Here is a 136,390-nt window from a genome sequence, read left to right as displayed (position 1 = left end):
GTGTTAAGTCTTAGTTCATTGAAATGAGAGCCATTAGTTTATGGATATGTTTTTCAGTTTTATCTTTGAGCCTTATATAGCACAATATTTTTTATTGCAATTTCAGAATCAGAATTTTTTTCCTGCATTACATTGGTTTCTTTGGGTGTCATGAATAATAATACACCAGCATTACTATCAGCTTCTACTTCAGCTACTAGTTTATAATTTTATTTTTTGTTGTTTCTAATCTGTATATGCATGCAAACATTTGATTTTGTATACAGTTCAATAAACCTTGATTTAAGTGTTTTTGTAAGATGAAAATGTTTTTCAAACCTTGTTCTTGTCCTTTACTTGCCCTAAAACTAAGCTGCTTGATAAAAACTACTTACAGGTTGCAAGCTTCAACTAACACTAAATCACAATCTGAGATATGCATTTTAAACTAAAACTAAACACTATATACACATACGGCCACTGCTGTCAACTGCTTGGAGTCCCCCTTCCTTCTCCTGTGTATCTCCTGGGCAACTGCAGTGTGATAAGATAGCCCTTTGTTCACAAAACTTTGACTTGGAAAGTTACCTATGAAAGATTTCCTCAATATTATTATAATTTAGTTTAATTTCACATTCTTTTGATAGCTTTTTCCCTCTTCACTCATTAAAATATAAAAATTTAAGTTTTGAAATTGTAAAATATATGAATCAAATTTTAGAGTCAGTTTCACAATATAATACTGCAAATCACCAAAACTATTTCCAGTAAACAGTTGTTCATTTATCCATTTCAATTTAAGCTAATATATAGATACAAATTAAATGAAATAATTTAAAATAATTTAAATTACTAAAAGAATCAAATACAGAAAAATAATATTCTTCCTTATAGATCAATAACAATTGCTGCTACTTTAATTCCCTGCGTACGTTGGGCCAAGGAGGAGGAATAGCTACGATTTTTAAAGTCATTTTAAATGTAAGCAGCTATCAACCCCGTCATTCACCAGCTTTAAACTGTCTGTGTTTCAGCTGGGCTGCTCCAAAATAAAATAAGGACTTTGTGAATGACTTCTTGGCTGAATACATGCCAAAATATGATTGTGTTCTTATTGTTGGGGATTTTAATATTCATGTGTGTTGTCCTGATATGCCCATGGCAAAGAGCTTTTTAAATTTATTCTTTTAATCTGGTGCAATGTTTGACTGGTCCCACACATGAACGTGGACACATACTTGATCCTGTTTTAACTCATAGTTTTTATGTTTTTAACGTAGAGATTTGTGATGCTGTGTTTTCTGACCACAGTCCTGTAATGTTTGAAGTTCCTCTTGCCTGTACCTCAGTTAAACCTCATGCTGCTCCTGGGTTTTCAACAGTTTTTAACCAGAACTGTACAATCCCAGAGTTTTTATGCAGCCAGACTGAGGAACTGAGCTCATGGTTTTATTCCACCTGTTGGACTGCTTTGGACACTGTCGCTCCATTAAAAACCAAACTGCCTAAAGCTAAATCTGAGCCCTGGCTGAACGACATGACCCAAGCTGTCAGATGTGAGTACCGTCAAGCTGAACGCAAGTGGGAAAAGGACCAACTACAAGTGTCATTCGAGATGCTAAAGGACTGTTGGCTTCAATATCAAAAAACTGTAAAAGATGCCAAAAGAAACACTTATCTGACATTATTCTGTCAAATTGTCACAACCCATGTGTTTTAACTATTAACTCTGTTCTTAGTGCACCACATATCGACTGTATCAAGCCCTCGTCTGAAGCCTGTGAAAATTTTTTACATTTTTTTTATTGAGAAGGTCTCCTCCACAAGGGCTCAAATCTTGCCTTGTGCTCATGACCCCTCAGTCTCTGCTTCCTGCTTTGCTGTCCTTGACAGGTTTGAGCCTGTGACTATGTCCTTTTTAAAGGAGACTGTTGGTCATTTTAAGCCTGAGGTTTAGAGGTTTTCCACACTCTAACCGTGTGTTCACACCGAACGCGATAGAGGCGGCCAGAGCGTCAGGTTTACATGTAAAGTCAATGGAAAAAGCGCGATGACACGCGATTGCGTGTCCCGCGAAAATTTGGAAGCAGATTTGCATCACGAAAACGTGAGAAACGGGCGTCAGTGTACGCGTCTGGCGCGTTTGGCTCGCGAATAAAACCATGTGCGTCAGTTTTTGTGTTGCATTTTGTGCATACGCGTGTTTCACGTCTACCGCTTGAGTTGGAAAAATCTGAACTCCAGCGTCAAAACGTGCCGCGACAACCAATCAGGAGCCTGGTGATGTGGCTCTGACCTTGGTCAAAGCGGCAGATCCATCAACACTGTGGTGAAAAAGGCCCGACAGCGTCTCTACCACCTCAGACACTTGGGAGACTTCCGACTGCCCTCCAAGGTGCTCAGGAACTTTTACTCCTGCACCATAGAGAGCATCCTGACGGGGAACATCTCAACCTGGTTCGGGAACAGCACCATGCAGGACAGACGAGCGCTACAGAGGGTTGTGCGATCAGCTGAGCACACCATCTGCTCCGAGCTCCCTGACCTGCACTCAATCTACAGCAGGCGGTGCTGGACCAAGGCCAGGAAGATCGTGAAGGACCTCAGCCATCCCAACAACAGACTGTTCTCTCTGTTGAGGTCAGGAAAGCGATTCCGCTCCCTGAAGACCAACACAGAGAGACTGAGGAGGAGCTTCTTCCCGCAGGCGATACAGTCTCTCAATCACACCACCACATAGTACTGACCCACACATATGGTTTTTACACACACACTGGACATTTGTTTACACTAGTGGCCACTGCACAACTACACCGCGTGGTCATCAAATCAAATCACTCACTTAAATAAATCACTTTTAAGCATATTTGCACTGCACAAGACACTTAAATATGTGGATTGCACAACCCTGGACATTACATTTCTTTCATTACCATTTATTACTCGTACAGCTGCTATTATTGTTCTGTATTTCTTCATATATTCTTTTATATTTTCTATATTGTGTATTTTGTTGTACAGTTATTTTATTTTTAACTTTAATTTTTATATTTTATTTTATTCTTTCCTAGTTAAATTTACCCTTCATTTTAATTTTCATATGTATTTTCTATCCTATTCATAGTCTTTTATTTTAGGTCACGAGCAGTTGCATTTCACTGCATATCGTATTGTGTATGACTGTGTATGTGACAAATAAAATTTGAATTTGACAGTCTCAATGGAGGATTTTGAAGGACATCTACCAATTCGGAACCACAATAACTTTTCTGGCTGATTGGAGCTGGCTCGGACCTGGCTTATCGAAGAACAAGAAGCAGCTACAGCTGTTCAAAATCCCACAAGGCCGGCCGACATGATAGACGATAGGCAGGGCTATGCCCTAAAGGCTTTTTGTATAGTGTCCTGGCACACTGGCCCAGGTGTTGCCAGTGTCACTGATTGTAAATGGGAACTCCGCCTCTTCAATGCCTGCAAACAAGACACACATGACCCAAAAGGAAGGCAGGGTGCAGTGGGTCGTCACAGTGAGAATACACAGCAGTAAAAACACTGTAAGTTAAAACAAGGATTTGATCAGTTTGATCTCCTTACTGATAAAATCCATCAAATATGATTACACGTTCTCGAGTTAACAGGAAGTGAAAAAGCTATTCCAAAATAGTTATAGAATCCGGTTGTGCCCTCTTGCACCTGAAGCTGCTGATATAGTAATAATTTTCAATGTGTATGCACTAGCAGTAACAAGAAAACATGTATCATGAGGATTGATAAGTATATCAATAGAGAGTGTGAAAATGGCCTAATCATCCTTGCATAAAAAAAGCAAAAAAGAAGGAAAAGTCTTCTCAGATGGTCATGTGCAGGGAGGCATTGTTAAGAGCAAATAGCTAAAGGACGTGGTGTAGTACACATGGAAGGTCTGATAAAAGTAGAAAATAATTCAGATTCCTTGTCTGTCCGTTCGACAATCGCACCACTTGTGGGAGTAGCTTAAGACCATTCTCTGCACTCAACAGAGCAAAGCTGTGGAGTCCGACTGCCAAGGTCAAGCTGTCTGCTCATAGTTCTCATCACTGCCTCCCTTGTCTCAACAGAAAATAAATCAATTATGTTCCAAAATTAAGAGGCAGGAGCCAAATATAATCTGCACTAGTGTTTAAAGGTTTATGAAAAGGGCTGGGTGTTTTGTGCATTCTTGTGATTTTACAGAGCTACTTAGGGAAATCTTCCATATAGGTCAATCTCCAGTTGCACATAATTTGAGTGCTGGCCATTTCTGTGTGAAGTTTGGACACTCTTCCCATTTTCACAGGGGTTTCCCTCTGAAGACTCCACCTTCCTCCCACAATCCAAAGATGTGTCAGACACTTCACATTTCAAATTGAGCATTTTAATGAATTAGAGAATATTTCAGAGATCAGGAATATTTATGGACCCCTTACTCATTTAGATAGATGAATTAATCATTTAACTCACAAAATCTCATAAAACAACCAGCAACACATCAAACATCTTTAAGCAATAGTCCCAATAATGTCCGGTTAAACTCTCTCGATGTACAAAATGTTAGCTTGTTGTTAACTTTGATGTGAAAACCGCCTCAGCTAATGATGTTGACAGTAGTGATGGGACGTTCTGTATCGAGGCTTCGGAGCGTGTGTCGAGTAATGGAGGGGGCGTTTCCGCGAAGCGCGTATCGAGGCTTGCTTCATTTATGGGAGGAGCTGAAAATGATGACGTCCGAAGCCTCGCTGCCCGGCTGTACCACGTGACTGGTTCATGAAGCGGTTCGAACTTTGCCGCAAATAATCATTTTCCATACTGCCAGCATAAATATACACAGTATACTGCCATCACTACACTATAGGTGTTTTACACACTCCTTTTGTTGTTGACATTTACAGGCTGTGTGCAAAATGCCACACTCTTCAAATTCATGCCAGCTATTATTTTTACGTCCAGTAGGTGTCCTGCTAGAGCAAATGAAGCTTCATGAAGCTTCGCGTTGGGGTGAACCAATTGGATGAAAAGCTTCAGTGCTTCATGGGGCTTCATCTGCCCATCACTAGTTGACAGAGCTGATTGTGCGCTAGCAGGTGAAAGAAGAGCAAAGAGAGTAAAGACACACACACGCAAACACACAGACACATTCCTGTGGGATTAGTCAAAAGATTATGAGCACAAGTGTTTCCCATTCAAACAGGCTCGAGAACAGGAAAAGCTCAGGTCATCGGCCTGGCTTTTGGTTATAGCTTAATATTTAAACTGGGTGCACGTGTTAAGTGACGGCTGTGTGCAAACAGGAATAGGACCCAAGGTGCAGACTCCAGAAACAAACTTAAACCGAAACAGCTTTAATATTGAACTCAAACATAACATAACTGGAAAAAAGTCAAAATAAACGAACACCGGCGGACTGACAAAACACACAGCAAAATAAACGGTAGATCGCAACACGGACACAGAGAAACACAGGGCTTAAATACACAGAGGGAGCAATCAGGGAATGAGTAACAGGAGGGAAACACAGCTGGGACAAATCAGAACTGACGAGACCAAAGAAGCGTAACCTGAACACACTGAGATAAGACAGAGACCTTCAAAGTAAAACAGGAAACACATAACACAGACTGAACAAAGACACAGACTCACATGCAGGCACTACAGAGGGAACAGAGACGTGGGACCAGGGCAGACACAGACACTGACTGGACACGGGGATATAGGAACTAAGGATACACAGAGACGCGAACTAGACAAGGGGATACAGGTGACAGGGGAGACAGAACAACTAGAGAAGACAGACATAAACCATAAGACAGAACTCAAAGAAACCAAAGACTAGAAAGTATAAATAATATAATAAACTCAAAAACCCTGGGTCAACGACCCAGGCATCCTAACAGCACGATGGATTGAAAGTGAGAGTATCAGTCATTGCTGTATTAATAAGGCTCGGTAAGTCGGACAGATCTAGGTTGGCTGTACCCACACACAGCATAACACAAACACACTCGCTCAGCCTCCTCTCATGTGTGTCTTTCTGTCTGTCTGATCTCTGTAAGGTAACTGGTCACTGAGGCAAGATTTATAGCTAATCAGTCTGTATTGGCAGCAGTCTGCCATGGGCTGAGCCAACTTTAGAACATGGGGGAGGAAAAGAAAACAAGGCAAGATGGGGGAGATTAAAAAGGAAAGAGTAATGCACAAATAAGGAAACGATAGCGTAAATAAAGGTAAAGATCGAAACAGAGCTGAAAAGCCTGATTTAAAGAGGTAAAGAAAGAAGAGGAGGATGCGGGATAGGTGATTTGGAGGGGAAACTGGAGCTATTGATCTCTCACAGTACTCACATATGCAATTCAAATCACAGCAAATATATTCCTTTCACAATACTTATCTTGCTCAGTATGTCTTTGCATTCATGTATGTTCAGCAGTGAGAAAGAGAGATTAAAGGAAGGTTAATTTGTACATGTCTTCATGTGAGGGAAGCCAGCGCATTTCCTCATTTCCAAACTCTAATCATTCTCATAAAAGATATTGGTGCATGCTGATAGGTCTGGTTATCTGTGTGAGAATGTGACCAAAGCTTTTATCAAGGTGAGCACAATTGGTGTATTTATTTATATATTCTTTATATCATTATTTTAAACTGAAAAAACTCTAAAAATAGGACTAATAATAAGTAAATAAGACTAAATATAGTGTGTACTTTTGTATACAATTTTACAGTAATGAATTAAAGAAACACAGCAGCAGTTATGACATGAGTGAACCACAACCATAAAGTAAATAAACAAATAAGAAGCTTTTTTTTATCTCCATGTGTCTCTCCATAAAACACCCTCACACACACACACACACACACACACACACACACACACACACACACACACACACACACACAGTCACTTGTCTTGCTTAACCATGCTACATTTCCACACAATTTCTCAAGCAGTGTAAGTACAACAGCCTAGCCACCAAATACTATCTGCTTCTATAACTGTGCTACTATCATGGCTTTTGTTGTCCATGTCCTGTGCTTTCATCTCGAGTACCGTTCTGTAACGCCACCTCAGCAGGCCAGTCTTCACCATCTGACTAAACTGCAACCGCGCAGTCACAGATGGATTCTTCTTAAGCCCTACAGAACAGCCTTCAACTGCCAGCTATCAGCTTCCATCACCACATAACCACAAAGTAACCACTGACAGTGAGAGAGAGATGTGGGCAAAATGGGGAGGATGCAGAAGTGAGAGAGAAAAAGGTGCAGAATGAGAGGAGGTGAGAAAGGTCAGAAAAAATTAGAAACAAGTGCAAAGTGTCCAGATCAGATTTTTCCCTCTCTTGTGCTTTCTCTCCTTTTTAAATCCACACTCTCTCTTTAAATGTCTGCTTCCTCTCCTTTAAACCCAAACGCACTACTGCCACGGTAAAAAGACAGAGCGAGCCCCGGAGAGCAGCGCCATCATCCCCATCGAAACAGCCAAACAGCCAGGCAATATGCTAATGAACTTCTTAATGACTGCTAATTAAAACCCATTTAATTCAGAGACACTTATCAAGCTCTAAGGAAAAAAAAGCATGCAAAAATTTCCCAGGAAGACAAGCAGAGTTATGGCCACCTTTGGTATTTGTCAAAGCCTTCCTACTCCTTCCCCTCCTGTTTTGCCCTCCTGTCTGTCTCTGTCACTCTGTCCTGCCGGCTCGATTGCCTCTAATGGACGTGCTTTATCTAGGCTGACCTAACCATTGTCAAAGGGAGCAGAATTTGTGAGCTTTTAGAGTGGGCACACTCAATGAGCTAGGGGGTTGGGGGCAGTCACGACTGGGAGTAAGTGGCGGGTGCAAGCAGGTGGGGCGTTGCTTGGCAAGAATCCATCCATGCAATCTCCAGGCCACTTCGTTAGCCACCTCGTACACATCTACACGTTTCTCCCCTCTGTTCTCAGCTATGCAAATAGGATGCCAGCTAAATACTTAATGAGAAGTGAGATATGAGCATTTGAACCATCTGTGGAATGCAGAGAACTAACTGCTAAAATCCAAATGCATCTTATTGTAGCCACTGAAGATTCAAGGAAACTTTTTTTTTATTAGAAAACTTTCTAAAATAAATTCTTCTTTTTCTCTTCACTGTGTTCATTCCTCACACACACAGAAAAGATGGGTAGATACATTGAGAGAAGCTGCAATTGACAAAGGGAAAACAAAACTGAGAGAAAGTTAGAGATAGAGCGAGCCAGAGGGAGTGTGCCCCCTCAGCCCTGGAGGAGAAACCAGAAAGGGCCACTTTAAAAATCGCTTAACACGCTCCACACAAAAGACAGCTCAGGAAACTTGAGCCGTGTTTGATTTGAGTGTCAGGGTGGGAGGTACCAATCTGCAGACATGTCGGGCACAGGTGGTGAAACAATCAAACAGCCCTAAACTTATATCACCCACGGAGATACAAAAAGCTCGGTCACATGCACAAACACAAAAATACTTAGGCACAGTTTTTTTCTGAATAAAATAAATCCCACTAGTTAACATGTTAACATGATTGATGGGCTATGATTCTGCAGGGAGCGTGGAACGTCTGTCTGCACTGAAGCTGTCCTGCTGCTGCCTGCACACAGACTGACACACAAAGAAAGATTCAGGGAATGAAACAGAGAGAGAGAGGGTGGGGGTGGGGGGGAGGGAATGGAATGGAAATATGAACCATTTCAGACTTTCACAGGAAATCTAAAAAAGAACCCCAAAAAGTGGATCTATGACCATGTGAGGGCTCAATCACACTTTCAGACTCCTGATGTGTTTGCTCCTTCCTTACAATGTTTTTGAAAATGAAGGGTGACATCACACATGATACGAAACTTCAATTTCGACTGCACAATCCCATGTGCGGCAGTACAGATAAACTGCTATTTGAGAAGCATGAGAAAAAGAGTGAAATTTCAGCAAAGTAATCTGATATGGGGAGGTAAAGTATGATGCAGCATTGTTCACCGCAAGGATGTGGCATGGGGAACATAACACAAGGCAATCAGAATTTAATCTCCATACAAGAGGACTCAAACACTGAGACAACTGACCTGATTAAAACACACACACACACACACACACACACACACACACACACACACACACACACACACACACACACACCTACACAATCGGTAAAGAAATATACTTGTCTAACCCACCAACAGAATAATGAGGTACCATCCTTAAGATCACAGCTTTTACTTTTCATGTATTTAGGGGTACATTTCGTTCTGCTCAAAATATTTAACTAAATTTAAATATGATTTTCACAAAGACTTGACACTTAACCAAAGACACAATGCCTAAGATGAGTAAGTAACAGACACTAAACCAACTTAATTTCCAGTTGACCGGAGAGGTTCACTGCATTTGGTCTTCCACGATGAAAAAGTGAATAAATTTCTTCATAAGTAGTACGGTGTGGCATACTAGTACAAATATTAGGTTGTCCAGAACATGCATTTGCCAGGTTGGTAATTAGCTCCTCATTACTTAGAATTTGAGCCACAAGATTCCGTGCGGACTGGCTCATAGTGCCATTCCTCACAGGTACAAACAAGGAAAACACTAGATGGCGCAAGCGCCTCCTTGACATCAAGTTTCATTCCATACATTCAGAAGATCATTCTATATATTCAAGTTTCATTCTATATATTCAGAATTTGATTGCAATATATATATAATATTTTCCTAAATGGCATTACGGATGGATGGATGGATGGATGGATGGATGGATGGATGGATGGATGGATAGATAGATAGATAGATAGATAGATAGATAGATAGATAGATAGATAGATAGATAGATAGATAGATAGATAGAATGTAGCAGTATTTCAGTAAGTGTCATAGTAATCCAGAAGTTAATAAATGTGCAAATCATAGGGTATTAAAATAAGTTTTTTGCTTGTAACAGCATATGGTAAATTTGGTACAGGATGTGCTCAGGATGTGAAACTCATGATCATGGGCCTTATAGCAGGAACAACAGGAAACAGCTCAGGGTGTAAGTGAGATATATACATACATACTTGTCTAAATGGCAATAACCCACCAACAGAATAATGAGGTACCATCCTTAAGATTGTAATTGATATTTAACAAAAAAGATACAAATCAAGAATGTTTGTGATAATGGAAAAAAATTTCATTGAGTAATATAATACATACATAGTAATCCAGAAGTTAATAAATGTGCAAATCATAGGGTATTAAAAGAGGTTTTCTGCTTGTAACAGCATATGGTAAATTTGGTACAGGATGTGCTCAGGATGTGAAACTCATGATCATGGGCCTTATAACGAAAACAACAGGAGACAGCTCAGGGTGTAAGTGAGATGTATACATACGTACACACACACACACACACACATATATATATACACTCAACAAAAATATAAACGCAACACCTTTGTTACTGCTCCCATTCCCCATGGGATGGACGTAGAGACCTAAAATTCATTCCAGATACACAATATAACCATCCCTCCCAAACAGTGGTCACAAATCAGTCCAAATGTGTGGTAGTGGGCACATCTGCTATATTGAGATAATCCATCCCACCTCACAGGTGTGCCACATCAGGATGCTGATCTGACATCATGAGTAGTGCACAGGTGTACCTCAGACTGCCCACAACAAAAGGCCACCCTGGAATGTGCAGTTTTTTGCGCTATTGGGGGTCTGGGGACCCAGAACCGGTCAGTATCTGGTGTGACCACCATTTGCCTCATGCAGTGCAACACATCGTCGCATGGAGTCTATCAGATTGTCAATTGTGGCCTGTGGAATGTTGGTCCACTCCACTTCAATGGCTGTGCGAGGTTGTTGGATATTCGTGGGAACTGGTACACGCTGTCGTATACGCCGGTCAAGCACATCCCGAACATGCTCAATGGGTGACATGTCCGGTGAGTATGCTGGCCATGCAAGAACTGGGACATTCTCAGCTGCCATCTGCCCTGAACAATGTGAACCATGATTCATCCGTGAAGCGCACACCTCTCCAACGTGCCAGACGCCATCGAATGTGAGCATTTGCCCACACAAGTCTGTTACGGCGACGAGCTGGAGTCAGGTCAAGACCCCGATGAGGACGACGGGCATGCAGTTGAGCGTCCCTGAGACGGTTTCTGACAGTTTGTGCAGAAATTGTTTGGTTGTGCAAACCAATTGTTCCAGCAGCTGTCTGGGTGGCTGGTCTCAGACGATCTTGGAGGTGAACCTGCTGGATGTGGAGGTCCTGGGCTGGTGTGGTTACACGAGGTCTGCGGTTGTGAGGCCGGTTGGATGTGCTGCCATATTCTCTGAAACGCCTGTGGAGACGGCTTATGGTTGAGAAATGAACATTCAATGCACGGGCGACAGATCTGGTTGACATTCCTGCTGTCAGCATGCCAATTGCACGCTCCCTCATTGCTTGTGGCATCTGTGGCATTTTGCTGTGAGACAAAACTGCACATTCCAGGGTGGCCTTTTGTTGTGGGCAGTCTGAGGTACACCTGTGCACTACTCATGATGTCAGATCAGCATCCTGATGTGGCACACCTGTGAGGTGGGATGGATTATCTCAATATAGCAGATGTGCCCACTACCACACATTTGGACTGATTTGTGAATAGTGGGTGGACGTCCATCCCCCTAAAGCAACTGGGGTGCACCTGCCTTGACATAATAGTTCCACCTGAGGTGTTGCTCCATTTTTCTGTCCTTCAGTACAGTCCATGTGACAAAATAATATACTGCATAAATTGGTCATGTTTCCAAAGTCATTGTGAATATTCATAGTCACAGAAAATCACAAATAAACAAATTAAATAAATTACATTAAATGATTAACACAAAACTGGCCATGTATTTTGGGTGTGCCACATTTATCCTTATTCACCAAGAGAAATCTGATTGGAGCTTTATGTGTTAATGTAGATGTTGCTGTATTTAGTGGATAAGGCGTGCTGGACAACATGAGGGAGACTACTGAATTCCATGTGCACTAAAAGAAGGACATGTTTGAAGAGGCAAAAAAACACCATGTTGGCAGAGTTGCCTGATTTGATGGTTTGTCATGTTTTATAAAGAAATATTATCATTATTTTGTTACACATGTTCTTTTTAGCCACAATTTCACTTAAACCCATTTTACTCTGTGTTAGTGGAATAGGTCTATACGAAACTGTACGTTACTATTAATATTTCAGTATTCAGTATGAGAAGCTTCTAAATACACATCTGAAGAAGTCATGTTTGACTCAAAAGCAATATTTTGATCTATGATATATGATTACAGTTTTAAATTAGGTACACATCCTGAAGTCGCCGGAGAAAACCATGATGGAATCCACTGAACATTCAAGGCTGAGGAGTGAGTGCTTACTCCCAGGTAAACAGAATAGTTTCCTGTGATTACAGTAGTTCCAGTTGTTTAATTATGCTTTCTTACTTTTCTCTTTCTCTTTAGAACTCCTTAAATCGTATGTTCCTGCCAGAGCATTAAGATCATCTACTCAGTTACTCTTGGTGCAGCCTAGATCTCGGCTGAAGTCTAGAGGTGACCGGGCGTTTGCCCTGGCTGCACCAGAGTTGTGGAATAACCTTCCGATTGTGATCCGGGCGTCTGATTCCATCCAATCTTTTAAATCACGGTTAAAAACCTATTTGTTTAATCTCGCCTTTCCTGTTTGTTAATGCTCGCACCTGACTTTTAGACTTACTCTATTTTTTCTTATAGTTATTTTTTATGGCTTGTGCTTTTATTATGTTTTTATTTTGATATGCATTTTATATTAACCCCTGTGTATTAGTGGCATTGACCTGTGAGTATATTTGATACTTTGCTAAAGCCTTATAATACTCGTGTTACTTCTCTGTCTCTTATGTTAAGCCCTTTGGTATACTGCTGGTTTTTAAATGTGCTCTATAAATAAAGTTTGTTGTTGTTGTTATCATCATGCTTTGTTCCTATCATTGCTTTGTATTTTTTAGATTTTACATGCGTTACTGGGGTTATAAAAGCAAATACATGTAACAAATTGTAAGGAAGAATTTATGATCGATCAACAGGAAGAAAAAGTGCTGACTGTTAGTAACCAATGTGGTGGCAGATTTCTTTTCTCATATATTAATCACATATTTAATCATAGTACATAAGTTATAGTAATATCACTTTCTCACTTTACTATAGTAAGAGCACTCCTGTCACTAGTTTACATGCATGTGGAAAGTTAACACAGTGAGGCCGTTGTAATGTGAGACGTTAAACAGATAGTGAGACTCCTTCTGCTTATCAGGGATGTAAATCTTTAGGTGATGGGCAAGCAGAAAACAAGGTCATAATTCTCTCTGTGAGGGAGAAGGTATAGCCCCCCGTGAGAGGGGGGGCTATACCAACGTGTACGAGTTTGTGGAATGTTCTTTGTCTGTGTGTCTGTATATAAGATGTAAGGGCGGTGGCCACAATTCAGAGATGGTCCTGGTGTTTCACTGGGATGCTCTCTCCACATTGCAATGTGTTTATTAAACCCACTTCAAATCAAGCTCACTGGGTGTGATGCAGGTTATTGTTAAATTTTGCACGACACCAACTAGTGGAAAGAGGGTGGGATTAAAAAAGCTTATGCTTATGCTATACTTTTTTTTCTTTTTTTTTAATAATCATTATTGTTTGGTTTTCCTTTTGTTTTGGAAAACTAAAATAAACCGACAATACAACACATTACAAATACCAGGAATGTCGAGCAGTTTCATTCATATGGACTTCGTTATCTTCTTATTATTTCCATCTGTCTCTCTCACTCTTATGAAACACCGGATCCGTTAGTGCTCTGGCGCTCAGCCTGGCGCACTGGACCGAACCAAATCATGAAATAAGGAGGGGGGGCAGTGTTAGACGCTGACTCGATTTCATTATTTGCTGCCAGAACAAAACGAAATTGACTCCTGTAACGCCCCCAACACGTACCTTATGAAACAAACATGCCTTTATTCTAATAGGTTAATAATATTTTTTAAAACTAAAAGTAATTGACGGTTTACTATTTTTCTAGCGCTCATGTTATCACTTTTCTCATCCTTATGACGCCTCTGTTTGTTAGTACGGAATGAAGCTTAGAAAACGGGACATAATTGTGCGATTTTATCACTATTTTTGCTATATACGTATATAAGACAGTGTTCTTATTTCTTGTCTTTTGTTTTTAATCTGTAATAATCTGTAAACTTTAATCCATTCGATTTGTTTTGTCACCAAACAAAACCGCTTTCTACATGCATCAACACCACTTCTTCATCTCCCCCACCCCCTTTTTTGTTTTCTCAGCTCTGCTTTTCCCTGCACACACACTTTACTCTGTTTAGGTTTAGCGTTGTGAGTAGTTTCAACTTTTAATCTGAATTGAATAAAAGTTTATCTGAATATAGGATCAGAGTCACTGCATTTAAGGAGCAGTTGATTACAAAGGCCTCATTTTCAAGCAGTACTTTTAAAATTAAATATTACAGTTTATCTTTTAGTTTTAGTTTCTTGCATATGGATAATTTTGTGCGAACAAATTGGGCCTAAGTAAGTGGCTGGAGAGATTTGAAGGTGAAGTATTGAAATGTGTCCCTGATGGGTACAGATATTGATACTGATGTGATATGTTAACTGTGAAACATAAAATCTTTTACTAAAAGTGCTGCAACATTGTTCTGCAGTCCAATGTAAACATTTTGTACATTCTCCAGAGCCGTGGGTTGTGCCAGGAAGTTGGGGGTGGGGAGGTTTAGGGTGTAAGAGATAAAATGTACATTGCATTCCTCTTGTCACGATCTAATACGCTCTATAAAGTCTGTGAACTAGCAAACCCAGCTGCACACAGCACAAGAATAAACAGTATAAACTGAAACTGATTGGTCCGCACAGCCAAGAAATCATATCAGATCAAAAATAACTTTTTCATCCACAAAATGGGTGGAGGTGTTAGAACGGAAGAAAAAAGGATTGAACCAAAAGTGTCATATTAGCTGAACTGTTTATATTTGGTTTTTAAACTGTAAATATTTTTCGCTAGAACTTTTCTATCAAACTCAGCTTAAGTCTGAGAAAAAGTACTCTCCTCTCCTTCTGTTCTTAAAGTGCAATAATATTTAAGTATTTTGTCAGAAAATTTTTTATTCTGTGTCCAGTGTTCAGTTGAGGTACTGTTGCTGCCCATCTTAAATTGGGGTTTAGACAACTTGCCTCATTCACCCATTTACGCCGATTCATACAACCACTTTTTCTGTGCTCTTTACTTTAGACTTTCTGAATGCAGGATATTTTATTAAAGCTATTTAGCAGTTATTTTTCTGTTATCTGGACAAGGCTATTTTATTACATATTTTATGTGTTTAATCGTCACAGAGTTAAATATAAGCATCTTTTGACTATGCCTATCTATCTAAACAGCTCTGGAAGAAGGATAGTCATGCATCAACACCACTTCTTCATCTCCCCCACCCCCTTTTTTGTTTTCTCAGCTCTGCTTTTCCCTGCACACCCACTTTACTCTGTCTAGGTTTAGCGTTGTGTTATATGTAGAGATCCGCTTTCACTTGCCTTTTGCCAAACAGTCAACTACACCTTTTTGCAAAACCGAGTCTCAGTTTTGTTTTTGGACTTTTACTTTTTGCTAGATTTTTCTTTTCACCCTGTTCCAGTGTGTGCCTCCCTCCCTGAATTTTTTTATTTACTTCTCTTATTGTCAACTGTCTTTTTCTGCACTGCTTTAAACCAAAGGTAAGTAGTTTAAACTTTTAATCTGAATTGAATAAAAGTTTATCTGAATATAGGATCAGAGTCACTGCATTTAAGGAGCAGTTGATTACAAAGGCCTCATTTTCAAGCAGTACTTTTAAAATTAAATATTACAGTTTATCTTTTAGTTTTAGTTTCTTGCATATGAATAATTTTGTGCGAAGAAAATTGGGCCTAAGTAAGTGGCTGGAGAGATCTGAAGGTGAAGTATTGAAATGTGTCCCTGATGGGTACAGATATTGATACTGATGTGATATGTTAACTGTGAAACATAAAATCTTTTACTAAAAGTGCTGCAACATTGTTCTGCAGTCCAATGTAAACATTTTGTACATTCTCCAGAGCCGTGGGATGCGCCAGGAAGTTGGGGGTGGGGAGGTTTAGGGTGTAAGAGATAAAATGTACATTGCATTCCTCTTGTCATGATCTAATACGCTCTATAAAGTCTGTGAACTAGCAAACCCAGCTGCACACAGAGCACAAGAATAAACAGTATAAACTGAAACTGATTGGTCCGCACAGCCAAGAAAATCATATCAGATGTTCTGTGGCTAAAATAACTTTTTCATCCACAAAATGGGTGGAGGTCTTAGAACGGAGAACTTAAGACCGTTAGAACTTTTCTATCAAACTCAGCTTAAGTCTGAGAAAAAGTACTCTCCTCTCCTTCCGTTCTTAAAGTGCAAAAGTCTTTAAGTATTTTGTCAGAAATATTTTTTATTCTGTTTCCAGTGACATTATGTTCAGTTGAGGTGTTGCTGCCATTTTGTGAGGGAACGTGCTCAGATATATATATATATATATATATATATATATATATATATATATATATATATATATATATAGTTAGCACTTTATTATTTTGGTTTATTATTTATCTTTTCCTTCCACTCTGTGACATTGAGAAGTACAGAATGTGAAATATTTATGTTGACTTTCATTGCAATAAACGACTGTTTTCAGAGGTATAACATTTAAAAGACGTAACGCCGGTACATGTATTCCGTTACTCCCCAACACTGGTAATAAAGAAAACCAGAAATAATTTGGTGAATGCATTTAGGTTTTGGGAAGTTTTGCATTAGAGAGATTTGTGTATGAAAACCTGTAAATGGAAAGATGGCAGGATTTAATCTTTAGTTCAGTTTCATTTCCTTTTTATCAGAAACTGAAAGTGAGTCTTATTGTCGTACTCTTTCATTAAGAACTTGACACTTTTTGCCTCCCGCAGGCTTCCTGACCTTGCTTTACGTGTGACTTTCCATAGCAGTTATTTTTCTGTTATCTGGACAAGGCTATTTTATTACATATTTTATGTGTTTAATCGTCACAGAGTTAAATATAAGCATCTTTTGACTATGCCTATCTATCTAAACAGCTCTGGAAGAAGGATAGTCATGCATCAACACCACTTCTTCATCTCCCCCAGCCCCTTTTTTGTTTTCTGAGTTCTGCTTTTCCCTGCACACCCACTTTACTCTGTCTAGGTTTAGCGTTGTGTTATATGCAGAGATCCACTTTCACTTGCCTTTTGCCAAACAGTCAACTACACCTTTTTGCAAAACCGAGTCTCAGTTTTGTTTTTGGTCTTTTGCTTTTAGCTAGATTTTTCTTTTCACCCTGTTCCAGTGTGTGCCTCCCTGCATTTTTTTTTAATTTACTTCTCTTATTGTCAGAAGAAGGATAGTCAGATCCTCTTGTTCTGCTTTGTCAACAATGTGTGTTTCTGATGAAATAGTACATGAGAATAATCTGAATAAGTTGAAACAGCACCTCAAACTCATTGTTGCTGTTGTAAGTGATGTAACTTTTTCTTCTTTGTTATTTTTATTTAATTTATTATTATTCATTTTTGCAAAGTTTTTTTGTTTTTCTTTCTTTTTCTACTTGACCCCTTTAACTCATTTGAACTTTGACATACAGACAACAATGAACCAAGACAGTTTCTACATTTGACAAACATCCAGCCACTCTCGTCAGCCCTTCCTGCTTTTCTCATTCCCTGATCGGCAGATCAGGTTTTACTTTGTTTCTGACCATAGCTGGACTGGCCATTGGGCATACCGGGCATTTGCCCAGTAGGCGGTGATTTTTCGTTTTTTGATGGGCAGATGTTTTTTTGTTTGTTTGTTTTGTTTTGTTCTGTAACGGTATAAACAATGAAAGTTCATGGATTGGCCAAAGTGTCATGATAAACTCTGGGCTGGACCAATTACAGCCGAGGAGGTTGGATGCACCCTCCCCCTTGCTTGGGCAATGGCTCCGAATGCAGTCTTATTGCAGACAAATATAAGAAAATGGTACTGAGGTGAAAAGGAACACGATTTGTCCCGTACTTCAGCTAGAATAAAAAAAAGACAGAAAGCTGGAGTTATTCTGCGTCTTTATGCTGCACAGCTGCCTCTTCTTCTCTCCTTCTCTCTCTCCCTCTCCTGTTTGGCACTTCAGTCATGAAACTGATCAATGATCAGCTGATCGTCTTTTCTGTCCCGTCTCTCTCGCTTGCCCACTGTCAGGGTTCCTGGGTCGGTGACCCAGTATTTTCAGTTCACGTTCACTGTTTATCTACTGCCTGTTCCACTTCCTGTTTTATTGTGTTAGCCTTGGTCTGTGTGTATTATGTTCGGTCCTCTTCCCATTATCATTAGTTCATTATGTTCAGCTGTGTACTCACCGGTCTCTCATTATCATCATTATCACCAGTCTGTGTATTTAAGCCCTTTTAGAACACCCATTCAGTGTCGGGTCATTGATGATGTTCATGTGATGTTCTGTTGTCGTTTCCGTCTGCGTTCAGCCAGCCAGCCAGCCAGCCAGCCAGCCATTCACCCTTCCAGTCAGTTGTCCAGTCAGTTGTCCAGCCAGCCAGCCATTTTCTCCCTTTGTTCTGTTCATCCACTCCTCATAATAAATCTGCACCTACCTGCGAGTCCTGCGCTTGGGTTCCTTCTTCCTCGCCTCACAACGCCTGACACCCACTTTGCGCCAGAAAGAGGAAACCAGCGGATGTCGAGCTAAACAATAGCAGCACGTTTAAGCTTGGTCAGCTGTTGTTAGAATTGATTCAATATTACTTTCTAGTATCAGCTGATGTTTGCTGCAAACACAGCTGTAAAAGCTGCTGGTCATGATATCAGTTTGGATATGTGGTGAGAGGGAAACATGAAGATGAAACCAGGAAATGTCCTTACTGAATCATCAGAGCTGAACAGGTGATGGAGAAACAGGTTTACCTTTTAGGTGACATGAATGAGTTGAAGGGAAGTTATGAACTGTTTCTGAGAGACAAATAACACCAGGATGCTTTGTAGTTGACAGCTAGTAACTGTGCAGGGGCGGATCTAGCTAAGTTTTGCCGGGGGGCCAGGTAGGGCATTAACCGGGAAATTCTCATTTAAAATGTCTGGTTTTTAATAAATAATTATCTGAATCTTACAAACAAAGTTTTCATTTGATGTAAAATGTATAAAAATCCATTATTGTATCTAGTAAATATTAAGTCTAATATATACTCTAAGCTATGGTAGTTTTTCCTTTCTGAAGGTATCATCTGTGCAGTCTACAATTATGTTGAAGAAATTATTATTTCATTATTGTAGTGTGTTAATAATTGATTTCTGTCCATTTGTTTTTACATGTGCATTAAATTAAAGACAATTATGTCAATTAAGCATCACGAGGCAGAGGGTGGGGGGTGGTTCCCTATTTTTGTTTTTTTTTTTTGGGGGGGGGGGGGGGGGTAGGATTTGTCAACCCTATTAGTTAGGTTGTTTAATATTTCCATTAAGTACTGTTTCGAATACCAGAATAGGGAGGATGGTGTAGGTTTAAGTTTATTAGATTGATACATATATACCAACAAGACAGTGTACATCACTGTGACAACAGTGTTTGTTTTCATTCAAAGGCTTTATGGTTTTTCCTATATAACCTGGTGGGCCGGTCTCTAGTCAAAATGCCCGGGCGGATTTTTTGTCCCAGTCCATGCCTGGCTGGACCCAGAGTGAAATTAATTTGTTATTTCTTATCTTTCATCTGAAAAGTGTCACTTACGTTAATACATACAGGTGAGTTTGTTTTAGAACTTTTATGGTGCGCTAATTCAGAATCAGAATCAGAAAGGGTTTATTGCCAAATGTTGAGCAGGTTTACAACATAAGGAAATTGCTGCGGTGCTTCAGTGCAAACATACTGTCATAAAAATATAAAATAAGAATAAGAATTAAAAATGCTAAGTAGATAGATATATACATGATATATACATGAGTGCAGGTGGTGATCAGTGCTAAACATGGAATGATGCAGTGAACACAGCGTAGGGTCATGTGTTAGTGGTGGGAACAGTCATACGGTTATTGTTCATGTGTCCGACAGCAGAGGGGAAGAAACTGTTCTTATGGCGAGAGGTTCTGGTGCGAATGGACCGGAGCCTCCTGCCTGAGGGGAGCAGGTCAAACAGACTGTGTCCAGGGTGAGAAGGGTCAGCTGAGATCCGAGCTGCACGCCCCAGTGTCCTGGAGGTGTACAGGTCCTGCAGAGATGGGAGTCTGCAGCCAATCACCTTCTCAGCAGAGCGCACAACACGCTGCAGTCTCTGTTTGTCCCTGATAGTGGCTCCAGCGTACCACACGGTGATGGAGGAGGTGAGGATGGACTCGATGATTGCAGTGTAGAATTGCATCATCGTCCGTGTTGGCAGGTTGAATTTCTTCAGCTGCCTCAGGAAGTACATCCTCTGCTGGGCTTTCTTGATGACGGAAGTGATGGTGGGCTCCCACTTCAGGTCCTGGGTGATGGTGGTACCCAGGAAGCGGAATGAGTCCACAGAGGTGATGGGGGTGTCAGACAGGATGATGGGGGGGAGTGGGGCTGTGTGCTTCCTGAAGTCCACAATAATCTCCACTGTCTTCTGGGCATTCAGCACCAGGTTGTTGTGGCTGCACCAGGACACCAGACGTTCAACCTCCCTCCTGTAGGCAGATTCATCCCCGTCCGAGATGAGTCCAATAACGGTGGTGTCATCTGCAAACTTGATTAGCTTGACAGACTGGTGGGTGGAGGTGCAGCAGTTTGTGTACAGGGAGAAGAGCAGAGGAGAAAGAACACAGCCCTGAGGGGAGCCGGTGCTGATGGTCCGGGAGTCCGAGACATTCTTTCCCAGCCTCACATGCTGCTTCCTGTCCGTCAGGAAGTTTAATTACATTAAATTTCAACATATCATTTTGTGGCAGGTTGTGGTTTAGCATCAGGTGAGGGGTAGAGCGAGTTCAGGTGACAGCGGCAGGGGAGGCTGGGAGAAAGAGCTGATGCCTGTTCGAGTTGTGAACTAAATAAAAACTATTAGTGAAACATGACGCAGAACTGTCTCCTTGTGTGTGTCATAACAGAGATCAGTAACAGAGTGATACAGTGGTGCCCAGCTTGCCGCTACGACATGTCAAACCCACAGAATCTACAGCAAGTTCGCGCACTGGCTCAAATGTTGGCCGACATGGCAGACTTGCAGCAGCAGCAGGCAGTACTGCACCAGCGGCAGACACAGATGCTACTAAACCTTTTGCCTCAGTCTGGGGCCGCTGCGAATCCGCTCCACCTGGAACTCTCTCCAGAAGACCATCGTCGCCGCTTCCGTGGTTGCCGCATGGGACCACAAGAAGGGCCTTCGGCTTTTGCCCAGCAGCTGCGGTATGACGCGGGGAGGTGGCTGCATCCTGGCAGTGGGGAGGCGCAGCTGCTGGAGGCTGTCGTTCTGGAGCAGTTTGTGGAGGGGCTCCCAAGGGAAATGGCGGACTGGGTCAAGTGTCGCAAGCCACCCAATCTGGAGGCGGCAGTGAGGCTGGCTGAAGAACACCTGGCGGCGCGGACGGAAAACCCCAGAAGATCGCAGCCAGGGGAGGTGAGCATCTGCAAAAGAGTGATTTTTGATGTTTTGGTTTTTTAAGTCTAATATCTTTACTTATGTTAGTAAATGCACTTTAGTCAACAGGGTTTATGAAGGGGTTGTATATAAAATAAAGAAATGATCTGTCTTCCAAGTATCTTTATGGCTTTATGCGTATTTGTACCCATGTTGTCATCAATCCAGTTATTTTTGATTATAGAACTGTGATGTTATATTTGTTATTTCTGATGCCCTCTTGGCTAGCTCTCTCTTGAAAAAAACATTGTTATTGTCAATTACGTTTTACCCTGATTTGAAGTTACTTGATATTCATCATGAGCAATATTTTTGACAGATTCTAAGTCAACAAGTAATTTATAACAGCTTAAATTCCTGCAGTAAACTTTTTGACAAAGGCTGGAAACCCCTTTTTGGCAGATGATCACTTTTTGGTACCCTACTGGCCCCAAGGAGCAAACTTTCCATGCCTGTGCCAGCGACACTGACCATCGAGGACCACTGGCTACGCTCCAACAACCATTTCCTCTCTGCTTTCTATCCCCAGGTCCTGGCAGCGACAGGCGCTGTACCTGGCTCATTGGTGGATGCACAGACACAGGGACAGGTGCGTGAGCAGTGTGGGGGCCTGGGACATTTTCAACAGGAATGCCAGGAGGACGCCATGGAGGTGCAGCAGGTAAGGTGCCAAGGGATTGTACGATAGGGAATTGGGGTTGCACGCAGACTACTCATTGTTGGAGGAGTTGGTGAAGGTTAGATGTGTGTATTAGTGGTGGGCAGGCACGTGCGAGGGGGGGGGGGGGGGGGGGGGCTTGAGCACCTGCCCCTTTCCTGATGGATTCCCCAAGTGCCCTTTTCTTGAGTATAATTTTTATTTATTTTTTATTTTTATTACTATTTTTTGTTTATTTTTGTGTGCGTGTGGAGTCCTGTCTGTTCCCCTCAACAATAATATTTAACTATTAATCATAGTTTTGCTAAGTAAAAGGATGTGGTTTCCATCAGTCACATGACTACCATTAACCAATGATCGCCCTTGATGGCAGAGCGTGCTGGTTACGAACCGGGAACGAACTCGCAAAGAGCACGAGCATTTTTTGCCGTCTGAGCGGTGCAGAGCTGTAGGAGACTGATGCAACAAAAGCCAGTAAGTAGGTGTACAGCGTATTCTTTAGTCTACAGTACACAGCAGTATTAGCTTATTTTATACACGTTGGTAAACTGTCTTGTGACAACTGACGAATTGAAACAAATGAGCGTGCTGTGTGTGTAACAGCGGGACAAACATTACCTGTCCTTTTAATAACTGCACAAGTAGTGTTGGTTTTAGCCACCAGCTAACTGGGTAACGCTGTCATGGGTCTGTAGCTCTGTCCACCGTTTTAGGGAACGTGTTTTGTATTAAAGTAAGTTACAGGGCGTTTCCCTGCCTTTCTGGAGGGCTTATATTTTACTAAAAACTATCTAATATGCATGTCCACATAATTATGGTTCATTATAATTACAGTATTATGGAAAAACACTGTTTTAAAGAAAAGATATTAAACGGAATATATTAGATTTATATTTCAAATATGACAAAATGCTGATTTTACAGCAGCAACATTATTGTATCTCTACAGTTTAAGCATTTAATAGGCTTTCTGCCTGCACAGAGTAGATAGTCAAACAAACTGAATCATCATAAATACTTTATTATATATTTATTACTTAATTTTTTTATTTTAATTACTTTATTATTAGAGCGCTAGGAATAAACAGTAAGGATTCTTGATCAGGACCATGATGCAAACATGTGGTCATAGTAGGATATATGCAGTATTCTGGAGATGGTATAAAATATCACTGTATGTGCCTGTGTACCTGTATGTATGTGGGCATATTTTATGTATATAGATTTTTTTATCATTTTTACTCATGATATGACATTGTCCAGACATGCCCTGTAAGGAAACAGTGACAAAGGGAGCTTTTTGAGGCTAAACGCAGTGGATCCCTCTCTGGCTGGAATAAAAAAAACAGCACAGGTCACAAGAACACATGTACCAGTTGTTGCATTGCAGAGGTATTCCAGCATAAAACAATGATAAACACACCTGCAATGCTTTGGTTCTATAACATTTTTCTCTTATTGTTTTATTATAGAATAGATGGATGAGTTTTTAAGTGTGGATAATTAAATAATAGTTTATTGCAATAGTAAATTGTGCCTCAGATGGACAGCAAGTGGAGAGTGATAAATGAGATGAGGAGATGGGAGGAAGAAGAGAGGCAAAGAGTGATTCATAGTCTAGTTTGTTTCTCACAATTTTGTTGCCTTATGGTTGCTGACATGGCACTTTCACCAATCTTTTTATTATTATCTCATAGCACTTGTTTAATCAGCTACCATCTCTCCTATGGACTTTTTACAGTCTCCAGTCGCAGCTCAACACAGCCCGTTCCTCCTGCACTATCAGGAGCAGGATCAGCAGAAACTCCTCAACAGCAACATTGTACCCCATCAGGTAAAACAGTGATATAGTATGATGCGATTCTGTATTAGATTCTTAAAGAATGTGTGTTGTTGTTCAGCCTGGTTCTATGTGCCTGTTTTTAACTTTGAGCACCCGCCCCTTTAAACAGCTCTGCATGGCCCTGGTGGTGGGCGGATCAAACCAAAACATAGATGCCAAAGTTTGTTTTGATATTGATAAATAGGAGCATAATGAGATTGATATTAGTTTCTGTCTTGATACATGCTCAATCATCCAGGTAAGTAAATCCCAAGTTTTCCCAACTATATAAAGTGCAAATGTTTATACGGTTGGGGAAACCTGCAGTTAGCTGAGACTGAAGAAGTCACTTGGATGAGCGATGAAACGTTTCTCCCACTGAAAACAGTCCAGATGAACAGAATTAACTTTTTGGGATACTGGTTTCTGTTTCTTTGTTACTCCTAGAATCATCAAAGAGGCAACCTAAGGGCAACCTCTATCTAAGTGCTGCTGCTTTCAAGTGTCATAATAACATTTATTGTGATTGAAACAAATATCCCGAATATATCATAACCCCTTTGTGTTAACTGTAAAAGGGATACTGTGCAGTTACTATATTTAAACTACAAGTAGATGTGATACAGACTTCTCATTATATGTTTTCTGTCCTTGGGTTTAATTAATAATCCAAAGAAAAGAAAATCCCCCAAACACTTACAGGTCATGAAAATTCATTCTGATTTAGCAGTTTGATCCACCATCCACCATAATTATTAAAAAGCATTAGTATCTGTATCACAATCGTTGATACTGGGCCTTTATTTACTTAGTATAAAAGGAATACCAAATCCAGCAGTATCTCACACCACTAATGTGCATGGGGGAAATTCATGAAAGTCCTATTGTGTCACCCTGCAAAACCCACACCCTGCTACATAGTGATAGCAACAGCTGATTTGGATCACGTAAGGGTTATTGGAAATCAGATAATGAAGCAGCATGCCTTCATTCTTCATAAATATACACTAAGGTGACCTGAGTCAAAGCAAGGCCCCAGTCACACAAGCCTGACCACCCTGCGACTTAACTCGCATTGCCGGCAAACAACACCGTAGTACCGCCCCCTTGCCCCATACACGTGGAAAAAAACAAAAACACCTTTAGAATTTTCTGGGTTTTTTTTGTCATTAGTATTTTCCTCAAACATGTCACATATATATTTTCTTATCTAAATAATTTAGTGAAATAGCGAATTTCTAATTATTTAACGTACATTATTGCAGCAGCAGAATGCGAGTCTGAGCATTTTTATTTTTTTAATAGTGGTGGAACTGAGTTCATATATTTTTTCCTTAAGTCTGCTTATGATCTTTTCAAAAAAAACAAAGTGTAGACTGAATGTTATACTGCGTCAGTCAGACTATCGGACTTCGTCTTCAGTGAAGGTGACTCTTCCAAGGTAACAGCTCTGAGTTTCAACAGCTGATAACCGAGAGGGAGGGGTGAGTGTGTCTTATGAAGCACGAGCGCTAATGTACCTTAATGTTGGTTGCTAACCAAGAAGAAAAAGAATTTGCGAATCGGGAGGGAGGGGGTGAGTGAGTGATTCCTCTATGCTACGATTCAGCACAGGAAGGGAGGGGGTGAGTGAGTCAGTGATTCGTTCAACTCGTTTGAGCTGTGAGCCAGGAGGGAGGGGGTGAGTCCTGAGTGATTCGCTTACTCTAGGCAAGGCAAGGCAAGGCAAATTTATTTGTATAGCACAATTCAACAACAAGGTGATTCAAAGTGCTTTACAGAGACATTAGAAACAAAAACAAATAAAAAGCATGATTTAAAATTGATTAAAACAAGCAAACAAACTAACTAAACACACACATTCATTCACACCTGTTCGCGCGATCTGAACCCTTATCGTAAGGGGAGCTACCAGTCCTTCTGTGGACGAGCTACTTTCTATTTTAAATTCCCTGAATTTAAAATACTCTCTAGACCCAGTCTAGACCCGGCTGGGGAGCTACCCAGAGCTCTAAACCCACTTAACAAACAAACAAACAAACAAAACAGTATATAAAATCAAAACAGATAAAACCAGAACGGTAGATAAAATCAGTAGTTAATGTAAGTTTTGAAATTTAAGCTTAAAAGTGTGGATTTGGTGCTTTATTCAAATGCAGCTGAGAATAGGTGAGTCTTCAACCTGGATTTAAATAAACTGAGTGTTTCAGCTGATCGGAGGTTTTCTGGGAGTTTGTTCCAGATATAAGGAGCATAAAGGGTCGCAGATGCCAACAGACTCAATAAACTGATCCGTAAGGCCAGCAATGTTGTGGGGATGGAGCTGGACTCCCTCAAGGTGGTGTCGGAGAGGCAGATGCTGTCCAAGATAAAGACAATGTTGGATAACACCTCCCACCCACTCCATGACATGCTGGTCAGTCACAGGAGCACGTTCAGTGAGAGACTGAGATTACCGAAAAGCACCACTGAACGACACAGGAAATCTTTCCTGCCTGTGGCCATCTCCCTGTACAACGCATCCACTTAACACACTGTTTGCTGCTACAACTACACGTTTCTTTTCCAGCTATTTATTTATGAGTGACTTATGTATGTATGTATATATATGTATATATTGTACTATTCTTAGTTAGTGTATTGTCTGTCTTGTCTTAATGTTGGAAAATGTTGGGAAATTATTTTTTGTTACAGTGCTCCATTATAATTATAATGGAGCACTGTAACAAAAAATAATTTCCCCCAGGGATCAATAAAGTATTCTGATTCTGATTCTGATTCTGATAAAAGCTGAATGCAGCTTCTCCGTGTCTGGTTCTGACTCTGGGAACTGATAAAAGACCGGATCCAGATGACCTGAGGGATCTGGAAGGTTCATACTGGGTCAGGAGGTCACTGATGTATTTTGGTCCTAAACCATTCAGAGCTTTACCATTCAGTACTACGATTCAGCACAGCAAGGAATGGGATTAGTGAGTCCTGAGTGATTCGCTTATGCTATGATTCAGCACAGGAATGGAGGGGGTGAGTAACTCAAATGTGCTGTTAGCATGTTAGCTGAGCGATGCTACAGTGAACCAAGGAGCTATTTTCTTGATGTGAGGTTTCTACTCAAGGTTTTTTCTTCCAGTTCAGAGCAGAAATGCTTTTGTTAAGAAACTGGCTGTTGTTTTTTCCCCACACAATTTTAATTATAAGCTAGATATATTTCTACTAATGGAATTAGCTTGCTAACAGCAACAGGGATGAGTCAGTGAGTCAGTTGGGATTGTGACTCATGATTCACGAGTCAGTAAAGTGATTCTCGAGTATTGAACGATTCGTTCACGAATCGAACATCACTACCGCTCAGGACAATCTCCCAGAGGGAGCTAACGGGACCTACGCTACCTTTAGCTGCACGGGCTAAAGAGGCCTGGATAACTATGGGATTTTTAAGGTTTCGAAGCAGAGTCTACAATTCTGTGATCCTGGCCTCCACATCTGACACAATGAGCAGGAAAGCGCAGGAGGGACAGGTGAAAAGGCCATGCCTCTAATGAGTTGGCTATGGCCAAGCTAAGCTAGTGAACCCCTGAAGACAAAGTGAGTGAATACTGTGAGTGAATACACAGACTGTGTGAAGATTACACCTTGATGTAAGTTATAAGTTTTTAATTAAATTGGCTACGCAGATAAGCTACATAAAAGCATCACTGTGTGTTGGAACAAGAAGTGATAGTTTACCGCAGAGAGCGAACACCAGCGACCCACTGGTGTTTGACAGCATCTCACTGGCAGTAGTTATTTGTAGAGTAATTTTATTAATTCTTAACTAATATAATTTGAGTTGTTTTGATTGTGGCAGGAAGAACAAAACTCAAATCAGGAAACAGTCATTTCTTTTCAAGTCAGTTTAAAACATTTTTTTCCTTCAGATTGAATGTCCATACGACAAATACAATTTTAATACATGTTTAAGAGGTTAATATTAAACACTGCTTTGCACTTTTTATCTGCAGTGTGAACAGGAGCATGACGAAGCAGCTGATGTGGTTCAGGTAAGGATTATACTGAATTTCAGACATATGAGCCAACTGCCTGAGACAAAGTAAAGCTCCATTGGGACTGGGACTTAATTATGTAAAACAAGTATCTCGTCGGATCACTGATATTTAGTAAGAAGAAGGTTATTGTAATTTATTTTTCATCAGTCTGCTGGTTAATAAAAAATAACTGCATTTAAGTTTGTTGACTGTAAAACTTATATGTTAGTGTCCTTTAAATTTTGTTAAAGAACAATACCAATGCAAATAGTAATAATTTCCTGTATAACTCATATTCATCCTCAGGTCTTGCCATCCACAAGTGATACAGGTGAGACACATGCATCGTATTTATTGCATCTCATATTATTCTGTGTTTTAAAGGCACAAATATTTTTTGCAATCTACATAACTTTACTAAGAATAACTTTAAGTGCTGAGAGAAAACCGTTTTTTTGTTCTTATTTTTTGTTGTTGTTTTTATCCAATCAGGAAAGAGAAAATCAGACCTTCAAAGTGACACCATCAGGTTGCAGTCACCAGCTAAGCGACAACGTCTGTCTATGCCAGGATTTGAAGGTATTTAGGTTTCTTACTAAACAGTGTCACAGTTTAAGGGTTAAACCTTTGTGCAGCACAATTTGTCGAACATCTTTGATGCTAGAAGTTACTTTTTCTTTGGGCTTTTGTCAAAATTTAACAGTCACATGTTGCATGGTATATTAGGGTTGATTGGTAAGTGGTCACATTATGGTCCTGATATTCTCTAATTCACGCAGGTTTGCTTTCTTGTTAAACATGAGAATTTACATTTTCTGGTTATTCTAGTCTATAATTCCTTCTAAATAGTTCTTTACATTTATGCCAACAGAACCAGTCATACTGTCTGATGTGAAAAGCATCATGACATTTGTACATGCCAGACTAAATACCGTATTTTCACGACTATAAGACGCACCTTACTAAAAGGCGCAGTCTCAGTTATGTGTGCCATTACTGTATTTAACACACACATAAGGCGCACCTGATTATAGGGCGCATACAATTATGCGTGTTTAAAAATAAAGCGGGAGCAAAACTGAGTTTGGAACTCACATTTTTATTACCGGTAATTGTCATCAATCAAACCCATGGAAGTCCTCATCCTCTGTGTCTGAATTGAACAGCTGCACTAAATCTCCATCAAACATGCCAGGTTTCTTTCTTCACCGTCAGAGTCACTTTCCGTGCCGTGCGGCTCCTCGGAAATGATGCCGGCTTTTGCGAAAGCTCGAACAACAGTGCCAGCAGACATGTTAGCCCAAGCATCTACAATCCATTCGCAAATTGTGGCGTAACTCGCCCGGCGCTGCCTTCCACTCTTGGTGAAACTGTGGTCTCCATCGGTCATCCATCGCTCCCAGGCCGCTCGCAGCCTTACTTTGAACGGGCGGTTCACACCGATGTCCAGCGGTTGGAGTTCCTTTGTCAGGCCTCCCGGAATGACAGCAAGCTCACAGTTCATTTGCTTCACAAGTTTTTTCACATCGGCTGTGAGATGGGCACGCATAGAGTCACAGATCAACAGCGATGGTGATGCGTGGAAAAAACCACCTGGTCTCCTTACATACACCTCCTTCAGCCAGTCTTTCATCATTTCCTCATCCATCCAGCCCTTTTCATTTGCCTTAATGATGATTCCTGCTGGAAACTTCTCTTTAGGCAAAGTCTTTCGCTTAAAAATCACCATAGGTGGCAGTTTCTGTACATTAGCATGGCAGCCAAGCACAACAGTAAAAGAAGACTTTTCGTGCCCCGTTGTGCGTATCGCTACCGTGCTGGTCCCCTTCTTCTCCACAGTGTGACTCACCGGGATGTCGAAAGTGAGCGGCACCTCGTCCATGTTAGTGATGTGGCTGGGCTGGATGTGTTTGTCGGCGATGTGTTTGCTGCAGTAGGAGCGGAAGATGGCCAGCTTTTCATTATAATCTGCTGGAAGTTGCTGCGCTACCGTAGTCCTGGTCCGGATGGAAAAATGGCACCGTTTCATGAAACGAAAGCACCAAGACGGACCTCCTCGGAAATGTTCAATGTTCATCTCTTCAGCTAGTGAAACTGCTTTTAGCCGAATGGTGACCGTCGAAACGCTTCTCCCACTCGTTCTTTGCTCGATGATCCAACGCTCGAGTCTTTCCTCCAACTCGGGCCAATTCGCCTTATGTCCGCGGAAACTCTGCTGCGTCTTCTTGACCTGCCGGAGCTTGTTTTCCAGCTTCCTCCACTTGCGAACCATCGATTCATTAATCTTAAATTCTCTCGCGGCTGCTCGATTTCCATGTTCCTCCGCGTAGCTGATGGCCTTCAGTTTAAACTGTGCTTCATAAGCGTGTCTCTTTGCCATTTTCAGGGTTGTTAAAACAACGATGTTCCACATAATGCACATACCTGTCCTTTTATACAGGTATGTGCAATTGTCCCGGTGTATATACGATCAACGCCCACACTTCACCCTCTAGCGTTCTCATGGTGTTCTCTACTACGTCCTCCTTACAACACACAGGGCGCACTGCACTATAGGGCGCGCCGCACTTTTTAAAGAAAATCTAAGGCTTTTTTATGTGCGCCTTATAGTTGCGAAAATACGGTATTTGTTGTAAATAGTTTTTTCCTTTCTTTGTCCACAGAATCAATCATACTGTCTGATGTGAAAAGCATCATGACATTTGTACATGAAAGACTAAATGACCAAGACAAACTCAGTGATTTCTTAAAGTGAGTATTAAGTTTTTTCATATTTTGTAATGTATGGGCCTGGTTCCACTCCTGATCATGTGACAGTTTCACAAACAGATCAAAGAGAGATTGTGTTTGAAGAAACCAAAAATGCAGAAAATATCTGTAAAACATCCTCAAAAACTGCTAGTTATGTGTAATTGAGTCACACAGAGAAGATGGTCCCTTTTCAAGAGTCTTGACACACGCAAAAATAAGCAGTATATTCACATGATCAGAACAATTAAAATGATTCAGTCCAAACAAACTTTATGGAAGTCACACTGGTTACACCAAGATACAGTCACAGGAATGAGTAACTACATTGATGAGGATTTAAAATTTATTAACCTAAATGCACTAACTGCACGTCTTTGGACTGTTGGAGAAAGCCAAAGTACCTGGAGAGAACAGAGGCAAACACAGAGAGAACACGTAAACTCAAAACAAAAAGGCCCCCAACCAAATGGTGGTGTGAGACAACAGTGCCATCATGAACATGAACCCTTTTGGTTCAATAGTCACCAGTTAGTTTCTTGTGTCAGTCTGTTTGACGTGTTGGTTCTTTGTTTAGTTATTTTTACATCATACTTTTGACTTACAGCCGCACAATTATAGATGACGGAATGATTCGGTAGTAAACTAAAACTTTCCAAGTTAAGACCAACAAAGACTGATATTTTTAGGAAGTTTTGGTGACTTAGCTACATTTTTTTTCCTGTTCCCGGTATCTACCAACTCTTGAAGGAAACATTTTCACTTTAGCTGACACAAAAAAGAAGGTGTAGATCAAAACAACATACAGTAAACAATTAGTGGAGCGAGTCTATAAAACTGAAATACCTAGTAGTGATTACTATTAAAAATAACAAAACTCTCTTTTAAACCTTTTGAAGCATGCTTAAAAATGTTTTCATGACTGAATCAATTAACCCATCTTTAAAATCTTGTTCAACAGGAAAAAGATCAGTGATTTGGAGACAGACAAGAGGGAGCTGGTTGGTGTCATTGGTAAAACTGGGGCTGGAAAGAGCTCTTTGATAAATGCCATCATTGAAGAGAAGAATCTTTTACCCTCAGGACGCATCAATGCCTGCACCTCAGTCATGATCAAAGTGGAAGCCAACACACGTAGCACAAAGTATGAGGCAGAAATTGAGTTCATCACAAAGGAGGTAAAATGAATTCTCAAAGTTTGATTTGTACTTAAAACTAAATCATTTGTTATAGTGCAGTTCTTGGAGCTTAAGGCTGGGTACATTCCTCCAATAAATGGCTTGTCATCTATTTTTGTAGGAGTGGAAAGATGAGTTGTGGTCATTTTGTCAGTTTCTTGACAATATTGAAGATCAGGACAAGGAATACGATGATTATCGTGATGCTGTTGAAAAGCTGACAGCACTTTATGGAGAAGAATGGAAAGAGAAGTCCTCTGAAAACCTCATGGAGAACAAATATTTCAAAGAAATTCCAGAATTTCTCCAATCCAGGCGAAAGATTTTGAGATGTGAATCAGTAAGACAAACTCATATTACTACTATAACAGACAGGGGGACACACTGGGGATGCTGGGAAGGGGACACAGGTGAAACTAGGACATCTTGGACACAAAAGGGAACTGACCAAATTGACAAAAGATTACAAATTGGAAACACATCTCACTTCTGAAAACAGAATGCAGCATAGATCCAAAAGTCCAAAAAACACAAAACACCAAAAACAGATCTAGTGGTCTGTCTGTCTGTCTAAGAACCTTTACCTCTTCACACAACAGTGATCAGTTCCCTGTTCTAACCTAACTACCTGTTACGGCCTTAGCAGGGCCTCCTCCTGAAGGTGCCTGTGTGGGTGTGTCCCACCACCTCTTCTGCCTGAGGTGCCACCTTTCCCTGTTACACAGCTGACTCACATCAGTAATTAAAAGTATTTAAGCCCAGGGAAAGGTGAGCTCTGGGCCAGAGTGCCAGTAGTGTGGTTACAGCTAGTGAGCTGAGTGTTTGTGGTGTTTGCAGCTAGTGAGCTGTGTTTTGGTGGTTTTCAGCTAGTGAGCTGCTCTCTTTTTGGCTTACGTTTTACTTTATTGACCAACGCCTGAGTTTTGTTTGTTTTTCTTAAATGGTGATAGCGGCTTGTCCGTCTCTTTTAGTTGAGCTACTTTAATAAAACTCTTTAACTTAACCCTTTTGCCTCCTTGACTCCTTTTTCTGACCTGGACACTTTTTGTTGCTTCCCCCTCACCGCCTGGACCCTTTTAGGGGAACGTAACACTACCCTTTTTAAATCACTCTTTAGAAATTAACTGCTGAGCAAAGTGGTTGAAAACTATGCAAAATTCCCACATGAAGTAGTTTCTGCTGTTGAGAACAAGAGTGTAGTAAGTGTTATTTAAATAGAGAATAAAAACTTTTAAATAATTCAAAAATCTATTTTCATTTTGGTTTTGAATGATAATTAGAGACTTACTCAAAACTATCAAATGGTTGATTGTTTTAAAAAGGGTTTCACATGACCTGAATTTCTCCTCAGTCTTGATCCAATATAACGCAAGGGGAAGCTTGTACATGACACAATCTGATCATTTAAATCGAAAATTGACGAAGGTTCCCTTGCACATCTATTTTGGCATTGCCCTGTCTTTAAAGCTTTTTGGAGCCAGATTTTTACGTGGTTTTCAAACCAATTTAGGAAAAAAGTACCACTTGATGGTACACTGGCTATAATTGGATCATTTGCATCAATCAAATCTTTTTTCCTTTTCACAAAAACAGATAATTACAATGCTGACTGCAAAGAAACTTATTCTTTTACAGTGGCGGTCTTCTTCGGCCCCGTGTTTTAAAAGGTGGCTTAATGAGATGGTGTCTGGGCCAGGGTGGAACAGATAATATTTGATAGAAAGGGGAAACTGGCGAGTTTTTGTACGATTTGGTAGCCATTTCTAGAATTCTTAATTAACTGATCATAATTCATGCCTCATGCTCTGCGCGAATTTTCTTATTTTATTTTACTCTTTATTTAGTTAATGTTGTTATAATTTTTTCTTCCTCTTTTTTCTCCTTTTTCTTTTTTACTTATAAGTTCACAAATGCTAAATGTAGTAATTGTCCTCAGTTGAATCTGTATAAGCATGCTGTGTTTAATATAAAAGCAAAAAATAAAATGATTAAAAAAAATATATATATATTTTTTTTTTAGTGATCCAATTTCTTTAAGTTTTTTTTATGTCACGGACTTTTTAATGGTTTTTGTAAAGCACTTAAACTGTAGGATTAAAATTAAACTGCACTGCTTTTATTATTTATTGCAGGCTAATGAACTTTCTGCAAAATGTGTCAAGTACACAAGAAGTGATTCAAAACAAGGAGAAGGCAATGAAGGAAAAAAGTGGTTTTGGCCACTAGTGAAGTGTGTGACTGTCAGGGTGCCAAACAATCCTTTTCTCCAGCATGTCACACTTGTGGACCTTCCTGGAAATGGCGACTGTAACAAGAGCAGAGATCAGATGTGGAAAGGGGTAATTCACATTTACTGCTCTTTGCTTATACTGTGTTGTCTGTAAACAGTCATGTTTCTATTAAGCACTGAGACATGTTATTCTCCTTTCAGATAGTTGGAGATTGTTCTACTGTGTGGATTGTGACTGAAATTAATCGAGCAGCATGTGAGAAAGCAGCCTGGGAGATCCTGGAAAGTGTCAGTAGTCTGATTGAAAATGGTGGCGAATGTCAGCAAATTCACTTTATCTGCACCAAGTCTGATCTTCTTGATGATTCAGATGATCTGTAAGTACATTTTCCATGCAAACTCCCATATTTGCGAGTTTGTTTTTTTAAACAGTCAAAATAAATACATTAAGCAAATAAAGCCATATAATCATATATGACTGGACCCGCAAAGCAGACTCGCACAACTGAAGCTCAATAGGTTTATTTCCAATGAAACAAATGTATACAATGAACTGGTGATTTAGTGGAGAGCACCACCCTAAGGTGGTGGTTTGGGAGAGAGTACTCAATGACTGGCTGGAAGGAAAGACTGTAGTGAATAGGTAAGTATTTTGGTGTGAGGCTCTGACAACCCAAGTTAGCAAGTATGAGAGGATATTAACCAGACCAGACATTTAAAAATAGAAGGCAACAAACTGGAGTACCAGCACCATCAGGCAGAGAAACATTGCCACAGCCAGTCTTTAAAGACAATCTATGTGTTAACAAAGAGTTACAGGTGTGCAAAAGTCAGGCAAAGCTCTGCTTGGTTCCCACATTTTCACCTAAAGGCCAAGAATAAATCAAAACCGCCCAGCCTGCCCCAAATTAATGATGGTGATGATAATAGTGATGACGGTAACAGTACAGATGTGCACATTTCTTGTAGTTCACGAGCTCATATCCATGATCGAATAGTAATGAGAAACCAGCAAGCCAAGGATGGAGTAAGGAAAGAATTCAACAAGCGAAGCAAGATTAATGTGAGTTTTATAGGCTGACAGAAAATAATACAGACTCTCCACAGTTGCAAAGATGCTTTAAAATTAAATCATTTTTCCGCAGAAACACTTCACTGACGACAGTTTCAAAGTGTTCACAGTGAGCTCCAAAGAGTTCCTAAAAGGGAAGCATCTAAGTCCAGAAGAGACTGGTAGGTGAAGTCTTGATGCACATGTTGTTTTAGTTTGCTCTGACTGAAAGAAGAATTATTTAATTTGAATTATAGTACGTAATTTCAAACTGTGGCACTGAAATTTCTTCTTAACAGAAATACCCAAACTTCAGGGATTTTTGCAAGAGCTCAATGACTGTCACTCTGAGATAGTAAACTATGTGAGTGGAGCTTATGGGATTCTTGCTTTGATTCAAGGAGCCAACTCCGGAGGAGTGGTAAGGTCAAGTAAAACCAACTCTTACATGTTGGGATTTCTCAAATGTCTTTGTGTTTCTTATTATGTTTTTTTATGTATTAATTTATAGGTTATTAAGTGATCAATTGATTCATGTATTTTTGCCGTTCTGTTTTACTTACAGTAGAGTGACTTAAAGCCAAGTGGAGTTTATAGATCTATAAGAAATAATAAGTATTTTTTTTTTATAGTTTTATTCCTTCAAATATTTTTCAGGATGATAAAAAAGGTGAGGTGTGTTCAGAACTTGAGAGAAACATGATCCTTCAACTTGCAAATATCAACAAAGAAATGGAAGAGACCATTACGACCTTTGAAAAATGTCTTAATGATGGCGTTGAGAAATCCAAACGTTCATACGGAGAAAAACTCAAGAACTTCTTGTATCACGTATGTATTTTAAATCTAGTTACAAAAAAATTACATATTTAACAGTAATATGTATTTAAATAATTCTGTTTTCTTTTTTGCTTTAGGGAAAGAAGTGTGGTGCTTTTCACAAGGTACTGAAGCGTGTTGTTAAGAATGGTGGCGTCCACAAACCAAAGAACAAGACCCTAATTAACCTTAACATGATGTTGGCTTCATGTCTGACCGACAGCATTGATGAAGAATTCAGAGAGACCTTCCCGTAAGAAAAGACAAGTTCTAAACAGTGACATAATATTATTCAAGATATGTAATTTATAACATATCACAATTTTCAAATATAAACTTGCCAACTCTGCCATTAATAACCACAATGTTTACATGTTTTAGAAATGACTCAGAATGTGGAGCATTCAACGGAGTCATCAAGAGTTTTTCTCTTAACACTGATTCTCTGATTGAAAAGTACAAAAATACTGAACTGCAGCTCAGATTTCTCAAGACAGAGGTAAGAGATGAAACTTTCCTATACATCAATTCAAACAGTAAAGTAGAGTAAAAGGAAAAAATGAAAAATTAGTTTTATAGCTTGATGTAATTTAAAACGACGTTCATCTGTATTTCATGTTTTGTCTCTAAGGAAGAAAAAATTAAGGCAAAACTGAACAGAATGATCCGGGAACAGAAGAATAAAGTCTACAGCAGTCTGACAGAGACAATTGTGAACATTATGGAAGAAGGCTACAAGAGTAAGAGATAATACTAGAAAGCGAAAATTTCTGAAGAAATTTTAAGTGTGCCTATGCCGCCGCTAATCAGTATAGTTTGCCATTCAAACAGCTACAGAGAGCAAAACTCAGCAGAGCAGCCATTCTCCACCATGAACTATGGTAAAACCAAACACCGCTCGCGCCTCACAGATGACAGCTTACAGTTTTGTGTAAAGATGAGGTGACTTCGTACAGCCCCAATTTGTAGACGCTGTGCGCAGAGGTTCATAAGCAGACCCAACAATGTTTGCATGAACACACTTTGAAGCATTACGTTATGGACCACTTTTCACACATAGTTGCTGTACCTACACAGCCGGCTGTAGCTTTTCATCTCATAGCCCGACACATACACAAAAAAAAAAAAAAAAAAAAAGCAGAGAGAGCACAGACTTTACACCTGAGAGGCGTGATTGCAGATGCCGCTGAGGTGGGTCCACCTCCCCTGCAGCGGCACTGCAGACCACGCCCTGCCACACACATCAAACACGTAAAATAAATATTTATGCACTTTTCATTCACTTTTTGTTTTTTGTTATTTTTACACAGTGTTCTGAATGATTAACAATGGTCTACAGCCAATCTTGTGTATTATTATACAAACTTTGGTTGTAAGATTCAGATAACTATTTAATAAAAGCTAAATATTTTATATGAGAGTAAGAAAGAAAAGTATATCTTTGTCTCATACTCTCATCAGACAATACATGAACCTCTCAATAAACAAAATATATGCTCAGCTTAAATGACAAACCGCTATTTTACACAGTGGAACACTTATTTTTAAACAAAACCAATGCAGTTCGCCACTGACAGTGCTTACCTTTGCACATCACAGTAAACACTGAACCAAGATGGCGCCCACGCGAACGAGAAATCTGAACTACGGTGTCCTGCAGAGGACAAATGGTCAAAATTGCTAAAATTTACAACATATATGCAGCTCAACAGCGACACCTTGTGACTTATTCCAGTCACTACCTTACATATACATAACGTCTTACCTGACATTCAGTTCACCGGACACTCATACTGAATCACCAGCCCATATAAATGAAAAATAAGTCCAGCAGCCAACCAAGAGTCATCACGAAAGACTAGGGGTGACACGACAGCGTGAGCGGGCCTGGGTGTCAGCCAGCCCAGCCTGGGTGTCAGCCAGCCCGACCTGGGTGGCAGCCAAGCCGCGCTAGCCAGCTAGCCGCCATGCGGCGGTGAAACGAGAGCGTGAGCCGGCCTGGGTATCAGTCAGCCCGGCCTAGGTGTCAGCCAAGCCGCCCTAGCCAGCTAGCTGCCATGCGGCGCTAGCAGTAACATCGTGAGAGATATGGGACTTCTTGATAAAATATGGGACTTCTTGATAAAACGAGCAGATATTTGAAGTTTACACCCCTACATTCTCGCCTGAAAATAGGGGAGGCTGTCATAAAGTTCAACATCAGTAACTTAGCGCGCACAGCTGTATAGAAACTCCGTGGTGCTAGCTAGCACGCAGTACAGTTATTGTAACTGTCAGCACAACGAAAATAAACTACACCTAAACTCGGTTTATATCTGACCCAAATAGAGTGCAGTTAATAACGTCTTACCTGAAATTCAGTTCACCAGCCGCCTGCTTCTCCTGCATTGGGTTTCCCTTATCCACGATTGAGCTCCGCGTTAGCCACCACCGGTCGATCGGTGTTTCTTTCCCCGCATACGAGGGGAAGAGACATATACCGGTGGCTAACGCGGAGCTAGCTAGCCACCGGTATATGAACAACTCAGTTATTTTTTCCACATCGACCAGCATCATCGGCCCATATAAACGAAAAATAAGTCCAGCTAAGACAAAGACTGTTTGCGGAGCGATCGGGGGTGAAAGGAGTTAGAGACGCCTCACTGAAAGCCAAGCCTGGGTGCTTTTGAGCGAAGCGGCGCTAGCTAGCCGAGCTAGCTAGCCGGCCGGCCAAACTAGCTAGCCGGCTAGCAGCAACATCGTGAGAAATCTGTTGCTAATATGGGATGTTTTGACAAAACGAGCAGATATTTGACGTTTACACACCTACATTCTCACCTGAAAACCGGTCGATCGGCGGCCGCCTCACATGTTTCTTTCCCCACATATGAGGGGCAAGAGACACATACCGGTGGCTAGCTAGCTCCGCGTTAGCCACCACCAAACAACTCAGTTAGTTTTTCCTCATCGACCAGCATCATCGGCCCATATAAACGAAAAATAAGTCCAGTGTGAAACAGTCGCTTGGCGAGCGATCGGGTGGTTTAGCGAGTGTCAGCCTCTTAAGTTTAAGACAAGCCCGGCTGCTTTTTAAGCGACGCGGCGCTAGCTACCCAGCTAGCGTCAGTACACAGGAACTACTTCCGGTAGTTATACAAAATAAAAGCGTCCACAGGGACACAGCGGCCGCCTCGCATTACTCCCGACATACCACTAGAGTGAGCCAGCACACCACAAATGAAGTTTTCTTGTTCTCCATTCATTTCAATGGGAAAAAACTTGCATTAAAATATTCATATTTAAAAAACTATAGAAGTAATAAACACCAAAAGTCATAGCAACTCATTCCAGCTCCAGCCGCACACAATGATATATCATATGTGAACCTTGTCTCAAAACTGTGGGGCGAGTTAAGGTCCAAAATTTCAGGCGGAAAAAGAATAATAACTAGAAAAATTTGCATTTCCTGCGAAAATGCAGTGTGGATGCTTTAAAGCTGAAGCTGTATGCAAAAAGTAGCTGAAAAAGCTGAAAAGTTGCAGAAATTGTAAAAACTTTGCAGAAGCAAAAGAAGTTTGCTAAAATGGAATAACTTAGCAGAACTGCAATATCTTAGAGGAAACATAATACTTGGCAGAAATACAATAGCATAGCAGAATTTAGCAGAAATATTGTAACTTACCAGAAACATGATAACTTCTCAAAAATACAAGAATTTAGGAGAAATAGTATAAGATAACAGAAAGAATATATTTAGCCAAAAATACTTAAACATTACAGAAACACTATGATTTAGAAAAATAGTACAACAGAGCAGAAATATTGTGATTTACCAGAGACACTGTGATGAACTATGAATATTGTAATTTTAAATTGAGACTATGTTTTAGCAAAAATATTATAATTTGGCAGAAATACTATAATTTAGCAGAATTACTATATTAAGCACAAATCCTATAAAAAGCAGAAATGGTATGATTAAGCATAAATACTACATTTAGTAGAAATACTTTGTTTTAGCACAAATCCCATAAAAAGCAGAAATACTGTACTATGATTTAGTATAAAAACTATAATTAATCAGAAATACTAAATTTAGCAGAAATACTATATTAAGCACAAATCCTATGAAAAGCAGAAATAGTATGATTAAGCATAAATACTACATTTAGCAGAAATACTATATTAAGCACAAATCTTATAAAAAGCAGAAATACTATATTAAGCACAAATCCTATAAAAGCAGAAATAGTATATTAAGCACAATAGTAATAAGTTAAACAGAAAAATCGGAAAGGCAAAATGGACAGCTGAAAAAATGCTGAACATGCTGAGGTTCCCTCAAATATACTTGTTAAATGACAAAAATCTGCAAAAAAATTTATGACTGCCACACAATTATAAATATGTACACATGAGGAAACACACATGCACAGAGAGACACACACACAAGATCCAATTCAGTCAACCAGTCTAAATATATTGAATTTGAATCTTACAATGAGATCATCCCATTTAAAGGCTTTCTCTCTCTCTCTCTCTCTCTCTCTCTCTGTCACACAAACACACACACACACACACACACACACACACACACACACACACACAGGGAGAGAGAAGTAAGTTTCTAGGTCAGCCTGGGAGCTGGTGAATTTGAATCCACCAATCAGAGAGGCTGTGCACTTTTCCCCACCAAAACAGGTGCATCTGTTTACACACGCAGCAGCACAGAGAGACACAGGATTTTTGCAGTCTATTTCTCATAGTGACGACTCCCCTCAAACAAATGACCATAATTTCCTAACCGTAGGGGCTAGAACGGTCATTCTTACACCGTTTTGTTCAGAAGAGATGGGGGAATCTTCAAGTGTTGACAATTTAATATTAAAATATGAATTTTTAGAGATATATGACATGGATGACTTGTTGACTTAGAAGCCACGAATTCCCCAATATGCAAATTTGAATGCCTGAGACCACATATGTGATTGGCTGGCTGGGAAGCCGTGCAGGCCCTGATTTGTGGATTTGAATTCCTCAGCCCTCAGATATGATTGGCTGGCTTAGAAGCCATGAAGGCCCCAATATGCAAATTTGAATGCCTCAGGACACTTATTTGATTGGCTGGGAAACTGTGCAGGCCCTGATTTGAAAATTTGAATGTCTCAGTCCTCACAGAGGATTGGCTGCCTGGGGACCTGGCAGAAATATATAGAAATACTATTATTAAGCATAAATACTACATTTAGTAGAAATACTATGTTTTAGCACAAATATTATAAAAAGAAGAAAAACTATAATTTAGCAGAAATACTATATTAAGCACAAATCCTATAAAAAGCAGAAATACTATAATTTAGAACAAATAGTATAAAAAGCAGAAATACTATAATTTAGCAGAAATACTATGTTAAGCACAAATCCTATAAAAAGCAGAAATACTATAATTTAGCAGAAATACTATGTTAGGCACAAATCCTATAAAAAGCAGAAATACTATAATTTAGCAGAAATACTGTATTTAGCACAAGTACCGAAAAGTACCAGAAATACTATGATTTAGCAGAATAGTAATAACTTATTGAAACACAAATGCACAGAGGGACACACAAACACAGGCTCTAATCCAGTCAACCAGTCTAACTATATTCAATTTAAATCCTACAATGACATGCTGCCAAATAAGGGCAGGGTCCTCTCTCTCCCACTAAACACACACACACACACACACACACACACACACACACACACACACACACACACACACACAGGGAGAGGGAGAGAGCTGCCAAATTTAAATCCACCAATCAGAGAGGCTGTTTACGTTTTCCCGCCAAAACAGGTGCATCTTTTTACACACGCAGCAGCACAGAGAGGCACAGGATTATTGCAGCCTATTTCTCATAGTGAGGACTCCCCTCAAACAAATGACCATAATTTCCTAACCGTAGGGGCTAGAGCGGTCATTCTTACACTGTTTTGTTCAGAAGAGATGGGGGAATCTTCCAGTGTTAACAGTTTATCATTAAAATGTGAATTTTTAGAGATATATGACATGGATGACTTGTTGACTTAGAAGCCACGAATTCCCCAATATGCAAATATGAATGCCTGAGACCACATATATGATTGGCTGGCTGGGAAGCCGTGCAGGCCCTGATTTGTGGATTTGAATTCCTCAGCCCTCAGATATGATTGGCTGGCTTAGAAGCCATGAAGGCCCCAATATGCAAATTTGAATGCCTCAGGACACATATATGATTGGCTGGGAAGCCGTGCAGGCCTTGATTTGAAAATTTGAATTTCTCAGTCCTCACAGAGGATTGGCTGCCTGGGGACCTGGCAGAAATATATAGAAATACTATGATTAAGCATAAATACTACATTTAGTAGAAATACTATGTTTTAGCACAAATAGTATAAAAAGCAGAAATACTGTAATTTAGCAGAAATACTATATTAGGCACAAATCTTATAAAATAGCAGAAACAGTATGATTTAGCACAATAGTAATCAGTTAAACAGAAAAATTGGAAAAGCAAAATGGACAGCTGAAAAAATGCTGAACATGCTGAGGGTCCCTCAAATATACTTGTTAAATGAAAAAATCAGCAAAAAAATGCACAGGGAGAGAGAAGTAAGTTTCTAGGTCAGCCTGGGAGCTGCTGAATTTGAATCCACCAATCAGAGAGCCTGTGTACTTTTTCCCGCCAAAACATGTGCCTCTTTTTACACACGCAGCACAGAGAGGCACAGGATTATTGCAGCCTATTTCTCATAGTGAGGACTCCCCTCAAACAAATGACCATAATTCCCAAACCGTAGGGGCTAGAGCGGTCATTCTTACACCGTTTTGTTCAGAAGAGATGGGGGAATCTTCCAGTGTTTACAATTTATCATTAAAATATGAATTATTAAAGATATTTGACTTCTAATGCACCATAACTGAGTAGAGCGAAGCAAAAACTGCCTTGACTTGCCCTCAAACAACGCTTTGTAACTCGAAATCTATTTGGAGTATCGATATCATTCTTTCACCGTAAGAGACAGCAGGCTTTGGTGAACAGTCATGGAAATTTTCAGGTCTCTGTGGAAATCCAAAAAAAAATTATGACGAGAGAAAAAAGTGGTTCATTTCCAGAGTTTTAAATCTGAAGAAATCTGAGCGAAGGACGAATTTCCTACCCTCAAACAAGTCCAACTCATTTCAGAACGGTAATAGGTGAGAAAGAAATTCTTGAATTGTGAGCGTCAGGGGTGTCTGAAGATATTCGGGGACAAGCCTCATGTCTTAAAGTCGCTTCGTTAAGGAGATATGACGATTCGAATATGCCTCTCATTACAGAAATCCAGCGATGATTTTGAACAAGCTCTCCATTGACTTTATATGGAGAGTTTTGAGACCTTGTGTTGGTCTGAGGAGATTTGCAAAAATTCTATAAATCCCACAACAATGATAGTGACATTTTCTGAAAGCCAGCAAAAATACCTACGTTTTGATGTATAATTTGTGGAAGTTGAGTGAAAATTGAGCAAGTAGCAAGAAGTTGTTCGGACATGAAGTGAAAATTGCAAAACCTTCAGTGACACACTGGAAGCCAAGAGCATAGCAACCATAACAACGCATGTATTTTGTGAAAAATCACAATTTTGCAACTCAAAACTTTAAGAGGCATAAAAGTAAAACAGTAAAAGATTTGAAAAAGCTGAATCATACCTGAATAGCCCAATAATTTGTGAACATTTTAAAGTTTGAATGGTTGTTCTAGGTGAAAATATGAGGAAGTAGTTAAGTTTCAAAAACAAGCAAATTTTAGCAGAATTGCAGAAGTTTCCCATTCATTTCAATGGGACAAATTAAAGGAAAAAAGCTTAATATTTTAAAAAGTATAATAGCAAAAAATACCAAAAGTCATAGCGCACATTAGCAGAAATAGCAGAATAGTTTAAAATTTGAACGGTGAAAATCGGCTGAAAATTGTGGAAGTAGTTAAGTGCCAAAAAGTGTACGGAAGCAACTAGAATAATAAAGAATAAAGAGAAACAGGAACTCAATAGTGTGGATGCTTAAAGCATCCACACAACTAGAAAAATTTGCATTTCCTGCGAAAATGCAGTGTGGATGCTTAAAGCTGAAGCTGTATGCAAAAAGTAGCTGAAAAAGCTGAAAAGTTGCAGAAATTGTAAAAACTTTGCAGAAGCAAAAGAAGTTTGCTAAAATGGAATAACTTAGCAGAACTGCAATATCTTAGAAGAAACATAATACTTGGCAGAAATACAATAGCATAGCAGAATTTAGCAGAAATATTGTAACTTACCAGAAACATGATAACTTCTCAAAAATACAAGAATTTAGGAGAAATAGTATAAGATAACAGAAAGAATATATTTAGCCAAAAATACTTAAACATTACAGAAACACTATGATTTAGAAAAATAGTACAACAGAGCAGAAATATTGTGATTTACCAGAGACACTGTGATGAACTATGAATATTGTAATTTTAAATTAAGACTATGTTTTAGCACAAATATTATAATTTGGCAGAAATACTATAATTTAGCACAAATACTATAAAAAGCAGAAATACTATAATTTAGCAGAAATACTATATTAAGCACAAACCCTATAAAAAGCAGAAATACTGTACTATGATTTGGTAGAAAAAACTATAATTAATCAGAAATACTATATTTGGCAGAAATACGGTATTTGGCACAAATCTTATAAAATAGCAGAAATAGTATGATTTAGCACAATAGTAATAACTTAAACAGAAAAATTGGAAAAGCAAAAATGGACAGCTGAAAAAATGATGAACATGCTGAACGTCCCTCAACTATACTTGTTAAATGAAAAAAATCAGCAAAAAAATCTATAACAGCCACACAATCACAAATATGTACACATAAGAAAACACACATGCACAGAGAGACACACACACAAGATCCAATTCAGTCAACCAGTCTAAATATATTGAATTTGAATCTTAGAATGAGATCATCCCATTAAAAGCCTTTCTCTCTCTCTCTCTCTCTCTCTCTCTCTCTGTCACACACACACACACACACACACACAGGGAGAGAAAAGTGAGTTTCTAGGTCAGCCTGGGAGCTGCTGAATTTGAATCCACCAATCAGAGAGCCTGTGCACTCTTTCCCTCCAAAACAGGTGCATCCTTTTTACACACGCAGCACAGAGAGACACAGGATCATTGCAGTCTATTTCTCATAATGACGACTCCCCTCAAACAAATGACCATAATTTCCTAACCGTAGGGGCTAGAAGGGTCATTCTTACACCGTTTTGTTCAGAAGAGATGGGGGAATCTTCAAGTGTTGACAATTTATCATTAAAATATGAATTTTTAGAGATATATGACACGGATGACTTGTTGACTTAGAAGCCACGAATTCCCCAATATGCAAATTTGAATACCTGGAGCCCACATACATGATTGGCTGGCTGGGAAGCTGTGCAGGCCCTGATTTGTGGATTTGAATTCCTCAGCCCTCAGATATGATTGGCTGGCTTAGAAGCCATGAAGTCCCCAATATGCAAATTTGAATTCCTCAGGACACATATATGATTGGCTGGGAAACCGTGCAGGCCCTGATTTGAAAATTTGAATGTCTAAGTCCTCACAGAGGATTGGCTGCCTGGGGACCAGGCAGAAATATATAGAAATACTATGACTAAGCATAAATACTACATTTAGTAGAAATACTATGTTTTAGCACAAATCCTATAAAAAGCAGAAATACTATAATTTAGCAGAAATACTATATTAAGCACAAATCCTATAAAAAGCAGAAATAGTATGATTAAGCATAAATACTACATTTAGTAGAAATACTATGTTTTAGCACAAATCCTATAAAAAGCAGAAATACTATAATTTAGCAGAAATACCATATTAAGCACAAATCATATAAAAAGCAGAAATACTATATTAAGCACAAATTCTATAAAAAGCAGAAATACTATATTAAGCACAAATTCTATAAAAAGCAGAAATACTATATTAAGCACAAATTCTATAAAAAGCAGAAATACTATATTAAGCACAAATCTTATAAAATAGCAGAAACAGTATGATTTAGCACAATAGTAATAAGTTAAACAGAAAAATTGGAAAAGCAAAATGGACAGCTGAAAAAATGCTGAACATGCTGAGGGTCCCTCAAATATACTTGTTAAATGAAAAAATCAGCAAAAAAGTGCACAGGGAGAGAGAAGTAAGTTTCTAGGTCAGCCTGGGAGCTGCTGAATTTGAATCCACCAATCAGAGAGCCTGTGTACTTTTTCCCGCCAAAACATGTGCCTCTTTTTACACACGCAGCACAGAGAGGCACAGGATTATTGCAGCCTATTTCTCATAGTGAGGACTCCCCTCAAACAAATGACCATAATTTCCAAACCGTAGGGGCTAGAGAGGTCATTCTTACACCGTTTTGTTCAGAAGAGATGGGGGAATCTTCCAGTGTTTACAATTTATCATTAAAATATGAATTATTAAAGATATTTGACTTCTAATGCACCATAACTGAGTAGAGCGAAGCAAAAACTGCCTTGACTTGCCCTCAAACAACGCTTTGTGACTTGAAATCTATTTGGAGTATCGATATCATTCTTTCACCGTAAGAGACAGCAGGCTTTGGTGAACAATCATGGAAATTTTCAGGTCTCTGTGGAAATCCAACAAAAAGTTATGACGAGAGAAAAAAGTGGTTCATTTCCACAGTTTGAAATCTGAAGAAATCTGAGCGAAGGACAAATTTCCTACCCTCAAACAAGTCCAACTCATTTCAGAACGGTAATAGGTGAGAAAGAAATTCTTGAATTGTGAGCGTCACGAGTGTCTGAAGATATACCGGGACAAGCCTCATGTCTTAACTTTGCTTCGTTAAGGAGATATGATGATTCGAATATGCCTCTCATTACAGAAATGCAGCGGTGATTTTGAACAAACTCTCCATTGACTTTATATGGAGAGTTTTCTGACCTTGTGTTAGTCTGAGGAGATTTGCCAAAATTCTATAAATCCCAAAACAATGATGGGGACATTTTCTGAAAGCCAGCAAAAATACCTACGTTTTGATGTATAATTTGTGGAAGTTGAGTGGAAATTGAGCAAGTAGCAAGAAGTTGTTCGGACATGAAGTGAAAAATGCAAAACCTTCAGTGACACACTGGAAGCCAAGAGCATAGCAACCATAACAACGCATGTATTTTGTGAAAAATCACAATTGTGCAACTCAAAACTTTAAGAGGCATAAAAGTAAAATGGTAAAAGATTTGAAAAAGCTGAATCATACATGAATAGCCCAATAATTTGTGAACATTTTAAAGTTTGAATGGTTGTTCTAGGTGAAAGTATGAGGAAGTAGTTAAGTTTCAAAAACAAGCAAAATTTAGCAGAATTTTGGAAGTTTCCCATTCATTTCAATGGGACAAATTAAAGGAAAAAAGTGGAATATTTTAAAAAGTATAATAGCAAAAAATAGCAAAAGTCATAGCGATCATTAGCAGAAATAGCAGAATAGTTTAAAATTTGAACGGTGAAAATCGGCTGAAAATTGTGGAAGTAGTTAAGTGCCAAAAAGTGTACGGAAGCAACTGGAATAATAAAGTAGAACTAGAAAAATTTGCATTTCCTGCGAAAATGCAGTGTGGATGCTTAAAGCTGAAGCTGTATGCAAAAAGTAGCTGAAAAAGCTGAAAAGTTGCAGAAATTGTAAAAACTTTGCAGAAGCAAAAGAAGTTTGCTAAAATGGAATAACTTAGCAGAACTGCAATATCTTAGAGGAAACATAATACTTGGCAGAAATACAATAGCATAGCAGAATTTAGCAGAAATATTGTAACTTACCAGAAACATGATAACTTCTCAAAAATACAAGAATTTAGGAGAAATAGTATAAGATAACAGAAAGAATATATTTAGCCAAAAATACTTAAACATTACAGAAACACTATGATTTAGAAAAATAGTACAACAGAGCAGAAATATTGTGATTTACCAGAGACACTGTGATGAACTATGAATATTGTAATTTTAAATTGAGACTATGTTTTAGCACAAATATTATAATTTGGCAGAAATACTATAATTTAGCAGAAATACTATATTAAGCACAAATCCTATAAAAAGCAGAAATGGTATGATTAAGCACAAATACTACATTTAGTAGAAATACTTTGTTTTAGCACAAATCCCATAAAAAGCAGAAATACTGTACTATGATTTAGTAGAAAAACTATAATTAATCAGAAATAATAAATTTAGCAGAAATACTATATTAAGCACAAATACTATAAAAAGCAGAAATAGTATGATTAAGCATAAATACTACATTTAGCAGAAATACTATATTAAGCACAAATCCTATAAAAGCAGAAATAGTATATTAAGCACAAATCTTATAAAATAGCAGAAATAGTATGATTTAGCACAATAGTAATAAGTTAAACAGAAAAATTGGAAAAGCAAAATGGACAGCTGAAAAAATGCTGAACATGCTGAGGGTCCCTCAAATATACTTGTTAAATGACAAAAATCTGCAAAAAAATTTATTACAGCCACACAATCACAAATATGTACACATGAGGAAACACACATGCACAGAGAGACACACACACAAGATCCAATTCAGTCAACCAGTCTAAATATATTGAATTTGAATCTTAGAATGAGATCATCCCATTAAAAGCCTTTCTCTCTCTCTCTCTCTCTCTCTCTGTCACACACACACACACACACACACACACACACACACACACACACACAGGGAGAGAGAAGTAAGTTTCTAGGTCAGCCTGGGAGCTGGTGAATTTGAATCCACCAATCAGAGAGGCTGTGCACTTTTCCCCACCAAAACAGGTGCATCTGTTTACACACGCAGCAGCACAGAGAGACACAGGATTTTTGCAGTCTATTTCTCATAGTGACGACTCCCCTCAAACAAATGACCGTAATTTCCTAACCGTAGGGGCTAGAACGGTCATTCTTACACCGTTTTGTTCAGAAGAGATGGGGGAATCTTCAAGTGTTGACAATTTAATATTAAAATATGAATTTTTAGAGATATATGACATGGATGACTTGTTGACTTAGAAGCCACGAATTCCCCAATATGCAAATTTGAATGCCTGAGACCACATATGTGATTGGCTGGCTGGGAAGCCGTGCAGGCCCTGATTTGTGGATTTGAATTCCTCAGCCCTCAGATATGATTGGCTGGCTTAGAAGCCATGAAGGCCCCAATATGCAAATTTGAATGCCTCAGGACACTTATTTGATTGGCTGGGAAACTGTGCAGGCCCTGATTTGAAAATTTGAATGTCTCAGTCCTCACAGAGGATTGGCTGCCTGGGGACCTGGCAGAAATATATAGAAATACTATTATTAAGCATAAATACTACATTTAGTAGAAATACTATGTTTTAGCACAAATATTATAAAAAGAAGAAAAACTATAATTTAGCAGAAATACTATATTAAGCACAAATCCTATAAAAAGCAGAAATACTATAATTTAGAACAAATAGTATAAAAAGCAGAAATACTATAATTTAGCAGAAATACTATATTAAGCACAAATCCTATAAAAAGCAGAAATAGGATGATTAAGCATAAACACTACATTTAGTAGAAATACTATGTTTGAGCAAAAATCCTATAAAAAGCAGAAATACTATATTAGGCACAAATCCTATAAAAAGCAGAAATAGTATAATTTAGCAGAAATACTATGTTAGGCACAAATCCTATAAAAAAGCAGAAATAGTATGATTTAGCAGAAATACTGTATTTAGCACAAGTACCGAAAAGTACCAGAAATACTATGATTTAGCAGAATAGTAATAACTTATTGAAACACAAATGCACAGAGGGACACACAAACACAGGCTCTAATCCAGTCAACCAGTCTAACTATGTTCAATTTAAATCCTACAATGACATGCTGCCAAATAAGGGCAGGGTCCTCTCTCTCCCACTAAACACATACACACACACACACACACACACACACACACACACACACACACACACAGGGAGAGAGGACTAAGTTTCTAGGTCAGCCTGGGAGCTGCTGAATTTGAATCCACCAATCAGAGAGGCTGTTTACGTTTTCCCGCCAAAACAGGTGCATCTTTTTACACACGCAGCACAGAGACATAGACCTGCTTCTTTCAGTTTATTTCACATAGTGAGGATTCCCCTCAAACAAATGACCATAATTTCCTAACCATAGGGGCTAGAACGGTCATTCTTACACCGTTTTGTTCAGAAGAGATGGGGGAATCTTCAAGTGTTGACAATTTATCATTAAAATATGAATTTTTAGAGATATATGACATGGATGACTTGTTGACTTAGAAGCCACGAATTCCCCAATATGCAAATTTGAATACCTGGAGCCCACATACATGATTGGCTGGCTGGGAAGCTGTGCAGGCCCTGATTTGTGGATTTGAATTCCTCAGCCCTCAGATATGATTGGCTGGCTTAGAAGCCATGAAAGCCCCAATATGCAAATTTGAATGCCTCAGGACACATATATGATTGGCTGGGAAGCCGTGCAGGCCCTGATTTGAAAATTTGAATTTCTCAGTCCTCACAGAGGATTGGCTGCCTGGGGACCTGGCAGAAATATATAGAAATACTATGATTAAGCATAAATACTACATTTAGTAGAAATACTATGTTTTAGCACAAATACTATAAAAAGCAGAAATACTATAATTTAGCAGAAATACTATATTAAGCACAAATCCTATAAAAAGCAGAAATAGGATGATTAAGCATAAACACTACATTTAGTAGAAATACTATGTTTGAGCAAAAATCCTATAAAAAGCAGAAATACTATATTAGGCACAAATCCCATAAAAAGCATAAATAGTATGATTAAGCATAAATACTACATTTAGTAGAAATACTATGTTTTAGCACAAATAGTATAAAAAGCAGAAATATTGTAATTTAGCAGAAATTCTATATTAGGCACAAATCCTATAAAATAGCAGAAATAGTATTATTTAGCACAATAGTAATAAGTTAAACAGAAAAATTGGAAAAGCAAAATGGACAGCTGAAAAAATGCTGAACATGCTGAGGGTCCCTCAAATATACTTGTTAAATGAAAAAATCAGCAAAAAAATGCACAGGGAGAGAGAAGTAAGTTTCTAGGTCAGCCTGGGAGCTGCTGAATTTGAATCCACCAATCAGAGAGCCTGTGTACTTTTTCCCGCCAAAACATGTGCCTCTTTTTACACACGCAGCACAGAGAGGCACAGGATTATTGCAGCCTATTTCTCATAGTGAGGACTCCCCTCAAACAAATGACCATAATTTCCAAACCGTAGGGGCTAGAGCGGTCATTCTTACACCGTTTTGTTCAGAAGAGATGGGGGAATCTTCCAGTGTTTACAATTTATCATTAAAATATGAATTATTAAAGATATTTGACTTCTAATGCACCATAACTGAGTAGAGCGAAGCAAAAACTGCCTTGACTTGCCCTCAAACAACGCTTTGTGACTTGAAATCTATTTGGAGTATCGATATCATTCTTTCACCGTAAGAGACAGCAGGCTTTGGTGAACAATCATGGAAATTTTCAGGTCTCTGTGGAAATCCAACAAAAAGTTATGACGAGAGAAAAAAGTGGTTCATTTCCACAGTTTTAAATCTGAAGAAATCTGAGCGAAGGACGAATTTCCTACCCTCAAACAAGTCCAACTCATTTCAGAACGGTAATAGGTGAGAAAGAAATTCTTGAATTGTGAGCGTCAGGGGTGTCTGAAGATATTCGGGGACAAGCCTCATGTCTTAACTTTGCTTCGTTAAGGAGATATGATGATTCGAATATGCCTCTCATTACAGAAATCCAGCGGTGATTTTGAACAAGCTCTCCATTCACTTTATATGGAGAGTTTTCTGACCTTGTGTTAGTCTGAGGAGATTTGCAAAAATTCTATAAATCCCACAACAATGATGGTGACATTTTCTGAAAGCCAGCAAAAATACCTACGTTTTGATGTATAATTTGTGGAAGTTGAGTGAAAATTGAGCAAGTAGCAGGAAGTTGTTCGGACATGAAGTGAAAATTGCAAAACCTTCAGTGGCACACTGGAAGCCAAGAGCATAGCAACCATAACAACACATGTATTTTGTGAAAAATCACAATTTTGCAACTCAAAACTTTAAGAGGCATAAAAGTAAAACAGTAAAAGATTTGAAAAAGCTGAATCATACCTGAATAGCCCAATAATTTGTGAACATTTTAAAGTTTGAATGGTTGTTCTAGGTGAAAATATGAGGAAGTAGTTAAGTTTCAAAAACAAGCAAATTTTAGCAGAATTGCAGAAGTTTCCCATTCATTTCAATGGGACAAATTAAAGGAAAAAAGTGGAATATTTTAAAAAGTATAATAGTTAAAAATAGCAAAAGTCATAGCGCACATTAGCAGAAATAGCAGAATAGTTTAAAATTTGAACGGTGAAAATCGGCTGAAAATTGTGGAAGTAGTTAAGTGCCAAAAAGTGTACGGAAGCAACTAGAATAATAACTAGAAAAATTTGCATTTCCTGCGAAAATGCAGTGTGGATGCTTAAAGCTGAAGCTGTATGCAAAAAGTAGCTGAAAAAGCTGAAAAGTTGCAGAAATTGTAAAAACTTTGCAGAAGCAAAAGAAGTTTGCTAAAATGGAATAACTTAGCAGAACTGCAATATCTTAGAGGAAACATAATACTTGGCAGAAATACAATAGCATAGCAGAATTTAGCAGAAATATTGTAACTTACCAGAAACATGATAACTTCTCAAAAATACAAGAATTTAGGAGAAATAGTATAAGATAACAGAAAGAATATATTTAGCCAAAAATACTTAAACATTACAGAAACACTATGATTTAGAAAAATAGTACAACAGAGCAGAAATATTGTGATTTACCAGAGACACTGTGATGAACTATGAATATTGTAATTTTAAATTAAGACTATGTTTTAGCACAAATATTATAATTTGGCAGAAATACTATAATTTAGCAGAAATACTATATTAAGCACAAATCCTATAAAAAGCAGAAATGGTATGATTAAGCATAAATACTACATTTAGTAGAAATACTTTGTTTTAGCACAAATCCCATAAAAAGCAGAAATACTGTACTATGATTTAGTAGAAAGACTATAATTAATCAGAAATACTAAATTTAGCAGAAATACTATATTAAGCACAAATCCTATGAAAAGCAGAAATAGTATGATTAAGCATAAATACTACATTTAGCAGAAATACTATATTAAGCACAAATCTTATAAAAAGCAGAAATACTATATTAAGCACAAATCCTATAAAAGCAGAAATAGTATATTAAGCACAAATCTTATAAAATAGCAGAAATAGTGTGATTTAGCACAATAGTAATAAGTTAAACAGAAAAATTGGAAAAGCAAAATGGACAGCTGAAAAAATGCTGAACATGCTGAGGTTCCCTCAAATATACTTGTTAAATGACAAAAATCAGCAAAAAAATTTATGACTGCCACACAATTACAAATATGTACACATGAGGAAACACACATGCACAGAGAGACACACACACAAGATCCAATTCAGTCAACCAGTCTAAATATATTGAATTTGAATCTTACAATGGGATCATCCCATTAAAAGGCTTTCTCTCTCTCTCTCTCTCTGTCACACACACACACACACACACACACACACACACACACACACACACACACACACAGGGAGAGAGAAGTAAGTTTCTAGGTCAGCCTGGGAGCTGGTGAATTTGAATCCACCAATCAGAGAGCCTGTGCACTTTTCCCCACCAAAACAGGTGCATCTGTTTACACACGCAGCAGCACAAAGAGACACAGGATTTTTGCAGTCTATTTCTCATAGTGACGACTCCCCTCAAACAAATGACCGTAATTTCCTAACCGTAGGGGCTAGAACGGTCATTCTTACACTGTTTTGTTCAGAAGAGATGGGGGAATCTTCAAGTGTTGACAATTTAATATTAAAATATGAATTTTTAGAGATATATGACATGGATGACTTGTTGACTTAGAAGCCACGAATTCCCCAATATGCAAAGTTGAATGCCTGAGACCACATATGTGATTGGCTGGCTGGGAAGCCGTGCAGGCCCTGATTTGTGGATTTGAATTCCTCAGCCCTCAGATATGATTGGCTGGCTTAGAAGCCACGAAGGCCCCAATATGCAAATTTGAATGCCTCAGGACACTTATTTGATTGGCTGGGAAACTGTGCAGGCCCTGATTTGAAAATTTGAATGTCTCAGTCCTGACAGAGGATTGGCTGCCTGGGGACCTGGCAGAAATATATAGAAATACTATTATTAAGCATAAATACTACATTTAGTAGAAATACTATGTTTTAGCACAAATATTATAAAAAGAAGAAAAACTATAATTTAGCAGAAATACTATATTAAGCACAAATCCTATAAAAAGCAGAAATACTATAATTTAGAACAAATAGTATAAAAAGCAGAAATACTATAATTTAGCAGAAATACTATGTTAGGCACAAATCCTATAAAAAGCAGAAATACTATAATTTAGCAGAAATACTATGTTAGGCACAAATCCTATAAAAAGCAGAAATACTATAATTTAGCAGAAATACTATATTAGGCATAAATCCTATGAAAAGCAGAAATAGTATGATTTAGCAGAAATACTGTATTTAGCACAAGTACCGAAAAGTACCAGAAATACTATGATTTAGCAGAATAGTAATAACTTATTGAAACACAAATGCACAGAGGGACACACAAACACAGGCTCTAATCCAGTCAACCAGTCTAACTATGTTCAATTTAAATCCTACAATGACATGCTGTCAAATAAGGGCAGGGTCCTCTCTCTCCCACTAAACACACACACACACACACACACACACACACACACACACACACACACACACACACACAGGGAGAGAGGACTAAGTTTCTAGGTCAGCCTGGGAGCTGCTGAATTTGAATCCACCAATCAGAGAGGCTGTTTACGTTTTCCCGCCAAAACAGGTGCATCTTTTTACACACGCAGCACAGAGACATAGACCTGCTTCTTTCAGTTTATTTCACATAGTGAGGATTCCCCTCAAACAAATGACCATAATTTCCTAACCATAGGGGCTAGAGCGGTCATTCTTACACCGTTTTGTTCAGAAGAGATGGGGGAATCTTCAAGTGTTGACAATTTATCATTAAAATATGAATTTTTAGAGATATATGACATGGATGACTTGTTGACTTAGAAGCCACGAATTCCCCAATATGCAAATTTGAATACCTGGAGCCCACATACATGATTGGCTGGCTGGGAAGCTGTGTAGGCCCTGATTTGTGGATTTGAATTCCTCAGCCCTCAGATATGATTGGCTGGCTTAGAAGCCATGAAGGCCCCAATATGCAAATTTGAATGCCTCAGGACACATATATGATTGGCTGGGAAACCGTGCAGGCCCTGATTTGAAAATTTGAATGTCTAAGTCCTCACAGAGGATTGGCTGCCTGGGGACCTGGCAGAAATATATAGAAATATATAGAAATACTATGATTAAGCATAAATACTACATTTAGTAGAAATACTATGTTTTAGCATAAATACTATAAAAAGCAGAAATACTATAATTTAGCAGAAATACTATATTAAGCACAAATCCTATAAAAAGCAGAAATAGGATGATTAAGCATAAACACTACATTTAGCAGAAATACTATGTTTGAGCAAAAATCCTATAAAAAGCAGAAATACTATATTAGGCACAAATCCAATAAAAAGCAGAAATAGTATGATTAAGCATAAATACTACATTTAGTAGAAATACTATGTTTTAGCACAAATAGTATAAAAAGCAGAAATATTGTAATTTAGCAGAAATACTATATTAGGCACAAATCGTATAAAATAGCAGAAATAGTATTATTTAGCACAATAGTAATAAGTTAAACAGAAAAATTGGAAAAGCAAAATGGACAGCTGAAAAAATGCTGAACATGCACAGGGAGAGAGAAGTAAGTTTCTAGGTCAGCCTGGGAGCTGCTGAATTTGAATCCACCAATCAGAGAGCCTGTGTACTTTTTCCCGCCAAAACATGTGCCTCTTTTTACACACGCAGCACAGAGAGGCACAGGATTATTGCAGCCTATTTCTCATAGTGAGGACTCCCCTCAAACAAATGACCATAATTTCCAAACCGTAGGGGCTAGAGCGGTCATTCTTACACCGTTTTGTTCAGAAGAGATGGGGGAATCTTCCAGTGTTTACAATTTATCATTAAAATATGAATTATTAAAGATATTTGACTTGTAATGCACCATAACTGAGTAGAGCGAAGCAAAAACTGCCTTGACTTGCCCTCAAACAACGCATTCTAACTCAAAATCTATTTGGAGTATCGATATCATTCTTTCACCGTAAGAGACAGCAGGCTTTGGTGAACAATCATGGAAATTTTCAGGTCTCTGTGGAAATCCAACAAAAAGTTATGACGAGAGAAAAAAGTGGTTCATTTCCAGAGTTTTAAATCTGAAGAAATCTGAGCGAAGGACGAATTTCCTACCCTCAAACAAGTCCAACTCATTTCAGAACGGTAATAGGTGAGAAAGAAATTCTTGAATTGTGAGCGTCAGGGGTGTCTGAAGATATTCGGGGACAAGCCTCATGTCTTAACTTTGCTTCGTTAAGGAGATATGACGATTCGAATATGCCTCTCATTACAGAAATCCAGCGGTGATTTTGAACAGGCTCTCCATTCACTTTATATGGAGAGTTTTCTGACATTGTGTTGGTCTGAGGAGATTTGCGAAAATTCTATAAATCCCACAACAATGATAGTGACATTTCCTGAAAGCCAGCAAAAATACCTACGTTTTGATGTATAATTTGTGGAAGTTGAGTGAAAATTGAGCAAGTAGCAAACAGTTGTTCGGACATGAAGAGAAGACTGCAAAACCTTCAGTGACACACTGGAAGCCAAGAGCATAGCAACCATAACAACGCATGTATTTTGTGAAAAATCACAATTTTGCAACTCAAAACTTTAAGAGGCATAAAAGTAAAACAGTAGAAGATTTGAAAAAGCTGAATCATACCTGAATAGCCCAATAATTTGTGAACATTTTAAAATTTGAATGGTTGTTCTAGGTGAAAATATGAGGAAGTAGTTAAGTTTCAAAAACAAGCAAATTTTAGCAGAATTGCAGAAGTTTCCCATTCATTTCAATGGGACAAATTAAAGGAAAAAAGTGGAATATTTTAAAAAGTATAATAGCAAAAAATACCAAAAGTCATAGCGCACATTAGCAGAAATAGCAGAATAGTTTAAAATTTGAACGGTGAAAATAGCACAAAAATTGTGGAAGTAGTTAGCGGACGAAAAACGAGCAACTTGAAGAATAATAATAAAGAATAAAGAGAAACAGGAACTCAATAGTGTGGATGCTTAAAGCATCCACACAACTAGAAAAATTTGCATTTCCTGCGAAAATGCAGTGTGGATGCTTAAAGCTGAAGCTGTATGCAAAAAGTAGCTGAAAAAGCTGAAAAGTTGCAGAAATTGTAAAAACTTTGCAGAAGCAAAAGAAGTTTGCTAAAATGGAATAATTTAGCAGAACTGCAATATCTTAGAGGAAACATAATACTTGGCAGAGATACAATAGCATAGCAGAATTTAGCAGAAATATTGTAACTTACCAGAAACATGATAACTTCTCAAAAATACAAGAATTTAGGAGAAATAGTATAAGATAACAGAAAGAAAATATTTAGCCAAAAATACTTAAACATTACAGAAACACTATGATTTAGAAAAATAGTACAACAGAGCAGAAATATTGTGATTTACCAGAGACACTGTGATGAACTATGAATATTGTAATTTTAAATTAAGACTATGTTTTAGCACAAATATTATAATTTGGCAGAAATACTATAATTTAGCAGAAATACTATATTAAGCACAAATCCTATAAAAAGCAGAAATGGTATGATTAAGCATAAATACTACATTTAGTAGAAATACTTTGTTTTAGCACAAATCTTATAAAAAGCAGAAATACTATATTAAGCACAAATCCTATAAAAGCAGAAATAGTATATTAAGCAAAAATCTTATAAAATAGCAGAAATAGTATGATTTAGCACAATAGTAATAAGTTAAACAGAAAAATTGGAAAAGCAAAATGGACAGCTGAAAAAATGCTGAACATGCTGAGGGTCCCTCAAATATACTTGTTAAATGACAAAAATCTGAAAAAAAATTTATGACAGCCACACAATTACAAATATGTACACATGAGGAAACACACATGCACAGAGAGACACACACACAAGATCCAATTCAGTCAACCAGTCTAACTATATTCAATTTAAATCCTACAATGACATGCTGCCAAATAAGGGCAGGGTCCTCTCTCTCCCACTAAACACACACACACACACACAGACAGACACAGAGGGAGAGAGCTGCCGAATTTAAATCCACCAATCAGAGTGGCTGTTTACGTTTTCCCGCCAAAACAGGTGCATCTTTTTACACACGCAGCACAGAGAGGCACAGGATTATTGCAGCCTATTTCTCATAGTGAGGACTCCCCACAAACAAATGACCATAATTTCCTAACCGTAGGGGCTAGAACGGTCATTCTTAAACCGTTTTGTTCAGAAGAGATGGGGGAATCTTCCAGTGTTAACAATTTATCATTAAAATGTGAATTTTTAGAGATATACGACATGGATGACTTGTTGACTTAGAAGCCACGAATTCCCCAATATGCAAATTTGAATGCCTGAGGCCACATATATGATTGGCTGCCTGGGAAGCCGTGCAGGCCCTGATTTGTGGATTTGAATTCCTCAGCCCTCAGATATGATTGGCTGGCTTAGAAGCCATGAAGGCCCCAATATGCAAATTTGAATGCCTCAGGACACATATATGATTGGCTGGGAAACCGTGCAGGCCCTGATTTGAAAATTTGAATGTCTAAGTCCTCACAGAGGATTGGCTGCCTGGGGACCTGGCAGAAATATATAGAAATACTATGATTAAGCATAAATACTACATTTAGTAGAAATACTATGTTTTAGCACAAATACTATAAAAAGCAGAAATACTATAATTTAGCAGAAATACTATATTAAGCACAAATCCTATAAAAAGCAGAAATAGGATGATTAAGCATAAACACTACATTTAGTAGAAATATTATGTTTGAGCAAAAATCCTATAAAAAGCAGAAATACTATATTAGGCACAAATCCCATAAAAAGCAGAAATAGTATGATTAAGCATAAATACTACATTTAGCAGAAATACTATGTTTTAGCACAAATAGTATAAAAAGCAGAAATACTGTAATTCAGCAGAAATACTATATTAGGCACAAATCTTATAAAATAGCAGAAATAGTATGATTTAGCACAATAGTAATCAGTTAAACAGAAAAATTGGAAAAGCAAAATGGACAGCTGAAAAAATGCTGAACATGCTGAGGGTCCCTCAAATATACTTGTTAAATGACAAAAATCTGAAAAAAAATTTATGACAGCCACACAATTACAAATATGTACACATGAGGAAACACAAATGCACAGAGAGACACACACACAAGATCCAATTCAGTCAACCAGTCTAACTATATTCAATTTAAATCCTACAATGACATGCTGCCAAATAAGGGCAGGGTCCTCTCTCTCCCACTAAACACACACACACACACACACACACACACACACACACACACACACACACACACACACAGACAGACACAGAGGGAGAGAGCTGCCGAATTTAAATCCACCAATCAGAGTGGCTGTTTACGTTTTCCCGCCAAAACAGGTGCATCTTTTTACACACGCAGCACAGAGAGGCACAGGATTATTGCAGCCTATTTCTCATAGTGAGGACTCCCCACAAACAAATGACCATAATTTCCTAACCGTAGGGGCTAGAACGGTCATTCTTAAACCGTTTTGTTCAGAAGAGATGGGGGAATCTTCCAGTGTTAACAATTTATCATTAAAATGTGAATTTTTAGAGATATACGACATGGATGACTTGTTGACTTAGAAGCCACGAATTCCCCAATATGCAAATTTGAATGCCTGAGGCCACATATATGATTGGCTGCCTGGGAAGCCGTGCAGGCCCTGATTTGTGGATTTGAATTCCTCAGCCCTCAGATATGATTGGCTGGCTTAGAAGCCATGAAGGCCCCAATATGCAAATTTGAATGCCTCAGGACACATATATGATTGGCTGGGAAACCGTGCAGGCCCTGATTTGAAAATTTGAATGTCTAAGTCCTCACAGAGGATTGGCTGCCTGGGGACCTGGCAGAAATATATAGAAATACTATGATTAAGCATAAATACTACATTTAGTAGAAATACTATGTTTTAGCACAAATACTATAAAAAGCAGAAATACTATAATTTAGCAGAAATACTATATTAAGCACAAATCCTATAAAAAGCAGAAATAGGATGATTAAGCATAAACACTACATTTAGTAGAAATACTATGTTTGAGCAAAAATCCTATAAAAAGCAGAAATACTATAATTTAGCAGAAATACTATATTAGGCACAAATCCCATAAAAAGCAGAAATAGTATGATTAAGCATAAACACTACATTTAGTAGAAATACTATGTTTTAGCACAAATAGTATAAAAAGCAGAAATACTGTAATTTAGCAGAAATACTATATTAGGCACAAATCTTATAAAATAGCAGAAATAGTATGATTTAGCACAATAGTAATAAGTTAAACAGAAAAATTGGAAAAGCAAAATGGACAGCTGAAAAAATGCTGAACATGCTGAGGGTCCCTCAAATATACTTGTTAAATGAAAAAATCAGCAAAAAAATGCACAGGGAGAGAGAAGTAAGTTTCTAGGTCAGCCTGGGAGCTGCTGAATTTGAATCCACCAATCAGAGAGCCTGTGTACTTTTTCCCGCCAAAACATGTGCCTCTTTTTACACACGCAGCACAGAGAGGCACAGGATTATTGCAGCCTATTTCTCATAGTGAGAACTCCCCTCAAACAAATGACCATAATTTCCAAACCGTAGGGGCTAGAGCGGTCATTCTTACACCGTTTTGTTCAGAAGAGATGGGGGAATCTTCCAGTGTTTACAATTTATCATTAAAATATGAATTATTAAAGATATTTGACTTCTAATGCACCATAACTGAGTAGAGCGAAGCAAAAACTGCCTTGACTTGCCCTCAAACAACGCTTTGTGACTTGAAATCTATTTGGAGTATCGATATCATTCTTTCACCGTAAGAGACAGCAGGCTTTGGTGAACAATCATGGAAATTTTCAGGTCTCTGTGGAAATCCAACAAAAAGTTATGACGAGAGAAAAAAGTGGTTCATTTCCAGGGTTTGAAATCTGAAGAAATCTGAGCGAAGGACAAATTTCCTACCCTCAAACAAGTCCAACTCATTTCAGAACGGTAATAGGTGAGAAAGAAATTCTTGAATTGTGAGCGTCAGGGGTGTCTGAAGATATTCGGGGACAAGCCTCATGTCTTAAAGTCGCTTCGTTAAGGAGATATGACGATTCGAATATGCCTCTCATTACAGAAATCCAGCCGTGATTTTGAACAAACTCTCCATTGACTTTATATGGAGAGTTTTCCGACATTGTGTTGGTCTGAGGAGATTTGCGAAAGTTCTATGAATCCCACAACAATGATAGTGACATTTTCTGAAAGCCAGCAAAAATACCTACGTTTTGATGTATAATTTGTGGAAGTTGAGTGAAAATTGAGCAAGTAGCAAACAGTTGTTCGGACATGAAGAGAAGACTGCAAAAGCTTCAGTGGCACACTGGAAGCCAAGAGCATAGCAACCATAACAACGCATGTATTTTGTGAAAAATCACAATTTTGCAACTCAAAACTTTAAGAGGCATAAAAGTAAAACAGTAAAAGATTTCAAAAAGCTGAATCATACCTGAATAGCCCAATAATTTATGAACATTTTAAAGTTTGAATGGTTGTTCTAGGTGAAAATATGAGGAAGTAGTTAAGTTTCAAAAACAAGCAAATTTTAGCAGAATTGCAGAAGTTTCCCATTCATTTCAATGGGACAAATTAAAGGAAAAAAGTGGAATATTTTAAAAAGTATAATAGTTAAAAATAGCAAAAATCATAGCAAGAAAGAGCAAAAATAGCAGAATAGTTTAAAATTTGAACGGTGAAAATCGGCTGAAAATTGTGGAAGTAGTTAAGTGCCAAAAAGTGTACGGAAGCAACTGGAATAATAATAATAATAAAGTATAAAGAATAAAGAGAAACAGGAACTCAATAGTGTGGATGCTTAAAGCATCCACACAATAATAATAATAATAAAGAATAAAGAGAAACAGGAACTCAATAGTGTGGATGCTTAAAGCATCCACACAACTAGAAAAATTTGCATTTCCTGCGAAAATGCAGTGTGGATGCTTAAAGCTGAAGCTGTATGCAAAAAGTAGCTGAAAAAGCTGAAAAGTTGCAGAAATTGTAAAAACTTTGCAGAAGCAAAAGAAGTTTGCTAAAATGGAATAACTTAGCAGAACTGCAATATCTTAGAGGAAACATAATACTTGGCAGAAATACAATAGCATAGCAGAATTTAGCAGAAATATTGTAACTTACCAGAAACATGATAACTTCTCAAAAATACAAGAATTTAGGAGAAATAGTATAAGATAACAGAAAGAATATATTTAGCCAAAAATACTTAAACATTACAGAAATACTATGATTTAGAAAAATAGTACAACAGAGCAGAAATATTGTGATTTACCAGAGACACTGTGATGAACTATGAATATTGTAATTTTAAATTAAGACTATGTTTTAGCACAAATATTATAATTTGGCAGAAATACTATAATTTAGCAGAAATACTATATTAAGCACAAATCCTATAAAAAGCAGAAATGGTATGATTAAGCATAAATACTACATTTAGTAGAAATACTTTGTTTTAGCACAAATCCCATAAAAAGCAGAAATACTGTACTATGATTTAGTAGAAAGACTATAATTAATCAGAAATACTAAATTTAGCAGAAATACTATATTAAGCACAAATCCTATAAAAAGCAGAAATGGTATGATTAAGCATAAATACTACATTTAGTAGAAATACTTTGTTTTAGCACAAATCCCATAAAAAGCAGAAATACTGTACTATGATTTAGTAGAAAGACTATAATTAATCAGAAATACTAAATTTAGCAGAAATACTATATTAAGCACAAATCCTATGAAAAGCAGAAATAGTATGATTAAGCATAAATACTACATTTAGCAGAAATACTATATTAAGCACAAATCTTATAAAAAGCAGAAATACTATATTAAGCACAAATCCTATAAAAGTAGAAATAGTATATTAAGCACAAATCTTATAAAATAGCAGAAATAGTGTGATTTAGCACAATAGTAATAAGTTAAACAGAAAAATTGGAAAAGCAAAATGGACAGCTGAAAAAATGCTGAACATGCTGAGGTTCCCTCAAATATACTTGTTAAATGACAAAAATCAGCAAAAAAATTTATGACTGCCACACAATTACAAATATGTACACATGAGGAAACACACATGCACAGAGAGACACACACACAAGATCCAATTCAGTCAACCAGTCTAAATATATTGAATTTGAATCTTACAATGGGATCATCCCATTAAAAGGCTTTCTCTCTCTCTCTCTGTCACACACACACACACACACACACACACACACACACACACACACAGGGAGAGAGAAGTAAGTTTCTAGGTCAGCCTGGGAGCTGGTGAATTTGAATCCACCAATCAGAGAGGCTGTGCACTTTTCCCCACCAAAACAGGTGCATCTGTTTACACACGCAGCAGCACAGAGAGACACAGGATTTTTGCAGTCTATTTCTCATAGTGACGACTCCCCTCAAACAAATGACCGTAATTTCCTAACCGTAGGGGCTAGAACGGTCATTCTTACACCGTTTTGTTCAGAAGAGATGGGGGGATCTTCAAGTGTTGACAATTTAATATTAAAATATGAATTTTTAGAGATATATGACATGGATGACTTGTTGACTTAGAAGCCACGAATATGCAAATTTGAATGCCTGAGACCACATATGTGATTGGCTGGCTGGGAAGCCGTGCAGGCCCTGATTTGTGGATTTGAATTCCTCAGCCCTCAGATATGATTGGCTGGCTTAGAAGCCACGAAGGCCCCAATATGCAAATTTGAATGCCTCAGGACACATATTTGATTGGCTGGGAAACTGTGCAGGCCCTGATTTGAAAATTTGAATGTCTCAGTCCTCACAGAGGATTGGCTGCCTGGGGACCTGGCAGAAATATATAGAAATACTATTATTAAGCATAAATACTACATTTAGTAGAAATACTATGTTTTAGCAAAAATACTATAAAAAGAAGAAAAACTATAATTTAGCAGAAATACTATATTAAGCACAAATCCTATAAAAAGCAGAAATACTATAATTTAGAACAAATAGTATAAAAAGCAGAAATACTATAATTTAGCAGAAATACTATGTTAGGCACAAATCCTATAAAAAGCAGAAATACTAGAATTTAGCAGAAATACTATGTTAGGCACAAATCCTATAAAAAGCAGAAATACTATAATTTAGCAGAAATACTATATTAGGCATAAATCCTATGAAAAGGAGAAATACTATATTAAGCACAAATCGTATAAAAAGCAGAAATACTATATTAGGTACAAATCCTATAAAAAGCAGAAATACTATATTAGGCACAAATCCTATAAAAAGCAGAAATACTATATTAGGCACAAATAGTATAAAAAGCAGAAATACTATAATTTAGCAGAAATCCTATGTTTGGCACAAATCCTATAAAAATAATAAATACTATAATTTAGCAGAAATACTATATTAGGCACAAATCTTATGAAAAGCAGAAATAGTATCATTTAGCAGAATAGTAATAACTTACAAAATTACAAATATGGAGGCATATTGGAACACAAATGCACAGAGGGACACACAAACACAGGCTCTAATCCAGTCAACCAGTCTAACTATATTCAATTTAAATCCTACAATGACATGCTGCCAAATAAGGGCAGGGTTCTCTCTCTCCCACTAAACACACACACACACACACACACACACACACACACACACAGAGGGAGAGAGCTGCCGAATTTAAATCCACCAATCAGAGTGGCTGTTTACGTTTTCCCGCCAAAACAGGTGCATCTTTTTACACACGCAGGACAGAGAGGCACAGGATTATTGCAGCCTATTTCTCATAGTGAGGACTCCCCTCAAACAAATGACCATAATTTCCTAACCGTAGGGGCTAGAGCGGTCATTCTTACACCGTTTTGTTCAGAAGAGATGGGGGAATCTTCCAGTGTTAATAATTTATCATTAAAATATGAATTATTAAAGATATTTGACTTCTAATGCACCATAACTGAGCAGAGCGAAGCAAAAACTGCCTTGACTTGCCCTCAAACAACGCTTTCTAACTCTAAATCTATTTGGAGTATCGATATCATTCTTTCACCGTAAGAGACAGCAGGCTTTGGTGAACAGTCATAGAAATTTTCAGGTCTCTGTGGAAATCCAAAAAAAAGTTATGACGAGAGAAAAAAGTGGTTCATTTCCACAGTTTGAAATCTGAAGAAATCTGAGCGACGGACGAATTTCCTACCCTCAAACAAGTCCAACTCATTTCAGAACGGTAATAGGTGAGAAAGAAATTCTTGAATTGTGAGCGTCAGGGGTGTCTGAAGATATTCGGGGACAAGCCTCATGTCTTAAAGTCGCTTCGTTAAGGAGATATGACGATTCGAATATGCCTCTCATTACAGAAATCCAGCGATGATTTTGAACAAGCTCTCCATTGACTTTATATGGAGAGTTTTCTGACCTTGTGTTGCTCTGAGGAGATTTGCCAAAATTCTATAAATCCCACAACAATGATAGTGACATTTTCTGAAAGCCAGCAAAAATACCTACGTTTTGATGTATAATTTGTGGAAGTTGAGTGAAAATTGAGCAAGTAGCAAGAAGTTGTTCGGACATGAAGTGAAAATTGCAAAACCTTCAGTGACACACTGGAAGCCAAGAGCATAGCAACCATAACAACGCATGTATTTTGTGAAAAATCACAATTGTGCAACTGAAAACTTTAAGAGGCATAAAAGTAAAACGGTAAAAGATTTGAAAAAGCTGAATCATACATGAATAGCCCAATAATTTGTGAACATTTTAAAGTTTGAATGGTTTTTCTAGGCGAAAGTATGAGGAAGTAGTTAAGTTTCAAAAACAAGCAAAATTTAGCAGAATTTTGGAAGTTTTCCATTCATTTCAATGGGACAAATTAAAGGAAAAAAGCTTAATATTTTAAAAAGTATAATAGCAAAAAATAGCAAAAATCATAGCGCAAATTAGCAGAAATAGCAGAATAGTTTAAAATTTGAACGGTGAAAATAGCACAAAAATTGTGGAAGTAGTTAAAGGACAAAAAATGAGCAACTTGAAGAATAATAATAATAATAATAATAATAAAGAATAAAGAGAAACAGGAACTCAATAGTGTGGATGCTTAAAGCATCCACACAATAATAATAATAATAATAAAGAATAAAGAGAAACAGGAACTCAATAGTGTGGATGCTTAAAGCATCCACACAATAATAACTAGAAAAATTTGCATTTCCTGCGAAAATGCAGTGTGGATGCTTAAAGCTGAAGCTGTATGCAAAAAGTAGCTGAAAAAGCTGAAAAGTTGCAGAAATTGTAAAAACTTTGCAGAAGCAAAAGAAGTTTGCTAAAATGGAATAACTTAGCAGAACTGCAATATCTTAGAGGAAACATAATACTTGGCAGAAATACAATAGCATAGCAGAATTTAGCAGAAATATTGTAACTTACCAGAAACATGATAACTTCTCAAAAATACAAGAATTTAGGAGAAATAGTATAAGATAACAGAAAGAATATATTTAGCCAAAAATACTTAAACATTACAGAAACACTATGATTTAGAAAAATAGTACAACAGAGCAGAAATATTGTGATTTACCAGAGACACTGTGATGAACTATGAATATTGTAATTTTAAATTAAGACTATGTTTTAGCACAAATATTATAATTTGGCAGAAATACTATAATTTAGCAGAAATACTATATTAAGCACAAATCCTATAAAAAGCAGAAATGGTATGATTAAGCACAAATACTACATTTAGTAGAAATACTTTGTTTTAGCACAAATCCCATAAAAAGCAGAAATACTGTACTATGATTTAGTAGAAAAACTATAATTAATCAGAAATACTAAATTTAGCAGAAATACTATATTAAGCACAAATACTATGAAACGCAGAAATAGTATGATTAAGCATAAATACTACATTTAGCAGAAATACTATATTAAGCACAAATCCTATAAAAGCAGAAATAGTATATTAAGCACAAATCTTATAAAATAGCAGAAACAGTATGATTTAGCACAATAGTAATAAGTTAAACAGAAAAATTGGAAAAGCAAAATGGACAGCTGAAAAAATGCTGAACATGCTGAGGGTCCCTCAAATATACTTGTTAAATGACAAAAATCTGCAAAAAAATTTATTACAGCCACACAATCACAAATATGTACACATGAGGGAACACACATGTACAGAGAGACCCACACACAAGATCCAATTCAGTCAACCAGTCTAAATATATTGAATTTAAATCTTAGAATGAGATCATCCCATTAAAAGCCTTTCTCTCTCTCTCTCTCTCTCTGTCACACACACACACACACACACACACACACACACACACACACACACACACACACACACACACACACACAGGGAGAGAGAAGTAAGTTTCTAGGTCAGCCTGGGAGCTGGTGAATTTGAATCCACCAATCAGAGAGGCTGTGCACTTTTCCCCACCAAAACAGGTGCATCTGTTTACACACGCAGCAGCACAGAGAGACACAGGATTTTTGCAGTCTATTTCTCATAGTGACGACTCCCCTCAAACAAATGACCGTAATTTCCTAACCGTAGGGGCTAGAACGGTCATTCTTACACCGTTTTGTTCAGAAGAGATGGGGGAATCTTCAAGTGTTGACAATTTAATATTAAAATATGAATTTTTAGAGATATATGACATGGATGACTTGTTGACTTAGAAGCCACGAATTCCCCAATATGCAAATTTGAATGCCTGAGACCACATATGTGATTGGCTGGCTGGGAAGCCGTGCAGGCCCTGATTTGTGGATTTGAATTCCTCAGCCCTCAGATATGATTGGCTGGCTTAGAAGCCACGAAGGCCCCAATATGCAAATTTGAATGCCTCAGGACACTTATTTGATTGGCTGGGAAACTGTGCAGGCCCTGATTTGAAAATTTGAATGTCTCAGTCCTCACAGAGGATTGGCTGCCTGGGGACCTGGCAGAAATATATAGAAATACTATTATTAAGCATAAATACTACATTTAGTAGAAATACTATGTTTTAGCACAAATACTATAAAAAGAAGAAAAACTATAATTTAGCAGAAATACTATATTAAGCACAAATCCTATAAAAAGCAGAAATACTATAATTTAGAACAAATAGTATAAAAAGCAGAAATACTATAATTTAGCAGAAATACTATGTTAGGCACAAATCCTATAAAAAGCAGAAATACTATAATTTAGCAGAAATACTATGTTAGGCACAAATCCTATAAAAAGCAGAAATACTATAATTTAGCAGAAATACTATATTAGGCATAAATCCTATGAAAAGCAGAAATAGTATGATTTAGCAGAAATACTGTATTTAGCACAAGTACCGAAAAGTACCAGAAATACTATGATTTAGCAGAATAGTAATAACTTATTGAAACACAAATGCACAGAGGGACACACAAACACAGGCTCTAATCCAGTCAACCAGTCTAACTATGTTCAATTTAAATCCTACAATGACATGCTGCCAAATGAGGGCAGGGTCCTCTCTCTCCCACTAAACACACACACACACACACACACACACACACACACACACACACAGGGAGAGAGGACTAAGTTTCTAGGTCAGCCTGGGAGCTGCTGAATTTGAATCCACCAATCAGAGAGGCTGTTTACGTTTTCCCGCCAAAACAGGTGCATCTTTTTACACACGCAGCACAGAGACATAGACCTGCTTCTTTCAGTTTATTTCACATAGTGAGGATTCCCCTCAAACAAATGACCATAATTTCCTAACCATAGGGGCTAGAGCGGTCATTCTTACACCGTTTTGTTCAGAAGAGATGGGGGAATCTTCAAGTGTTGACAATTTATCATTAAAATATGAATTTTTAGAGATATATGACATGGATGACTTGTTGACTTAGAAGCCACGAATTCCCCAATATGCAAATTTGAATACCTGGAGCCCACATACATGATTGGCTGGCTGGGAAGCTGTGCAGGCCCTGATTTGTGGATTTGAATTCCTCAGCCCTCAGATATGATTGGCTGGCTTAGAAGCCATGAAGGCCCCAATATGCAAATTTGAATGCCTCAGGACACATATATGATTGGCTGGGAAACCGTGCAGGCCCTGATTTGAAAATTTGAATGTCTAAGTCCTCACAGAGGATTGGCTGCCTGGGGACCTGGCAGAAATATATAGAAATATATAGAAATACTATGATTAAGCATAAATACTACATTTAGTAGAAATACTATGTTTTAGCACAAATACTATAAAAAGCAGAAATACTATAATTTAGCAGAAATACTATATTAAGCACAAATCCTATAAAAAGCAGAAATAGGATGATTAAGCATAAACACTACATTTAGTAGAAATATTATGTTTGAGCAAAAATCCTATAAAAAGCAGAAATACTATATTAGGCACAAATCCCATAAAAAGCAGAAATAGTATGATTAAGCATAAATACTACATTTAGTAGAAATACTATGTTTTAGCACAAATAGTATAAAAAGCAGAAATACTGTAATTTAGCAGAAATACTATATTAGGCACAAATCTTATAAAATAGCAGAAATAGTATGATTTAGCACAATAGTAATAAGTTAAACAGAAAAATTGGAAAAGCAAAATGGACAGCTGAAAAAATGCTGAACATGCTGAGGGTCCCTCAAATATACTTGTTAAATGAAAAAATCAGCAAAAAAATGCACAGGGAGAGAGAAGTAAGTTTCTAGGTCAGCCTGGGAGCTGCTGAATTTGAATCCACCAATCAGAGAGCCTGTGTACTTTTTCCCGCCAAAACATGTGCCTCTTTTTACACACGCAGCACAGAGAGGCACAGGATTATTGCAGCCTATTTCTCATAGTGAGGACTCCCCTCAAACAAATGACCATAATTCCCAAACCGTAGGGGCTAGAGCGGTCATTCTTACACCGTTTTGTTCAGAAGAGATGGGGGAATCTTCCAGTGTTTACAATTTATCATTAAAATATGAATTATTAAAGATATTTGACTTCTAATGCACCATAACTGAGTAGAGCGAAGCAAAAACTGCCTTGACTTGCCCTCAAACAACGCTTTGTAACTCGAAATCTATTTGGAGTATCGATATCATTCTTTCACCGTAAGAGACAGCAGGCTTTGGTGAACAGTCATGGAAATTTTCAGGTCTCTGTGGAAATCCAAAAAAAAATTATGACGAGAGAAAAAAGTGGTTCATTTCCAGAGTTTTAAATCTGAAGAAATCTGAGCGAAGGACGAATTTCCTACCCTCAAACAAGTCCAACTCATTTCAGAACGGTAATAGGTGAGAAAGAAATTCTTGAATTGTGAGCGTCAGGGGTGTCTGAAGATATTCGGGGACAAGCCTCATGTCTTAAAGTCGCTTCGTTAAGGAGATATGACGATTCGAATATGCCTCTCATTACAGAAATCCAGCGATGATTTTGAACAAGCTCTCCATTGACTTTATATGGAGAGTTTTGAGACCTTGTGTTGGTCTGAGGAGATTTGCAAAAATTCTATAAATCCCACAACAATGATAGTGACATTTTCTGAAAGCCAGCAAAAATACCTACGTTTTGATGTATAATTTGTGGAAGTTGAGTGAAAATTGAGCAAGTAGCAAACAGTTGTTCGGACATGAAGTGAAAATTGCAAAACCTTCAGTGGCACACTGGAAGCCAAGAGCATAGCAACCATAACAACGCATGTATTTTGTGAAAAATCACAATTTTGCAACTCAAAACTTTAAGAGGCATAAAAGTAAAACAGTAAAACATTTGAAAAAGCTGAATCATACCTGAATAGCCCAATAATTTGTGAACATTTTAAAGTTTGAATGGTTGTTCTAGGTGAAAATATGAGGAAGTAGTTAAGTTTCAAAAACAAGCAAATTTTAGCAGAATTGCAGAAGTTTCCCATTCATTTCAATGGGACAAATTAAAGGAAAAAAGCTTAATATTTTAAAAAGTATAATAGTTAAAAATAGCAAAAATCGTAGCGTAAATTAGCAGAAATAGCAGAATAGTTTAAAATTTGAACGGTGAAAATCGGCTGAAAATTGTGGAAGTAGTTAAGTGCCAAAAAGTGTACGGAAGCAACTAGAATAATAATAATAATAATAATAATAAAGAATAAAGAGAAACAGGAACTCAATAGTGTGGATGCTTAAAGCATCCACACAACTAGAAAAATTTGCATTTCCTGCGAAAATGCAGTGTGGATGCTTAAAGCTGAAGCTGTATGCAAAAACTAGCTGAAAAAGCTGAAAAGTTGCAGAAATTGTAAAAACTTTGCAGAAGCAAAAGAAGTTTGCTAAAATGGAATAACTTAGCAGAACTGCAATATCTTAGAGGAAACATAATACTTGGCAGAAATACAATAGCATAGCAGAATTTAGCAGAAATATTGTAACTTACCAGAAACATGATAACTTCTCAAAAATACAAGAATTTAGGAGAAATAGTATAAGATAACAGAAAGAATATATTTAGCCAAAAATACTTAAACATTACAGAAACACTATGATTTAGAAAAATAGTACAACAGAGCAGAAATATTGTGATTTACCAGAGACACTGTGATGAACTATGAATATTGTAATTTTAAATTAAGACTATGTTTTAGCACAAATATTATAATTTGGCAGAAATACTATAATTTAGCAGAAATACTATATTAAGCACAAATCCTATAAAAAGCAGAAATGGTATGATTAAGCATAAATACTACATTTAGTAGAAATACTTTGTTTTAGCACAAATCCCATAAAAAGCAGAAATACTGTACTATGATTTAGTAGAAAGACTATAATTAATCAGAAATACTAAATTTAGCAGAAATACTATATTAAGCACAAATCCTATGAAAAGCAGAAATAGTATGATTAAGCATAAATACTACATTTAGCAGAAATACTATATTAAGCACAAATCTTATAAAAAGCAGAAATACTATATTAAGCACAAATCCTATAAAAGCAGAAATAGTATATTAAGCACAAATCTTATAAAATAGCAGAAATAGTGTGATTTAGCACAATAGTAATAAGTTAAACAGAAAAATTGGAAAAGCAAAATGGACAGCTGAAAAAATGCTGAACATGCTGAGGTTCCCTCAAATATACTTGTTAAATGACAAAAATCAGCAAAAAAATTTATGACTGCCAGACAATTACAAATATGTACACATGAGGAAACACACATGCACAGAGAGACACACACACAAGATCCAATTCAGTCAACCAGTCTAAATATATTGAATTTGAATCTTACAATGGGATCATCCCATTAAAAGGCTTTCTCTCTCTCTCTCTCTCTCTGTCACACACACACACACACACACACACACACACACACACACACACACACACACACACACACAGGGAGAGAGAAGTAAGTTTCTAGGTCAGCCTGGGAGCTGGTGAATTTGAATCCACCAATCAGAGAGGCTGTGCACTTTTCCCCACCAAAACAGGTGCATCTGTTTACACATGCAGCAGCACAGAGACACAGGATTTTTGCAGTCTATTTCTCATAGTGACGACTCCCCTCAAACAAATGAACGTAATTTCCTAACCGTAGGGGCTAGAACGGTCATTCTTACACCGTTTTGTTCAGAAGAGATGGGGGAATCTTCAAGTGTTGACAATTTAATATTAAAATATGAATTTTTAGAGATATATGACATGGATGACTTGTTGACTTAGAAGCCACGAATTCCCCAATATGCAAATTTGAATGCCTGAGACCACATATGTGATTGGCTGGCTGGGAAGCCGTGCAGGCCCTGATTTGTGGATTTGAATTCCTCAGCCCTCAGATATGATTGGCTGGCTTAGAAGCCACGAAGGCCCCAATATGCAAATTTGAATGCCTCAGGACACTTATTTGATTGGCTGGGAAACTGTGCAGGCCCTGATTTGAAAATTTGAATGTCTCAGTCCTCACAGAGGATTGGCTGCCTGGGGACCTGGCAGAAATATATAGAAATACTATTATTAAGCATAAATACTACATTTAGTAGAAATACTATGTTTTAGCACAAATACTATAAAAAGAAGAAATACTATAATTTAGCAGAAATACTATATTAAGCACAAATCCTATAAAAAGCAGAAATACTATAATTTAGAACAAATAGTATAAAAAGCAGAAATACTATAATTTAGCAGAAATACTATGTTAGGCACAAATCCTATAAAAAGCAGAAATACTATAATTTAGCAGAAATACTATGTTAGGCACAAATCCTATAAAAAGCAGAAATACTATAATTTAGCAGAAATACTATATTAGGCATAAATCCTATGAAAAGCAGAAATAGTATGATTTAGCAGAAATACTGTATTTAGCACAAGTACCGAAAAGTACCAGAAATACTATGATTTAGCAGAATAGTAATAACTTATTGAAACACAAATGCACAGAGGGACACACAAACACAGGCTCTAATCCAGTCAACCAGTCTAACTATGTTCAATTTAAATCCTACAATGACATGCTGTCAAATAAGGGCAGGGTCCTCTCTCTCCCACTAAACACACACACACACACACACACACACACACACACACACACACACACACACACAGGGAGAGAGGACTAAGTTTCTAGGTCAGCCTGGGAGCTGCTGAATTTGAATCCACCAATCAGAGAGGCTGTTTACGTTTTCCCGCCAAAACAGGTGCATCTTTTTACACACGCAGCACAGAGACATAGACCTGCTTCTTTCAGTTTATTTCACATAGTGAGGATTCCCCTCAAACAAATGACCATAATTTCCTAACCATAGGGGCTAGAGCGGTCATTCTTACACCGTTTTGTTCAGAAGAGATGGGGGAATCTTCAAGTGTTGACAATTTATCATTAAAATATGAATTTTTAGAGATATATGACATGGATGACTTGTTGACTTAGAAGCCACGAATTCCCCAATATGCAAATTTGAATACCTGGAGCCCACATACATGATTGGCTGGCTGGGAAGCTGTGCAGGCCCTGATTTGTGGATTTGAATTCCTCAGCCCTCAGATATGATTGGCTGGCTTAGAAGCCATGAAGGCCCCAATATGCAAATTTGAATGCCTCAGGACACATATATGATTGGCTGGGAAACCGTGCAGGCCCTGATTTGAAAATTTGAATTTCTCAGTCCTCACAGAGGATTGGCTGCCTGGGGACCTGGCAGAAATATATAGAAATACTATGATTAAGCATAAATACTACATTTAGTAGAAATACTATGTTTTAGCACAAATACTATAAAAAGCAGAAATACTATAATTTAGCAGAAATACTATATTAAGCACAAATCCTATAAAAAGCAGAAATAGGATGATTAAGCATAAACACTACATTTAGTAGAAATACTATGCTTGAGCAAAAATCCTATAAAAAGCAGAAATACTATATTAGGCACAAATCCCATAAAAAGCAGAAATAGTATGATTAAGCATAAATACTACATTTAGTAGAAATACTATGTTTTAGCACAAATAGTATAAAAAGCAGAAATATTGTAATTTAGCAGAAATACTATATTAGGCACAAATCTTATAAAATAGCAGAAATAGTATTATTTAGCACAATAGTAATAAGTTAAACAGAAAAATTTGAAAAGCAAAATGGACAGCTGAAAAAATGCTGAACATGCTGAGGGTCCCTCAAATATACTTGTTAAATGAAAAAATCAGCAAAAACATGCACAGGGAGAGAGAAGTAAGTTTCTAGGTCAGCCTGGGAGCTGCTGAATTTGAATCCACCAATCAGAGAGCCTGTGTACTTTTTCCCGCCAAAACATGTGCCTCTTTTTACACACGCAGCACAGAGAGGCACAGGATTATTGCAGCCTATTTCTCATAGTGAGGACTCCCCTCAAACAAATGACCATAATTTCCAAACCGTAGGGGCTAGAGCGGTCATTCTTACACCGTTTTGTTCAGAAGAGATGGGGGAATCTTCCAGTGTTTACAATTTATCATTAAAATATGAATTATTAAAGATATTTGACTTCTAATGCACCATAACTGAGTAGAGCGAAGCAAAAACTGCCTTGACTTGCCCTCAAACAACGCTTTCTAACTCGAAATCTATTTGGAGTATCGATATCATTCTTTCACCGTAAGAGACAGCAGGCTTTGGTGAACAATCATGGAAATTTTCAGGTCTCTGTGGAAATCCAACAAAAAGTTATGACGAGAGAAAAAAGTGGTTCATTTCCACAGTTTGAAATCTGAAGAAATCTGAGCGAAGGACGAATTTCCTACCCTCAAACAAGTCCAACTCATTTCAGAACGGTAATAGGTGAGAAAGAAATTCTTGAATTGTGAGCGTCAGGGGTGTCTGAAGATATTCGGGGACAAGCCTCATGTCTTAACTTTGCTTCGTTAAGGAGATATGACGATTCGAATATGCCTCTCATTACAGAAATCCAGCGGTGATTTTGAACAAGCTCTCCATTCACTTTATATGGAGAGTTTTCTGACCTTGTGTTAGTCTGAGGAGATTTGCAAAAATTCTATAAATCCCACAACAATGATAGTGACATTTTCTGAAAGCCAGCAAAAATACCTACGTTTTGATGTATAATTTGTGGAAGTTGAGTGAAAATTGAGCAAGTAGCAGGAAGTTGTTCGGACATGAAGTGAAAATTGCAAAACCTTCAGTGGCACACTGGAAGCCAAGAGCATAGCAACCATAACAACACATGTATTTTGTGAAAAATCACAATTTTGCAACTCAAAACTTTAAGAGGCATAAAAGTAAAACAGTAAAAGATTTGAAAAAGCTGAATCATACCTGAATAGCCCAATAATTTGTGAACATTTTAAAGTTTGAATGGTTGTTCTAGGTGAAAATATGAGGAAGTAGTTAAGTTTCAAAAACAAGCAAATTTTAGCAGAATTGCTGAAGTTTCCCATTCATTTCAATGGGACAAATTAAAGGAAAAAAGCTTAATATTTTAAAAAGTATAATAGCAAAAAATACCAAAAGTCATAGCGCACATTAGCAGAAATAGCAGAATAGTTTAAAATTTGAACGGTGAAAATCGGCTGAAAATTGTGGAAGTAGTTAAGTGCCAAAAAGTGTACGGAAGCAACTAGAATAATAATAAAGAATAAAGAGAAACAGGAACTCAATAGTGTGGATGCTTAAGCATCCACACAATAAAGAATAAAGAGAAACAGGAACTCAATAGTGTGGATGCTTAAAGCATCCACACAATAAAGAATAAAGAGAAACAGGAACTCAATAGTGTGGATGCTTAAAGCATCCACACAATAACTAGAAAGCGAAAATTTCTGAAGAAATTTTAAGTGTGCCTATGCCGCCGCTAATCAGTATAGTTTGCCATTCAAACGGCTACAGAGAGCAAAACTCACCAGAGCAGCCATTCTCCACCATGAACTATGGTAAAACCAAACACCGCTCGCGCCTCACAGATGACAGCTTACAGTTTTGTGTAAAGATGAGGTGACTTCGTACAGCCCCAATTTGTGGACGCTGTGCGCAGAGGTTCATAAGCAGACCCGACAATGTTTGCATGAACACACTTTGAAGCATTACGTTATGGACCACTTTTCACACATAGTTGCTGTACCCACACAGCCGGCTGTAGCTTTTCATCTCATAGCCCGACACATACACAAAAAAAAAAAACAAAAAACAAAAGCAGAGAGAGCACAGACTTTACACCTGAGAGGCGTGATTGCAGATGCCGCTGAGGTGGGTCCACCTCCCCTGCAGCGGCACTGCAGACCACGCCCTGCCACACACATCAAACACGTAAAATAAATATTTATGCACTTTTCATTCACTTTTTGTTTTTTGTTATTTTTACACAGTGTTCTGAATGATTAACAATGGTCTACAGCCAATCTTGTGTATTATTATACAAACTTTGGTTGTAAGATTCAGATAACTATTTAATAAAAGCTAAATATTTTATATGAGAGTAAGAAAGAAAAGTATATCTTTGTCTCATACTCTCATCAGACAATACATGAACCTCTCAATAAACAAAATATTTGCTCGGCTTAAATGACAAACCGCTATTTTACACAGTGGAACACTTATTTTTAAACAAAACCAATGCAGTTCGCCACTGACAGTGCTTACCTTTGCACATCACAGTAAACACTGAACCAAGATGGCGCCCACGCGAACGAGAAATCTGAACTACGGTGTCCTGCAGAGGACAAATGGTCAAAATTGCTAAAATTTACAACATATATGCAGCTCAACAGCGACACCTTCTGACTTATTCCAGTCACTACCTTACATATACATAACGTCTTACCTGACATTCAGTTCACCGGACACTCATACTGAATCACCAGCCCATATAAATGAAAAATAAGTCCAGCAGCCAACCAAGAGTCACCACGAAAGACTAGGGGTGACACGACAGCGTGAGCGGGCCTGGGTGTCAGCCAGCCCAGCCTGGGTGTCAGCCAGCCCGACCTGGGTGGCAGCCAAGCCGCGCTAGCCAGCTAGCCGCCATGCGGCGGTGAAACGAGAGCGTGAGCCGGCCTGGGTATCAGTCAGCCCGGCCTAGGTGTCAGCCAAGCCGCCCTAGCCAGCTAGCCGCCATGCGGCGCTAGCAGTAACATCGTGAGAGATATGGGACTTCTTGATAAAATATGGGACTTCTTGATAAAACGAGCAGATATTTGAAGTTTACACCCCTATATTCTCGCCTGAAAATAGGGGAGGCTGTCATAAAGTTCAAAATGAGTAACTTAGCGCGCACAGCTGTATAGAAACTCCGTCGTGCTAGCTAGCACGCAGTACAGTTATTGTAACTGTCAGCACAACGAAAATAAACTACACCTAAACTCGGTTTATATCTGACCCAAATAGAGTGCAGTTAATAACGTCTTACCTGAAATTCAGTTCACCAGCCGCCTGCTTCTCCTGCATTGGGTTTCCCTTATCCACGATTGAGCTCCGCGTTAGCCACCACCGGTCGATCGGTGTTTCTTTCCCCGCATACGAGGGGAAGAGACATATACCGGTGGCTAACGCGGAGCTAGCTAGCCACCGGTATATGAACAACTCAGTTATTTTTTCCACATCGACCAGCATCATCGGCCCATATAAACGAAAAATAAGTCCAGCTAAGACAAAGACTGTTTGCGGAGCGATCGGGGGTGAAAGGAGTTAGAGACGCCTCACTGAAAGCCAAGCCTGGGTGCTTTTGAGCGAAGCGGCGCTAGCTAGCCGAGCTAGCTAGCCGGCTAGCAGCAACATCGTGAGAAATCTGTTGCTAATATGGGATGTTTTGACAAAACGAGCAGATATTTGACGTTTACACACCTACATTCTCACCTGAAAACCGGTCGATCGGCGGCCGCCTCACATGTTTCTTTCCTCACATATGAGGGGAAAGAGACACATACCGGTGGCTAGCGAGCTCCGCGTTAGCCACCACCAAACAACTCAGTTAGTTTTTCATCATCGGCCCATATAAACGAAAAATAAGTCCAGTGTGAAACAGTCGCTTGGCGAGCGATCGGGTGGTTTAGCGAGTGTCAGCCTCTTAAGTTTAAGACAAGCCCGGCTGCTTTTTAAGCGACACGGCGCTAGCTACCCAGCTAGCGTCAGTACACAGGAACTACTTCCGGTAGTTATACAAAATAAAAGCGTCCACAGGGACACAGCGGCCGCCTCGCATTACTCCCGACATACCACTAGAGTGAGCCAGCACACCACAAATGAAGTTTTCTTGTTCTCCATTCATTTCAATGGGAAAAAACTTGCATTAAAATATTCATATTTAAAAAACTATAGAAGTAATAAACACCAAAAGTCATAGCAACTCATTCCAGCTCCAGCCGCACACAATGATATATCATATGTGAACCTTGTCTCAAAACTGTGGGGCGAGTTAAGGTCCAAAATTTCAGGCGGAAAAAGAATAATAATAATAATAATAATAACTAGAAAGCGAAAATTTCTGAAGAAATTTTAAGTGTGCCTATGCCGCCGCTAATCAGTATAGTTTGCCATTCAAACGGCTACAGAGAGCAAAACTCACCAGAGCAGCCATTCTCCACCATGAACTATGGTAAAACCAAACACCGCTCGCGCCTCACAGATGACAGCTTACAGTTTTGTGTAAAGATGAGGTGACTTCGTACAGCCCCAATTTGTGGACGCTGTGCGCAGAGGTTCATAAGCAGACCCGACAATGTTTGCATGAACACACTTTGAAGCATTACGTTATGGACCACTTTTCACACATAGTTGCTGTACCCACACAGCCGGCTGTAGCTTTTCATCTCATAGCCCGACACATACACAAAAAAAAAAAACAAAAAAAAAAAGCAGAGAGAGCACAGACTTTACACCTGAGAGGCGTGATTGCAGATGCCGCTGAGGTGGGTCCACCTCCCCTGCAGCGGCACTGCAGACCACGCCCTGCCACACACATCAAACACGTAAAATAAATATTTATGCACTTTTCATTCACTTTTTGTTTTTTGTTATTTTTACACAGTGTTCTGAATGATTAACAATGGTCTACAGCCAATCTTGTGTATTATTATACAAACTTTGGTTGTAAGATTCAGATAACTATTTAATAAAAGCTAAATATTTTATATGAGAGTAAGAAAGAAAAGTATATCTTTGTCTCATACTCTCATCAGACAATACATGAACCTCTCAATAAACAAAATATTTGCTCGGCTTAAATGACAAACCGCTATTTTACACAGTGGAACACTTATTTTTAAACAAAACCAATGCAGTTCGCCACTGACAGTGCTTACCTTTGCACATCACAGTAAACACTGAACCAAGATGGCGCCCACGCGAACGAGAAATCTGAACTACGGTGTCCTGCAGAGGACAAATGGTCAAAATTGCTAAAATTTACAACATATATGCAGCTCAACAGCGACACCTTCTGACTTATTCCAGTCACTACCTTACATATACATAACGTCTTACCTGACATTCAGTTCACCGGACACTCATACTGAATCACCAGCCCATATAAATGAAAAATAAGTCCAGCAGCCAACCAAGAGTCACCACGAAAGACTAGGGGTGACACGACAGCGTGAGCGGGCCTGGGTGTCAGCCAGCCCAGCCTGGGTGTCAGCCAGCCCGACCTGGGTGGCAGCCAAGCCGCGCTAGCCAGCTAGCCGCCATGCGGCGGTGAAACGAGAGCGTGAGCCGGCCTGGGTATCAGTCAGCCCGGCCTAGGTGTCAGCCAAGCCGCCCTAGCCAGCTAGCCGCCATGCGGCGCTAGCAGTAACATCGTGAGAGATATGGGACTTCTTGATAAAATATGGGACTTCTTGATAAAACGAGCAGATATTTGAAGTTTACACCCCTATATTCTCGCCTGAAAATAGGGGAGGCTGTCATAAAGTTCAAAATGAGTAACTTAGCGCGCACAGCTGTATAGAAACTCCGTGGTGCTAGCTAGCACGCAGTACAGTTATTGTAACTGTCAGCACAACGAAAATAAACTACACCTAAACTCGGTTTATATCTGACCCAAATAGAGTGCAGTTAATAACGTCTTACCTGAAATTCAGTTCACCAGCCGCCTGCTTCTCCTGCATTGGGTTTCCCTTATCCACGATTGAGCTCCGCGTTAGCCACCACCGGTCGATCGGTGTTTCTTTCCCCGCATACGAGGGGAAGAGACATATACCGGTGGCTAACGCGGAGCTAGCTAGCCACCGGTATATGAACAACTCAGTTATTTTTTCCACATCGACCAGCATCATCGGCCCATATAAACGAAAAATAAGTCCAGCTAAGACAAAGACTGTTTGCGGAGCGATCGGGGGTGAAAGGAGTTAGAGACGCCTCACTGAAAGCCAAGCCTGGGTGCTTTTGAGCGAAGCGGCGCTAGCTAGCCGAGCTAGCTAGCCGGCTAGCAGCAACATCGTGAGAAATCTGTTGCTAATATGGGATGTTTTGACAAAACGAGCAGATATTTGACGTTTACACACCTACATTCTCACCTGAAAACCGGTCGATCGGCGGCCGCCTCACATGTTTCTTTCCTCACATATGAGGGGAAAGAGACACATACCGGTGGCTAGCGAGCTCCGCGTTAGCCACCACCAAACAACTCAGTTAGTTTTTCATCATCGGCCCATATAAACGAAAAATAAGTCCAGTGTGAAACAGTCGCTTGGCGAGCGATCGGGTGGTTTAGCGAGTGTCAGCCTCTTAAGTTTAAGACAAGCCCGGCTGCTTTTTAAGCGACACGGCGCTAGCTACCCAGCTAGCGTCAGTACACAGGAACTACTTCCGGTAGTTATACAAAATAAAAGCGTCCACAGGGACACAGCGGCCGCCTCGCATTACTCCCGACATACCACTAGAGTGAGCCAGCACACCACAAATGAAGTTTTCTTGTTCTCCATTCATTTCAATGGGAAAAAACTTGCATTAAAATATTCATATTTAAAAAACTATAGAAGTAATAAACACCAAAAGTCATAGCAACTCATTCCAGCTCCAGCCGCACACAATGATATATCATATGTGAACCTTGTCTCAAAACTGTGGGGCGAGTTAAGGTCCAAAATTTCAGGCGGAAAAAGAATAATAATAACTAGAAAGCGAAAATTTCTGAAGAAATTTTAAGTGTGCCTATGCCGCCGCTAATCAGTATAGTTTGCCATTCAAACGGCTACAGAGAGCAAAACTCACCGGAGCAGCCATTCTCCACCATGAACTATGGTAAAACCAAACACCGCTCGCGCCTCACAGATGACAGCTTACAGTTTTGTGTAAAGATGAGGTGACTTCGTACAGCCCCAATTCGTAGACGCTGTGCGCAGAGGTTCATAAGCAGACCCGACAATGTTTGCATGAACACACTTTGAAGCATTACGTTATGGACCACTTTTCACACATAGTTGCTGTACCCACACAGCCGGCTGTAGCTTTTCATCTCATAGCCCGACACATACACACAAAAAAAAAAAAAAAAAAAAAAAAAAAAAAAAGCAGAGAGAGCACAGACTTTACACCTGAGAGGCGTGATTGCAGATGCCGCTGAGGTGGGTCCACCTCCCCTGCAGCAGCACTGCAGACCACGCCCTGCCACACACATCAAACACGTAAAATAAATATTTATGCACTTTTCATTCACTTTTTGTTTTTTGTTATTTTTACACAGTGTTCTGAATGATTAACAATGGTCTACAGCCAATCTTGTGTATTATTATACAAACTTTGGTTGTAAGATTCAGATAACTATTTAATAAAAGCTAAATATTTTATATGAGAGTAAGAAAGAAAAGTATATCTTTGTCTCATACTCTCATCAGACAATACATGAACCTCTCAATAAACAAAATATTTGCTCGGCTTAAATGACAAACCGCTATTTTACACAGTGGAACACTTATTTTTAAACAAAACCAATGCAGTTCGCCACTGACAGTGCTTACCTTTGCACATCACAGTAAACACTGAACCAAGATGGCGCCCACGCGAACGAGAAATCTGAACTACGGTGTCCTGCAGAGGACAAATGGTCAAAATTGCTAAAATTTACAACATATATGCAGCTCAACAGCGACACCTTCTGACTTATTCCAGTCACTACCTTACATATACATAACGTCTTACCTGACATTCAGTTCACCGGACACTCATACTGAATCACCAGCCCATATAAATGAAAAATAAGTCCAGCAGCCAACCAAGAGTCACCACGAAAGACTAGGGGTGACACGACAGCGTGAGCGGGCCTGGGTGTCAGCCAGCCCAGCCTGGGTGTCAGCCAGCCCGACCTGGGTGGCAGCCAAGCCGCGCTAGCCAGCTAGCCGCCATGCGGCGGTGAAACGAGAGCGTGAGCCGGCCTGGGTATCAGTCAGCCCGGCCTAGGTGTCAGCCAAGCCGCCCTAGCCAGCTAGCCGCCATGCGGCGCTAGCAGTAACATCGTGAGAGATATGGGACTTCTTGATAAAATATGGGACTTCTTGATAAAACGAGCAGATATTTGAAGTTTACACCCCTATATTCTCGCCTGAAAATAGGGGAGGCTGTCATAAAGTTCAAAATGAGTAACTTAGCGCGCACAGCTGTATAGAAACTCCGTCGTGCTAGCTAGCACGCAGTACAGTTATTGTAACTGTCAGCACAACGAAAATAAACTACACCTAAACTCGGTTTATATCTGACCCAAATAGAGTGCAGTTAATAACGTCTTACCTGAAATTCAGTTCACCAGCCGCCTGCTTCTCCTGCATTGGGTTTCCCTTATCCACGATTGAGCTCCGCGTTAGCCACCACCGGTCGATCGGTGTTTCTTTCCCCGCATACGAGGGGAAGAGACATATACCGGTGGCTAACGCGGAGCTAGCTAGCCACCGGTATATGAACAACTCAGTTATTTTTTCCACATCGACCAGCATCATCGGCCCATATAAACGAAAAATAAGTCCAGCTAAGACAAAGACTGTTTGCGGAGCGATCGGGGGTGAAAGGAGTTAGAGACGCCTCACTGAAAGCCAAGCCTGGGTGCTTTTGAGCGAAGCGGCGCTAGCTAGCCGAGCTAGCTAGCCGGCTAGCAGCAACATCGTGAGAAATCTGTTGCTAATATGGGATGTTTTGACAAAACGAGCAGATATTTGACGTTTACACACCTACATTCTCACCTGAAAACCGGTCGATCGGCGGCCGCCTCACATGTTTCTTTCCTCACATATGAGGGGAAAGAGACACATACCGGTGGCTAGCGAGCTCCGCGTTAGCCACCACCAAACAACTCAGTTAGTTTTTCATCATCGGCCCATATAAACGAAAAATAAGTCCAGTGTGAAACAGTCGCTTGGCGAGCGATCGGGTGGTTTAGCGAGTGTCAGCCTCTTAAGTTTAAGACAAGCCCGGCTGCTTTTTAAGCGACACGGCGCTAGCTACCCAGCTAGCGTCAGTACACAGGAACTACTTCCGGTAGTTATACAAAATAAAAGCGTCCACAGGGACACAGCGGCCGCCTCGCATTACTCCCGACATACCACTAGAGTGAGCCAGCACACCACAAATGAAGTTTTCTTGTTCTCCATTCATTTCAATGGGAAAAAACTTGCATTAAAATATTCATATTTAAAAAACTATAGAAGTAATAAACACCAAAAGTCATAGCAACTCATTCCAGCTCCAGCTGCACACAATGATATATCATATGTGAACCTTGTCTCAAAACTGTGGGGCGAGTTAAGGTCCAAAATTTCAGGCGGAAAAAGAATAATAACTAGAAAAATTTGCATTTCCTGCGAAAATGCAGTGTGGATGCTTAAAGCTGAAGCTGTATGCAAAAAGTAGCTGAAAAGTTGCAGAAATTGTAAAAACTTTGCAGAAGCAAAAGAAGTTTGCTAAAATGGAATAACTTAGCAGAACTGCAATATCTTAGAGGAAACATAATACTTGGCAGAAATACAATAGCATAGCAGAATTTAGCAGAAATATTGTAACTTACCAGAAACATGATAACTTCTCAAAAATACAAGAATTTAGGAGAAATAGTATAAGATAACAGAAAGAATATATTTAGCCAAAAATACTTAAACATTACAGAAACACTATGATTTAGAAAAATAGTACAACAGAGCAGAAATATTGTGATTTACCAGAGACACTGTGATGAACTATGAATATTGTAATTTTAAATTGAGACTATGTTTTAGCACAAATATTATAATTTGGCAGAAATACTATAATTTAGCAGAAATACTATATTAAGCACAAATCCTATAAAAAGCAGAAATGGTATGATTAAGCACAAATACTACATTTAGTAGAAATACTTTGTTTTAGCACAAATCCCATAAAAAGCAGAAATACTGTACTATGATTTAGTAGAAAAACTATAATTAATCAGAAATACTAAATTTAGCAGAAATACTATATTAAGCACAAATACTATAAAAAGCAGAAATAGTATGATTAAGCATAAATACTACATTTAGCAGAAATACTATATTAAGCACAAATACTATAAAAAGCAGAAATAGTATGATTAAGCATAAATACTACATTTAGCAGAAATACTATATTAAGCACAAATCCTATAAAAGCAGAAATAGTATATTAAGCACAAATCTTATAAAATAGCAGAAATAGTATGATTTAGCACAATAGTAATAAGTTAAACAGAAAAATTGGAAAAGCAAAATGGACAGCTGAAAAAATGCTGCACATGCTGAGGGTCCCTCAAATATACTTGTTAAATGACAAAAATCTGCAAAAAAATTTATTACAGCCACACAATCACAAATATGTACACATGAGGAAACACACATGCACAGAGAGACCCACACACAAGATCCAATTCAGTCAACCAGTCTAAATATATTGAATTTAAATCTTAGAATGAGATCATCCCATTAAAAGCCTTTCTCTCTCTCTCTCTCTCTCTCTCTCTCTCTCTCTCTGTCACACACACACACACACACACACACAGGGAGAGAGAAGTAAGTTTCTAGGTCAGCCTGGGAGCTGGTGAATTTGAATCCACCAATCAGAGAGGCTGTGCACTTTTCCCCACCAAAACAGGTGCATCTGTTTACACACGCAGCAGCACAGAGAGACACAGGATTTTTGCAGTCTATTTCTCATAGTGACGACTCCCCTCAAACAAATGACCGTAATTTCCTAACCGTAGGGGCTAGAACGGTCATTCTTACACCGTTTTGTTCAGAAGAGATGGGGGAATCTTCAAGTGTTGACAATTTAATATTAAAATATGAATTTTTAGAGATATATGACATGGATGACTTGTTGACTTAGAAGCCACGAATTCCCCAATATGCAAATTTGAATGCCTGAGACCACATATGTGATTGGCTGGCTGGGAAGCCGTGCAGGCCCTGATTTGTGGATTTGAATTCCTCAGCCCTCAGATATGATTGGCTGGCTTAGAAGCCACGAAGGCCCCAATATGCAAATTTGAATGCCTCAGGACACTTATTTGATTGGCTGGGAAACTGTGCAGGCCCTGATTTGAAAATTTGAATGTCTCAGTCCTCACAGAGGATTGGCTGCCTGGGGACCTGGCAGAAATATATAGAAATACTATTATTAAGCATAAATACTACATTTAGTAGAAATACTATGTTTTAGCACAAATATTATAAAAAGAAGAAAAACTATAATTTAGCAGAAATACTATATTAAGCACAAATACTATAAAAAGCAGAAATACTATAATTTAGAACAAATAGTATAAAAAGCAGAAATACTATAATTTAGCAGAAATACTATGTTAGGCACAAATCCTATAAAAAGCAGAAACACTATAATTTAGCAGAAATACTATGTTAGGCACAAATCCTATAAAAAGCAGAAATACTATAATTTAGCAGAAATACTATATTAGGCATAAATCCTATGAAAAGCAGAAATAGTATGATTTAGCAGAAATACTGTATTTAGCACAAGTACCGAAAAGTACCAGAAATACTATGATTTAGCAGAATAGTAATAACTTATTGAAACACAAATGCACAGAGGGACACACAAACACAGGCTCTAATCCAGTCAACCAGTCTAACTATGTTCAATTTAAATCCTACAATGACATGCTGTCAAATAAGGGCAGGGTCCTCTCTCTCCCACTAAACACACACACACACACACACACACACACACACACAGGGAGAGAGGACTAAGTTTCTAGGTCAGCCTGGGAGCTGCTGAATTTGAATCCACCAATCAGAGAGGCTGTTTACGTTTTCCCGCCAAAACAGGTGCATCTTTTTACACACGCAGCACAGAGACATAGACCTGCTTCTTTCAGTTTATTTCACATAGTGAGGATTCCCCTCAAACAAATGACCATAATTTCCTAACCATAGGGGCTAGAGCGGTCATTCTTACACCGTTTTGTTCAGAGGAGATGGGGGAATCTTCAAGTGTTGACAATTTATCATTAAAATATGAATTTTTAGAGATATATGACATGGATGACTTGTTGACTTAGAAGCCACGAATTCCCCAATATGCAAATTTGAATACCTGGAGCCCACATACATGATTGGCTGGCTGGGAAGCTGTGCAGGCCCTGATTTGTGGATTTGAATTCCTCAGCCCTCAGATATGATTGGCTGGCTTAGAAGCCATGAAGGCCCCAATATGCAAATTTGAATGCCTCAGGACACATATATGACTGGCTGGGAAACCGTGCAGGCCCTGATTTGAAAATTTGAATGTCTAAGTCCTCACAGAGGATTGGCTGCCTGGGGACCTGGCAGAAATATATAGAAATACTATGATTAAGCATAAACACTACATTTAGTAGAAATACTATGTTTTAGCACAAATACTATAAAAAGCAGAAATACTATAATTTAGCAGAAATACTATATTAAGCACAAATTCTATAAAAAGCAGAAATACTATATTAAGCACAAATTCTATAAAAAGCAGAAATACTATATTAAGCACAAATCTTATGAAATAGCAGAAACAGTATGATTTAGCACAATAGTAATAAGTTAAGCAAAATGGACAGCTGAAAAAATGCTGAACATGCTGAGGGTCCCTCAAATATACTTGTTAAATGAAAAAATCAGCAAAAAAATGCACAGGGAGAGAGAAGTAAGTTTCTAGGTCAGCCTGGGAGCTGCTGAATTTGAATCCACCAATCAGAGAGCCTGTGTACTTTTTCCCGCCAAAACATGTGCCTCTTTTTACACACGCAGCACAGAGAGGCACAGGATTATTGCAGCCTATTTCTCATAGTGAGGACTCCCCTCAAACAAATGACCATAATTTCCAAACCGTAGGGGCTAGAGCGGTCATTCTTACACCGTTTTGTTCAGAAGAGATGGGGGAATCTTCCGGTGTTTACAATTTATCATTAAAATATGAATTATTAAAGATATTAGACTTCTAATGCAGCATAACTGAGCAGAGCGAAGCAAAAACTGCCTTGACTTGCCCTCAAACAACGCTTTGTAACTCGAAATCTATTTGGAGTATCGATATCATTCTTTCACCGTAAGAGACAGCAGGCTTTGGTGAACAGTCATAGAAATTTTCAGGTCTCTGTGGAAATCCAACAAAAAGTTATGACGAGAGAAAAAAGTGGTTCATTTCCACAGTTTGAAATCTGAAGAAATCTGAGCGACGGACGAATTTCCTACCCTCAAACAAGTCCAACTCATTTCAGAACGGTAATAGGTGAGAAAGAAATTCTTGAATTGTGAGCGTCAGGAGTGTCTGAAGATATACCGGGACAAGCCTCATGTCTTAAAGTCGCTTCGTTAAGGAGATATGACGATTCGAATATGCCTCTCATTACAGAAATGCAGCGGTGATTTTGAACAAGCTCTCCATTGACTTTATATGGAGAGTTTTGAGACCTTGTGTTGGTCTGAGGAGATTTGCCAAAATTCTATAAATCCCACAACAATGATAGTGACATGTTCTGAAAGCCAGCAAAAATACCTACGTTTTGATGTATAATTTGTGGAAGTTGAGTGAAAATTGAGCAAGTAGCAAGAAGTTGTTCGGACATGAAGAGAAGACTGCAAAAGCTTCAGTGTCACACTGGAAGCCAAGAGCATAGCAACCATAACAACGCATGTATTTTGTGAAAAATCACAATTTTGCAACTGAAAACTTTAAGAGGCATAAAAGTAAAACGGTAAAAGATTTGAAAAAGCTGAATCATACATGAATAGCCCAATAATTTGTGAACATTTTAAAGTTTGAATGGTTTTTCTAGGCGAAAGTATGAGGAAGTAGTTAAGTTTCAAAAACAAGCAAAATTTAGCAGAATTTTGGAAGTTTTCCATTCATTTCAATGGGACAAATTAAAGGAAAAAAGTGGAATATTTTAAAAAGTATAATAGCAAAAAATAGCAAAAATCATAGCGCAAATTAGCAGAAATAGCAGAATAGTATAAAATTTGAACGGTGAAAATAGCACAAAAATTGTGGAAGTAGTTAAAGGACAAAAAACGAGCAACTTGAAGAATAATAATAATAATAAAGAATAAAGAGAAACAGGAACTCAATAGTGTGGATGCTTAAAGCATCCACACAACTAGAAAAATTTGCATTTCCTGCGAAAATGCAGTGTGGATGCTTAAAGCTGAAGCTGTATGCAAAAAGTAGCTGAAAAAGCTGAAAAGTTGCAGAAATTGTAAAAACTTTGCAGAAGCAAAAGAAGTTTGCTAAAATGGAATAACTTAGCAGAACTGCAATATCTTAGAGGAAACATAATACTTGGCAGAAATAGCATAGCAGAATTTAGCAGAAATATTGTAACTTACCAGAAACATGATAACTTCTCAAAAATACAAGAATTTAGGAGAAATAGTATAAGATAACAGAAAGAATATATTTAGCCAAAAATACTTAAACATTACAGAAACACTATGATTTAGAAAAATAGTACAACAGAGCAGAAATATTGTGATTTACCAGAGACACTGTGATGAACTATGAATATTGTAATTTTAAATTGAGACTATGTTTTAGCACAAATATTATAATTTGGCAGAAATACTATAATTTAGCAGAAATACTATATTAAGCACAAATCCTATAAAAAGCAGAAATGGTATGATTAAGCACAAATACTACATTTAGTAGAAATACTTTGTTTTAGCACAAATCCCATAAAAAGCAGAAATACTGTACTATGATTTAGTAGAAAAACTATAATTAATCAGAAATACTAAATTTAGCAAATACTATATTAAGCACAAATACTATGAAAAGCAGAAATAGTATGATTAAGCATAAATACTACATTTAGCAGAAATACTATATTAAGCACAAATCCTATAAAAGCAGAAATAGTATATTAAGCACAAACTTATAAAATAGCAGAAATAGTATGATTTAGCACAATAGTAATAAGTTAAACAGAAAAATTGGAAAAGCAAAATGGACAGCTGAAAACATGCTGAGGGTCCCTCAAATATACTTGTTAAATGACAAAAATCTGCAAAAAAAATTATTACAGCCACACAATCACAAATATGTACACATGAGGAAACACACATGCACAGAGAAACCCACACACAAGATCCAATTCATTCAACCAGTCTAAATATATTGAATTTAAATCTTAGAATGAGATCATCCCATTAAAAGCCTCTCTCTCTCTCTCTCTCTCTCTCTCTCTCTCTCTCTCTGTCACACACACACACACACACACACACACACACACACACACACACACACACACACACACAGGGAGAGAGAAGTAAGTTTCTAGGTCAGCCTGGGAGCTGGTGAATTTGAATCCACCAATCAGAGAGGCTGTGCACTTTTCCCCACCAAAACAGGTGCATCTGTTTACACACGCAGCAGCACAGAGAGACACAGGATTTTTGCAGTCTATTTCTCATAGTGACGACTCCCCTCAAACAAATGACCGTAATTTCCTAACCGTAGGGGCTAGAACGGTCATTCTTACACCGTTTTGTTCAGAAGAGATGGGGGAATCTTCAAGTGTTGACAATTTAATATTAAAATATGAATTTTTAGAGCTATATGACATGGAGGACTTGTTGACTTAGAAGCCACGAATTCCCCAATATGCAAATTTGAATGCCTGAGACCACATATGTGATTGGCTGGCTGGGAAGCCGTGCAGGCCCTGATTTGTGGATTTGAATTCCTCAGCCCTCAGATATGATTGGCTGGCTTAGAAGCCACGAAGGCCCCAATATGCAAATTTGAATGCCTCAGGACACTTATTTGATTGGCTGGGAAACTGTGCAGGCCCTGATTTGAAAATTTGAATGTCTCAGTCCTCACAGAGGATTGGCTGCCTGGGGACCTGGCAGAAATATATAGAAATACTATTATTAAGCATAAATACTACATTTAGTACAAATACTATGTTTTAGCACAAATATTATAAAAAGAAGAAAAACTATAATTTAGCAGAAATACTATATTAAGCACAAATCCTATAAAAAAGCAGAAATACTATAATTTAGAACAAATAGTATAAAAAGCAGAAATACTATAATTTAGCAGAAATACTATGTTAGGCACAAATCCTATAAAAAGCAGAAATACTATAATTTAGCAGAAATACTATGTTAGGCACAAATCCTATAAAAAGCAGAAATACTATAATTTAGCAGAAATACTATATTAGGCATAAATCCTATGAAAAGCAGAAATAGTATGATTTAGCAGAAATACTGTATTTAGCACAAGTACCGAAAAGTACCAGAAATACCATGATTTAGCATAATAGTAATAACTTATTGAAACACAAATGCACAGAGAGACACAAAAACACAGGCTCTAATCCAGTCAACCAGTCTAACTATGTTCAATTTAAATCCTACAATGACATGCTGTCAAATAAGGGCAGGGTCCTCTCTCTCCCACTAAACACACACACACACACACACACACACACACACACACACACACACACACACACAGGGAGAGAGAAGTAAGTTTCTAGGTCAGCCTGGGAGCTGCTGAATTTGAATCCACCAATCAGAGAGGCTGTTTACGTTTTCCCGCCAAAACAGGTGCATCTTTTTACACACGCAGGACAGAGACATAGACCTGCTTCTTTCAGTTTATTTCACATAGTGAGGATTCCCCTCAAACAAATGACCATAATTTCCTAACCATAGGGGCTAGAGCGGTCATTCTTACACCGTTTTGTTCAGAAGAGATGGGGGAATCTTCAAGTGTTGACAATTTATCATTAAAATATGAATTTTTAGAGATATATGACATGGATGACTTGTTGACTTAGAAGCCACGAATTCCCCAATATGCAAATTTGAATACCTGGAGCCCACATACATGATTGGCTGGCTGGGAAGCTGTGCAGGCCCTGATTTGTGGATTTGAATTCCTCAGCCCTCAGATATGATTGGCTGGCTTAGAAGCCATGAAGGCCCCAATATGCAAATTTGAATGCCTCAGGACACATATATGATTGGCTGGGAAGCAGTGCAGGCCCTGATTTGAAAATTTGAATTTCTCAGTCCTCACAGAGGATTGGCTGCCTGGGGACCTGGCAGAAATATATAGAAATACTATGATTAAGCATAAATACTACATTTAGTAGAAATACTATGTTTTAGCACAAATACTATAAAAAGCAGAAATACTATAATTTAGCAGAAATACTATATTAAGCACAAATCCTATAAAAAGCAGAAATAGGATGATTAAGCATAAACACTACATTTAGTAGAAATACTATGTTTGAGCAAAAATCCTATAAAAAGCAGAAATAGTATATTAGGCACAAATCCCATAAAAAGCAGAAATAGTATGATTAAGCATAAATACTACATTTAGTAGAAATACTATGTTTTAGCACAAATAGTATAAAAAGCAGAAATATTGTAATTTAGCAGAAATACTATATTAGGCACAAATCTTATAAAATAGCAGAAATAGTATTATTTAGCACAATAGTAATAAGTTAAACAGAAAAATTGGAAAAGCAAAATGGACAGCTGAAAAAATGCTGAACATGCTGAGGGTCCCTCAAATATACTTGTTAAATGAAAAAATCAGCAAAAAAATGCACAGGGAGAGAGAAGTAAGTTTCTAGGTCAGCCTGGGAGCTGCTGAATTTGAATCCACCAATCAGAGAGGCTGTTTACGTTTTCCCGCCAAAACAGGTGCATCTTTTTACACACGCAGGACAGAGACATAGACCTGCTTCTTTCAGTTTATTTCACATAGTGAGGATTCCCCTCAAACAAATGACCATAATTTCCTAACCATAGGGGCTAGAGCGGTCATTCTTACACCGTTTTGTTCAGAAGAGATGGGGGAATCTTCAAGTGTTGACAATTTATCATTAAAATATGAATTTTTAGAGATATATGACATGGATGACTTGTTGACTTAGAAGCCACGAATTCCCCAATATGCAAATTTGAATACCTGGAGCCCACATACATGATTGGCTGGCTGGGAAGCTGTGCAGGCCCTGATTTGTGGATTTGAATTCCTCAGCCCTCAGATATGATTGGCTGGCTTAGAAGCCATGAAGGCCCCAATATGCAAATTTGAATGCCTCAGGACACATATATGATTGGCTGGGAAGCAGTGCAGGCCCTGATTTGAAAATTTGAATTTCTCAGTCCTCACAGAGGATTGGCTGCCTGGGGACCTGGCAGAAATATATAGAAATACTATGATTAAGCATAAATACTACATTTAGTAGAAATACTATGTTTTAGCACAAATACTATAAAAAGCAGAAATACTATAATTTAGCAGAAATACTATATTAAGCACAAATCCTATAAAAAGCAGAAATAGGATGATTAAGCATAAACACTACATTTAGTAGAAATACTATGTTTGAGCAAAAATCCTATAAAAAGCAGAAATAGTATATTAGGCACAAATCCCATAAAAAGCAGAAATAGTATGATTAAGCATAAATACTACATTTAGTAGAAATACTATGTTTTAGCACAAATAGTATAAAAAGCAGAAATATTGTAATTTAGCAGAAATACTATATTAGGCACAAATCTTATAAAATAGCAGAAATAGTATTATTTAGCACAATAGTAATAAGTTAAACAGAAAAATTGGAAAAGCAAAATGGACAGCTGAAAAAATGCTGAACATGCTGAGGGTCCCTCAAATATACTTGTTAAATGAAAAAATCAGCAAAAAAATGCACAGGGAGAGAGAAGTAAGTTTCTAGGTCAGCCTGGGAGCTGCTGAATTTGAATCCACCAATCAGAGAGCCTGTGTACTTTTTCCCGCCAAAACATGTGCCTCTTTTTACACACGCAGCACAGAGAGGCACAGGATTATTGCAGCCTATTTCTCATAGTGAGGACTCCCCTCAAACAAATGACCATAATTTCCAAACCGTAGGGGCTAGAGCGGTCATTCTTACACCGTTTTGTTCAGAAGAGATGGGGGAATCTTCCAGTGTTTACAATTTATCATTAACATATGAATTATTAAAGATATTTGACTTCTAATGCACCATAACTGAGTAGAGCGAAGCAAAAACTGCCTTGACTTGCCCTCAAACAACGCTTTCTAACTCGAAATCTATTTGGAGTATCGATATCATTCTTTCACCGTAAGAGACAGCAGGCTTTGGTGAACAATCATGGAAATTTTCAGGTCTCTGTGGAAATCCAAAAAGAAATTATGACGAGAGAAAAAAGTGGTTCATTTCCAGAGTTTTAAATCTGAAGAAATCTGAGCGAAGGACGAATTTCCTACCCTCAAACAAGTCCAACTCATTTCAGAACGGTAATAGGTGAGAAAGAAATTCTTGAATTGTGAGCGTCAGGGGTGTCTGAAGATATTCGGGGACAAGCCTCATGTCTTAACTTTGCTTCGTTAAGGAGATATGACGATTCGAATATGCCTCTCATTACAGAAATCCAGCGATGATTTTGAACAAGCTCTCCATTGACTTTATATGGAGAGTTTTGAGACCTTGTGTTGGTCTGAGGAGATTTGCAAAAATTCTATAAATCCCACAACAATGATAGTGACATTTTCTGAAAGCCAGCAAAAATACCTACGTTTTGATGTATAATTTGTGGAAGTTGAGTGAAAATTGAGCAAGTAGCAAGAAGTTGTTCGGACATGAAGTGAAAATTGCAAAACCTTCAGTGGCACACTGGAAGCCAAGAGCATAGCAACCATAACAACGCATGTATTTTGTGAAAAATCACAATTTTGCAACTCAAAACTTTAAGAGGCATAAAAGTAAAACAGTAAAACATTTGAAAAAGCTGAATCATACCTGAATAGCCCAATAATTTGTGAACATTTTAAAGTTTGAATGGTTGTTCTAGGTGAAAATATGAGGAAGTAGTTAAGTTTCAAAAACAGGCAAAATTTAGCAGAATTGCAGAAGTTTCCCATTCATTTCAATGGGACAAATTAAAGGAAAAAAGCTTAATATTTTAAAAAGTATAATAGTTAAAAATAGCAAAAATCGTAGCGTAAATTAGCAGAAATAGCAGAATAGTTTAAAATTTGAACGGTGAAAATCGGCTGAAAATTGTGGAAGTAGTTAAGTGCCAAAAAGTGTACGGAAGCAACTAGAATAATAATAATAATAATAATAATAAAGAATAAAGAGAAACAGGAACTCAATAGTGTGGATGCTTCAAGCATCCACACAACTAGAAAAATTTGCATTTCCTGCGAAAATGCAGTGTGGATGCTTAAAGCTGAAGCTGTATGCAAAAAGTAGCTGAAAAAGCTGAAAAGTTGCAGAAATTGTAAAAACTTTGCAGAAGCAAAAGAAGTTTGCTAAAATGGAATAACTTAGCAGAACTGCAATATCTTAGAGGAAACATAATACTTGGCAGAAATACAATAGCATAGCAGAATTTAGCAGAAATATTGTAACTTACCAGAAACATGATAACTTCTCAAAAATACAAGAATTTAGGAGAAATAGTATAAGATAACAGAAAGAATATATTTAGCCAAAAATACTTAAACATTACAGAAACACTATGATTTAGAAAAATAGTACAACAGAGCAGAAATATTGTGATTTACCAGAGACACTGTGATGAACTATGAATATTGTAATTTTAAATTAAGACTATGTTTTAGCACAAATATTATAATTTGGCAGAAATACTATAATTTAGCAGAAATACTATATTAAGCACAAATCCTATAAAAAGCAGAAATGGTATGATTAAGCATAAATACTACATTTAGTAGAAATACTTTGTTTTAGCACAAATCCCATAAAAAGCAGAAATACTGTACTATGATTCAGTAGAAAAACTATAATTAATCAGAAATACTAAATTTAGCAGAAATACTATATTAAGCACAAATCCTATGAAAAGCAGAAATAGTATGATTAAGCATAAATACTACATTTAGCAGAAATACTATATTAAGCACAAATCTTATAAAAAGCAGAAATACTATATTAAGCACAAATCCTATGAAAAGCAGAAATAGTATATTAAGCACAAATCTTATAAAATAGCAGAAATAGTGTGATTTAGCACAATAGTAATAAGTTAAACAGAAAAATTGGAAAAGCAAAATGGACAGCTGAAAAAATGCTGAACATGCTGAGGTTCCCTCAAATATACTTGTTAAATGACAAAAATCAGCAAAAAAATTTATGACTGCCACACAATTACAAATATGTACACATGAGGAAACACACATGCACAGAGAGACACACACACAAGATCCAATTCAGTCAACCAGTCTAAATATATTGAATTTGAATCTTACAATGGGATCATCCCATTAAAAGGCTTTCTCTCTCTCTCTCTCTCTCTCTCTCTCTCTCTCTCTCTCTCTCACACACACACACACACACACACACACACACAGGGAGAGAGAAGTAAGTTTCTAGGTCAGCCTGGGAGCTGGTGAATTTGAATCCACCAATCAGAGAGGCTGTGCACTTTTCCCCACCAAAACAGGTGCATCTGTTTACACACGCAGCAGCACAGAGAGACACAGGATTTTTGCAGTCTATTTCTCATAGTGACGACTCCCCTCAAACAAATGACCGTAATTTCCTAACCGTAGGGGCTAGAACGGTCATTCTTACACCGTTTTGTTCAGAAGAGATGGGGGAATCTTCAAGTGTTGACAATTTATCATTAAAATATGAATTTTTAGAGATATATGACATGGATGACTTGTTGACTTAGAAGCCACGAAGGCCCCAATATGCAAATTTGAATGCCTCAGGACACTTATTTGATTGGCTGGGAAACTGTGCAGGCCCTGATTTGAAAATTTGAATGTCTAAGTCCTCACAGAGGATTGGCTGCCTGGGGACCTGGCAGAAATATATAGAAATACTATTATTAAGCATAAATACTACATTTAGTAGAAATACAATGTTTTAGCACAAATACTATAAAAAGAAGAAAAACTATAATTTAGCAGAAATACTATATTAAGCACAAATCCTATAAAAAGCAGAAATACTATAATTTAGAACAAATAGTATAAAAAGCAGAAATACTATAATTTAGCAGAAATACTATGTTAGGCACAAATCCTATAAAAAGCAGAAATACTATAATTTAGCAGAAATACTATATTAGGCACAAATCCTATAAAAAGCAGAAATACTATAATTTAGCAGAAATACTATATTAGGCATAAATCCTATGAAAAGCAGAAATAGTATGATTTAGCAGAAATACTGTATTTAGCACAAGTACCGAAAAGTACCAGAAATACTATGAATTAGCAGAATAGTAATAACTTATTGAAACACAAATGCACAGAGGGACACACAAACACAGGCTCTAATCCAGTCAACCAGTCTAACTATGTTCAATTTAAATCCTACAATGACATGCTGCCAAATAAGGGCAGGGTCCTCTCTCTCCCACTAAACACACACACACACACACACACACACACACACACACACACACACACACAGGGAGAGAGGACTAAGTTTCTAGGTCAGCCTGGGAGCTGCTGAATTTGAATCCACCAATCAGAGAGGCTGTTTACGTTTTCCCGCCAAAACAGGTGCATCTTTTTACACACGCAGCACAGAGACATAGACCTGCTTCTTTCAGTTTATTTCACATAGTGAGGATTCCCCTCAAACAAATGACCATAATTTCCTAACCATAGGGGCTAGAGCGGTCATTCTTACACCGTTTTGTTCAGAAGAGATGGGGGAATCTTCAAGTGTTGACAATTTATCATTAAAATATGAAATTTTAGAGATATATGACATGGATGACTTGTTGACTTAGAAGCCACGAATTCCCCAATATGCAAATTTGAATACCTGGAGCCCACATACATGATTGGCTGGCTGGGAAGCTGTGCAGGCCCTGATTTGTGGATTTGAATTCCTCAGCCCTCAGATATGATTGGCTGGCTTAGAAGCCATGAAGGCCCCAATATGCAAATTTGAATGCTTCAGGACACATATATGATTGGCTGGGAAACCGTGCAGGCCCTGATTTGAAAATTTGAATGTCTAAGTCCTCACAGAGGATTGGCTGCCTGGGGACCTGGCAGAAATATATAGAAATATATAGAAATACTATTATTAAGCATAAATACTACATTTAGTAGAAATACTATGTTTTAGCACAAATACTATAAAAAGCAGAAATACTATAATTTAGCAGAAATACTATATTAAGCACAAATCCTATAAAAAGCAGAAATAGGATGATTAAGCATAAACACTACATTTAGTAGAAATATTATGTTTGAGCAAAAATCGTATAAAAAGCAGAAATACTATATTAGGCACAAATCCCATAAAAAGCAGAAATAGTATGATTAAGCATAAATACTACATTTAGTAGAAATACTATGTTTTAGCACAAATAGTATAAAAAGCAGAAATACTGTAATTTAGCAGAAATACTATATTAGGCACAAATCTTATAAAATAGCAGAAATAGTATGATTTAGCACAATAGTAATCAGTTAAACAGAAAAATTGGAAAAGCAAAATGGACAGCTGAAAAAATGCTGAACATGCTGAGGGTCCCTCAAATATACTTGTTAAATGAAAAAATCAGCAAAAAAATGCACAGGGAGAGAGAAGTAAGTTTCTAGGTCAGCCTGGGAGCTGCTGAATTTGAATCCACCAATCAGAGAGCCTGTGTACTTTTTCCCGCCAAAACATGTGCCTCTTTTTACACACGCAGCACAGAGAGGCACAGGATTATTGCAGCCTATTTCTCATAGTGAGGACTCCCCTCAAACAAATGACCATAATTCCCAAACCGTAGGGGCTAGAGCGGTCATTCTTACACCGTTTTGTTCAGAAGAGATGGGGGAATCTTCCAGTGTTTACAATTTATCATTAAAATATGAATTATTAAAGATATTTGACTTCTAATGCACCATAACTGAGTAGAGCGAAGCAAAAACTGCCTTGACTTGCCCTCAAACAACGCTTTGTAACTCGAAATCTATTTGGAGTATCGATATCATTCTTTCACCGTAAGAGACAGCAGGCTTTGGTGAACAGTCATGGAAATTTTCAGGTCTCTGTGGAAATCCAAAAAAAAATTATGACGAGAGAAAAAAGTGGTTCATTTCCAGAGTTTTAAATCTGAAGAAATCTGAGCGAAGGACGAATTTCCTACCCTCAAACAAGTCCAACTCATTTCAGAACGGTAATAGGTGAGAAAGAAATTCTTGAATTGTGAGCGTCAGGGGTGTCTGAAGATATTCGGGGACAAGCCTCATGTCTTAAAGTCGCTTCGTTAAGGAGATATGACGATTCGAATATGCCTCTCATTACAGAAATCCAGCGATGATTTTGAACAAGCTCTCCATTGACTTTATATGGAGAGTTTTGAGACCTTGTGTTGGTCTGAGGAGATTTGCAAAAATTCTATAAATCCCACAACAATGATAGTGACATTTTCTGAAAGCCAGCAAAAATACCTACGTTTTGATGTATAATTTGTGGAAGTTGAGTGAAAATTGAGCAAGTAGCAAACAGTTGTTCGGACATGAAGTGAAAATTGCAAAACCTTCAGTGGCACACTGGAAGCCAAGAGCATAGCAACCATAACAACGCATGTATTTTGTGAAAAATCACAATTTTGCAACTCAAAACTTTAAGAGGCATAAAAGTAAAACAGTAAAACATTTGAAAAAGCTGAATCATACCTGAATAGCCCAATAATTTGTGAACATTTTAAAGTTTGAATGGTTGTTCTAGGTGAAAATATGAGGAAGTAGTTAAGTTTCAAAAACAAGCAAATTTTAGCAGAATTTTGGAAGTTTCCCATTCATTTCAATGGGACAAATTAAAGGAAAAAAGCTTAATATTTTAAAAAGTATAATAGTTAAAAATAGCAAAAATCGTAGCGTAAATTAGCAGAAATAGCAGAATAGTTTAAAATTTGAACGGTGAAAATCGGCTGAAAATTGTGGAAGTAGTTAAGTGCCAAAAAGTGTACGGAAGCAACTAGAATAATAATAATAATAATAATAATAAAGAATAAAGAGAAACAGGAACTCAATAGTGTGGATGCTTCAAGCATCCACACAACTAGAAAAATTTGCATTTCCTGCGAAAATGCAGTGTGGATGCTTAAAGCTGAAGCTGTATGCAAAAAGTAGCTGAAAAAGCTGAAAAGTTGCAGAAATTGTAAAAACTTTGCAGAAGCAAAAGAAGTTTGCTAAAATGGAATAACTTAGCAGAACTGCAATATCTTAGAAGAAACATAATACTTGGCAGAAATACAATAGCATAGCAGAATTTAGCAGAAATATTGTAACTTACCAGAAACATGATAACTTCTCAAAAATACAAGAATTTAGGAGAAATAGTATAAGATAACAGAAAGAATATATTTAGCCAAAAATACTTAAACATTACAGAAACACTATGATTTAGAAAAATAGTACAACAGAGCAGAAATATTGTGATTTACCAGAGACACTGTGATGAACTATGAATATTGTAATTTTAAATTAAGACTATGTTTTAGCACAAATATTATAATTTGGCAGAAATACTATAATTTAGCACAAATACTATAAAAAGCAGAAATACTATAATTTAGCAGAAATACTATATTAAGCACAAACCCTATAAAAAGCAGAAATACTGTACTATGATTTGGTAGAAAAAACTATAATTAATCAGAAATACTATATTTGGCAGAAATACGGTATTTGGCACAAATCTTATAAAATAGCAGAAATAGTATGATTTAGCACAATAGTAATAACTTAAACAGAAAAATTGGAAAAGCAAAAATGGACAGCTGAAAAAATGATGAACATGCTGAAGGTCCCTCAACTATACTTGTTAAATGAAAAAAATCAGCAAAAAAATCTATAACAGCCACACAATCACAAATATGTACACATAAGAAAACACACATGCACAGAGAGACACACACACAAGATCCAATTCAGTCAACCAGTCTAAATATATTGAATTTGAATCTTAGAATGAGATCATCCCATTAAAAGCCTTTCTCTCTCTCTCTCTCTCTCTCTCTCTCTGTCTCACACACACACACACACACACACACACACACACACACACACACACACAGGGAGAGAAAAGTGAGTTTCTAGGTCAGCCTGGGAGCTGCTGAATTTGAATCCACCAATCAGAGAGCCTGTGCACTCTTTCCCTCCAAAACAGGTGCATCCTTTTTACACACGCAGCACAGAGAGACACAGGATCATTGCAGTCTATTTCTCATAATGACGACTCCCCTCAAACAAATGACCATAATATCCTAACCGTAGGAGCTAGAACGGTCATTCTTACACCGTTTTGTTCAGAAGAGATGGGGGAATCTTCCAGTGTTGACAATTTATCATTAAAATATGAATTTTTAGAGATATATGACACGGATGACTTGTTGACTTAGAAGCCACGAATTCCCCAATATGCAAATTTGAATACCTGGAGCCCACATACATGATTGGCTGGCTGGGAAGCTGTGCAGGCCCTGATTTGTGGATTTGAATTCCTCAGCCCTCAGATATGATTGGCTGGCTTAGAAGCCATGAAGTCCCCAATATGCAAATTTGAATGCCTCAGGACACATATATGATTGGCTGGGAAACCGTGCAGGACCTGATTTGAAAATTTGAATGTCTAAGTCCTCACAGAGGATTGGCTGCCTGGGGACCTGGCAGAAATATATAGAAATACTATGATTAAGCATAAATACTACATTTAGTAGAAATACTATGTTTTAGCACAAATCCTATAAAAAGCAGAAATACTATAATTTAGCAGAAATACTATATTAAGCACAAATCCTATAAAAAGCAGAAATAGTATGATTAAGCATAAATACTACATTTAGTAGAAATACTATGTTTTAGCACAAATCCTATAAAAAGCAGAAATACTATAATTTAGCAGAAATACCATATTAAGCACAAATCATATAAAAAGCAGAAATACTATATTAAGCACAAATTCTATAAAAAGCAGAAATACTATATTAAGCACAAATCCCATAAAAAGCAGAAATACTGTACTATGATTTAGTAGAAAAACTATAATTAATCAGAAATACTAAATTTAGCAGAAATACTATATTAAGCAAAAATCCTATAAAAAGCAGAAATACTATATTAGGCACAAATCCCATAAAAAGCAGAAATAGTATGATTAAGCATAAATACTACATTTAGTAGAAATACTATGTTTTAGCACAAACAGTATAAAAAGCAGAAATATTGTAATTTAGCAGAAATACTATATTAGGCACAAATCTTATAAAATAGCAGAAATAGTATTATTTAGCACAATAGTAATAAGTTAAACAGAAAAATTGGAAAAGCAAAATGGACAGCTGAAAAAATGCTGAACATGCTGAGGGTCCCTCAAATATACTTGTTAAATGAAAAAATCAGCAAAAAAATGCACAGGGAGAGAGAAGTAAGTTTCTAGGTCAGCCTGGGAGCTGCTGAATTTGAATCCACCAATCAGAGAGGCTGTGTACTTTTTCCCGCCAAAACATGTGCCTCTTTTTACACACGCAGCACAGAGAGGCACAGGATTATTGCAGCCTATTTCTCATAGTGAGGACTCCCCTCAAACAAATGACCATAATTTCCAAACCGTAGGGGCTAGAGCGGTCATTCTTACACCGTTTTGTTCAGAAGAGATGGGGGAATCTTCCAGTGTTTACAATTTATCATTAAAATATGAATTATTAAAGATATTTGACTTGTAATGCACCATAACTGAGTAGAGCGAAGCAAAAACTGCCTTGACTTGCCCTCAAACAACGCTTTCTAACTCGAAATCTATTTGGAGTATCGATATCATTCTTTCACCGTAAGAGACAGCAGGCTTTGGTGAACAATCATGGAAATTTTCAGGTCTCTGTGGAAATCCAACAAAAAGTTATGACGAGAGAAAAAAGTGGTTCATTTCCACAGTTTGAAATCTGAAGAAATCTGAGCGAAGGACGAATTTCCTACCCTCAAACAAGTCCAACTCATTTCAGAACGGTAATAGGTGAGAAAGAAATTCTTGAATTGTGAGCGTCAGGGGTGTCTGAAGATATTCGGGGACAAGCCTCATGTCTTAACTTTGCTTCGTTAAGGAGATATGACGATTCGAATATGCCTCTCCTTACAGAAATCCAGCGGTGATTTTGAACAAGCTCTCCATTCACTTTATATGGAGAGTTTTCTGACCTTGTGTTAGTCTGAGGAGATTTGCAAAAATTCTATAAATCCCACAACAATGATGGTGACATTTTCTGAAAGCCAGCAAAAATACCTACGTTTTGATGTATAATTTGTGGAAGTTGAGTGAAAATTGAGCAAGTAGCAGGAAGTTGTTCGGACATGAAGTGAAAATTGCAAAACCTTCAGTGGCACACTGGAAGCCAAGAGCATAGCAACCATAACAACACATGTATTTTGTGAAAAATCACAATTTTGCAACTCAAAACTTTAAGAGGCATAAAAGTAAAACAGTAAAAGATTTGAAAAAGCTGAATCATACCTGAATAGCCCAATAATTTGTGAACATTTTAAAGTTTGAATGGTTGTTCTAGGTGAAAATATGAGGAAGTAGTTAAGTTTCAAAAACAAGCAAATTTTAGCAGAATTGCTGAAGTTTCCCATTCATTTCAATGGGACAAATTAAAGGAAAAAAGCTTAATATTTTAAAAAGTATAATAGTTAAAAATACCAAAAGTCATAGCGCACATTAGCAGAAATAGCAGAATAGTTTAAAATTTGAACGGTGAAAATCGGCTGAAAATTGTGGAAGTAGTTAAGTGCCAAAAAGTGTACGGAAGCAACTAGAATAATAATAAAGAATAAAGAGAAACAGGAACTCAATAGTGTGGATGCTTAAGCATCCACACAATAATAAAGAATAAAGAGAAACAGGAACTCAATAGTGTGGATGCTTAAAGCATCCACACAATAACTAGAAAGCGAAAATTTCTGAAGAAATTTTAAGTGTGCCTATGCCGCCGCTAATCAGTATAGTTTGCCATTCAAACGGCTACAGAGAGCAAAACTCACCGGAGCAGCCATTCTCCACCATGAACTATGGTAAAACCAAACACCGCTCGCGCCTCACAGATGACAGCTTACAGTTTTGTGTAAAGATGAGGTGACTTCGTACAGCCCCAATTTGTAGACGCTGTGCGCAGAGGTTCATAAGCAGACCCGACAATGTTTGCATGAACACACTTTGAAGCATTACGTTATGGACCACTTTTCACACATAGTTGCTGTACCCACACAGCCGGCTGTAGCTTTTCATCTCATAGCCCGACACATACACACAAAAAAAAAAAAAAAAAAAAAAAAAAAAAAAAAGCAGAGAGAGCACAGACTTTACACCTGAGAGGCGTGATTGCAGATGCCGCTGAGGTGGGTCCACCTCCCCTGCAGCAGCACTGCAGACCACGCCCTGCCACACACATCAAACACGTAAAATAAATATTTATGCACTTTTCATTCACTTTTTGTTTTTTGTTATTTTTACACAGTGTTCTGAATGATTAACAATGGTCTACAGCCAATCTTGTGTATTATTATACAAACTTTGGTTGTAAGATTCAGATAACTATTTAATAAAAGCTAAATATTTTATATGAGAGTAAGAAAGAAAAGTATATCTTTGTCTCATACTCTCATCAGACAATACATGAACCTCTCAATAAACAAAATATTTGCTCGGCTTAAATGACAAACCGCTATTTTACACAGTGGAACACTTATTTTTAAACAAAACCAATGCAGTTCGCCACTGACAGTGCTTACCTTTGCACATCACAGTAAACACTGAACCAAGATGGCGCCCACGCGAACGAGAAATCTGAACTACGGTGTCCTGCAGAGGACAAATGGTCAAAATTGCTAAAATTTACAACATATATGCAGCTCAACAGCGACACCTTGTGACTTATTCCAGTCACTACCTTACATATACATAACGTCTTACCTGACATTCAGTTCACCGGACACTCATACTGAATCACCAGCCCATATAAATGAAAAATAAGTCCAGCAGCCAACCAAGAGTCATCACGAAAGACTAGGGGTGACACGACAGCGTGAGCGGGCCTGGGTGTCAGCCAGCCCAGCCTGGGTGTCAGCCAGCCCGACCTGGGTGTCAGCCAAGCCGCGCTAGCCAGCTAGCCGCCATGCGGCGGTGAAACGAGAGCGTGAGCCGGCCTGGGTATCAGTCAGCCCGGCCTAGGTGTCAGCCAAGCCGCCCTAGCCAGCTAGCTGCCATGCGGCGCTAGCAGTAACATCGTGAGAGATATGGGACTTCTTGATAAAATATGGGACTTCTTGATAAAACGAGCAGATATTTGAAGTTTACACCCCTACATTCTCGCCTGAAAATAGGGGAGGCTGTCATAAAGTTCAAAATCAGTAACTTAGCGCGCACAGCTGTATAGAAACTCCGTCGTAGCACGCAGTACAGTTATTGTAACTGTCAGCACAACGAAAATAAACTACACCTAAACTCGGTTTATATCTGACCCAAATAGAGTGCAGTTAATAACGTCTTACCTGAAATTCAGTTCACCAGCCGCCTGCTTCTCCTGCATTGGGTTTCCCTTATCCACGATTGAGCTCCGCGTTAGCCACCACCGGTCGATCGGTGTTTCTTTCCCCGCATACGAGGGGAAGAGACATATACCGGTGGCTAACGCGGAGCTAGCTAGCCACCGGTATATGAACAACTCAGTTATTTTTTCCACATCGACCAGCATCATCGGCCCATATAAACGAAAAATAAGTCCAGCTAAGACAAAGACTGTTTGCGGAGCGATCGGGGGTGAAAGGAGTTAGAGACGCCTCACTGAAAGCCAAGCCTGGGTGCTTTTGAGCGAAGCGGCGCTAGCTAGCCGAGCTAGCTAGCCGGCTGGCCAAACTAGCTAGCCGGCTAGCAGCAACATCGTGAGAAATCTGTTGCTAATATGGGATGTTTTGACAAAACGAGCAGATATTTGACGTTTACACACCTACATTCTCACCTGAAAACCGGTCGATCGGCGGCCGCCTCACATGTTTCTTTCCCCACATATGAGGGGAAAGAGACACATACCGGTGGCTAGCTAGCTCCGCGTTAGCCACCACCAAACAACTCAGTTAGTTTTTCCTCATCGACCAGCATCATCGGCCCATATAAACGAAAAATAAGTCCAGTGTGAAACAGTCGCTTGGCGAGCGATCGGGTGGTTTAGCGAGTGTCAGCCTTTTAAGTTTAAGACAAGCCCGGCTGCTTTTTAAGCGACGCGGCGCTAGCTACCCAGCTAGCGTCAGTACACAGGAACTACTTCCGGTAGTTATACAAAATAAAAGCGTCCACAGGGACACAGCGGCCGCCTCGCATTACTCCCGACATACCACTAGAGTGAGCCAGCACACCACAAATGAAGTTTTCTTGTTCTCCATTCATTTCAATGGGAAAAAACTTGCATTAAAATATTCATATTTAAAAAACTATAGAAGTAATAAACACCAAAAGTCATAGCAACTCATTCCAGCTCCAGCCGCACACAATGATATATCATATGTGAACCTTGTCTCAAAACTGTGGGGCGAGTTAAGGTCCAAAATTTCAGGCGGAAAAAGAATAATAATAATAATAATAATAATAATAATAACTAGAAAAATTTGCATTTCCTGCGAAAATGCAGTGTGGATGCTTAAAGCTGAAGCTGTATGCAAAAAGTAGCTGAAAAAGCTGAAAAGTTGCAGAAATTGTAAAAACTTTGCAGAAGCAAAAGAAGTTTGCTAAAATGGAATAACTTAGCAGAACTGCAATATCTTAGAGGAAACATAATACTTGGCAGAAATACAATAGCATAGCAGAATTTAGCAGAAATATTGTAACTTACCAGAAACATGATAACTTCTCAAAAATACAAGAATTTAGGAGAAATAGTATAAGATAACAGAAAGAATGTATTTAGCCAAAAATACTTAAACATTACAGAAACACTATGATTTAGAAAAATAGTACAACAGAGCAGAAATATTGTGATTTACCAGAGACACTGTGATGAACTATGAATATTGTAATTTTAAATTAAGACTATGTTTTAGCACAAATATTATAATTTGGCAGAAATACTATAATTTAGCAGAAATACTATATTAAGCACAAATCCTATAAAAAGCAGAAATGGTATGATTAAGCATAAATACTACATTTAGTAGAAATACTTTGTTTTAGCACAAATCCCATAAAAAGCAGAAATACTGTACTATGATTTAGTAGAAAGACTATAATTAATCAGAAATACTAAATTTAGCAGAAATACTATATTAAGCACAAATCCTATGAAAAGCAGAAATACTATATTAAGCACAAATCCTATAAAAGCAGAAATAGTATATTAAGCACAAATCTTATAAAATAGCAGAAACAGTATGATTTAGCACAATAGTAATAAGTTAAACAGAAAAATTGGAAAAGCAAAATGGACAGCTGAAAAAATGCTGAACATGCTGAGGGTCCCTCAAATATACTTGTTAAATGACAAAAATCTGCAAAAAAATTTATTACAGCCACACAATCACAAATATGTACACATGAGGAAACACACATGCACAGAGAGACCCACACACAAGATCCAATTCAGTCAACCAGTCTAAATATATTGAATTTAAATCTTAGAATGAGATCATCCCATTAAAAGCCTTTCTCTCTCTCTCTCTCTCTCTCTCTCTCTGTCACACACACACACACACACACACACACACACACACACACAGGGAGAGAGAAGTAAGTTTCTAGGTCAGCCTGGGAGCTGGTGAATTTGAATCCACCAATCAGAGAGGCTGTGCACTTTTCCCCACCAAAACAGGTGCATCTGTTTACACACGCAGCAGCACAGAGAGACACAGGATTTTTGCAGTCTATTTCTCATAGTGACGACTCCCCTCAAACAAATGACCGTAATTTCCTAACCGTAGGGGCTAGAATGGTCATTCTTACACCGTTTTGTTCAGAAGAGATGGGGGAATCTTCAAGTGTTGACAATTTAATATTAAAATATGAATTTTTAGAGATATATGACATGGATGACTTGTTGACTTAGAAGCCACGAATTCCCCAATATGCAAATTTGAATGCCTGAGACCACATATGTGATTGGCTGGCTGGGAAGCCGTGCAGGCCCTGATTTGAAAATTTGAATTCCTCAGCCCTCAGATATGATTGGCTGGCTTAGAAGCCACGAAGGCCCCAATATGCAAATTTGAATGCCTCAGGACACTTATTTGATTGGCTGGGAAACTGTGCAGGCCCTGATTTGAAAATTTGAATGTCTCAGTCCTCACAGAGGATTGGCTGCCTGGGGACCTGGCAGAAATATATAGAAATACTATTATTAAGCATAAATACTACATTTAGTAGAAATACTATGTTTTAGCACAAATATTATAAAAAGAAGAAAAACTATAATTTAGCAGAAATACTATATTAAGCACAAATCCTATAAAAAGCAGAAATACTATAATTTAGAACAAATAGTATAAAAAGCAGAAATACTATAATTTAGCAGAAATACTATGTAAGGCACAAATCCTATAAAAAGCAGAAATACTATAATTTAGCAGAAATACTATGTTAGGCACAAATCCTATAAAAAGCAGAAATACTATAATTTAGCAGAAATACTATATTAGGCATAAATCCTATGAAAAGCAGAAATAGTATGATTTAGCAGAAATACTGTATTTAGCACAAGTACCGAAAAGTACCAGAAATACTATGATTTAGCAGAATAGTAATAACTTATTGAAACACAAATGCACAGAGGGACACACAAACACAGGCTCTAATCCAGTCAACCAGTCTAACTATGTTCAATTTAAATCCTACAATGACATGCTGTCAAATAAGGGCAGGGTCCTCTCTCTCCCACTAAACACACACACACACACACACACACACACACACACACACACACACACACACACACACACAGGGAGAGAGGACTAAGTTTCTAGGTCAGCCTGGGAGCTGCTGAATTTGAATCCACCAATCAGAGAGGCTGTTTACGTTTTCCCGCCAAAACAGGTGCATCTTTTTACACACGCAGCACAGAGACATAGACCTGCTTCTTTCAGTTTATTTCACATAGTGAGGATTCCCCTCAAACAAATGACCATAATTTCCTAACCATAGGGGCTAGAGCGGTCATTCTTACACCGTTTTGTTCAGAAGAGATGGGGGAATCTTCAAGTGTTGACAATTTATCATTAAAATATGAATTTTTGGAGATATATGACATGGATGACTTGTTGACTTAGAAGCCACGAATTCCCCAATATGCAAATTTGAATACCTGGAGCCCACATACATGATTGGCTGGCTGGGAAGCTGTGCAGGCCCTGATTTGTGGATTTGAATTCCTCAGCCCTCAGATATGATTGGCTGGCTTAGAAGCCATGAAGGCCCCAATATGCAAATTTGAATGCCTCAGGACACATATATGATTGGCTGGGAAACCGTGCAGGCCCTGATTTGAAAATTTGAATGTCTAAGTCCTCACAGAGGATTGGCTGCCTGGGGACCTGGCAGAAATATATAGAAATACTATGATTAAGCATAAATACTACATTTAGTAGAAATACTATGTTTTAGCACAAATACTATAAAAAGCAGAAATACTATAATTTAGCAGAAATACTATATTAAGCACAAATCCTATAAAAAGCAGAAATACTATATTAAGCACAAATTCTATAAAAAGCAGAAATACTATATTAAGCACAAATCTTATGAAATAGCAGAAACAGTATGATTTAGCACAATAGTAATAAGTTAAACAGAAAAACTGGAAAAGCAAAATGGACAGCTGAAAAAATGCTGAACATGCTGAGGGTCCCTCAAATATACTTGTTAAATGAAAAAATCAGCAAAAAAATGCACAGGGAGAGAGAAGTAAGTTTCTAGGTCAGCCTGGGAGCTGCTGAATTTGAATCCACCAATCAGAGAGCCTGTGTACTTTTTCCCGCCAAAACAGGTGCATCTTTTTACACACGCAGCAGAGAGAGGCACAGGATTATTGCAGCCTATTTCTCATAGTGAGGACTCCCCTCAAACAAATGACCATAATTTCCAAACCGTAGGGGCTAGAGCGGTCATTCTTACACCGTTTTGTTCAGAAGAGATGGGGGAATCTTCCAGTGTTAACAATTTATCATTAAAATGTGAATTTTTAGAGATATACGACATGGATGACTTCTTGACTTAGAAGCCACGAATTCCCCCAATATGCAAATTTGAATGCCTGAGGCCACATATATGATTGGCTGGCTGGGAAGCCGTGCAGGCCCTGATTTGTGGATTTGAATTCCTCAGCCCTCAGATATGATTGGCTGGCTTAGAAGCCATGAAGGCCCCAATATGCAAATTTGAATGCCTCAGGACACATATATGATTGGCTGGGAAACCGTGCAGGCCCTGATTTGAAAATTTGAATGTCTAAGTCCTCACAGAGGATTGGCTGCCTGGGGACCTGGCAGAAATATATAGAAATACTATGATTAAGCATAAATACTACATTTAGTAGAAATACTATGTTTTAGCACAAATACTATAAAAAGCAGAAATACTATAATTTAGCAGAAATACTATATTAAGCACAAATCCTATAAAAAGCAGAAATACTATATTAGGCACAAATCCTATAAAAAGCAGAAATAGTATGATTAAGCAGAATAGTAATAACTTACAAAATTACAAATATGGAGGCATATTGAAACAAATGCACAGAGGGACACACAAACACAGGCTCTAATTCAGTCAACCAGTCTAACTATATTCAATTTAAATCCTACAATGACATGCTGCCAAATAAGGGCAGGGTCCTCTCTCTCCCACTAAACACACACACACACACACACACACACACACACACACACACACACACACACACAGAGGGAGAGAGCTGCCGAATTTAAATCCACCAATCAGAGTGGCTGTTTACGTTTTCCCGCCAAAACAGGTGCATCCTTTTTACACACGCAGCACAGAGAGGCACAGGATTATTGCAGCCTATTTCTCATAGTGACGACTCCCCTCAAACAAATGACCATAATTTCCTAACCGTAGGGGCTAGAGCGGTCATTCTTACACCGTTTTGTTCAGAAGAGATGGGGGAATCTTCCAGTGTTAACAATTTATCATTAAAATATGAATTATTAAAGATATTTGACTTCTAATGCACCATAACTGAGTAGAGCGAAGCAAAAACTGCCTTGACTTGCCCTCAAACAACGCTTTGTAACTCTAAATCTATTTGGAGTATCGATATCATTCTTTCACCGTAAGAGACAGCAGGCTTTGGTGAACAATCATGGAAATTTTCAGGTCTCTGTGGAAATCCAACAAAAAGTTATGACGAGAGAAAAAAGTGGTTCATTTCCAGGGTTTGAAATCTGAAGAAATCTGAGCGAAGGACAAATTTCCTACCCTCAAACAAGTCCAACTCATTTCAGAACGGTAATAGGTGAGAAAGAAATTCTTGAATTGTGAGCGTCAGGGGTGTCTGAAGATATTCGGGGACAAGCCTCATGTCTTAACTTTGCTTCGTTAAGGAGATATGACGATTCGAATATGCCTCTCATTACAGAAATCCAGCCGTGATTTTGAACAAACTCTCCATTGACTTTATATGGAGAGTTTTCTGACATTGTGTTGGTCTGAGGAGATTTGCGAAAGTTCTATGAATACCACAACAATGATAGTGACATTTTCTGAAAGCCAGCAAAAATACCTACGTTTTGATGTATAATTTGTGGAAGTTGAGTGAAAATTGAGCAAGTAGCAAACAGATGTTCGGACATGAAGAGAAGACTGCAAAAGCTTCAGTGGCACACTGGAAGCCAAGAGCATAGCAACCATAACAACGCATGTATTTTGTGAAAAATCACAATTTTGCAACTCAAAACTTTAAGAGGCATAAAAGTAAAACAGTAAAAGATTTCAAAAAGCTGAATCATACCTGAATAGCCCAATAATTTATGAACATTTTAAAGTTTGAATGGTTGTTCTAGGTGAAAATATGAGGAAGTAGTTAAGTTTCAAAAACAAGCAAATTTTAGCAGAATTGCAGAAGTTTCCCATTCATTTCAATGGGACAAATTAAAGGAAAAAAGTGGAATATTTTAAAAAGTATAATAGTTAAAAATAGCAAAAATCATAGCAAGAAAGAGCAAAAATAGCAGAATAGTTTAAAATTTGAACGGTGAAAATCGGCTGAAAATTGTGGAAGTAGTTAAGTGCCAAAAAGTGTACGGAAGCAACTGGAATAATAACTAGAAAAATTTGCATTTCCTGCGAAAATGCAGTGTGGATGCTTAAAGCTGAAGCTGTATGCAAAAAGTAGCTGAAAAAGCTGAAAAGTTGCAGAAATTGTAAAAACTTTGCAGAAGCAAAAGAAGTTTGCTAAAATGGAATAACTTAGCAGAACTGCAATATCTTAGAGGAAACATAATACTTGGCAGAAATACAATAGCATAGCAGAATTTAGCAGAAATATTGTAACTTACCAGAAACATGATAACTTCTCAAAAATACAAGAATTTAGGAGAAATAGTATAAGATAACAGAAAGAATATATTTAGCCAAAAATACTTAAACATTACAGAAACACTATGATTTAGAAAAATAGTACAACAGAGCAGAAATATTGTGATTTACCAGAGACACTGTGATGAACTATGAATATTGTAATTTTAAATTGAGACTATGTTTTAGCACAAATATTATAATTTGGCAGAAATACTATAATTTAGCAGAAATACTATATTAAGCACAAATCCTATAAAAAGCAGAAATGGCATGATTAAGCACAAATACTACATTTAGTAGAAATACTTTGTTTTAGCACAAATCCCATAAAAAGCAGAAATACTGTACTATGATTTAGTAGAAAAACTATAATTAATCAGAAATACTAAATTTAGCAGAAATACTATATTAAGCACAAATACTATGAAAAGCAGAAATAGTATATTAAGCACAAATCTTATAAAATAGCAGAAATGCTATGATTTAGCACAATAGTAATAAGTTAAACAGAAAAATTGGAAAAGCAAAATGGACAGCTGAAAAAATGCTGAACATGCTGAGGGTCCCTCAAATATACTTGTTAAATGACAAAAATCTGCAAAAAAATTTATTACAGCCACACAATCACAAATATGTACACATGAGGAAACACACATGCACATAGAGACCCACACACAAGATCCAATTCAGTCAACCAGTCTAAATATATTGAATTTAAATCTTAGAATGAGATCATCCCATTAAAAGCCTCTCTCTCTCTCTCTCTCTCTCTCTCTCTCCCTCTCTCTCTCTCTCTGTCACAGACACACACACACACACACACACACACAGGGAGAGAGGACTAAGTTTCTAGGTCAGCCTGGGAACTGCTGAATTTGAATCCACCAATCAGAGAGCCTGTGCACTTTTCCCCACCAAAACAGGTGCATCTGTTTACACACGCAGCAGCACAGAGAGACACAGGATTTTTGCAGTCTATTTCTCATAGTGACGACTCCCTCAAACAAATGACCGTAATTTCCTAACCGTAGGGGCTAGAACGGTCATTCTTACACCGTTTTGTTCAGAAGAGGTGGGGGAATCTTCAAGTGTTGACAATTTAATATTAAAATATGAATTTTTAGAGATATATGACATGGATGACTTGTTGACTTAGAAGCCACGAATTCCCCAATATGCAAATTTGAATGCCTGAGACCACATATGTGATTGGCTGGCTGGGAAGCCGTGCAGGCCCTGATTTGTGGATTTGAATTCCTCAGCCCTCAGATATGATTGGCTGGCTTAGAAGCCATGAAGTCCCCAATATGCAAATTTGAATGCCTCAGGACACATATATGATTGGCTGGGAAACCGTGCAGGACCTGATTTGAAAATTTGAATGTCTAAGTCCTCACAGAGGATTGGCTGCCTGGGGACCAGGCAGAAATATATAGAAATACTATGATTAAGCATAAATACTACATTTAGTAGAAATACTATGTTTTAGCACAAATCCTATAAAAAGCAGAAATACTATAATTTAGCAGAAATACTATATTAAGCACAAATCATATAAAAAGCAGAAATACTATATTAAGCACAAATCCTATAAAAAGCAGAAATACTATATTAAGCACAAATTCTATAAAAAGCAGAAATACTATATTAAGCACAAATTCTATAAAAAGCAGAAATACTATATTAAGCACAAATCCTATTAAAAGCAGAATTACTATATTAAGCACAAATCTTATAAAATAGCAGAAACAGTATGATTTAGCACAATAGTAATAAGTTAAACAGAAAAATTGGAAAAGCAAAATGGACAGCTGAAAAAATGCTGAACATGCTGAGGGTCCCTCAAATATACTTGTTAAATGAAAAAATCAGCAAAAAAATGCACAGGGAGAGAGAAGTGAGTTTCTAGGTCAGCCTGGGAGCTGCCGAATTTGAATCCACCAATCAGAGAGCCTGTGTACTTTTTCCCGCCAAAACATGTGCCTCTTTTTACACATGCAGCACAGAGAGGCACAGGATTATTGCAGCCTATTTCTCATAGTGAGGACTCCCCTCAAACAAATGACCATAATTTCCTAACCATAGGGGCTAGAGCGGTCATTCTTACACCGTTTTGTTCAGAAGAGATGGGGGAATCTTCAAGTGTTGACAATTTATCATTAAAATATGAATTTTTAGAGATATATGACATGGATGACTTGTTGACTTAGAAGCCACGAATTCCCCAATATGCAAATTTGAATACCTGGAGCCCACATACATGATTGGCTGGCTGGGAAGCTGTGCAGGCCCTGATTTGTGGATTTGAATTCCTCAGCCCTCAGATATGATTGGCTGGCTTAGAAGCCATGAAGGCCCCAATATGCAAATTTGAATGCCTCAGGACACATATATGATTGGCTGGGAAACCGTGCAGGCCCTGATTTGAAAATTTGAATGTCTAAGTCCTCACAGAGGATTGGCTGCCTGGGGACCTGGCAGAAATATATAGAAATACTATGATTAAGCATAAATACTACATTTAGTAGAAATACTATGTTTTAGCACAAATCCTATAAAAAGCAGAAATACTATAATTTAGCAGAAATACTATATTAAGCACAAATCCTATAAAAAGCAGAAATACTATATTAGGTACAAATCCTATAAAAAGCAGAAATACTATATTAGGCACAAATAGTATAAAAAGCAGAAATACTATAATTTAACAGAAATACTATGTTTGGCACAAATCCTATAAAAATAATAAATACTATAATTTAGCAGAAATACTATATTAGGCACAAATCTTATGAAAAGCAGAAATAGTATCATTTAGCAGAATAGTAATAACTTACAAAATTACAAATATGAAGGCATATTGAAACACAAATGCACAGAGGGACACACAAACACAGGCTCTAATCCAGTCAACCAGTCTAACTATATTCAATTTAAATCCTACAATGACATGCTGCCAAATAAGGGCAGGGTCCTCTCTCTCCCACTAAACACACACACACACACACACACACACACACACACACACACAGACAGACAGACACAGAGGGAGAGAGCTGCCGAATTTAAATCCACCAATCAGAGTGGCTGTTTACGTTTTCCCGCCAAAACAGGTGCATCTTTTTACACACGCAGCACAGAGAGGCACAGGATTATTGCAGCCTATTTCTCATAGTGAGGACTTCCCTCAAACAAATGACCATAATTTCCTAACCGTAGGGGCTAGAGCGGTCATTCTTACACCGTTTTGTTCAGAAGAGATGGGGGAATCTTCCAGTGTTAACAATTTATCATTAAAATATGAATTATTAAAGATATTAGACTTCTAATGCACCATAACTGAGCAGAGCGAAGCAAAAACTGCCTTGACTTGCCCTCAAACAACGCTTTCTAACTCTAAATCTATTTGGAGTATCGATATCATTCTTTCACCGTAAGAGACAGCAGGCTTTGGTGAACAATCATGGAAATTTTCAGGTCTCTGTGGAAATCCAACAAAAAGTTATGACGAGAGAAAAAAGTGGTTCATTTCCACAGTTTGAAATCTGAAGAAATCTGAGCGAAGGACGAATTTCCTACCCTCAAACAAGTCCAACTCATTTCAGAATGGTAATAGGTGAGAAAGAAATTCTTGAATTGTGAGCGTCACGAGTGTCTGAAGATATACCGGGACAAGCCTCATGTCTTAACTTTGCTTCGTTAAGGAGATATGACGATTCGAATATGCCTCTCATTACAGAAATCCAGCGATGATTTTGAACAAGCTCTCCATTGACTTTCTATGCAGAGTTTTGAGACCTTGTGTTGGTCTGAGGAGATTTGCGAAAATTCTATAAATCCCACAACAATGATAATGACATTTTCTGAAAGCCAGCAAAAATACCTACGTTTTGATGTATAATTTGTGGAAGTTGAGTGAAAATTGAGCAAGTAGCAAACAGTTGTTCGGACATGAAGAAAAGGCTGCAAAAGCTTCAGTGTCACACTGGAAGCCAAGAGCATAGCAACCATAACAACACATGTATTTTGTGAAAAATCACAATTTTGCAACTCAAAACTTTAAGAGGCATAAAAGTAAAACGGTAAAATATTTGAAAAAGCTGAAACATACATGAATAGCCCAATAATTTGTGAACATTTTAAAGTTTGAATGGTTGTTCTAGGTGAAAATTTGAGGAAGTAGTTAAGTTTCAAAAACAAGCAAAATTTAGCAGAATTGCTGAAGTTTCCCATTAATTTCAATGGGACAAATTAAAGGAAAAAAGTGGAATATTTTAAAAAGTATAATAGTTAAAAATACCAAAAGATATAGCCAGCATTAGCAAAAATAGCAGAATAGTTTAAAATTTGAATGGTGAAAATCGGCTGAAAATTGTGGAAGTAGTTAAGTGCCAAAAAGTGTACGGAAGCAACTAGAATAAAGTATAAAGAATAAAGAGAAACAGGAACTCAATAGTGTGGATGCTTAAAGCATCCACACAATAATAATAAAGTATAAAGAATAAAGAGAAACAGGAACTCAATAGTGTGGATGCTTAAAGCATCCACACAATAAATCCGAGCAATAGTAATAAGTGTGCCTTCGCATAGGCACACTTAATAATAATAATAATAATAATAAATCCGAGCAATAGTAATAAGTGTGCCTTCGCATAGGCACACTTAATAATAATAATAATAATAAATCCGAGCAATAGTAATAAGTGTGCCTTCGCATAGGCACACTTAATAATAATAAATCCGAGCAATAGTAATAAGTGTGCCTTCGCATAGGCACACTTAATTATTCACAACTTGGCACTAAAACACATATTTAAGTGTGCCTATGCGAAGGCACACTTATTACTATTGCTCGGATTTATTATTATTATTATTATTATTATTCTTTTTCCGCCTGAAATTTTGGACCTTAACTCGCCCCACAGTTTTGAGACAAGGTTCACATATGATATATCATTGTGTGCGGCTGGAGCTGGAATGAGTTGCTATGACTTTTGGTGTTTATTACTTCTATAGTTTTTTAAATATGAATATTTTAATGCAAGTTTTTTCCCATTGAAATGAATGGAGAACAAGAAAACTTCATTTGTGGTGTGCTGGCTCACTCTAGTGGTATGTCGGGAGTAATGCGAGGCGGCCGCTGTGTCCCTGTGGACGCTTTTATTTTGTATAACTACCGGAAGTAGTTCCTGTGTACTGACGCTAGCTGGGTAGCTAGCGCCGCGTCGCTTAAAAAGCAGCCGGGCTTGTCTTAAACTTAAGAGGCTGACACTCGCTAAACCACCCGATCGCTCGCCAAGCGACTGTTTCACACTGGACTTATTTTTCGTTTATATGGGCCGATGATGCTGGTCGATGAGGAAAAACTAACTGAGTTGTTTGGTGGTGGCTAACGCGGAGCTAGCTAGCCACCGGTATGTGTCTCTTTCCCCTCATATGTGGGGAAAGAAACATGTGAGGCGGCCGCCGATCGACCGGTTTTCAGGTGAGAATGTAGGTGTGTAAACGTCAAATATCTGCTCGTTTTGTCAAAACATCCCATATTAGCAACAGATTTCTCACGATGTTGCTGCTAGCCGGCTAGCTAGTTTGGCCAGCCGGCTAGCTAGCTCGGCTAGCTAGCGCCGCTTCGCTCAAAAGCACCCAGGCTTGGCTTTCAGTGAGGCGTCTCTAACTCCTTTCACCCCCGATCGCTCCGCAAACAGTCTTTGTCTTAGCTGGACTTATTTTTCGTTTATATGGGCCGATGATGCTGGTCGATGTGGAAAAAATAACTGAGTTGTTCATATACCGGTGGCTAGCTAGCTCCGCGTTAGCCACCGGTATATGTCTCTTCCCCTCGTATGCGGGGAAAGAAACACCGATCGACCGGTGGTGGCTAACGCGGAGCTCAATCGTGGATAAGGGAAACCCAATGCAGGAGAAGCAGGCGGCTGGTGAACTGAATTTCAGGTAAGACGTTATTAACTGCACTCTATTTGGGTCAGATATAAACCGAGTTTAGGTGTAGTTTATTTTCGTTGTGCTGACAGTTACAATAACTGTACTGCGTGCTACGACGGAGTTTCTATACAGCTGTGCGCGCTAAGTTACTGATTTTGAACTTTATGACAGCCTCCCCTATTTTCAGGCGAGAATGTAGGGGTGTAAACTTCAAATATCTGCTCGTTTTATCAAGAAGTCCCATATTTTATCAAGAAGTCCCATATCTCTCACGATGTTACTGCTAGCGCCGCATGGCAGCTAGCTGGCTAGGGCGGCTTGGCTGACACCTAGGCCGGGCTGACTGATACCCAGGCCGGCTCACGCTCTCGTTTCACCGCCGCATGGCGGCTAGCTGGCTAGCGCGGCTTGGCTGACACCCAGGTCGGGCTGGCTGACACCCAGGCTGGGCTGGCTGACACCCAGGCCCGCTCACGCTGTCGTGTCACCCCTAGTCTTTCGTGATGACTCTTGGTTGGCTGCTGGACTTATTTTTCATTTATATGGGCTGGTGATTCAGTATGAGTGTCCGGTGAACTGAATGTCAGGTAAGACGTTATGTATATGTAAGGTAGTGACTGGAATAAGTCACAAGGTGTCGCTGTTGAGCTGCATATATGTTGTAAATTTTAGCAATTTTGACCATTTGTCCTCTGCAGGACACCGTAGTTCAGATTTCTCGTTCGCGTGGGCGCCATCTTGGTTCAGTGTTTACTGTGATGTGCAAAGGTAAGCACTGTCAGTGGCGAACTGCATTGGTTTTGTTTAAAAATAAGTGTTCCACTGTGTAAAATAGCGGTTTGTCATTTAAGCCGAGCATATATTTTGTTTATTGAGAGGTTCATGTATTGTCTGATGAGAGTATGAGACAAAGATATACTTTTCTTTCTTACTCTCATATAAAATATTTAGCTTTTATTAAATAGTTATCTGAATCTTACAACCAAAGTTTGTATAATAATACACAAGATTGGCTGTAGACCATTGTTAATCATTCAGAACACTGTGTAAAAATAACAAAAAACAAAAAGTGAATGAAAAGTGCATAAATATTTATTTTACGTGTTTGATGTGTGTGGCAGGGCGTGGTCTGCAGTGCCGCTGCAGGGGAGGTGGACCCACCTCAGCGGCATCTGCAATCACGCCTCTCAGGTGTAAAGTCTGTGCTCTCTCTGCTTTTTTTTTTTTTTTTTTTTTTTTTGTGTATGTGTCGGGCTGTGAGATGAAAAGCTACAGCCGGCTGTGTGGGTACAGCAACTATGTGTGAAAAGTGGTCCATAACGTAATGCTTCAAAGTGTGTTCATGCAAACATTGTCGGGTCTGCTTATGAACCTCTGCGCACAGCGTCTACAAATTGGGGCTGTACGAAGTCACCTCATCTTTACACAAAACCGTAAGCTGTCATCTGTGAGGCGCGAGCGGTGTTTGGTTTTACCATAGTTCATGGTGGAGAATGGCTGCTCTGCTGAGTTTTTCTCTCTGTAGCCGTTTGAATGGCAAACTATACTGATTAGCGGCGGCATAGGCACACTTAAAATTTCTTCAGAAATTTTCGCTTTCTAGTTATATTTATCATTATTGAGCAAGAGAAATCTGATTGGAGTTTTCTGTCTTATTGTAGAGGCTGCAGAATTTAGAGGAGAAGGCACGCTGTACAACATGAGGGAGACTATTAAGAACCATGTGCACTCAAAAAAGGACATGTTTGAGCAGGCAAAAAATACCATGTTGGAGAAGTTACGCAGTTTAAGGGTTTGTCCTGTTTTATGAAGAAATATTATGACCATATTTTGTTATAGCTCACCTGAAGGCTTTTTCTGTGTTTAACTGGAATAGACTTATACAAAAATTTATGTTTCCATTTATGTTTTAAATGAAGTCTGAGAAATTTCTAAATGTAATTTAATATGACTTTAATACAATATTTGATCTGTGATAAGTGAATACAATTTTTTTTTTTAAATTAGAGAGACATCCTTGAGATTCTGGAGACTACTATGAAGGAATCCTTTGAATGTTCATTCAAGACTGATGGGAGCTCACTCCCAGGTAAACAGGACAGTTTGCTGTAATTACATCGGTTCCAAGTGCTTGATAATGCTTCCGTCCTTTTCTCTTTATCTTTGCAATCTTGCACCTGATAACTTAGTCTATGTAACTATTTATCTATTTTTTAAATTAACTTATAAATTACTGATTCACAAAAATTCAAATTTGTTTTTCAGATGTTTCAACAGAGCTTGATATGGTGAAGAAACGTTATGATGAACTTCCAGGCACTCCAGATGATGAAGTGTCCCTTACTGGGTAACTCCTAATATGTTATCAATGGTATTACATTAAATATTAAAAATTTTACAAAAAATAAATAATTTTTGCTCTTAACAATGTTAACAATTATTTTAAGCCAAAGTATGATGATCAGCTGAGAGGCTGCAATGAGTCCATTTTAGGGGAATCTGCAATTCAACATTTAAACTAATTATAGCCATTAGTATTCTTTAGTGTGAGGAGTTTTACAAGCAATATTACGATTTTTAAAATGTAGAAATTATATTATGTTCATTGGTTATTGTTTATTGTCAAACCTTTGCTCTCTTTTTTTAATGTTTCAGAGTTGCTGACCAGGTAGTAACTGCAGAAGCCTGGACACAAACAGGTCTTACCAGAGGAAGTGCTGTTTAAAACAAAGAAAACATCCGATTTGGTCTCAGTCCTTTTCAGTTGTTTTTATTTGGTCTTTGGTGACATTTGACTTTGATTTTGTGAATGTCAAAAGTGATTCTGGATTTTTATTTCTGTAAGACATTTGTCTCTTTTAATGTTTTAAATCTTGAGGCTAGCAGAGAAGTTGGAGGAAAAACTGAAAGAGATTCACATCACTCTACATATGTTTTGATCTACTTTGCTTTTATTTCATGAGTTTAGTTATGGTTCATTCAGATGACAATGACAATTATATAGCACATTTCAGTACATGTAAAATCAGTCTACTTATCACAGAAGGTAAAAACATGGCAACACTTTATAATACAGCCCACAACTAACGCGTAATTCCCCTGTAATTAAAAGGAACATCAATGTATTTTATCTAAAATTACAATTAAAACTGTGATTGTATTTACCTACAAATATTTAAAGGTAACAAGTCATCCAGACCATTGATTTAAGATTTTTATTATGAGATAATAGTTTTTCATCTCAACCTTTCACACACAAATATGTGTTTTTGACAGGTTTTCATACATTAGAGCCACAGCAGAGGGTGCGTTTTCTTAAAAACAATATCTGAATTAGGATAAGATGGATTTGTGTATGAAAAACACAACTAGTCATAAATTTATTTGTAAAACTTAAAGTTTCTGGGGTTTTTTCCAAGGACACATTCACACTTCTTGTCATGCTCTTTTAATTGTTGCTTTCTTGTTCCCTACAATCTTTCTGACCTGTCATCTATGTTTATTCTTCACAAAGAATATTATTATATGAACATAGTTTTGGTAGTAGTATCAGTGGACTCTGTTGTGATATTTTGACAACATAGTGTGCTGTTGACAGAATTTGAGTTTGTCTAAGGTGCACCTCTGTCACACCTAACACCCATTGTTGTTGTTGCAGGTCTTTCCAAGTATCCTGTGCCATTTGAGTGCCCAAAAAAGAACCGAGTGTGCTTTGTATGAAAATATATTATCACATTATTTCTAAAAGCGTGTCTTACAATCTTAATCCCCAATTTACCTTAGAAATCAACTATACTTTTGTTTGGGTTTTTAAGCACAAATATCCTGAAATGCCATGTCCAGTCATTTTTGTTCAAGCTCAGTTTTTAATATAAGTAATAAAAATGAAAAACAGTTGTACACCCTTACTCATAATATTATAACCAGATGTTATTTTAATTCTGTGAATACATTTTCAATGCTTAAAGTCTTTGATATGAGTCCCTGAATTGGCTGTAACCCCCATTACTCTTACTCTTAGGGGCATTGTTTTTTTTGTTGTTGTTATTTTTGTTTGTTTTCTTTTCTTTTTTAAAGGAAAATCATCTTTTTTTAAAGAACCAGAATAAATATCAGTCTTTCATCAACATTTTCTTCCATTTTTCTGAATGATTCACAGATGTGTTGAAGCATAGCATGTTCACCCTCTTATGCTTATTTACAGTATAAACTGATACTGCCTCACATAAGTAATAATGGCTAATTTAAGTATAAAATATGAAATATTTCTCAATGCATTTTGTATTATAGTATTTTTTTTTTCATATTTTGGTATCTCAACCTCAAAAACGTAAGGCAGCAAGACTGTCGATGTAAAAGGAGACTGTGAAGACTATTTGTGTATAAATGATAACAATAGTAAATTTACAGTGAAGTATATGGGTATGATTTTATTATTTTTTTATCATTCTTGATGAGCTCTCAGCCGTAAAAGGCTGATGGGGTATTGTAGTCACTCTGCCTGGTGGGTGGAGCCTATCCCAGCAGTCCAGAGGCGGGGTGGACAGGTCTATCGCAGGGCCAACACAGAGAGACAGACCGTTATACAGAGAGTGCAGAATTATTAGGCAAGTTGTGTTTTTGAGGAATAATTTTATTATTGAACAACAACCATGTTCTCAATGAACCCAAAAAACTCATTAATATCAAAGCTGAATGTTTTTGGAAGTAGTTTTTAGTTTTAGCTATTTTAGGGGGATATCTGTGTGTGCAGGTGACTATTACTGTGCATAATTATTAGGCAACTTAACAAAATACAAATATATACCCATTTCAATTATTTGTGGTGGCTGTAGCTCAGGTGGCAGAGCAGGTCAGCCACTAATCAGAAGGTCGGTGGTTCGATCCCAGGCTGCACCCTGGCTGCATGCCAAATATCCTTGGGCAAGATACTAACCCCATGTTTGCCTACTGGTGGTGGTCAGAGGGCCCGGTGGCACCTGTGTCCGGCAGCCTCGCCTCTGTCAGTGCGCCCCAGGGCAGCTGTGGCTACAATGTAGCTTGCTATCGCCTGTGTGTGAATGGGTGAATGACTGAATGTAGTGTAAAGCACTTTGGGGTCCTATGGACTAGAAAAGCGCTATACAAATGCAGGCCATTTATTTATTTTTACCAGTGAAACCAATATAACATCTCCACATTCACAAATATACATTTCTGACATTCAGAAACAAAACAAAAACAAATCAGTGACCAATATAGCCACCTTTCTTTGCAAGGACACATAAAAGCCTGCCATCCATGGATCCTGTCAGTGTTTTAATCTGTTCACCATCAACATTGCGTGCAGCAGCAACCACAGCCTCCCAGACACTGTTCAGAGAGGTGTACTGTTTTCCCTCCTTGTAAATCTCACATTTGATGATGGACCACAGGTTCTCAATGGGGTTCAGATCAGGTGAACAAGGAGGCCATGTCATTAGTTTTTCTTCTTTTATACCCTTTCTTGCCAGCCACGCTGTGGAGTACTTGGACGCGTGTGATGGAGCATTGTCCTGCATGAAAATCATGTTTTTCTTGAAGGATGCAGACTTCTTCCTGTACCACTGCTTGAAGAAGGTGTCTTCCAGAAACTGGCAGTAGGACTGGGAGTTGAGCTTGACTCCATCCTCAACCCGAAAAGGCCCCACAAGCTCATCTTTGATGATACCAGCCCAAACCAGCACTCCACCTCCACCTTGCTGGCGTCTGAGTCAGACTGGAGCTCTCTGCCCTTTACCAATCCAGCCACGGGCCCATCCATCTGGCCCATCAAGACTCACTCTCATTTCATCAGTCCATAAAACCTTAGAAAAACCAGTCTCGAGATATTTCTTGGCCCAGTCTTGACGTTTCAGCTTGTGTGTCTTGTTCAGTGGTGCTCGTCTTTCAGCCTTTCTTACCTTGGCCATGTCTCTGAGTATTGCCCACCTTGTGCTTTTGGGCACTCCAGTGATGTTGCAGCTCTGAAATATGGCCAAACTGGTGGCAAGTGGCATCTTGGCAGCTGCACGCTTGACTTTTCTCAGTTCATGGGCAGTTATTTTGTGCCTTGGTTTTTCCACACGCTTCTTGCGACCCTGTTGACTATTTTGAATGAAACGCTTGATTGTTCGATGATCACGCTTCAGAAGCTTTGCAATTTTGAGACTGCTGCATCCCTCTGCAAGATATCTCACTATTTTTGACTTTTCTGAGCCTGTCAAGTCCTTCTTTTGACCCATTTTGCCAAAGGAAAGGATGTTGCCTAATAATTATGCACACCTGATATAGGGTGTTGATGTCATTAGACCACACCCCTTCTCATTACAGAGATGCACATCACCTAATATGCTTAATTGGTAGTAGGCTTTCGAGCCTATACAGCTTGGAGTAAGACAACATGCATGAAGAGGATGATGTGGACAAAATACTCATTTGCCTAATAATTCTGCACGCCCTGTAGATGGCAGATAGTTGGTGTTGTAAGCCACTGCCTCTGTTCACTATTTGAACTCTCCCATAGGGCTTAAATCTAGGAGTCTCTGAGACTCTCCACTATTTAACCTTAGACCTGAAGAAGCTTCTCGGATGAGAGGTGAAACGTCTTCAAGCGAAGTCCAGACGCTTTTTCTTTCCAAGCTCCTTAGTCTTGTGTAGTCTGTTTTCCTCGAAGATTCAGATCTCCTTGTTTGTTTGTTTTTTGTTTGTTTTGTTTTTATCTGAATTATTTTGCACGTAGTTCAAGTTAATACGGTCACTTTTTAGTTTACCACTCCATCTTCCAAATGCTGCGTTTGGGTCCAACTCCTGCCTAGTGATGTGCAAATAAAACAATGAACCTCTATTGAACCACTTGATCAGTCCTGTTGAAAATTGGTTCATTCATTCAAAGCTTTGTTCAGTGACATCTAGTAATGAAATAGGAGACAGCACATGAAATCTCAATTTCCATTTGCTGATTGTATCAAAGTATTTATATCATTCATTGTGTGAATGATATAAATACAATTTTGTAACGATGGATTGATTGGTCAGTTGATTCTGTAAACTTATGTAATGTAGCAGGTAGATGAAGGTGTCCTAGGGGAAACAGGATGTGTTGGGGTGGTAGGGCATGTTTCAGTAACTAGGGTGGGGTGTGATCATGTACATGGGACATGTGATTTTCCACACCGAAGCAACCTTTGAAATAGTGGTTCAAGGAAACTTTGAGTTTGAAGCTTGTGTAGGAGCATCAGTGTCATACGGCCAACACTAATTTCACATTTTTTGCCCCTTAAAAAACTTTGGCTCTGTAAAAATCATATTATTCCACTATGACAGAAGAAATCAAATGAAAAATAAAACTTAAACCTTTGTATCAGTGTAAACACATTTCACTAAACTGGAAACTTTAGATATTTAGATGAACTCTACAGAGTGACATGAAGTCGCAAAAGTTGCAAGAGTTCAATTCAGCTAAAAGACAAAAACATTTACCTCCTGTTGTCACATGAAAAAGGTTATTGAGATAAATAGAAACTTAAACCTCTGACACTTCAGAACCACAAAGGAAAGTAAATGATCTTATTTAGTGAATAATACTTTAAATATGAATAAATCAGTTATTGCTGATTGTCCCCACAGCAAATTCCATGGAGACATCTGGATTTGTCCAGGACAAACTAACTGAATGGGGATTCAGTGAGTTCATGCAGAGATTTAAAGGTATGAGTTTATTATTATTCTTTAATGGGAATTGTTGTATCTGTAATGGCACTAGAACAGCATCGTAATTTACTGATTCAGAAGTCAGTATGGATATTCCTGTGATTTATGACTTATAATAAAAAAAGTCTTTCATATTCAAAGTTGATGAATATTAATGTTTTGCAGTGTTAGCTTCATCTGACTTTTGAATATTTTATTTTGTTGTTGGCATTATTTCAGATGAAGGCATTGACAAGGAGACGTTTCTAAACCTTGGAGATTCAATCCGAATTAATTTACTGTTTCCTAAAATTGGACCAAGAGTACAGTTTAGAAAGAGACTGAAAGATTACTTACAGGTAAGGCAGCTATTTTTTATTCTATATCAGCAGGTCTATTGTTTCATTAATGTGTGATGTGTTTGTTTTGATTCTGTAGATGGAGACATGTCATTTTGTCCAGGAAAAATTAACTGAATGGCATCTCAGTGAGCTGATTCACAGATTTGAAGGTATTTTATTATAGTTTGGTTTGGTCCTTCATAAATTACTGCTGTACTGTAATGCCATATTGATATTTGTTTGTCTAATTTCAATTTGAATACTTCGTTTTGTTGCAGAGGAAGGTATTGACAAAGAAGCTTTCCTAAGTCTCGAGTCAGGCAGAATCAATACTTTGATTCCAAAAATTGGACCAAGAGTAAAGTTTAAAAGGAGGCTCAGAGAATACTTACAGGTAATGTTTTATTAAATGTTACAAATAAAATCCTGGAACATAAAGCCATAAAAGTTTAAATATACTGTTTTTTTAATAAAACAAATGGCGGTTAAGATCAGTAGATTAATAGTGTATGCAATGCATCAGAGTGGAGGTTGTGTGTGAGCACTGTGACATTCAGAAAAATAACCTCACAATACTCGAGTACAAGATAATGTATTTAATGTAACATTTACTGTGCATGTAATGCATTTCACACTGGTAGGTATCAATATAACAAAATTGATCACACTTCTTTTATTATACGAAATACATCTTAAATTTATCCCTCACCACTGCAGGACTTGAATAGAACAAATGATGATTCTGCTGACATGATGGAAACAAGCACAGAGCAAGAGAACAATCAAGAAATGGTATGATCTCATTGTGTCTGAACATGGTTCATTACTGAGTTATTAATCTTTGATCATTTTTGTTATGTCATCATGTTATTATATAAAAATTAATGTTGTGAGCATTAATCTCCTTATGTAAAGTAAGTAAAATTTTATTTAAATAGTACCTTTCAAGATAAAATCACAAAGTGCTTCACACAAGCAGAAATGGACATACAACCTCAAACAAACAAAAGCAACCAAAAGCAAGTTTAAACAGATAACTTTTTAAATGAAATGACTGAGTCCACAGATCTCGAACTCAAAGGGAGCGAGTTCCAGAGTCTGGGAGCCATTGATACAAACGCTCTGTCACTGTTTGTTTTTAACCTTGTATGCTGGAAAACCAGCAAGTGCTGGTCACAAGACCTCAGGGACCTGCTGGGGCGATAAGGCAGAAGAAGATCACTGATGTAAGTTGGAGCTACACCGTGCAGGGCCCTATAGGTCATGATTATAATCTTAAAATGAACCCTGAACTTGACAGGATGTCAGACTTGACGTCCTGACACCATAGCCGCATTAATGCAGCAAATCTACGTTAGCTGGTTACCGTGGATCTCCCCATGGGTGAGCTGGACGCCACTAAACAATAACAAGCTTGTGCCATATTGTTAAAATGACATTATGGCGTTAATGTCATTTTAAAGAGATTAATGCTGACAGCACTAATAAAAATACATTTTGATGGATTCAAGGACTCATATCTTTAGAGTAAAACAGGTGTCAATATGAGCAAAGTGAACCAGGTTAGCTGTTTACCTAAGTCCTCTGCAGAATTCTCCAACACAGCTCAACTGTTTTTCACAAACTGTGAGTAAACAACATGAAGGCCTGTGCCTTGTCTGGATAATTATTTGGTATTTGTTTTCACGCAGGAGCCAAACATTTTTCCTCAACATTTGGAATCTGCTTCAGCGTCTGACACAACAGATGGCAAAGACACGGTAAGAAAGGAAGTCAGAAAAGATACTTTTAAACTGGTTGAAGATCCAGTGATTTACAATGATTTTATCTGAAGACAAACATTTTGTCTCCATAATGCTGCAATAAGAGGAGCAATAAATAATGAAGCTAACAAATGCAAACTGCTTCAAATTTGTTTAATATACATATCTGAAATGCACCTTCATCAAGTGAATATGAAATATTAAGAGTATAGGTAGGCCTGGCTGATGTTTTGGCCTTGTTTTAGATGCAGGACCACAACATTTATCCATTTCAGTTGGAGTCTGCTTCAGCAGTTGACAGAGGCAGTGACACAGTAAGAAGGAATATTGATGTTTCTCCTCAAGTCATGTTGTTATCCCAATATTATTTGTGTATATAAAACACATGTTTGTTTGTCTTTTCAGAGTAATGAACCAATTCGCTCCTGGGCAACAGTGACACAAGGACAAAGTCCAACCACATTTACAATGTTTTACTGTCAAGAGTGTAAAAACTTCATGGGAAACAATCCTGATTCTTGTTGTTCTCACTGTGCCTCTGTGTTCAACAAAGCAAGCAGCATTCAAAATGGAAACTTCTTTCTGTACTCATCCCTGAAAGACCTTCTGAAAGGTATCTTTGAGAACCACAGCACTGAGTTGTTACCTAAAACAGTTAAAGATGAGCATGATAACATCAAAGATGTGATGGATGGGATGATGTACCAGAATCTCCTCAGAGAGGGTAAACTAGCTGCAGATGATCTCACACTGACATGGAATTTTGATGAAGTACCAATTTTTAGCACCACCAGATACTCAATTTGGCCCCTTCAGTTTGTTATTAATGAACTTCCTTACACACAAAGACAGGAAAATATGATAGTTGCTGGATTTTGGTTTGGCCAAGGAAAACCTCATATGAACACATTTCTGAAACCATTTGTGGATGAATGTTGTGATTTAGCCCAAAATCCATTTCAGTGGAGAGACAGCAGAGGCACTCTTCATTCATCAAAAGTCTTCTGCTTGGTTTGCTCCTCTGACGCTGTGGCCAGGCCACTTCTCCAGAATTGCAAACAATTCAATGGAGAATATGGTTGTGACTGGTGTTTACACCCTGGCACAGTGGTATCAAAGCGCTCTGGCTCTGTGAGGTCATATCGATATGATGAAACTAAACAAGCATCAAGATCAAAAAATATGCTTGTTGAAAATGCAAGAGAGGCTGAAGGCTCCCATGAAAACACCTCAGAGTGTGGAGTAAAAGGAATGTCCTTACTTTCCAGACTTCCTTTGTTTGACTTTGTGTTTGGATTTGTACCCGAATATATACACTCAGTTTTAGTTGGTGTGACTAAGCAACTTATTGGATTGTGGCTGAACTCAGAGAACTCCATGAAAGACTGGTATGTAGGTCAACAGATTTCACAGATGGACTCTTATCTCCGAATGTTAAAGCCTCCATCAGAAATGAGCAGATCTCTACAATCACTGAAGGGTCGGGACTCTTGGAAAGCATCTGAGTGGCGAGCTTTCCTTTTATTTTATGCTGTTAGTGTCCTACCAGGCATCCTTCAGCCTTCATTTCTCCAACATTTTTTTTGTTTGTCGATCAGCATTCACATTCTGCTACAAGAATCAGTCTCCCAAAATGACCTTCAGCTGGCCCATGAGAACTTGGTACTCTTTGTTAGAAACATGGAAGAACTCTATGGTGAAGAAAACGTTTCATTCAACTGCCATCAGTTGATCCACTTAGCTGACTGTGTGCGTAACTGGGGGCCTCTCTGGGCAACATCAGCATTCAGTTTTGAGAAGAACAGCGCAAATTTAAGGGCACTGCTTAGCAACATAAACTACAATCCTCAAAAAATTCAAGACAAGTTTCTCCGTTGGCAGCGCCTGCCGAGTCACCTTCGCTCCCTTGTTTCTAACGGAAATTCTCCGTTAGCCAGAATTTCCCCAGTAAATGAAACCACTGATTGTTACAATCTGCTTGGAAATTCACGGCATCTGGATATCACAGGATCCATAAAACTAGCAATAGAAGAGCTCTTAAATCGACCTGTTTCATTCAGATCAGTGGAAGCCTTTGACAGCTTCATCAACAGAAATACTGTTTACTCTGTAAACCATGAAGAGACAAGAGACTGTGTCATAAAACTCAAGAATGGCTGCTATGGAGAAATACAAGTCATCGTTAGGTTTAAAGAGAACTGTGTTTGCACATCCAACTGTGTGTGCTCGACTATTTCAGTCATTGTGGTCCAGCTGTTTTATATCAAACGTGATGCAGAGGACAGCAGGATGATTCCTGACAGTGCATCAAGGACTATCTTTGTGAAAGTGGAAAGGACAACTCAGCCCAAAGCCTTCTTTTTGAGGGATGTTAGGTGTAAATGCATGTATGTGAATGGTTGGCTGGTGCCTTTACCAAACTCATATGAAAGATATTAAAGTTCCAGCACAGCTAAGGTGCTTTCTCTGTCTTGTATATCATGGCACATGGCTGTTTTTACTACAGTGAAAATCTTGGAAAAATGAATGATGATGAAGTTTTTTCAAAGCAGTTTGGAGTCATTTTGTTCATATGTGTGCGAGATCTGTGGCTTACGTTTTCTTTTGGTGTGACAGTGTGGACATAATGTAGTCAGTGTAATGTAGGATTATATCACTCAGTACTGTATGTGTATTATCTGTATATGGAGGAAATTATGGAGTGATTTGTAAACAGCCAAAAGCTTGCCTTTCCCAACTTTGTATTCACTACGTATTTATCATACATGTCAGTTTACCTCTATTCAAACTGAAATGCAAATTATTGTGACACATAAACATTTTGTGAATTAACGCTAAAAATCCGGGGTGAGTGGATCAATGTGGTTTACTGCATCCTGATACAGATTGCTATTACTGAGATAACAGATCATAAAGCTTCATATTACCTCATATTATTGTGTAATGGCTGATGAGACTTATTCTGTTTAATGCTGCAATGTGTGCAAGTCTATTGAATATAATACAGATTGATTTGCTCAAGAATGTTTGTATCCTGCTACATAAAAATGATTATAATTAAAGTCTTATTACTTTAAATATGCCTGAAAAATCTGTTTGGCCTCCTTCTTCACTCTGGATTTGTGCTGCTATTCAGAGTCAATTCAAATTTTAGTGTCGTTCCTTAAAAAAAAAAGAAAAAAGGATGTGTAAATACAGTAAATGATGTTTAGAGATTTTTGAAAAATAAACATGACCACTGTTCATATGTGGCTTTATTACCTTATCATAGGCCAGAATTAAATATCTAAGTAGGACCCTTGTGTTACGATTCGGTGTTGTCAGTGTTTTGTTTTAGGCGTGACTGTTATGTGTTTCCTGCTTTACTTTGAAAGTCTGTCTTATCTCAGTGTGTTCAATTTACGCTTCCTTGTCTCGTCAGTTCTGATTTGCCCCAGCTGTGTTTCCCTCCTGTTGTCCATTCCCTGATTGCTCCTTCTATGTATTTAAGCCCTGTGTTTCAGTTTGTCATGGTTGTGATCTTCCCCCCCGGTTGTAAATAAATGTCCTATTTTGCTTTGAAGTAAATAGCTGTCGATGCTTTCGTTTTGGGATTTTGGTGGAGAACCGTAGTAGTTTTTTTTGTTTTGTTTTTTTTCCCCCTATTTTTATTTTTTCTGTGTTGCACGCCGGTTGCCTAGGCCGGGGTGTAACAAAATGGCGGCTCGTCCGGGATACGCTGGAGGGTCCGAGGGGCCCGTCCGGCCTTCGTCTGTCTTCGCTGGAGGGTCCGAGGGACCGCTCCAGCCTTCGTCGTCTTCGCTGGGGGTGTCCGAGGGACCGCTCCAGCCTTCGTCCGCCTTCGCTGGAGGGTCCGAGGGACCGCTCCAGCCTTCCGTTTCCACTGGAGGATCCAAGGGGCCCATCCAGCCATCAGCGTCACCTGCAGAACAGTAGCCGGTGCCGTATGCGCTGGGCATGAATCAAACATTTTCTTTGGGGTTACATGTTTTAAATGTTTGATTTTTGGGTGGGGGGAACTGTTACGATTCGGTGTTGTCAGTGTTTTGTTTTAGGCGTGACTGTTATGTTTCCTGCTTTACTTTGAAAGTCTGTCTTATCTCAGTGTGTTCAGTTTACGCTTCCTTGTCTTGTCAGTTCTGATTTGCCCCAGCTGTGTTTCCCTCCTGTTGTCCATTCCCTGATTGCTCCTTCTATGTATTTAAGCCCTGTGTTTCAGTTTGTCATGGTCGCGATCTTCCCCCCCGGTTGTAAACAGTTTGGTGTTTTGGTTGTTGGTAGTGGGGCATTTTGGCTTCTGCTGCATCTTTTTAGTCTGTGCTGGAGATTCACCAACCCTAAAGAAGTCCAAATACACCACTGATCACTGGATCTCAACAGCATTAATGCAAAACATGTGTTTCCATTTCTTGTCTTACTTCTTTTTCCTGTCCAGAGACCGATGTGTGGCAGCAGAAAGGGCCACTCTCTCTTTGGGGCACTTAGCTTTCTCCTGTAGGAGTGAATGTAGTTTATAGTTTATGAAAAAATAATCAGAATACTGAAGATGTCAGAGATTGTATCTTTTTTCCTTTTCATAAGTCATTAAAACCAAGTACTAAAACACTTTGATATGACTCAGAGAACTGAAAACTCAGCATAGATAAAGAAGGAAACAATGTACAAATTGGTAACTATAGCCCAAAAGGTAGTGATGGGCAGATGAAGCCCCATGAAGCACTGAAGCTTTTCATCCAATTGGTTCACCCCAACGCGAAGCTTCATGAAGCTTCATTTGCTCTAGCAGGACACCTACTGGACGTAAAAATAATAGCTGGCATGAATTTGAAGAGTGTGGCATTTTGCACACAGCCTGTAAATGTCAACAACAAAAGGAGTGTGTAAAACATGTATATTGTAGTGATGGCAGTATACTGTGTATATTTATAGTGGCAGTATGGGAAATGATTATTTGGAAATGCTTGAAATGGAAATGATCATTTACTGTGAGGTGAGGTGTGGTTGGGGTGTGGACAGTGGTTGTGCTTTTGTAACGTTGAGGTATGGACAGCTACACACTGAGGCTTTGAGCCTCAGTCCTGCCTGTTCACATTTTATTCTGTAAAAACTAAATTTTCACTGCTTTTATGACCTTTTTAGTGGGGAGAACATAGCTGGGATTTAATGATTTAACAAATCTTTTAAATCCTTTGTCCTCCACAATGCTAAATGGCTGTGAGTCCTCAATCACCATGCTGACCAGGTCTTCATCTATTTGAGATTGTTCTCCTGAGGAAAGACAATAAAGACAAAGCACAAATATAAATATCACACACGTAACTTATTACAGTTGTATAATATTGTTATATCATTTAGTAACATTACTGCATCCTATATTATCATTGCATTTGATGGCTCACCTGGTCTTGCTCCACAATCGGTGTTCCCCTTATTCTCATGCAAAGCTCTGTAGTGCCTAAGCATGGATGAGGTGTTGTTGTTATATCCCAGCTCCCTGGCACATAGCAAACACTTCACCTTGTACAAAAGTAAAGACAGCTCAACATAAATTGTATTGCACCATCAGTATCATGAAAATACATCTTCTGTAGAAATTTACATACCTTGTTGGGAGGAATAAGATCAAAATGTTCCCTCACAGGGGAGGACATCCTCCTCTTCTTAGCTGGCTCCATTCTCTCCAGACTTTCTCTCCTCACTCTCATAAACCTCCAAACGGTCTCCAAACTCACACTAACCGCAACTCTCCATCAAACACCCACATTTTTGAATGAAGTCTGAGGGGTTTATATCGCTGTCATAGCTCGCGGCAAAGTTCGAACCACTTCATGAACCAGTCACGTGGTACAGCCGGGCAGCGAGGCTTCGGACGTCATCATTTTCAGCTCCTCCCATAAATGAAGCAAGCCTCGATACGCGCTTCGCGGAAACGCCCCCTCCATTACTCGACACACGCTCCGAAGCCTCGATACAGAACGTCCCATCACTACCAAAAGGCTGATTGTGTTCATCTGCGCGTAGTGTTTTCAGTGAGACAAATGTTTTGTCACTCATCCAAGTGACTTCTTCAGTCTCAACAGACTGCAGGTTTTCCCAAACAGTACATTTGGGATTTACTTACCTTGATGATTAAGCATGCATCTGGTAGTTAAAGCCCTTGAAGAAAAAAAAATGCAATGAATAAATCATACACACTTAAATATTGTATTTTCACCACAACTAAATTGTCTGACTGTCTGTATAAAACTGAACTTACAGCTATAAGCAGTTGATATTAAATATATGCATCACTAAAACATGACAGATAACAAAGCCAGAGTAATTAGGTACACAACTGTTTTTAAGTGTTTTCAATTTAGCTTCTTTTGACTTACATTTAACTACAGCTACTTATTTTTTCCTTCATTGACAATCAGCTGTTGACACAAATTATTTTGGCGAGTGGCAACAGTCAAACCAACAGCACTGTGATGTTTTTGTTCGTGAATATGTAGACACGCTGGTGCGAATGTCTTACTATACAGGCTGGTTCTTTAGATACAAGGGGGGAGTGCGCGAGTCAGAAACCCAGGGCACATAGATGATGTAAGTCTCATCAGAAACAGCTTATTTCCAAACCAGGGAGGAAGAATGAAAAACAATTCTAAAAACAAGCAATAAAATGTTGTCAAGGTACTAAAATCCCCAGAAATAAATAATCCCAATTTCAAAAAAACATATAAAACACAATGTTCTATGCTCGCTAAACTCCCACCCTGTCCCACAATGTAACTGTCCCACAACAAAGGATAAATGTTTGTTAGGTGTTCACAAGCAGGACCGAAATTCCTCCTTCAGAGCAGGGTCCAGACCAGCCTCGTCCCAGGCAGAAGAGGAGAACCCTCCTATCCCCATCTCATCCTGGAGTCCATTGCTCCACCGCGGCTCCCCTCACATCATCACACTGTAAACAAAAAAACAGGGGCAAGAACCATTCTCCCAGAAGCTGGCCTGGCTAATAGCCATGGTGACCCTCTCGCAATACGGCTCTACTCGGTGAGCAACAGTTCATTCATGTGAATTTTCAAAGCTAATTCAAGGACCATCGTGTGGTTAGCAGCATTGACTAAAGTCTTAGTGGTGAAAGGTTTGCATTAAAAGAGTAAAAACTCCAGTTAGGGCATGACTTTAAATACATTAAAGGCAGGGTGCGTCTGAAGACTGCTGCATTTATGAATATGTGACTAAAATAATGTTAGAACTGTAATTAATTATCTATAAAAAACAAAAAATGTTTAAAGTTTTGCGGACACTGAGCTAAGAAAGGATGACTACAATGTTTATTGGTACTATACTGGTACAATAATTACTGGACAAGTACAAACTTGCCCCTTACAATTAATGTAACAGCATGCCAGTGTG

General features: G+C 38.1%; 3 protein-coding genes across 5 annotated transcripts in view; all 3 read left to right on the top strand.

Moving 5' to 3' along the window:
* LOC146576133 (nuclear GTPase SLIP-GC-like) overlaps positions 1-290 on the top strand; it is a 22,434-nt gene extending 22,144 nt beyond the window's left edge. Inside the window, exon 22 of the mRNA XM_085271177.1 lies at positions 1-290. This exon is cut by the window's left edge and continues 297 nt beyond it. The gene's annotated coding sequence lies outside the window, so the exon portion shown is untranslated.
* A 15,059-nt stretch (positions 291-15,349) lies between these two features.
* On the top strand, positions 15,350-121,989 carry LOC146576132 (nuclear GTPase SLIP-GC-like). 2 transcript variants are annotated; one of them, XM_085271187.1, is made up of 23 exons: positions 15,350-15,771; positions 21,177-21,685; positions 22,236-22,367; positions 24,106-24,198; positions 28,188-28,226; positions 28,518-28,542; positions 28,704-28,790; positions 30,875-30,962; positions 31,921-32,137; positions 32,259-32,477; positions 34,270-34,476; positions 34,569-34,744; positions 35,337-35,430; positions 35,513-35,600; positions 35,718-35,839; positions 36,076-36,249; positions 36,336-36,490; positions 36,619-36,736; positions 36,869-36,977; positions 120,858-120,988; positions 121,204-121,285; positions 121,462-121,567; positions 121,852-121,983. In XM_085271187.1, exons 2-22 carry the CDS (start codon positions 21,224-21,226, stop codon positions 121,545-121,547), a joined length of 2,904 nt encoding a protein of 967 aa, XP_085127313.1. In that variant the 5' UTR covers positions 15,350-15,771; positions 21,177-21,223; the 3' UTR covers positions 121,548-121,567; positions 121,852-121,983. The 2 variants fall into 2 exon arrangements, with proteins under 2 accessions (XP_085127313.1, XP_085127312.1); XM_085271186.1 differs by having other exon boundaries at positions 15,351-15,771; positions 121,462-121,543; positions 121,852-121,989.
* A 792-nt stretch (positions 121,990-122,781) lies between these two features.
* LOC146576131 (uncharacterized) lies at positions 122,782-132,867 on the top strand. Of its 2 annotated transcripts, XM_085271191.1 has the most exons (9): positions 122,782-122,910; positions 126,823-126,903; positions 127,126-127,244; positions 127,324-127,396; positions 127,505-127,620; positions 127,944-128,018; positions 128,918-128,986; positions 129,235-129,303; positions 129,395-132,867. In XM_085271191.1, exons 2-9 carry the CDS (start codon positions 126,831-126,833, stop codon positions 131,426-131,428), a joined length of 2,628 nt encoding a protein of 875 aa, XP_085127317.1. In that variant the 5' UTR covers positions 122,782-122,910; positions 126,823-126,830; the 3' UTR covers positions 131,429-132,867. The 2 variants fall into 2 exon arrangements, with proteins under 2 accessions (XP_085127317.1, XP_085127316.1); XM_085271190.1 differs by lacking the exon at positions 122,782-122,910 and having other exon boundaries at positions 125,209-126,903.
* The last annotated feature ends 3,523 nt before the right edge of the window (positions 132,868-136,390 follow it).

This window comes from Mchenga conophoros, linkage group LG4 (genome assembly GCF_057382185.1).
Source record: "Mchenga conophoros isolate Kocher_MC1m ecotype Shallow Benthic linkage group LG4, M_conophoros_male_GT1.1, whole genome shotgun sequence".
In the NCBI taxonomy this organism is placed as follows: Eukaryota; Metazoa; Chordata; class Actinopteri; order Cichliformes; family Cichlidae; genus Mchenga; species Mchenga conophoros.
The sequence above is the reverse complement of the archived record's forward strand: the minus strand, read 5'-3'. Positions and strand labels throughout refer to the sequence as shown.

Coding starts and splice junctions, on each gene's coding strand:
- LOC146576131 (XM_085271191.1), top strand. CDS start 126,831: ATGGAGACATCTGGATTTGTCCAGGACAAACTAACTGAATGGGGATTC. Junction 127,245..127,323: donor GACTGAAAGATTACTTACAG/GTAAGGCAGCTA, acceptor TTGATTCTGTAG/ATGGAGACATGTCATTTTGT. Junction 128,019..128,917: donor AAGAGAACAATCAAGAAATG/GTATGATCTCAT, acceptor GTTTTCACGCAG/GAGCCAAACATTTTTCCTCA.
- LOC146576132 (XM_085271186.1), top strand. CDS start 21,224: ATGTCAAACCCACAGAATCTACAGCAAGTTCGCGCACTGGCTCAAATG. Junction 34,745..35,336: donor CTTGATGATTCAGATGATCT/GTAAGTACATTT, acceptor CATTTCTTGTAG/TTCACGAGCTCATATCCATG. Junction 35,601..35,717: donor TCTAAGTCCAGAAGAGACTG/GTAGGTGAAGTC, acceptor TCTTCTTAACAG/AAATACCCAAACTTCAGGGA.